The sequence below is a fragment of the Peromyscus californicus genome, unplaced genomic scaffold (genome assembly GCF_007827085.1).
Source record: "Peromyscus californicus insignis strain IS unplaced genomic scaffold, ASM782708v3 Scaffold_15__1_contigs__length_86483966, whole genome shotgun sequence".
NCBI classification, from domain to species: Eukaryota; Metazoa; Chordata; class Mammalia; order Rodentia; family Cricetidae; genus Peromyscus; species Peromyscus californicus.
The window spans coordinates 37,739,955-37,884,133 of record NW_026294447.1 but is presented as its reverse complement, the minus strand read 5'-3'; the positions used below and the strand labels follow the sequence as shown (position 1 = coordinate 37,884,133).

Here is a 144,179-nt window from a genome sequence, read left to right as displayed (position 1 = left end):
TGGGAATAGGGGGTGGGCTGGGGGAAAGTTGAGGGGGGCGGGAGGGGGGAGAACAAGGGAATCCGTGGCTGATATGTACAACTGAACTGTATTACAAAATAAAGAAAAAAAGAAAAAAAATATGTTATGGTTGTTTGTGGTGGTTTTGTGTTCCCCAAAATACTGTGCACTCTAATAAACTTATCTGGGGTCAGAGAACAGAACAGCCACAATATTAAACATAGAGGTTAGGCAGTGGTAGCACACGCCTTTAATCCTAGCATTCCAGAGGCAGAGATCTGCCTGGATCTCTGTGAGTTCAAGGCCACACTGGGGAACAGAGCCAGGCATGGTGACTCATGCCTTTAATTCCAGGAAGTAATGGCAGGAGGCAGAAAGGTACTTAAGGCGTGAGGATGAGGAACTATAGCCTGGTTAAGCTTTTAGGCTTTTGAGCACAGTTCAGCTGAGAGACATCCAGTCTGAGGAAACAGGATCAGCTGAGGAATTGGCGAGGTGAGGTGGCTGTGGCTTATGCTGCTTCTCTGATCTTCCAGCATTCACCCCAATACCTGGCTCTGGATTTGTTTTTATTAATAACACCTTTCAAGATTCGTGCTACAGTTGTTAGCTTGGTGTTTTTGTGGGGCTCCTAATAGTGGAAGTAGGGGTGTCTGTGATGTTCTGCCTGCTCTTGGGAACCTTTTCCTCCTACTTGGTTGCCTCGCTCAGCCCTGATATATTTATGCCTGTTTATGCATATGCTAGTCTTATTGTAATTCGTTATGCTGTTTGGTTGAAATCCCTGAGAAGCCTGCTTTTTTCTGAAGGGAAATGGAGGAGGAGGAGATCTGGGAGTGAGGGGAGGTATGGAGTACTGGGAGGGATGGAGGCAGGGGAAACTGTGGTCAGAATGTATGGTATGAGAGAAGAAAAGAACAAAAGAATCAGGTGCCAAGGAAAGAGCCAGGTGAACTCAAGTGCTCCAGGTCAGAACAGCATGGGTAGCTGACCTTGTGAGTGCCATTGCCAGAAGGAGATGCCTAGGACATGGTCAGCAATTGCAGGCTGCACAGAGCCTTCCTCCTTAATGTTCCTGCCATTTGCTCATCTTAGAAACGTGGTGTTGGGGAGGAGAGCTGGAACTGCGGCCTGTAGTTACCAAGCCTTTTGTTTGTTTGTTTGTTTGTTTTGTTTTTCTGAGACAGGGTTTCTCTGTGTAGTTTTGGTGCCTGTCCTGGAACTCACTCTGTAGCACAGGCTGGCCTCGAACTCACAGAGATCCCCCTGGCTCTGCCTCCCCAGTGCTGGGATTAAAGATGTGTGCTACCGCCAACTCGTCAGTTACCAAGCCTTTAAGTTAGAGCAGAGGAAAGTGAGCAAGGAAACCAAGGGAGTCAGAGAGGAGAATCGGGAGCTCATGAGACTCGCCATCATTTTAAACTGTGAGCAGTCAACAGTCTGGGGCACGGTGCTTTCTCATTGCTATGGAAAACGTAGCAGGCAAGACAGGAGGACCCGAAATTGGATGGCACAGGGGCCTATTCCAGCCTAGAGAAGTATCCAGCTCTGTGCCCCAGTTTCCTCCTTTGCAATGCACAGCAGCTGTATCCCATTCTTTTTTTTTTTTTCTTTTTTTTCCCTCCAGTACTGGAGACTGAGCCCAGGGCCTCTTATATACAGGTTTATGATGGATCTTCATTGTCAACTTGACTGGCTTTGGAATCACCTAGAATACACACACCTGTTTAACTGGAGAGACAGCCCAACCCAAGTTTGGGTAACACCATGTATATTTTTGTTACTATGTCTTTGTAGTATAATTTAAAACCTGGTATTGTGACTTCACCACCATTACCCTTTTCCTCGGGACTGCTTTGGTTATTTGGGGTCCTTGGTAGTTCTATATGAATTTTTGGATTATTTTGTGGTTCTGTGAAGAGAGTCATTGGACTTTTGATGGGGACTGCACTGAACTTGTGGATTGCTTTTGATAATATGGCCATTTTCATTGTACTCATTCTGCTAATCCATGAATATATGAGGTCTCTCCATCTATTGCTGTATTCAAGCTCTTTATTCACAGTCTTACGGTTTTAATTATAAAAGCTCTTTTACCTCCTTGATTGGGTTTATTTCCAGATTTTGTGTTTGAGTCTACTATGAATGGGATTATTTTCTAGGTTTCTTGCTCAGGATGCTCATTATTGGTATGTAAAAAAGGTGACTGATTTCTGTGTACTTAGTTTATGGTTTATTACTTTGGAGGAAGCATCACATATCAGATCTAAGAGTTTTTTTTGTGAAGACTTGGTGTCTTTGAAGATCATATGATCTACAAATAGATACAATTTGACTTCTCCATTTCCTATTTGTACTCCTTTTATTTCTTTCTCTTACCTTTTTTCTCTGGCATTATATCAAATAGAGTAGAGAATGCTGAAGTCCATGTCTCATTTAGAGACATGCTTTCAGTTTATAATACACAGTGTTGTATCCAGAATCCCCCAAAGACCACCAAGAGATCAAATCCGATGCAAAAGCAAAGAATCTTCTTACTATGAGTTAACTTGGGATTCTCTGTCCATCTGATGCAGCAGCAGAGCAGGAGAGACCCTGAATAGCAATGGAGCAGGGTTTCTAAAGCAAGGGGGACTTGGGGTCTACAGACCACATAGGAACAGACTCAGGATTGGTTTATGCAAGTGGCAATCATGTTAGTAACTTTTAATTGGCTAGGGTTAGTTGGGGGTTATAGTTACCATTTTGGGACAGGCCTGGACAAGTCTCAGGCTTTGTTCTTGAGCTGCCATAAAGGCTGGCTAGCCTAGCATATACTGACTGTGGGGGCTAACTCAGTGGCCCAGGCTCTGTCCTTGACCCATGAACGTAGCTCTAAGTTGGTGAGGGGTCCCAGACAGTAAACAATTGGCTGAACCTTGAGTGGTCAGAGTATGTACAGAAAAGGAGCTACTGCAAGGACTATGTCTTTTGTTTATGGCCCTCCCAGAAACTGCTTGTTCAAGTCTCAGGAAACTAAAATTGAGACCTAATCTCTGAGAGAAAACTGAGACGTCTGTTATGGCGTCTACCTGGTCCTTTCAACAGCACATTGGTAAATTGCCAGGTGGTGTTTAAAACTGGTTCTGGAGACGGGTTTGCTCTCCCCTTCCTACTTTAGGCCCAAGCATGTTTATTCAAGTGTCCTCCAAACCCAGGGGAAACTATCCCTCTAGCCCTATGACAGGGACAGGAGAGAAGGTGGGGACCAAAAGACAGCCCAAGAATAAAACCGTGGTGTCCTTGAAAACAGCTGAAAGGTAAGTCATCTTCAACAGAAGTTAGTATTGTTTTTCCCATGGTATAAAAATGCATGCAGTGGGAACGGGATGACAGAAGTTCATTCATATGGAGAAGACTCTCAGTTGGGCACCTCAGCCAACTGCCTCGACTCAGCTCCCCTAGCTGACTTCTCCTGGCTGTCCTAAGCACTAAAATCTGACCACGTTGGCCTTACTTGCCCTCTCTCAATGCAGCTACTTCTGTCATCTCTGTTAGATGTTGTGGGTACCAGCTTTGACCTTTTGATATCTAATCTGCTACAGTTTGCTACATGATTAGTAAAATCATTCACTCAAAATCAAAGGTGAAGCTATCATGAATCATTCTCCAGACCATACAGAACACAATTCCCCACCCCACTCCACCCCCAATCAGTACAGTACTGATTATTGGTTTATCTTATATTCCATTTGTTAAGGTGTAGATGGGTCTTCTATCCCTAGTTTTTGCTGGGTTTTCACCATGGAGGGATGATGGATTTTTTTTGCAAAGGCTTTTTCTATCTATTTAGAAGTCATGTGGGGTTTGTCCCTAATTATATTTATATGCTACTTGACATTTATTGATTTACATATTCTAAACCGACTTTACATCCCTGCAATGAAAACAGTTTGGACATGGCCTGTAATCTTTTAAATGTGTTGTTAAATTTGGTTTTCCAAATACTTTACTAAAGAATTTTGTGTCTGTATTCATCAATAAAATTGTTCTATAGTTTCTCTTTTTTGTGGTATACTTATCTGGCTTTGGTATTGAGGAAGTACTGGCTCTGTAGAATGAATCTGGAAGCTCCCCTTCTCTTTCTATTTTATGGAATATTCTGAGGAGCATTGGTACTAGCTCTTTAAAGACTTGGTAGAGAGCTGGGTGGTGGTAGCACACGCTTTTAATCCCAGCACTAGGGAGGCAGAGGCAGGTGGATCTCTAAGTTTGAGGTCAGCCTGGTCTACAGAGAGTTCCAGGACAGCCAGAACTACACAGAGAAACACTGTCTCAAAAAACAAAAACAAAAAAAAATAGATGAAAATAAATAAAGACTTGGTAGAATTTATCAGTGAACATATCTGATTTGGGGCTTTATCCATTCTAATTCCCAATTAATTAGAATGTAAGTTTTTATAATATTTTCTAATTATCCTCTGGGTTTCACTGATATCTAGTCTAAGAGAATGGCTCAGTAGTGAGCACCAAAGTAAGTAACTATTACTGTATCTGGACCTAACTGTCCCTTTGTATCTAGTGTTTGTTTTATGAGTGTCACCAATGTTTACTGTGTCTATCATTGTAGAATATTATTTTAAGATGTGTTACTTTTGTTTATGTTGCATTTATTTAATCTGTGCAGCTGTGTTCCTTTGCCTGTCTAAACCACCTGATGGTCTAATAAAGGACAGAATGGCCCATATTGAGGCAGGAGAGGAAAATAGGTGGGGCTGGCAGGCAAAGAGTATAAATAGAAGGAGAAATCTGGGAGGAGGAGGAGAAGTAGCCAGAGAAGGAGGAGAACTCCAGGGGTCAGCCACCCAGCTACACAGCAAGCCATGGAGTAAGAGTAAGATTTACAGAATTAAGAGAAAAGAAAATGTCCAGAGGCAAAAGGTAGATGGGATAACTTAAAGTTAAGAAAAGCTGGCTAGAAACTAAGCCAAGCTAAGGCTGGGAATTCATAATTAAGAGTAAACCTCCATGTGTGGTTTACTTGGGAGCTGGGTAGCAGGCCCCCAAAAAAGAGCAAAAATAAATAACAGTATATATTTATGATTATTATATCTTCTTGATAGATTTCTTTTATTAATATGCAATAGCCCTATCCATTCCTTGTCATTTTGACTTGATTTCTCTTTGTCATATATGAGTACAGCTATTCCTGTTTGCTTGCAGATTCTATTTTCCTGGAATATCATGTTCCATCTGTTCATTTTTGGCTTGTGCCTTTGCCTCACAGGTGGTTTTTTTTTTTCAAGATAGCAAACCATCTTGTCTTTAAAACACCTGTTCAGTCAATCCACATCTTTTAATTGGAGAGTTGTGCCCATTTACAATTGGTGTTATCATTGAATGTCACGCGTACTAGTTTCTTCCCTCTTTATCTCAGAGGCTTTGCTGGTTTACTGAGTCAGTAACATCTGTTTCTTTCCTAGTTCTCATTTGTTTATCCTAGTGAGATTAACTCTCACTATTTCCAAACATTCGTGCTTCTGTCTATCTTCCCCCGTTTTCTGTGTGTAATATTCTTTCAAGTGTCTTCTGCCAGTGGTCATGGCTGTGCCAGAGGAAGAGCAGGTGGCGATTGAAGTTCAGCTGTCAGCCCACCAGAAGAAAAACGGATGGGTATGTCTCCTTTAAGCAAGGCTTATGAGAACACAGACTCCAGAATGTCTTCTGCTTCTGCTGTGCATTGGCATGCTTGCTGTTGCTATCTTCCTCTGATAGCTGACACTGGTTGAATTGGGTGTGGGGAAATTCCCTACTGCCTGTAAGGTATGTGTTTATCTCATGGAAACATCCCAATCTACTGGGCACTTGTATCTGTGGATTGTCAGGAAGATGCTGTATAATTTTCACACAGTCAGGGCCTATTGAGTTCCACTAAGAAGCTGCTTCTGATCACAGCTCAAACTAACGATAAATTCGGAGCCAGAAGAGCTGGAATTCCTTTAATTTTATGGCTGAGCACCACTAACTGATACAAAGCTTCACAAATAACTTTAGATTAGACCAGATGCCTTGCTAGTGGTTTTTAAGATAAACATTCCCAGTCTTTAGTTCACAAGGACACAGAGCTGTGCTGTCTGGCTAGGTTGTAAATACAAAAACAGCCTAATTATTGCTAGCTGGCAAATGATTAAATCCTTGCCCCCATTCCTGACCTCAATTTGTGAAAATAAATTCTGACTAGTCAAGGCTACAGGAAATAGTTTGACTCTGTAGTGCCCAATGAGGGCTGCAGGTAACCCTCTTGGATAACCAGAGAAATGGAATGTACTTTTTTATGACTTTTGTGTTGCCTGAGAGATGCTGTTAGAGTATTTAAGTAGAGGAGGGAAAGGGAACAAGGAGCAAGGAGAGAGGACACATGAGAGAGCAGCATGATGAGAACTGGAAAGAATAAAGAAACCATCAAAAGAGTGCGTGAGGTTTTTCATTTTTCCCTAACCCCTCAGATAGAAAAGTCATGGCTTTGCCACGCTGTGGATTTCCCTTTGAGCCCTGAGTGCTGGCTTAGAGGCTGGACAGTGCCAGTCTTCCCCAGCTCTGACTTAATGGTCATGCTTTACATATGCTTATCATGGAAGGTCAGCATTTCACCTTCAATTCTTAAAGGATCACCCTGTTGAAAAGTCACTTTGCATGGCATTTGTTTCAGAGCTTCAGCCATGTTCGTCTGTGTTGTCCTAGCTGCTGCGGTTTCTATTGTGAGGTCTGCAGGTATTCTGATAGGGTTGGTTACCTCTTAAGTAACTTGGCTCTTTTCTCTTGCAGCTCCCAAGATTATGTCTTTGGTCTGTATTCTTAGCATTTTATCTATGAGATAAAGAGGAGTTTTTTACTATTTATTTTTTTATGGTCACATTTACTTGAGGTTTGAAATGTCTCCTGCATTTAGGTGTCCCTATCCTACCCTGGACTTGAGGGATTTTCTGCTACAGATTTTATTCAATAGATTTTCCTGTGTCTTTAGTTTTATCTCTGTTTCCTTTTGTACATCACAGGTTCAATAGTTTTGTCTTTTAATCACATCTCAGAGATCTTAAATGTGTAGGCATATTTGATTTTTTCTTTTACTTCTGACTGTAAGTATTCCTCACAATTGGTCTAGTCTATTAGTAATAGTTCTCTTTCCACTTTAAAATGTTATTTATTCAGCTTTTTATTTCCAATATTTTTTTCAGATCTCTATTTTTGCTGAATTTCTCATCCATGTTGTTAAACTTCTTGTCCAAGTCTTGGGTTGACTTTTTAAATTCACTTATATTTATTGAGTTATCTTTGAAGTGATTGATATTTTAGGATTAGTTTTGAATTCTTTATTTGGCATTTCATCCATTTCCATACATTTGGATTCAGTTATTGAATATTCATGAACCTTTGCAGAAATTCCAGTGCCTTCATTTTCCATATTTCTATTTCTTTTTTTTTTTTTTCCGAGACAGAGTGTTTTTGTGTAGCTTTGGCGCCTTTCCTGGAACTCACTCTGTAGCCCAGGCTGGCCTCGAACTCACAGAGATCTGCCTGCCTCTGTCCCCCGAGTGCTGGGATTAAAGGTGTGCGCCACCACTGCCCGGCTCATATTTCTATTTCTATGCTGCAATTTGCACATCTGATTGCCCATATTGTCTCTAGTCAATGGTCCAATCTAGGATCCCATACTATGCTTAACTTCCAATGTGCGATACATTCTGTCTTTCTTTGATGGTCAAATCTTTCCTGGCTTGAACACTTTAAAGAATATTATCACTACTACTATGAAAATGTGCTCAATTTGAGCCCATGATGTTTCCTCATGACTAAATTTATATTGTGCATTTTGGGTAATAACATCTCAAAATCAGTGTTGTGTCTTTCTATGGACATCCCTATCAAAAGGCACATTGTGTACATATGTCTCATTACTAGTGACATGGTGATGTTAACCTAAACCACTAGGGTAACGCAATGAGTTTCTGTGCTAACATAGCTTTTTTAATTTTTTAAAAATGTTTTATAGATACCTTGAAAATATTCAAATATCTACTTTTCCCCTCATGCATTCCCTGATATTAACACCCACTGGTGATCCCTGCCTTCAACAATTGCTACTATTAGCCAAATGGTGATTTTTTCTTTTTTAAAATGCATAATTTTTACAAATTTATGGAACTACACCTGGATAAGGGCATAGAATATTATGTGTGCTCCAGAAGCTTCCCTTGTACTCCTGCCCAATTGACTGTCCCCTTTTCCTCTTCCCAAGGTACCTGCTGTTTTGACTAATGTCTCCATACACTGGTATTCTTCCATCTTTCTCTCAGTTCACATTGTTTGTAGGATTATCCATGTTGTTAGGCACCCATTGTCCATTGCCAAATGGTGATTTCTTTTTTATTTCCATCATTCCTTCTACATCCATGTCCAAGTTGCTTCTGGCCACTAGAGTAGAATATCATGGACTGGATGGTTAAAGAAGCCATTCACTTCTCACAGTTCTTGTGGCTCAAAAGCCCAAGATCAAGGCACAGACAGATCTTGGGTGTGGTGGGAACTTTCCTGGTATGCAGACAACAGTTTTCATATTGTATCCTCACGTGGCAGAGTAGAGAAAAGCAATTTTAGTCTCTCTTATACAGGCAGGAATTCCGAAATTGGGCTCTACCCTCGTGACTTCATATAAATGTGATCACCTCCCAAAGGCCCCATCTCTGAACACCATCCCATGAATGTTAGGTCTCAACATTAAATTTTAAAATGACACAAACCTAGAGTACATAACAATTAAAATTCTATCAGAAGCTTTTCTCATTTATTTGTTCAATCAATTATTTATGACAGCCTGAAATCACTATTCTCCTGCCTCAGCCTTTAAAGAGCTAAGATTATAGACTGAAGTTTCATTGCTTCTAGGCCTCCTTAACATGATTAAGAATTCTATGTGCATAAATGCATATGCATAGATTAACCTACCTATCTACTTAAGTATTAACTGTTAATTACATTGACACCTCTAATCAATTACAGGGTTCATTTTTAATATCCACCTTGCCTCATTTGTAACATCCTTCTCTGACAATGAGAAACCTGACTCTCTTTATCCACAAAGTGTTTACTTATTCAATCATAATGACCTCAGCATTGCTAATCCAAACTCCCTATGTAAAATTAAGTTACTGAATAGAGCGCAATGTTTATGTATAGTTCTTTATCTGTGGCTTTAAGATACATCATCCAATTATTTCTAACCCTTCCCCCCTCTGTCCACCACCCTTCAGTGTGCTTGTATTATTTGGTTGTAGAGTAAGATTCATTTGTTGGCGTCTGTATCCCACCTTGACTTCCTCCATATTCTAGCTGGTTTGAATTATTTGGGGCTATATGAAATGTTGACATGATCCCCCAAATCAGGGCTCTACAGACAGGTCCAAGTTCTGCCAGGTTTTGTTCCTAGCTTTTGAATTTTCATTTGTATGTCTGGTAGGGAGTTTTATTCCCCCAAGCTGGACTGAGCCTGTTTCATTCAGTGTGGAGAAGCATCTTACAGATTTCTTCTGCCTCGTGGTGCTTTATTTGGGGAGTCATTTTTATCCATTGAGGCACGCTGGATGGAGTTTGCTAATTTTGATAATTAATTCATTAATTTAATTGTGTGAGTTTATTCGCTGGCCCCTGTTCATTTTGGGAAATCTTGGTACCATTCAACAGATTCCCAGTTCAATGGAGCCTTTTGTCTGCCAGTGCATATAGCAAAGCGCAGGTGGCGGTGAGAGCTACATGCTGCCTGATTGGGGCTCTCTTTTGTTTGGTGGGATATTGAATAACCCCTTCTTGTTTATTACCTCTTCTACCCCTGCAACTCTCCCTTCTATTTTCCAACACAATGGCGGCTTCACATAGTCCACATCCTCAGTGTCACCTAAAGACGGATGATACCAAATTTTCAAAATAACTCAAAAGTAAAACAAAAGGTAAAATTCCCAACGAGCCCCCTCACACGTGCAGTCTTAGCCCACGGGTGTCACTGGGAATGCCAGCAGGTCTGGGAAGACTGGGGGACAAAAAATAGAGACAGCTATCTAGAGAGCTCAGATCTGTTCAAAACGTGCCTGAAAGAGTAAGACCCAAGCAGAACATGGCTCCTAGTGGAGAAGGGGGTGAGAAGGAAGTGGGAGATGGCAGCTGGCAGCTGAAACTCCCACAAGCCAAAACCATCTTGAATACTTCACTGTAGCATCTTAGCAAATGGGAGACTTTATCCATTTGTGTCAGACACAATAGCTTTTCATTATTCTGTGATGCAATTCATCCACCCTCACCATTTTCTTTCCCATTTGCCTCTTCCCCAGGCCAGCAACCAAACCGGACTTTCCATCACATTCACCTCAGGGAAGAGATGAGATGCAGAAGTCAAGGTAGAATGGTGGGGAGCAGTCATTGGCATTTGGTATCAAAATGCCGGGTGCCTGGGTCTTTCTTAAGAGAATGGAATGTTTACATAATATAAGCAAAGAGTCAAGAAAAAAAACATGAGTAACATTACCTCCTACATACCTCTTCTACCACCACCTCATTCCAGTTTGAACTGAATGTAAATAGATGATAGAGATAGGTAGATGATTGACAGGTAATAGGAAGATATGATAGACAAATGATAGACCTGTATAGACTTCTGACTATAGACCAGGCCCTTGGACAACAAACAGTCACACAGCTCAGATGGGTTTGGGATCTCAGAGCCTCACCATGACCAGCATGACTCAGGCATGGTAGGTCCTGGGATTGCTGTGCACAAAAGTCATGATTTACCTGAAAACACTGAATGGAGAGAAATGAGAACTGCCACCCCCATGCACTGTGTTAGAGGTTTACCATGGCAATTCTCCAGTATAGGTAAAGGGTAACTCCAAGTGATGGAGGACCCGACTTCAGCAGTGGATGCTTTCACAGCTGGAAACATCAAGAGCAAGACCCATCTCCAAGGAAACTCTCTGGATAAACTGTCATCCAAGAAATGAGCTGGCAGAAAAGGTGATGATGAAATCTCCCAGCTCAACAGGCTTGTGTGGAGATCCAAGGGCCTCTCTGGAGGACCTCTACCTCTCTGCGAGGTAGTGGAACCCAGGAAGAGGACATTGGAAAGAAATGCTTCTGGTAAAAAGGCAGTGATGTTTATGCTGTGGAGCCTGAGCAGGAAGGGAGACACCCGTGGAAGGGCCAGAGCTCATGGGGTTCTCAGTCTGTTGAGGAACCTCATCAGACCCAACAGTAGTGACAACGCAGTTGACAGATGCTCTTCCTCTTTCCCCAGCCACCAATCCTCCTCACGTTTTTGAATGCCTAGGAGCTGCCTTCTTAGGTTTTGTTGAGAGCAGAGGGCAAAGGACATGGAGGAAGGCAGAGGCAAATGGTGAGGCTGGGGTAGAACGTGCAGAATTAAGTGCTCTCCATTGTTTGAGTGAGCTTGTTCCCAGGGAGCCCTCTGACTCCCAAGCAGACCATGCTACCACCACCCCGGGTAAAGTGGACAGACCTCCACTGGGGGTGCTCTGAAAGGCTTGTACCATGGAGTGTGCCGACAATGCAGTAAGAGCACAAGTCTGCCTTTTTCGCCCCACATTTCATCTTTGTTTTTACCTGGGTCTCCTTCCTTCATGGAGCCAGCTCTTCAAGGGTGGACACAACAACACAAATAAGTGTTGTTTTGTCACTCAACAAAAGCCTAACTGCTTCTAGAACACATCCATCATCTTTCTTACCACATCCAAACTCACTCAAACTTCAGTGAGCTACTTAGTACATGTACTACCAGAAGAAATAAGACATTCCCTACCCTCAGATGAGAACACAGGACAGGGAAGTGATTCCCCGGAGCAATCAGGCAGTAACTGTCCCAACCTGGGAAGCCATGACAGGGCAATCTCCTTGCCAAGCACCGTGAGCAAAGCTCAGGAACATGGTTTGAATGTTTGTGCCTCCATCCCACCCCCTCCCCCAAAAATTAATGCTAAAGTCCTAACTCCCAATATGGCTGCCTCAAAAGTGGCGGCTGCTCCACCCTCATGACTGAGAGTCATGTCTTTCTAAAGGAGACCTCAGAGCAAGTTATAATGACACATATCTGTAATCCCAACGGTAGGAAGGACTAGCATGGGCAAGAAGGAGAGGGATGGAGAAGGGAAAGAGAAAAAGAGCACCTGACTCGTAACATAAGAAAACAAGAAAGCAGAACTCATAGAAGAGAATCAGAGTCTACCAGCGAATGAGCCCTCACCTGATCTTGGGCTTCTCAGGCTCCATAACTGTGAGAAATAAGTATCTATGTCATTTCAGCCATTCCATTCCTGGTATTTTGTTGTCGTATCCCGAACACATCAAGATTCAGCACTCGGTAAATTCGCTCTGGAGCTGACAACCTCACCTACCACCTGACGACTTCAAAACGCATCCGACAGGCCAGCCAGCGACACCAACACCAGCGGGAAGGCGGTGGATGAAAAAGAAACAGGGATCCAAATGCATGTTCAGGTTGGGGGAACAAAGGCAGAGGCTGCAGTGTGGTGGTGGGAAGAGATGAGAGGTTAGGAGAAGGAAGACTAGAGAAGAGACCCAGGGCCCCTGGGGTAGGAAATGGTCATTGTATATATTAATTTTGGTGGGGGGTTTTGGTTTAGTTTGGTAGGCTTGGCTTTGGGGTTTTTGAGACGGGGTCTCTCTGTACAGCCCTTGTATTGGAACTTGCTCTGTAGACCAATCTGGCCTCGAACTCAGAGATCCACCTGCCTCTGCCTCCTCAGTGCTAGAACTAAAGGCATGCGCCACCACTGCCAACAGTTAGTTTTTGTTTTAAATCTCAGGATAGCATCTCACCATTTTACCCAGGGTGGGTTTGAACTCCAACCTCAAGTGGCCCTCTTGCCTCAATGCCCTGCATAGTTGGGGCTACAGGTACAGCCATCACACCCAGCTTGTGTCTATTAATATTTTAGCTAATTATTTGAGTCAATGAAAGTGAAGACCAGAAAGACCTGGATAATATCATATAATATCTGCTGCCAGCCGGGCGGTGGTGGCGCACGATCCGGGTGGTGGTGGTGCACGCCTTTAATCCCAGCACTCGGGAGGCAGAGCCAGGCGGATCTCTGTGAGTTCGAGGCCAGCCTGGGCTACCAAGTGAGTTCCAGGAAAGGCGCAAAGCTACACAGAGAAACCCTGTCTCAAAAAAACCAAAAAAAAAAAAATAATAATAATATCTACTGCCAAGACCAGCCTGCCCAGTCCCAGAGCATGGTCCACTTGAGGTTTTTATTGTACAAACACTCAGAGGTGACCTCTAAGTCCAGCAGGATCTTCCCAGCTCCCTCCTTCCCCACCAAATCCTTGACTACAGCCAGTTGTCCCTAGATGGCTTTTCTGACAACCCCACCTCTCCCCACTCTCCCTTCCCATGAGAAATTGACCAATTCCTACTTTATTCCTAACACAAAGTAGGCACTCAATAATTGTGTGCCAAATAATGAAAGTGTTGTGCTAGCAGGGTTGGATCAATTAGTGATTGTAATTGAAGTTGAATGTAATTAATTATATAATTTGGAGCTGTTCAAGTTTAATTCCATTCAATTGCATCATGAAAACAAGGCATGAGGAAAGACTGGGAATAAAAGGAAAAGAGCCATGTGCAAAGCTTCCATATATAGAGGACACACATTTGAGCTGGGTGCTTGGCTGAGGTCAGGATATTAGAGCAAAAATACCATAGACTGAGTAGAAGAAACAGACATGTGCTTCTCATGATTTTGAAGGCTAGGAGGACCAAGATCAAGGCATTAGCAGAGCTGGGGGAACCTGTTCCCTGACTTACAGCCACTTTCTCCTGTGCCCCTACAAGGCTAAGAGAACTCACCTCTTCCTTTTTCTAAGGGCACCAATCCTGTTGACAGGCTCTACATTTATGACCTAATTATTATGCCCCCAAGAACTCACATCCAACCACCATCCCACTGCAGATTTAGATTTCAACATATGTAATTGGGGCCAGGGGCATTCAGTCCATAACACAATAATTTTTTTAATAGCCATAAAAATACTTAACAATTAACAATTGGAAAAAAAATCACAGTTACAAAACTAGTAGGTTCTGATCCTGGTTCCCATTTGGAGTCAGAGTCCATTTGGAGTGCTTCTGTCTGGTACCTGGGCTGTACATCAGGGCTGCATCTTGGCAATGAAAGCTACTCTGTTTTGACCTGTTTCCACAGCTGTGTGTTTTCGGTTTTTCATGGCACCTACATCTCCTCTCCACTCTCCCAAACTGAGAAGGTTTTAGGACTAAAAGAATCCTTAGTGGTTTTTAGCCCTAATAAAATCCAGGACAATCTTTTTACAACAAATGTTCTATAATGTCCCCTCACCATCCTGAAGTGAAATTTAGAAAAATTATGAACCACCCACTCACATAATTTCAAAAGTCATATTAATACAGGTGAGGTGTACTGGCATTCAAATGTAGGTTCCGTGTAGCCATTAGTCTCCCAAAACAGTGAGCAATGATTCCCAAAGAAACAAACCAGCCCTCCACCCTCATACTCATTAAATTCCTAGAAAACTCAACAGGTATTAAAGCCATGCAGAGAATGTTTTGCCTGTATGTTTAAAACAGAGTTAGGTAGAAACAGGACTTTTGCTACAGGTGTATGCTAAGTGGCATCTGGGAATCACGCTTGTCACAGAAAAATTATTTGTTGAATGAGTCCAAACTGACCACAGAAAAACACCTGGCACCTGTGACCTCTGACGTGTCGATGCCAGTAGCGATCGCAAATAATTGTGGTAGACAAACATGCGCGCACACATCTCCAGAAGGCCCCTGAGGGGGTCCCCAGAACCACTGATGCAATGTGGGCTCCTTGTTTGACAGGTAAGAAACTGAAGGAAGGTTGGGGCACAGATTTTCCCTAAGTTGCCAGTTGACCGACACCCACAAGTTTCAACTTCCATCAGTGAGCATCCTCAGCCCCTCAACTTCAGGAAATGGGCTCTTCAGAACTCCTTTGGGCTCCAGGGCCAGTGACTCAGGATGCTGTCTTAAATACAGTACTACTGCTGTGAAAAAAATACCATACCCAAAATCAACTTGGGGTGGGAAGGTTTTATTTCAGCCTACTGTTTCATGTCACAGTCCATCATTGACAGGATTCAGGGCAGAACCTGGAGGCAGCAGCTGAAGCAGAAGCCATGGAGGAAGACTGCTTCCTAGCTTGCTCCTCAAGGCTTGCTCAGCCTGCTTTGTTATAGACCCCAGGACCACCAGCTCAGGGAGCACAGCACTGTAGTGGGGTAGCTGTTCCAGCTTTGACCTGGAAGTACTAACCCCATTGAGGCTTCTGGTAACTGTCATGCCTATGAGGTGGGCCGAGACAGGAGAACTTAAGACCTGAGATCCAGAAGTGCTGGCTCTCTTGGTTCCTGGATCCTGGACACTGGATGGTAGACCAAGCAGAGTTCTCCAGAGAACACCGCCGGACTGCGCTTTACCTCTCCCGGACCCTGTAACCTATACCTTCACTTGTGAGTTACCCCACAAAATAAACCTCACTTTTAACTACATGGAGTTGCCTTAATACTTCCACCAATACATAGTGAGATGGGCCCTGTCAAGAAAATGCACTGCAGTCTTGCTCACAGGCCAATCTGGTAGGGGTGTTTTCTCAACGAGGTTCCCTCTTCAAAAAATGACTCTAGCTTGTGTCAAGTTCACATAAAACTAGACAAGGCAGATGGATCCTCACATCTCAGAAGAGCAAACTCCCTGCAGAAGACACAGCCACACAGCACTGGTGACAATATTCTCCAAAATAGGGAATGTCACTCAATGCCTTTAAATCAGTCTCTTCCAGTGAGACTGACTCCTCATCACAGAAAGACAGGAATGTTCTGGCATAGTGGAGAAGTTAATCAGGTCATTGTCCTTTCATTTTTTGAGAGCCCCAAGTCTATCCCCAAAGTTCTGAGTTAGAAAAGCCTCAACTGGGCACAAGTGCCACACTGTTCCATCAAAGGCAGGGACCTGGCATTAGGAAGGACTCTGGGCCACATCCCAATGTGGTATGGAAGGATACAGTCATCAGCATTGGGAGTCACCATCAGCCGTGATGGGTACCATGCCAGTATTTGTCATAACTGTGGTCTCCTTTGCTGAACCAAAAGTTCACACATTCTCTCACTGCTAGCTGTCTATTTCATTCCCTCCATGCCATGGTGTAAAGCTGGAGGCCATGTCCTTCCTTACACTGTTGCAGCCCAGTCATCTCTTATTGGTTCAGTCGTCACAAGGTGAGCACACATGTGATCCCAGTCACTGGCTACAAGAAGAATTAGCCAACTGTATTACAAGAATCCTCACTTTCAGAGTCTCTAATTCATGACACAGTATGAACCACAAAACTCAATGCTGACACTAATTCCCTCCATTGGAAATTAATGTGCCCTTAGTTAAGGGGGTTTTATGACACTGAGCATAAAAATTGATTATAATTAATGGCCTAGGTATTTACTGCTAGGGCAGCTATATTCTGAGGAAAGTGTCTTTAGGAACAATATTGGTTATCTTTAAAGTTAATGAAAGTAGGTAACCTAGAAAAATATATCCATAAGAACACAAGATAATCATTCACCAAATCTGCACATGTAATAAATACTTATTAGAAATATGAAATTAAGTCAAATGATCTTTCATGAAACAGCCATAAAAAAATCTTTACAATGAAAAAAATATATGCTAGGCACTAACAGAAAGGTCTAATGACTCTGAAAACAATCAAAAGTATTTAATTTTAGGTAAACTGGTCTTTGCAAGAAATCCTAAACAAATAGGTTTGGGGCTATGTGCCTATAAGCAAGTAGGCAATTATGACCTATAGTAACCTACAAGTCAGTGAGCAATTTGTTGGGGAGAGGGATGGAGATAAGGAGGGACAAGACAAGAGGTGAAGAGGCCACAGGGGTACCAGACCTAAACCACATGGTGGCAGGGTAAAGAGATATTGGAAAATTGGTAGATACAAGAGATAGAAAAACATAGTGTCTATGGGGGGTTCAGGGATATGATGTTTAGGTCAAGAGGGGACAAAGCCTGAACCCCGGCCTTTGGGCAAATGGGTGCTGATGGATCTATTCACTAAAATACTAAGACAGTGAATGCATGCTCTTTGATCATAACGAAATTCTGAGACATTCAGGTCCCTCCGAGATAATCCTGAATCTTCCTTCCTTGTAGGGCTGCCAACAGAAACTATGGGTCCCCAAGAAATGTCGAAATTCCTTTCTCCTGCCCAGATCATAAGACCCACTTACCACTGCTCCCTCCAGCAAGAGCCAAGGCCGGCACGTGTCCAAGGCTCCAGGCCTTCAAGGCAGCATCATGTCTGACTAACCTGGCTTCTCCAACCAGGCTACTGACACGGGGGCCAAGGCAAGTGTAGGGAGCCACATGTAAGTGAACTGACTCTGCCGTCTTGGAGTGGAAGGGCCTGGGAGAAAGTCACCGTGAAAATCATTGTCTGGTGGCAATACAGGTAGGGGAATGATTGAGGGCTGGATGCCTGGAATGGAGAAGAGGGTCAGAGGGACTGAGATGGGCAGATAAGGGACACAGTGGTCTAGAGAGGTTCCCCACAGAAGGCAGGACTTGAGACTTGTCACCAAAATAGGGAGCAAAGGGCTTGAACCTACCTGAAAAGCAGAGTCAGGTCATGGATTTGGGGTGAACCTACTATGTGGGAAGGCCAAGATGGACCTTTTATGAATCTATAAACAATGACACAGGCAGACAGGGAGAGAGCGGATAACGTTCCAGTGAGTTCTGCTAATGGACCCATCAGATGCAGGGGATGAAGGCTGGTGGGAGGTAATCCACACACAACCCCAGTTCCCACACTCACGCATGGCTCAGATAGGTCCTGTGACCTAGCCAGCCTCGTACACAGCAGCAGGGGGAGTGGTACCTTTGGGAGTCTGTCTTTATCCTAACCATTCCCAAGGATGTCTGTATCAAATAATACAGTGATTAAGGAACCAGCGCCTGCCAGCTCTCTGGGGATCACCTGTGTAGACACCGGCAAGCAGAATCAATAGGAAAGATTAGGCCAAATAGCCAGTTCTAACTCCCTTCCCCCGAACCTGGGTTATCAGAAAAAGAGACACAGCCAGCACACAAAGCTGGCATCGAATGTGGCAAGGGTCCCAGATGGTGTGCAAAGCACTCAGTCCACAGCCCTGATTTGTACCGCAGCAGCAATGACAGGAAGAGTGTATGGCCACGTAACTCTCTGCTCTTGCCTAGCTCTCTGCAGAATCCCCAGCCTGGACAGGGGTTCACTTCTAGACTTCTCTAGGCTCCCTATTACCTTCCAACATAGATCCAGGCCCCCTAGGGAAATGATCAGGATTTCTTCCCTCCAAAAACAAACAACTTAAAAGTAACTCATATAAAATAATGGAGTGGCAGAACGCAGGTTGGCAGACTGCAGGTTTATGGGTTCATATACTTGAGAAAACACCAAGGGAAGTGGTCATTCTCCACAGCTCCCAGTGGAGTCTGCTCAGGAGCATCACCGGTACTGGATGCCATCTCTGTGACCAGAGGGCGGTTGTCGGAGTCTGGACACTTGTAAAGGTGGGTATCTGCAAAAGCAGCGGGGCTCCTGGGTAGACAAGCTGCCAGTGCTGTGTTTGTGATGCTGCTTCTCCTTGTCACCTCTGGCAGCTCTATTCATGGTCACTACAACCTGTCGAGAACACCTGGGGACAGCGGCTGCCATCCCACAGAAGGGAAGCTGCAGCTCAGAGACCTGGTAACAGGAGAACTAAGAAAACCAGCCTAACTTCTGGCTGCCCGGCCCAGGGTGGTGATGCTGGCCACCGCCAGAGGCTCGGAGCCAGGCCAGAGGGAGAGAAAGGATTAGAGGCCACTCAAGGGGTGGCTGCCATGATACTTATGAATCAGAACTACTCCGAGAGAACTCACTCAGCCCCTTCGAATCTCCTCAATGGATGTGGTTTCCCTCCCAATTGCCTCACATTCTGGTCACTCTTCCCTGTTTGGGATGGAGGGAAAGAATTAGAAAAAAATCACAACTACTTCTATATTCCCAGAAAGAAAAATTGCACTTCTGATACTAAATCCCCTTATGAGAATTTTCTGGAAAGGGTGTATCCTGGTAGGCAGATGTTCCAAGAGGCCTGGCTTCCAAGGACGCAGGGCCTAGGTGAGAAATAACACTCAAGGGGAGGAAGCGGATGAATGTTTAAGGTTCTGGTGGTGCTATAGTCACTGGCCATTACAATTAGGGATGGTTAAAGAGTTAATTTATAGCTAATGTAAACATCAAAACCACAATACCATTTTAATTGTGCTTAGCACTTTACTGTTGTCTATGGGTTTTATTTCTTGAAAACTTTTTGATTTGGAAGAAATCAAACCCCGCCAGGTACGCAGAGACAAGGGGTTCCTAAGTTGTGTCTTCTTTCTCTGGAAGAATCTGGAAGGCATGGGACTAAAGCCAGAGTCCCAATCCCAGCTGGGGAGCCTCCGAGAGCAACATTAGTGTCATATTCCTATGGCAGGATGGGATAACAAGGGGAAGCCCCTAATAAAACCCTCAAAGTCCAGTCATGAGAAAACCAACACCAGACAGAGCCATTCTACAAAGTCCCCAACCAGCACACTCCTCCCAAGCGTCACGGTCTCAGAACACAGCAGGGTTTGAGAGGCTGGGCTGTTGCTGATCAAATGAGTCTGAGGAGAAGAGAATAACGCAGAGCAGTCATTGTCTAGATGGGATCCACAAACAGAGAGAGGACATCAGCGAGGAACTGGCGAGATCATCAGCAGCACCTGTACTATACCATCACTAACATTGTACTAAGATGAATGTCCATCTTATTAACCAAGGCAGTCTGGTTGTGTGAGATGTTGACTTTAGGGAAAGGGAGATGATGGATTTGCAAATCTGCTGGCAATCTAACATTATTTCAGAGTAACAAGTTAGCCACGAATCTTGGGAGGGGTTTGGTGTGCATTCAAACCAACTAACTCAGAATCTCAGGCCCGCGAAGCTCTCCGGGGATTCTGCTGTGCGGGAAGCAAGGAGAGCCATCGAGGTGGAACTTTTAGAGGTAAGCCTGCATTAGCATATCCTGGAAGAATTATTAAAGCAACTGGTGGCCTCGGGCCAGGGCTTGGTTCAGCGAGTCTGGACAGGGATCTGAGAGTCTATATACCTAACAAGTTCCCAGGTGATGGACTGGTGGCTGTCCTGGGACCACACCCCCAAAACCACTCTTCTCCATCCTTGCAACTCCATCGGGTCCCTGGTTCAGCAAAACTACAATCCCCTGGAGGCTGACTGTCAATGCAGTGTCACCCAGGCTCACAGAGGCAAAATTCAGGATTTAATAGGACCCCAAGTGGCTGGTTTACACAGGAAAATCATGGATGGTGCAGGAAGCGGGAAGGGGGAAGGGGGAGGAGCTGAACAAGGCAGGGCTGAACACCTGTCATTGTGCTGGTCTCAACAGCCTGTTCCTTCCCCAGGAGGAGAGATACCGGGAGAAAAGTCATAGGAGCTCTGCACCTAGGAACCAAAGGCAGAGCTGAGAGAACGTGTCTCACGAACCCTGCCGTCCTGCCCAATGACAGCAACCTGGCACAGAGGGGAAGCAGGCTGGTGCTGGGCTGCCATGGCATCTCCAGGAACAGCCAGGCCTGACCAGAAGGCAGTGACCCTGGAAAACAGCAGCGACAGCACAGCCCAGGGCTCCCAGTGACTCTGCTCGGGGTGGAGCCCTCCTTCAGTCAGATAAAGACAGTCTGACCCTGCAGGCTTTGCTTCATGGAGTAGGGCAAAGAAGAAGTCGGGGGAAGGGGGTGGAACAAAAGGAAACAGGAAGGAGAAAAATGTGGGGAGGGGGACGGCAAGGGCTGTTGAACAAGCGGCTCTTTGCCGAACATGGCTGTAGGGACCTCCTTCAGTTCACAAAGCGGGGAACAGCAGCACCGGGTCACCTGGTGTTCAAGGTCTCCTGTTAAATATGGACCCTCCCATGCAGCCAATGGGCCCCGTGTTCCCCACTGCCAGGAACGCACCACACTCTGGTTTTATTCATCCTGCCACTTCTGAACTTGCAGGTCACGCCCCGGCCCAGAGCCCGTCTCTTGCTCCCGCCACACCTGCCTGACCATTCACCCCGCTGGCGCCCCCGCTCTTCCCACAGGCGCCCACACCAAGGACTGCTGCAAACCTCCCATCAGCCCCGCTACCCGGAATTTGCCTGGGGCCCTCTTAGAGCAGTTCCGTCTTTCCAGGGTGTCCCTGTGCAGTGGCAAGAAGGCTCCTCCAGCCTGCAGTGTAGAGGCTGGCCAGCTCTGGTCCTGCTGTGGAAAAGATAACGTTGCTGATAATAACCCGGCCATCCTCGAAGCACCTCCTGTGAGCCAGTGAGTGCACATGCAGCTTTTCAAAAACAGTTCGACCTCCCTGAAAACCACAAAGTCTGCCAAGACTCCCAATATCTCCATGCTTACAGTCACTAACCAAAGGCCAGGGCATCTATGTACCAGGTACTTCAGAGGCACTCGGCTCAGGCACACAAGACAGCTCAAAGAGCAAGCATAATCCTCATCTACAGTTCTGTGGGAGGTCACTCATAAATATCAGCCTCCTAGATTTTCAAACTGCCCTGTACTCCCAACTCTGTTTTCACCCCTCCTATCCTGGAAACTGTTTTGGGTGCTAAGCCTACAGGCAACATATGCTGATGTTTTAAATCCCAGAGTAAGTCAACCATTAAATCCAAAGCAAAAAGCAAGTGACCATTATCTTGAACAGAAAGGACATTTATATTTACTTCAGTGGCTGTAAAAGACACCATAAAATAGAATATGCAGCACATATCCTCATGATTAATAACAGAGCTTGCTAATTATTCTCCTGGGTCCCTGGATACATCCAACTGGTCACCAAGAACAATCAATTCTTTCAGAAAATAAAAGAATGCAAATAGTCTCTGATCACTAGAAAAATCTGCTTGTTGTATCATTAACAAAGAGAATAGAAATGAGGCTCAGATTTGGGGTTTTCTGATCAGACTGTTATCCATCTGCAAGCGCGGGTGATCATGGGCAAGGGCCTGACATATGTGGGGTCTCAGAGACCCAGAGACCATGCAGACACGGGAGCAGATGATGGGCTCAGGAGAGGTGAACGCTGACAAGGCAATAGATCAGAAACAGAACTTCAACAGGTGACATGGATGTGTCAGAATGGACAGAGCCACAAAGACTGTGGTTTCATCAGGAAAACTGATGTCCCCAAAGACCTGGGAGGAACAGGTACAATCCTAGACCTGAGATTCGGGCCATTGACTGAGAACCAGAGGGTAAGTTAGGACCTAACCAGTTGAACAAGGCAAGTGCCCCAGTCATTGGAAACAAGTGGGAGCCCATCTCCGCCCCTAGGTCCAAGCTTTGGGCTTTTTAATACCGCCAATGAAGATCTGGGATGTAGAAGGCAGGAGAAGCCTCCAAGGAGCAGGATGTGGCCCTGTGGCAGGAGAGGTCTTACAGCCTGCCTGGCTCCCAGGGGCAAGGTCCCGGGGTACATGGCCTTCAGGTCCACTGCCAACCATGTAGATTTGCTCCCAACCCAGAAAATAAATTCTAAAGCCGAACCAGACTTCATCCTCCTAGGCCTCCCGAGGAACCTACGGGTTTCCCAAGGAAGCAGCTACCAGGAGCAACTTGAGTCCAAATGGAGCCACTGAGTCAGGAGGGGCAGTCCCTGCAACCTTTAAAGGGTTTATTGAAACACAAAACACACAACACTGGAGGTGTCACCATGACAGCAGGAGCCCACAGCTGTACACTTCACCCTCACATGCAGCCTTCGCTGAGGTGAGATACCTTTGGGAGTGATATGGCAAAAACGCAGTCTGTTCTGTAGCAAGTTCTGAGGACCTACTTATTTCGTCCAAGTTAAACGTGCCCTCTGGCACATGTGGTCCGTCCTTTCTGACAATCCCCATAAATGTGGGGAGGACTAAGCCAACGGCACTTACAGGAGATGGGAAGAAGGTTGCTTTATCCCCTCCCTAGAGAAAGATAACTCACTCCCCGGTACAGTCCAGGGCCCCAAGTCAAGGCTACAGTGGGAGGGCTCCAATGGCAGAGTGTGATGGTGCCATGGACGACCACCCTGGGACCACAGGCCAACCCTCGGCTGACATGGGTGAGTGGGTACTCAAAGCATGAAAGAACAAATGAGGTGTGGAAAGACACTAGGAAGGAACAGGGGACCACAGTCACACTCAGTGTGGAGCCCGAGTCAGCCAGCCCAGGAGAGTTGAGATGCAGCAGACTAGCCTCAAGCCCTTCACTCGAAGCAGAAGTTCATGAAGGTTGATCTGCCAGAGGCTAAAGGCCTCGCTGAAAGATATCTGGATCCTTCTGAAGAATGAACAGGCATCTCTCTTCCTGTGCCTAGAGGAGGGGGTTGAGAAAGGAGGAGGGAAGAGAAGAAACAGAGGTGAGAAAACATCAGCTCAGCACCATGGAGAAAAATAAAAGACAGCAGGTGGCCTGGCCAGCTCACCAGCTCCCAGACCCTGGGGACCACTTGGTTACCTGACCACACAACTGCCTAGTCTGGGAACCAGAGGGACTCGAATGTCCCAAAGAAGATATTCAAAGCAGTAAAATCATGAAGCATCAAGGCTCTGATCCCCTCGCCCTGGAGAACATTACGTGGTTTCTTTTTCCAAAAGTATAGAAAATATATGCCAACCCAGAATCCCATCTCACCCTGACTCAAGTACAGTCAGAGCTTCTGCAAAGGGTCAGGTGACTCTGGGGGGCTGAGCACTTTACATGTCAATCCAGCTCAGTCTCTCCGAACCAAGCACAAGACACAGGGAAAACTGGAATTTATGATAATGACCTCCTGTTAGGTTTTAGGCTGGGAGCTAATCAAGCCACAGAGGTCTTTCTGAAAGCTGCTGTATTACAGAAAGGACAAGGTCCCTATCAGGAACCTGTCTGTGAACCTGTCACCCTCTAGTAGATTCCCCAGGTGTCTGGATCCCAGATTAGCAGGCTCCATAATTCTCATTTCCCCAAGGAAGTTTATAAACACAGGTTATCAGATTCCAAGATATCAGAGGGTACATCCTCTATCATAGGGGTTTACCTCAACTAAATGTGTCCTTCTTTCTTCACATCCTCGGGGTCACACATCCTTCTAGGAATTGTAGCATTCCTCCCAACCCTAGCCATCTGATAATCAGGGACAGCCTAGATAGGCCCCAGCCGTGGACTACTGGTCAACCATACGGTATAAACCCCTCCCCCACTTCCTCTGAACTCACCTTAGAGGCCCGCCATGCTGCTGTCTACCTGTTTATTGTCTATGGTGTTAGCAACCCTTCTCAGAGTCTCTTACCCCAAATGGCTGTCTGCCTCCCAGACCCCACTGAGCTCCAAACCTGAGGCCTTTCACTTGTTAAGACTTGTCTTCCTCTACCATTGGAGAAAAGATAAATCGCATTCTACCCTTCATTGGTCGGAGTATTTTGCTGTAACCCAATCTCATATTTGCTAGTGAATGCATGGTCTATGTGGCCCTATCTGTTAGCTGCCCAGAGTGACCCATTCCTTCCTTAGGATGGACAGGCTGGGATGTGACCATTAAGATAGGCTCCCTCTCTGGGCTGAGAACATTCTGCCAGACCACAGCCTTTCTAGCGTATTCACTGGAAGCTTGCTCCTCTAGAGCCTTCCTGAAGAAGCACAGCTCTCCTTATCATCAATGTCTCAAGGATGCTAAGGCATCTAGAAAGATCTGTGACCCTGAGAGAGCCTACTAGCCACACCTTCCCAGCTCACAGCCACATCGCCAGGGTAAAGAGCAATGGTCTCAATGCCTGGGCTGGTACTAGGAGCCAAGTCCCAGTGCCAATTAGAGACGGGGTCATGTTGAGGCTACCTGAACGGGTTGAGATGCTCAGAAACGAACTTCAAACTCTGAGGGAAAGAATCATCTGGAAAGCTGGACTGGGAGGATGAGATCCCAGATGCTATCATTTGGCAAAGTACACGAGTTCCAGGCCACCCAAAGACACCGTCTCAAGACACCTGCTGACTCACTGCAGCTGATTTTGCCCCCATGATTCTCTGAAGGGAGATCTAGAGCTTGAGAAGCCGAGATAGGGCCCTAAGAACTGAATCACCATTCAGTAGAGCCCACGGAACAGTCCCCGGAAGTGGGAGGTGGCCAAGACAAGACGGGAGCATACTCACTCAGCCAGGGCCCTGATACAACACCGAGACATGTTGAGGAAGGAGCTAGCACTGGATCGGGTGCCCAGGGTGGTCTCAATGCTACGGAGCAGATCATTGGTCTTCAGGATGAGCAGCATCTGGCGAGGCACGTGGTTAAGGAGCTGGCTGATCTCAGGCAGGTAGCTGGCCGCGTTACCGCGGATCTCTGAGTCCTAGACGGCAGCAAGAAGACATGAGAATGGATGGTGTGGCACACGAAGGTCACAGCGCCAGGAGTGTGGGTAGCCTGTGACCAAGAGGACACAAAGAAGCTCCGGGTGGGAGCTTCTAGCACAGCTACCCTGGCACCCTGGGGAGCATCTCCCCACCACCACCAAAGAAAAGAGAAGCATGGGAGCCCTGCGGCCCGACCATCCAGATGAGAGTTCCTAGGCTGGCTCCCAGGCAAGCCCTGGAAACAGCACTAGGGTACACTGAGAAAGGGCCAAGGACTCTTGAAGGCTTTATTGGATGCCAATTTCAAGGCCTGGAAGAAGTCCTACCAGCTAACCAAGCCCAGTCCTATATAGTCCATAGTCAGAACACCCAGGTCCCACCCCAGCCTTGCACCACATCCTATCTCCTGTCCCCTGTCCTCTACCATGGCCTGGGTCCTGACGGTGGGTGCCTGCCCAACAGCCAGCACCCCCTCTCCTCTTTAAAGCGACCCCACTGTTTATCTGACCCTTTGGGTCATGCTCTTCAGGAACCAAGAGCTACTTGCTAGCCCCGGGCTACTGGTATCTTGTTCATTCTCAGCCAGTGGTGGTTCTGAGTACTTATCTCCCTCCTAAGTGACTGGCTCATCGCACCTCACTCCACAGAAACCCTTAAAACATCGGACCTGAGCATCCTGCTCAGAGCCTGCCAAGGGCTTCCCTTCCTCCGGAGAGCCGAGTCCATACCTCTTCTCACAGTACGTAAGGCCCCGTGTGGTGTTCTCTGTGCCCTGCCATCCTCCAGACCACAGGAAACGCTTTTACCCTGGGCCTTAGTGTGCGGGGAGTGCATCCTTCAGGCGCTCCCGAGGCTGGCGTCTTTCTCGTCCTTCACACCTCGGCTCAAATGTCAACCACTATCCCAGGTCTCTGCGCCAGGCTCCCCCACCCCATCCTCACACCACTTTCCTTGTTTCCGCCAAGGTCCCTGTAACCTGCAATTATCCCATTGCTTGTTTGTTCAGTTGTTGACTGTCTGTCTCTCTCAACCAAAGTGTAAATTACACAAAAGGCCTGTCTGTCTGTTGATCGCGGGATCCTCCAAGCACGCTCAGGGGCCAGCTAAAGCAAATGTTTATTGAATGAATGAACTCCGGGAACTGTGAGCAGGCGCTTTACACGCAAAGGACAGTAGCACCGGAAGCGGAGCTCCTACCATCCCTAGATTTCCCCTCTTCTAGGTTGCTTTTTAAGGCTGGAGAGCCTGGAATAGCATGGTGCTCATCACTGCCCCTAGGCATGCTGGAGGAAGGCGCCCGTTTGAAGGAAAATGGAGCCAATAACTGCTGAGAGACAGACTCTTGAAGACCTTGTTTGAGACTCTGGATCCAGCCTTTGCTAGAGGCGCTTGTAACAAGGCAGCTTGCAGCAGGGAAGGACCCCCGAGGCCCAAATGGCTAATGGGAACATCCAAGGTCATGGGGCCAGGGAGGGGAGGTGCCCGGAAGTAGTGCCCAGGCTCTCCGGAAGCATGAGTAGGACCACATCTCTACCGACGGAGAGAAGAGGCCTCGGTGGAGCCTGAGCCTGCTCACCACTAAGAAATGAGCCAATAAGCTCCCGTGAGCCTGGGCAGGCGCACAGAGGGGGACAGGAATACGGGGAGCAGGAGCTCCCAAAAGTCCGTGTCTTGTCTAGACAGTCGGAGTCCATGAATGAAGGGGCAAAAAGTAAGGGAAAGGGGCTGTTTGACTCGGACAGAGCTGTTTGCAGATGGAGAGGAAGCCAGAGAGGACGCGGACCCAGGGAATGGTGCTACTGAGGTCTAGGATTTTAAGTCCACACGCCTTACCTCTACTCCAGGCTAAAAAGGTCCCAGGGGACATGCTAGGCTATCCTTCCCCTGCCCTCCTCACCCCAGCGCCATAGTTTCTACTCTCCGCCCTACTTCTCATCCTCTGTGGCTCCAATACAGCCCTCCCTACAGAGACACACAGCCCACCAACCTTAGACACCGGGTTGGAAGGGGTCCACAGGCCCTGACCCTTGCATCTGGGACAGGGTCACCTACCTCAGTGGCGGTGGCTGGAGCTTGGCTAATGCCCCTTTTGACCGAGTCCCAGGACCGGGCTGTCAGCATACAGGCAAACAGTGGGTAAAGCTCTGCAGCCCCCAGGCGCTGGCTGTACTCCTTCACCCTCTCCATGTTGGTCCAGATCAGGGACTGCCACAGATGGCAGTAGTCCAGGCGGAACTCCTCCGTGAGCACCTAGCACCAGGGCAGCGCGGTCAGGAAGCAGTCTCTCTCGGCCCAAGGCCCGAACCCCGGACTAGTGCTGACCACTGCACAGAGAGATGAGGGGGATCATAGTCCCCCAACACTCAGCCCTTCCTAACGCCTATGTTCAAAGCTAACAGAGTTTGAATATCATGAAGCTGAAATTCCTGGGATGAGAAACGATCTAGATTTCAGTTTTTCTCTCTCAGATTTACATATGCATAATATCTTGGGGCTGGATCACACATCTAAGCATGAAATTCATTTGTTTCATACATGCTTTACATGCGTGGCCTAAAGGTAGTTTTATACAATGTGTTTAACAATTGTGAGCATGAAACAAAGTGACGCGGCATAGAATTTTCCACTTGTGGTATCGTAGTGCTCAAAAGCTTCAAGCAGTGGGAGTGCAGATTTTTGGATTAGGGATACTCAACCAGTACTGGTAAGCCTTGGTCCTAACTGGCAGAGACCGCTAACTGCCCTCCAAAGTCTATACTGTCATCTCCTTTTTAGGTACAGGCTGCTTCCCTGGTCTCCCACAAAGACATGCACAGTCCTCTACCTCAACACTGACTGATGAGGAGCAAAACCTCCACCTCCCTGGAAGCTCTCCCATGCATTCCTTAGCCCTCTCTCCTCTGCTATCGCCTCCTGTGAGTCCTAGGGACCAGAGCTCTGTGGACTCCATCCACCACACCCAGGACTAGCGTGTGAGCAAGCCAATGAACTTCTGTCATGTGTGGGCCGTCTGTCACTGGGGGGCTCCATGTGACAATGGCGGATCTAATTTGACCTGCACCCTATTTTACCAAGCCTTTTAGAGGAGGCTGAGACTGGGGATGTGGTATCAAAGCCTGAGAAAGGGGCTGAGGTGAATATGGAATCTCCTCGGGACCGTCTGCCTCATGGAATCAGGCCAAGCCAGGGTCCCAGGTTGATAGTGCACGTCCCACTTTGACGGTTGTGGCTCATTCATACTAGCTGTTTATCCTCATTTCAGGAAGGCAGTCTAGGGCCTCCAGCTCCCACAGTCTCAACCCCATTTTCCTTGCTAGGGCTAAATATACAGTCACCTGTCTCCTGAAGTTCCCTGGGAGGACAAAGCCACACTGGCACATTCCTCCTACCTGCTCCTCACAACAGCTGTAAAAGAGGCCAGAGCAACTTCACTTGGTTGCATCGATGCTGAGATTCAGGAAACTCTTGGGCTAGGGCTATACAAAAATGGCAGTTCCTGGGGGAGGGAGCCCTTCTCAGCTACCTGCCCACCCTCCCCTGCAGGGCTTCTGGAGGGCATCGGGGCCTCCAATCCCACGAAGGAGCAGAGTTTTCTCCTACCTGGTAAAGCCCATGGTCCAAGAGGACAATCTCAGCCTTGCCAGTGTCTGGATGCTTCCGCACTAGCACATTGCCTGGGTGGGGGTCACAGTGCACGAAACCGTTGACGAAGATCATCTCGCTGTACATCTTGCCCAGGTGGGAGGAGATCTGAAAGGGAACCGATCCCGTGGGAGCTCTGCCCTGCCGGGACTTGCTCCAGGAACTTCTCTCATCACCCAGTCTAGCCACTTTCAAGGGATGACAGGAATCACTGGGCCAGAGCAGTTTGAGATAATGCAGTTCTCACGTCTAAGACGGGGGGCTCAGCTCAAATGCGGCCACACATGAGAACCACCTGGAACTCAGACATGCCGGGACAGCCCCAGCCTCTGGTGTTTTCTGAGTTTCCCAATGTCATTTCCTGCATGTAAGGGAGGAGAATGGTTGCCTCTTCATTTCCTGATGGCTGTCAGTCTTCACCTCCCACCCTGCCCTGCCCACGACACTCCCCCATCTCTCACCACCCTGCTCTCTTATTAGCCCCTATTCACTCTTTCCCAAAGGTGACACTGGGTTGTGGGAACAATCCCACCCACTCCTTCAAAGAACAGGGCTGGTTCAGGAACAGGTGACAGACACAGTGACCCTCCTCTGGAGCTGCCCTGATGCCAGGCCAGTCCTAGACAGACCCAGAGTCCAGGCCCTTGCTCCCCTGTCCCCATCCCCCAGAGCCCAATACTAATCTGATTTATGATGTCTGTACAGAAGAAACGACACTGGAGAGGCCATTTAAATCATCCTGTCATTTCTGCGTGCCCTGCCAAGGCTGCCTTCTTATCTCTACTCCCTTTTTTATTAAAGCTAAAAGCCTCTTCCCAGCTAGGGAGCGGCTGCTGAACAGAAGCAGACCCGGGGCCCCCAGATGATCTGTCGATGGGTCTCCAGGGGACAAAGACAGGCTTGGCCAGAAGGTAGACGCCGCAGGACACCGACTGTCCTTGGCATTCCTTCCAGCCTCAGGTGAACCTCGTGGTCGTCAACAGATGAACACAGTGGAGACGAAGGAGCTGGGGCTCACGGAGAGGGGGCCTCAAGATTGAGATTCCTCCTCAACCGTTAAGTCCTGTGCAACGAGTTCTAGGACCTAAGGTCTTGCCTCCCTCCCTGTTCTCACCTTCCATCACACGCGCACACACACACACACACACACACACACACACACACACACACACACACACACACACGCCACATCAGCTTTCTCTCCTTCAATGATCCCAGTGTCTTCCCACCTCAGGCCTTTTGTGCAAACCATTCCTGCTGCCACAAAGCCCTCCTCCCATCTCCCCAGCGCCTCTTCCTATCCAGGGCTGGAAGGGTGCTCCCACCACACTCTCCTAAAGGATACCTGGCTCTTTCTGTTACAGCACTAGCTGTATTATTCGTGTGATTATTTGACAAATGACCATCTGGTTCACTATCATAAACTCCTAGGACAGCAGGGACTGGCTCTGTTTTGTTAAATGGCTTTATTGAGGTATAATTGATGTGCTATGGACTGGCTCTATTATGCATGCACTTGCTTGGACCAGCCCCAGACAAGCAAAGTAAGACTCTGCACTCAACCTGAATGAGCTCTCTCCATGGGCTGCGGGATGCTGTGTGTTTCCTACCCAGTGTTTATCTTAATCCTATCAATCTCCCCCCAAGACCCAACCATTTATAACCAGCACCAAGTTAAAAGATCAAGACTGACCTAACGGTCATGCATGGTGGCATAGACCTATAGTTTCAGCACTTGGGAGCCTGAGATGGGAGGGTTGCAAGTCCAGGGCTGGCCTGGGCTATAAAAGACTTAAATAAAAGAATACGCCCCGCATTAGAACACGCGCTGCCATCCTTACTAGTAATGCTCAAAAGGTAGAAACAATTAGGACCTCCACTTTGCAGACAAGGGACTGTGAGCTTTGAGGTTAAGACTGGTCACAGCAGAGCCCTGTTTGTTCAAAGCAGGTATGACCACCAGCTGCTGAACGATGCCCACCCATATGGCTCACACCTACTTCTATACCTTTCCCTTGAGACCCTGAACCAGCTACTTAGACTACCGGTTTCAGTAATAATAATTCTCATGGGTAGCTGTGGAAGTGAATGAGCATGTTACAGGTCTCGGGACCTAGTGACCTCTTGTAGACGTCCCTGTGGTGGTTGTCACTGGTTCCTCCTAACAGGCCTGTAGAGAGGAAGATGCTAAAGGCACCACCCTACCACACCAGCACTCTGACTCCTGAAATCTGCCCCAGGTGAAACACACCTTGGGACTCCGTCATTCTCGTTAGGAATAGAACTTTGTCCCAGGTCGAATCTCAGACTCGTGCTGAGATGGCAGGGGTCCCAAGGCCACTGTCTTCTATTTCCAGGGAGATGGACCTCAGCCAAAGCCAGGCCTGGATGAGCCAGCCAGTTCCCCATCCCTATGCCACCAAGAACCCTTTGTGTTAGGCTCCTTGGAGCTCCTGGGAGCCACGCTTCAAAAGGCCATATCTGACGAACCAATTCCATTTATTAAGTAATCATTCATTTTTATTTGTCAAGGACGCATATAAAGTCCAATCAGGGCTCCTGATCAGCCCAAGATAAGCAGCACAGCCAGACTGAGCTGACGGGATTCCAGTCGAAATGTGGAGAAGTGACATTTCATTTAGTCTGGGCAAACCTGTCACAGAGAGATGTATGATCTCCCCTAAGCTTTCTGAAATATTGTTAATCGCTCTGGGCCCCTTATTTCTACAATGAAGGATGGCCCCCAGGGGCATGGGGACTCAGGGTGGGGGGTGCTCACATCCCTGAGGGCTGATCTTCCATGGGGCAGGTAGGGGTGCTGCTGACTACTACCATATACATGAGTGAAGCCACCAGAGAGAGCACATGCACACACTCGCGCATACAAAACACACACACACACACACACACACACACACACACACATCCCATTTCAAGACCCCTCAGCCAGCTGCCACTTGGAGACCTCCTTACTTGGGAGCTGCTCTGAATGCTCAGTCCAAGCAGATGTCACTAGGACTGACGGGTATAGAAGGCAAAGCACAAGGAACAGTTGGCTGACGCCAATGGCTCAGCACCGAAGCCATCTTGGTGCTGCCGCTTTGGGCACAGGTGGCCCGAGAGATAAGCCGCCCCAGTCCTCCATCTCCATTAGCAGTTATGTGGGACTAACGCCATCTGTTCGACCTCCTCACAGGGCAACCCCGCAACTCAAAGTCAAATGCCATTACCCAGAGGAGAAAGCCATTACTCAAAGTTAGACACACAAATGTCATTGCTTGGGGTTTTTTAGCGCTGTACATTGTTTTAGACATGGAGGGAAATGCATGCCTGTTTCTACTAAGTGTAACTGTCAGCATTATAAACACAGCTCACAAACACACAGAGAATGAAGTGTCCAAGGCTTTCAAGTCAACAGTTAGGAAGCAGGTATGATGGTAGACATGCTCTGAAAACAACTGTAAGAAGGCTGGGACTGACTCCGAACATTTAAACAGGAAGAAAGGAGAGTTCCTGGATGAAATGTGAACTACTTATTGTCCTATGGGATCTTAAGGAAAAAAAATCAACCTTCAGGATTATCTTTTCTACTGGGCAGAAACTACTTGGGTCTCAACTGGGAAAGAGCTACAAGTTGATGCAGAACTTCAGGCTGAGCTCATAATTGTAGATAACAAAGTACATTTCCCTAGATATTAAAAAATCCTCAAGGAAAGGAAGTTGGAACTGGCACGGTGCTGGTTGAACTACACCTGAGAATGACTTGGAAAGCGCATGCCACTCTTGTGGCTCTGTTTTCTTAGTTTTGGGTGAATTGTCTTTGCATCTTGTAGGACTGTGCGGACAGCCTCTCTGGGAGTCAAGTCTTTCCCCAGGGTTTCCAGCCCTTCCTATCAATACAGGTATTCAGGGTCCTGGAGAAGTCCCAGGTCTCTGCTGGGCTGGTGCATCCCAGAAGCAAGGCCAAGATCCCTGAGCCCCTCTCTTAGTACTTCCATATTGCTTCAGCTACATCGTCTCCCGGGGGACAGACCACCATGTCCTCAGTGGTGCCTCTGCCCTACAAAGAGGTATGGTATCTACACGATGACGGGCAGGGGCACATTTTTGGAGTAGTCCATGACGGGCCAGGCTCTGCTCCAGATATTTAGCCATTCTGTGCAGGAAACAGCGGAAGGGACTGGGGTTGGGGATAAAAAGACAGGAAGCCTGATCACTTGCTCAGCAGTTAGTGATGCTGATCTGTCAGGTGACCAGGAGAACAGGTCCTCAATGGTCAGTCCACCTGCCTCTCCACTGCAGGGAGAGCTTCCCCAAGGCTGACTTCTGAGACACTGTCTGTCTGAAGAAAAGGACCTCGGGAAGAAATCCTGGCTGGGTGACTCCCCCAGGACAGTGCTCTATACTAAAAAGCCACTGAGAAGTTTGAATTGTACTGTGTGAAAAGAATGTGCCACTCACCAGGTGGTGGTGGTGCATGCCTTTAATCCCAGCACTCGGGAGGCAGAGGCAGGCGGATCTCTGTGAGTTCGAGGCCAGCCTAGACTACAGAGTGAGTTCCAAAAAAGATGCAAAGCTACACAGAGAAACTCTGTCTCAAAAAACCAAAAAAAAAAAAAAGAAAGAAAGAAAGAATGTGCCACTTTACGTGATCTCACTAATTACAAACGCCTTTATTCTCTAACAGTAGGGAAGAAGGGGAAAAAACAGAACGCCATAAAAAGGCTGAGTAAAGAATTAATTGAGTAAATAATATTTAAATCAAGGAGTTATTTTGGGACTTTTCTCAAGGCCTGAATTGGCTGAAAGTAGTTTAATTGGTCTATAATTGTGTGAATTAATTCATTCCTACCCCCAAGGAAAAGTCTATGTATGTTCCTGGGTGGGGGTGTCTCCAAAAGCAAGGCCAACGTCTGTGAGAGAAAGGAGAGGCTGCTGTTGTGACATCTGTCCCCAGAGCCTGCCAGATTCTCCACAGAGCCCAGCCTGCTGCCTGGGGCATGTCACCATCACCCTCCCCCTGTCACCAGGAACCAACATTGAGATACAGAAACTGCAGACCGCTCCAGCCGCCCCGTGCTGCCCAGTGCTGGAGTCAATTTATTCTTGGCACACAGTGATCTCAGATGAGCAAGTGTGAGATGATGGCCCTGAACACCAGATGCCGTGAGTCACTCAGCCTCACACAGGGGTGGCGAGGACAGGCAGGAGCAAAAGCGCCACAGGAAACTGAGGCAGGATCCCAGGAAACTGAGGAGTGGCTCTGACAGCGGGTACTTGGAAAAAGCCTCCTGTTGGAACTTACGTCTTAAACACCCCCACGGGCAGATGCTTTCAGAGGTGGCACTATTTGGAAGGTGGTGGAGTTTTTAGCAAGTGGGGTCTTGTGGTGATATTTTAATTGTGCTGAAATGTGATTTTATTTGTTTGTTAATAAATAAAGTTTGCCTGCAGATCAGAGGTCACATAGCTAGGAACAGCAGTCAGGCCGTGGTAGCCCACGCCCTTAATCCCATCACATGGCAGGCAGAGTCTCTGTGTGGTCAAGGACACAGTCAAGCGTGGTGACACGAGCCTTTAATCCCAGTACCAACCATAGAGACCAGGAGGTCTGTATAGACAGGCAGTGAACAAGGAAGCCATGTGGCTGGGCTTAGAGCCAATGAGAAGGCAGAACAGGAAAGCAATAAAAACACAAGTCAGACAGGAAGAAGCTCTCTCAGGGGAAGCCACGGTGGGGAGATAGTAAGATAAGGTAGTTGTGGCTCTTTGCTAATTCTCCGATCTCTTCGGCTATTACCCCTGTGTTTGGCTCTGTGTTTCTTATTTACTAAGACTGTTGAGAATTTCATCTGCATTTGGTGCCCAACGTGGCAAGAATTCACTAAAAAGTCATTGGTGGCCTCACAGGCCAGGGGTTACAGGCCCCAGGCCCGGCCGGAGCTATAAGCAATCCGGCTGCATGAGGTCAGAGTTGCACTCGACCATAGCAACAAGTGGTTACACGGTTACTGTTTAGACTTTTATCTACAGAGTCTGGCTGGTGAAAGTGATTTCAGGCGATAGCTGGCCCTGGCTCCGCCTGAGACCTCTGCTTTTTGATCTCTGGCTATATGAAGACCCACTGTGCCATGGCCCCCTCCAGAGTCACTCCAACCACCATGCCTTCCTGGCCATGATGGATGCAACCTTTTGAAACCATGAGCCAAAATAAACTCAAACTCTTCCTCGAGTTATTCGTCTAACAACAGGAAGTATTTTATCATAAAAAGAAAACCAATACTGCTTTTTTAATTGGGCCTGACCAGGCTTCACATGAGAGCCAGACATGAGCACCTGTGAGGTAAGAAAGACTTCATCTCTCTATCAGAGGTGCCCGCAAGTTGTCCCAAGTCCAGAAAGTGAAATCCAGGGGTCACTGCCACCAGAACACATGTGAGGAAGGAACTGCTGTTGGCATCTGAGTCTCATTCCCAGGGTGACAACTCACCCCACACACAGACTGCATACCCTTCCACCTTGTTTGGGTCAATGTGAAGACCAGGAAAAGGATTCTCCCCTCCCTATTTCCCCTGCCCTTAACAAACATTGTCCTGCCAAGAAAACCAGAGAGCTGGGGCTTCACTGTCATCGTGCACTGGGCATATGCAGTAGGCTCAGAGCTCTGCTTCAGCTGTCAAAGGATCCTCTAGGTCACCCACAGTCTCCTGCACACAGGGGAACCAGGGTTCCTAACAGCAACCCCACAGCAGAACAGCTAGCTGACAAATGACAGTCTAGAGCCAGCACTAGACTCCAAAAGCAGTGGCTCCAGAAAATTCCTTTGGCCCAACCAACACCTCTGCTGTGAGAAATCAAATCCTCGGGAACTACCCGGGACCACCCACCATCCATGAGCATCCAGGAGTGATGGGGGTTAGAGAGCAGAAATGCTTTTCCTTCTAATGATTCAGGAACTGGATCTTCAGCGTCCTCAGATACCAGCCAGCCAGAAGGGCTATGAGGCTGGTACAATACAGAGCAAAACTGGGAAGGTTCCATTCTGTCCACACGGGGCAGTGACAGGAAGGAAGGTAATCAAGGCCAAGGTAGAAACTTCAGCCTGGCTTTTCTGATCTATGGCACGGCATGCCAATCAAGTACCTCCAAATCTATGCACTCACAGGCTACAGAGTGGGACAAGAAGGGAACAGAGGTTCTCAAAGACTCTACAGAGGAAGAGATGCCTCCATGAGTAATAATATCCTCAGCAATTATGAATTATAGAAAATGTTTTTTACATGGTCCCGTTGCTTATAAAACTCGCATGCATGATGGCATCTGTCCCATTGCACAAAGGACTGAGACTCCTATCTCAAGTATAACACTTGAGGGTACTGGAGCAATGGATGGCAGAACCAGACAATTCCAGGTACCCATCCTGTCCAGCACCAGGTCTCTTGGAAGCCCCACACTTGTCTCTGTCCACATTTCTATTCTAGCACACATGGGCAGAATAATAGAAACTCAATAGCCTGCACATAATAGGTACTCAAAAAAACATGCTGAAAGGCGATTCTGACTTCAAAGGAAAGAAAAGGCAACACCTCCATCACAAGAAGAGCAGATGGGTAACCACAGCAGCCAACGTGAGACATCAGTGGCATGGCCTAAGGACAGCCGGCGACAGAGCAAAGGCTAAGGAGCCTTGAGCCAGCTACAGGCGCTCTGTGCCTGTGATCTCAGCTCCAAGGAGGCTCAGTACCTGCCATCTCTGGAAATAGGTACTAAGGGTCCTAAAAGAAAAGATTAGTTAGAAAGCTTTTAAGGTTTCAGCTAAGTCCTAAATCCATCCCCACTCTAACAGAAGTTTACTCCCTGGTGAGTGAGGGGACAAACTCTATAGTCCTCCTCCTCTTCCTCCTCCTCCTGGGGATCCTGAGGACCAGGGCTGAATCCAAGACCATGTAACTCTGGACCTCTTCCAACTGGCTCTCTCCCTAAGGAAGTACCTGGCTGGCATCTCTCCCCAGAGCCCCTGGATCCAGTCAGTCTTCATAAACAGGTGATGTCTGCCCACCAGGACTCCTGCATCTGTCCCTGCTGCCCTGTGGTACCAACTCAGTCACCTTTCTCTTGACTAATTTCATGCCAATTAAGCCAGGCCTCAGCCCCGGCAGGGTCTTCAACCCACACTCAACTGAAATCCAATTAACCTTCGATAAAGGCCTTGCAATCGATAGTCCTTCTGTGGCTAGAAGAAGCAGCCCCATCTGCCTGCAGAAGGCTCCCACACAACCTTTGCTTTTAATGAGATCAATGATAATTGCTGCCACCAGCTCTTAAAGTTACTGGCAACTATGATCCCTGGATGTATATACTGCCAGGCTCAGGGACATAAACAGAGGAACCCCCAGGCAGGCTCCTAGGTAGGGCCACCTGTGCTGCAGGTACACATGGCGGGTGAGCATTGATAGCTTGAGGGCTTTATCCTGGGGTGAGGTCTTCTGTGGACCCACTTGGAGACTCTGCAACCCTTTCCCACCCCAGATCCTCATGCACACCCTGGGGTGGTTCCCAGGAATCTGCATAGCTACACAAACTCCCCTAATGGTTCTGAAAGAGAGGGTCCCTGAACCATCCTGAGTCAGTGCTCACTAAGCCACAGAGTCACTAGGCTACAAAATACTCAAATAGAAAGGATCCTTTGTTAGAGGTCAGCTGGTCCATCTCCTCCACTAAGAAAACTGAGGACCAGAGAGGTTGAGTCTGGCTTGTTTCATTCTTGAAAGATCTGGGTGTTCACTAAGGTTTGTCTGTCTGGATCGTGGCTTTTCCCACACACACAGGAATGGTGGAGGCAGGAACAAAGGGTTCAGAGGGTCCACCCTGCCCAGAGTCCACTAATCTCCAGCTGGTTCGGTCACAAGCAAGCCACGCCATCAGAGCACATACACTCATCTTGGAAAATCAGAGCCACCTCTGATAAGATGCCATCACAACCTTAGCTTGCTGGATCCAGAGAAATGAATGGACAGGGGTGAGCCCCTGGACTGGAAATCCGTCTCTGGAAGAAGGAGATGCCAGTGATAACACAGGGCAGAGGTGCTGGATCTCCTGATTAGCAGGCAGAGGCTCTGCTTCCTTGTAGGGAGATTCTAGAGGTGGTCACCCAGCAGGGCCCAGCACCCCACTGTAGCTAGACTCTGTGAACCACCCGGGCGCCACCCCTACACCTACCCTAGGGGCTGAAGGCAAGGGGAACATGCAGGTTTCCGGTGTGCTGCCAATTTCCTGGCACAGTTACTGATGTAGCCATCATCCAAGTGGCTGCAAGTTCTACTGTGGACCCACATGGGAGGGAGATGGAGAAGGTGGAAGAGAAAGGACCTGGGTTCTAATCCTGGTTGTAATCCCCACTGAGGATTTAGCTGATGATGCCTGGCTCTAGCCTGGGCACCCTGAATACACAGACCCTGCACATGCAGGGGACTGCACTAACAACTTCCTCTTTTCTAGGGGGCCCAGGGGTGACCAGGAAGCAGAAGGTTGGGTACAGACTCTGGTCCACTAGTCAGTTTTCCTGACATCAGGGGAACAGGAGGTAAAGACACAGCTTCATCTTCTCCCTTGCTCTGTGAAACTGATCCAGGTGACTACCACAGTCCTTTGTTCCACACCTCGAGTCCTGCAGCGGTGGCCCAGGAGGGCAGGATGGGAGTTGATAAACAGGCACCAAAGAGACTAAGAGACTGACCCCCCTGACTGGGTACTGTGGCTCAGCTGTATAGACTTGGCTGCTCTGAGAAAAGATGGCCGAAGCAACCTCATGCTCAGAGGCTTGCTTGTCCCTATTGCCTCTATAGACCCAGGACCGGATGGGGAAGCCTAGGAGGACCCTCCCTGAAGGATGGCCGTGGGCCAGGCTCTTAGGGCCTCAGAGCCCCAGGCCTACCCAGGCAGCCCCAACCACACGTTGTCCCCCTTCCCCCAACACTAGCCCCACCTCACCTCATTCACGTCTATCTGGTTCTTCTCCATGTAGGCCCTGTCGTTGACCTGCCCTCCCTCCACAAATTCCATCAGGAGCACCCTCTTGGTGGACAGCTCCCAGTAGATCTGGGGGACCTAGAGAAGGAAAAGGTGAGTCACATCAGAGGAGGGGGTTGTGGTCAGGGCCGGCCGCTAGTCAAGTGCCGGGAGCCAGACACTGCCACATACTGCTTTTAGGTTGGAGCCTCTGCCAGAGAGGAAAGCCTGGGTGAGGACTAGGCACACTGCTTCAGCCAGACGGCCATTACAGCGGAACTCCCTCACGAGTCCTTCATGAAGGTGGGGGCAGCTTCATGATCCCCCCAATGCCACAACCCTAAACCCCTTCCCTTCCATACCACTCACCTCCCACCCCCAACCCCACTCCGCCCTACTGCATGCCAGACACTATAATAGATATGGTAGGAAGCTGCTATTGTTAAGACTTCAATTGGAAATGTCCACCACAGGCTCATCATGCTTTGAAGGCCTGGTCCCCAGCTGGGGGGGTGGGGGCACTCTTTTGGGAGGTCTAGGAACTTTTAGGAGGTGGGTCCTGGCTGGTGGAAGAAGGCCTCAGTAGAGGCAGGCCTTTGGTACAGGAGCTCAGGCCCTGGATCTGGAAGTTCTGTTTTCTGGTCCCCTGTGATGGAAAGAGCCTCCACTATACCCTTCTCAGCCACAAGCTCCACAATGACTTGACCACCATGAAGTGAAACCCCCTGAAGACGGAAGCTGGAACAAATCTTTCCTTCCTTAGGTTGTTTCCATCCGGTACCGTGGTCAGTGTTGCACACATAGCTAACACTAGTGTTAAAAGCTGTTTCCTTCTGCCTCTCCCTCCATCAGACCCTTGCAGGGCCCTAACTCTGCTACGGTGTTAGCACCTGGGAGATGGATACGTTGAGGCAATGGACCAAGGATAAATCCTGTTTTCTGCCGGTTTCCTACCAGCCTCCTATGGCAGAAAATGCTGGATCTTAACCCATTGTCTATTACCCATCTTCCTCTTCCCTACACGGGGGAAACTTAAACCCTTTCGCTGCCTGCCCCATAGTAGGTGGTCATGTGATGCTGCTCGTGCCAATCAAATATAAGTGGCAGTTTATTAGAGGATCCAGGGAAGGGTTATTTTCTCTTCATAAAAGGACATTTGTGCTGGGATTAAAGGCATGCGCCACTACGAAGCCGGGCGGTGGTGGCGCACGGCTTTAATCCCAGCACTCGGGAGGCAGATCTCTCTGTGAGTTCGAGGCCAGCCTGGGCTACCAAGTGAGTTCCAGGAAAGGCGCAAAGCTACACAGAGAAACCCTGTCTCGAAAAACCAAAAAAAAAAAAAAAAAAAAAAGGACATTTGTGGTATTCTTCTCTTTCTCCCACCCTGAAAGTGAAAGTGATTCTGGAAACAGTAACTGCCACCTTGAAAACACAAGGGGTTTAAAAAAAAAAAAAAAAACTTCAGAGAATCACAGGTACCAGCCCTGATGCTGTCAAACTACTAAGCATCCTCAGCAGGTACTGAGGTACTTCTTTCTGCTTTATAAAGACAATAAACATTTTGTGACTTATTTTTAATTATGTGTATGGGGACGGGGGTGGGGGGTATATGTGCCCATGAGTGCAAGTGCCCAAGGAGACCAGAGGCATCGCATCCCCTGGAGCTGGTGTGACAAGCAGTTGTGAGCCGCTTAATGTGGGTGCTGGGAACCAAACCTGGGTCCTCTGGAAGAACAGGGCATACTCTTAACTGCCGAGCCATCCCTCCAGCTCAAAGGACAACCATTAAAAACAAACAACAACTAAGCCAGGCGGTGGTGGCGCACGCCTTTAATCCCAGCATTTGGGAGGCAGAGACAGGTGGATCTCTGAGTTCAAGGCCAGCCTGGTCTACAAAGTGAGATCCAGGACAGGCACCAAAGCTACACAGAGAAACCCTGTCTGGGGGGGGGGGGGGGGGGGGGGGGGGGACGGACCCACTGGATTGGGCTTTTTTTTATTTGCAAACAAATTATAAACTAATTGACACATTCCTACCCTCTGTGACTCTAAAAACACCTAAAAGCAAAAGAAAGCGGGTTGCCTCAGGAACAGCAGGGGGTCAGAGGGCACCACGGGCTGCAGGATACCACATAAGCAGGTGACGTGGTCAGGACCACCAAAGCCATGATTCTTTCAGCATGCTATTTCTCCAAAATGTTGATAAACTATTTCTTCTTAAGGAGAAAAGAAAAGGGTGACTATTTCAAGTGTTTTGGGGACTGAGTTCCCCCTCACCCATCCCCAAGACCCATCTAGACAGCCCTTGAGTCCAGCTACATTCTTCCCCTAGTTCTTCTGAGACAGCTGTAACATTGATCATTCTCTTAGCTCCTGGTGCCCCCGCCCCACCCACCACCACCCCTGTTCCCTTCACTGGTGAGGGGCCCTGCAAGGGGCAGAGCTACCCATAAGTGAAGCCCTTGTGATGGGCCTAAGCTAGGTTTTCGCCATTTGGAAATCTAGACAGATCAAGAAATCTGTACCTCTTCTGTTGTTTTGAATGTGGGATCTAGACACACTTGTCAACTCAAGACCAGTGTGTGTCAGTTGTCACAGTTGTTCCTGGTCTCCTGAGGAAAGGTCCATTACTTGGGGGTTAAGTTCTTCCATTGATTTGGAAACCTGACCTCGGCAGTGGGCCCTGGGGCTCTGTAAACATTAGGCTAGAGCTCCAGCAGGACTGACTGGGCCATTTGGAGGACAGCCAGGAGAGCACCAAGGTTGGTATGAGAGCCCAAGGCAGCAGGCTGTCTGGCTGCCTGGGCAGGCAGGGGCAGAGATAAGCTAGGGCCTCCCTCCCAGACCTTCATTCCCTATATGTGACTGACCATTCCAGTCTGATAATCACATGCCCTTTTCCTCAGCTCCTCGGGGTTGGAAAATAGAGAAGATTATCACAGGGAAATGGCCACAAAAACCACCGAACAGCAAACTGCATGACTTAGTCCTCAAGTCCCCAAAGGGCTACGTCTTACCCCTGCCCATCTACTTCCTCCATCCAGGAAGGGAAAACCGAGAGACAAACACAGGCAGGCAGCAATAAAGAAAGCAAGCTCTGGGAGGCATCTCGCCAGGTGCTCACTGGCCCCAGCAGGGCCACCACTGGCTATGGGACCCTGACCTATGGTCTGTGTCATACAGGACAGCTCCACAGAGGCCCACCTGAGGGTTCTACCTGCTCCCACGTCAAGACCATCCCAACCTCAAGAAGCAGTCCATAAAAAGTTCCAAGACCTTGGGTAGCCTTGACCTCATGGTGGGGCCTGGCCTTGTACTTCTGCTTTGTCCATGTGCTGTGGCTCGTCCAGACCCTCAGGGTACATTCCTTCTGCAGTCAGAGCCTGGCCAGGCAGAACACAGCTCAGCCTCCTACTTGCTGTATTGACTATGGACACATGCACAGTCTCTCTGCATCCAAGTGCACACCCAGTAAGAGATGTTGATGGTTATAGAGGGAGCCGCTTCACCTCACTTACCATTAACATGGAGAGACCAGATGCTGAGCTGCTAGTCAAACACTGGCTGTCCTGTGATGGCTACACAGTGACTCAGGAGGGTCCTGATCCATCTCAGGGCTGAGTCAATGCAATACACTCATGCAAACTTACGTGTCTCTGTGATTCAGAAATTTTTCCAAGAACTACTACAAAGGCAGTTTGACGTGCAGGCTTGAAGTCATGGCTGTGCCCACCCTAACCCTGCTCCTGCCCCTTGCTGGTTCACTGTGTAACCCTAGGCCAATGACTTGATCACTGGGGGCTTCTGCTTCCCCACTGATGACACGGAGTTTAAGACGACACCATGGGGCTGTTAAGGATTAAAGAGTAAATACATGTGCAACACTTTTACGAATATCTAACACATTAAAAAGTCTGCTGTTACGATACGTGTTGCTCATCTGAGAGTCTAATAAGCTACGGCATTTCTCCAAAAGCACACCTATCCCCCAGGCTCCTGACCTCATGCAAGAAATTCTGGCACGACCCTGCCCGATGCAACCCACTCTTGTCCCCACTCTACCCATAGGCATGCTCTTATCTCTTCCAGTTCCAAACCTATGCTTAGACAGATTTTCCCTTCCTGCCTGTCCCCAACGATCCCCCAGGTTAATCACAAGCCTGATTGCCTGGCACAGCCCTAGTCCATGCATCCTCAGACCCATACTGTTCAGTCTGGCTGCCCTTCACCATCTTCAGGCCTCCTCTCTATTTATTCAGTGATGGACTAAAGCCCAAAGATTTACTGTGAAGGGTCGAGGTTATTAAGCGCCCCCCCACACACTTAAGCACTAGAAAGGTCTCGCACATGAGAGGCAAACTCTTTGCTGAGGCTTAATTACGCACAGATGTTGTGATGGGGTGCCAGCGTGCAAGAGCAATCTATCTACAGTTTTAAAAGCTGAGCTGGGTTTGCAGCGCAGAAATTTGCTTCCTGCTTATGGTGTGCTTAGGCAAAATTAATTACTCAGGAGCCTTCGTTCCTCCATTGTCTTAGGAATGGTATGTGAGTTCTGGCAGCCGTGGGTCAGATCAGTATGTTAATTATTTATCAATTTGGCATCCTTGTTTCAAAAAATCTGTGTTGTTATTATTATTATTACATGTCTTGGTCTGGCAGTTGCTAGCTGGCTCCAGCCAGGGGATGATTCTGCTGTTTCCATGGAAACACTGGAGGAGATTGCTGGGCTGTCTGGCTCAGCACTCTGGCACCGAGGGGCACATCTGCCAGGTAAAAGGTGGCAGAAACTCTGAGGTGAGCAGTAGACACAGAGTCAGAGAGCCTGGGCTACAACTGGAACTCTTCCCAAGACACAGCTGTGTATGGGCATGGGCTGGAAGAGGCCACCATCAGGATGTCAGCACCGTCAGTACACCAGAACTAAACCAGCACACTAAAATGCTCCCTGAACCCTGCTGTCTCCTCTCTACAGTCAGCACTTTTTGGAGTCCCTCTGAGCTCTTTGTCCTGGATAGATTAAGCACTTCCTCATGGGAAGCCACCAAAACGAAGAAACGTGTCCGTTGTGTGCAAGACACTTTGTAAGACAGGCAACACGTGGGTCTGCTTACACTCACTAAGTAGAAAGTTTCCAGAGCAGGGGCCAACCTACAGTGCCTGCCACAGCAAGAGATCAAGAAAACGATAAAAAACAGGAAAAGGAATACGAAATACGGGACATGCAAGGGGACACACATGGGAGGCCCCGCAGCCTTATGCTTCTTTTTCTGTGTCGTTGAGGTTTTGGAGTGTTGTGCTCTGTGTCTGTTTCTCTCGTGAGTCCTGAGGTCTCTGTTGCAGAGTTTTGCACACCGTAGTGATGGCTAGGGACGCTGTTGTAACAGAACTGGGTATGACATGAGCAAATGCAATAAGCATCTTACACAGTAAGATCTGAGCGCAGAAGTGTTAGCTGTCACTGTCACCATTATCACTCCACGTTCTCTGGAGGCAGAGGCCACAGCACGCAGTCCCACAGGGGTGCTCAGCTCACTCTATGCAACGAACGGCTCCGTTCACTGGACTGACAGGTCAACAATCATAAGCAGGGTTCACTCTTTTGGAAACTGCCTTCAAGGGCTTTAATATGGGTCCAATTACCAATCACTCATCTTGAGTAAGAAGCTTTGGCAAAGAGATGTCCCAACTCACACCTTCTAAGTGGGGACACCCAGGGCAGGACTCATTCCCTACAGCCCTGCCCTCCTACCTTTAGGAAGTCAAAGTGCTTGAGCATGCGGGCCACTTTTTCCGCATTCTTTCCCTCATTCAGGAAGTCCAACTCGAGAGGCAGGCTCTTCTTGGCTTCATCCACCAGCCACATGAATTCGAAATTTGGAAAGAGCTGCTTCACAGCCAAGACGAGCACCTGAAATCCACCAAGCAAACTGTCAGTCAGCCCACGGCGCCCGCCAAGGTTGGTACACTCCCTACCCGCCGGCTGGGTCTCCCCTAGAGGACGCGTGGGAGGGGGAACTGTTCTCCTGGCCTCTGTCCCTACAACTGTACCAAGTCCAAGATGATGAGAAGCGAACCGCATTCAGAAGTAACCCTGGCGACCGTTGGCTAGGTGCTCCCTGGCTGGGTACCCGGCATTGAGCTGAGCACTCGTGTTCCTCTGAATCCACACAATTATGGGAGACGTGTAGGTACATGTCATGTCACTAATCAGGGCTCTGAGAGTTCCTGTGATTTTTCCAAATCTGCCCGGCAGGGAAGCCTGGGGCCAGCTCCAGGTGGGTCTACCAGGCTCCCAAGGCCTTGATCAAGACAGCTTCCATAAACCGTGCTTTGGCCACTCCCAGATTTGTTCTTCCCGGTGTTTTGTTGTTTGTTTGTTTGTTTGTTTGTTTGTGGGACTGGGGACTAAACTTAGGGCTCTGCACATGGTAGGCAGGCAAGCTCTCAACAACTGATCCAATCCCTAGCCCAGAGTTGTCCTCCATCAACTTCTAAAGGGTAGAGGAGGTGCTTCTGCTGGAGCTGCGTGGCTGGGACTGAGGCAGTTACCAGACACGCGCCGAGCCTGTCTGACTCACAGTTCTGAAATCAGAAATGCCCCAAGATCTGAAACTTTCTGAATGCTCGCATGACATCACGGAGGGGAACTTCCACACCTGACCTCATGACGGGCTGCATTCAAAATGCAAGAGCACTAAAGTTATAGTATAAAATTACCTTCGGGCTACGAGTGTAAAATGTATATGAGACATAAATGAATTCTGTCTTTAGACATGGGACCGTCCCCAAGATGCTTCATTATATACGTGTAAAATTCCTTAATCCAAACAAGCCTAAAACACTCCTGGTCCCCAGCATTTTTTGATAGGAGATATATTCACCCTGCCTTATTTCCTGTTGTCTTCATAAAATAAGACCTTTCACCATTTAAAAAAAAATTGAATAAAGAAACATACAAGCTTGACAAGACAAAGCTTTGTCCACCTAGATGAAAAACTTAGAATTTTGTCACTTAGGTTCACTGTGGATTCTTGAGTGATGAGATAATGATTACAAGTTTTATCTAGCATCTGGGTGTGAGTTTGATGATGTGAGAGGCAGAGGACAAGAACCCTATGAGAGGGGGCTGGAGAGATGGCTCAGAAGTTAAGAACACTGGCTGTTCTTCCAGAGGTCCTGAGTTCAATTTCCAGCAACCACATGATGGCTCACAACCATCTGTAATGAGATCTGGTGCCCTCTCCTGGTGTGCAGCCGTACATGGAGGCAGAATGTTGTATCCATAATAAACAAATCTTAAAAAAAAAAAAAAAAAAAAAAAAAAGAACCCAGTGAGAGGAGCCAAACACATACCCACCCCCACAGGCGTGGGGACTCGGTGTCAATGTCCCCCTCACTCCTCACCTCCCTTTCCAATCCCCAGAGGGACTCACTGAGCCCCACTGACAGGCTGGTTCTGCGCCTCCATTTGTGCTGGCCTCAGAGTATGCACACTGTACTAGACACATGTGAGAAAAAGATAATTCCAAACCTATCGGGAAGCCATCACCTAAAAGGCACTGCTGCTATGTTTTGAAACCTTGTGATCTCTGTGGTGTACCAGGTGCCATTCTAAGAACCGTCACATGGGGTTACTCTGGTCAATTTCTAACACAACCCTTTTTAATTACATTGGGACATGGTCTAATTTCTCTCCAATCTTGTCCAGTCATTCACAGGCTGGACCTATGACCTTACACCAACTGGCTTCATCGGTTGTGTTTCTGTTTCTGGCGCATGAAACAAGAAGGGAGCGGTAACCACAGTGGGCCAGGGTCAGCGGCAGACCCGGGCACCTGGACATAACAGCCTACAGGCACCACATCTCATCAGGTATCCTCAGATGACCCTCAGCTGCCACTGAAGTAGAGACAGAGCAAGTACACAAAAATCCAAGTGGCTGTCCCAGACCTAAGCCCAGCCTGGGGCACCGGGGCCACGGAAAGTAACTGAATGCCTCTTTCTGGGTCCCAAGTTCAGAAAAAAAACAAAACAAACAACAAAACTCCGGGCGTTGTGCTCTGGTCTGAATGCTGGGCCTCATCTAGAGGCACAAGAGAGTCATGAGGTGAGCTCCCTGACTTGTACAATCAGTACTTGACCTCCTGGGCCAAACCTGGGTATACACAGGGAGGTAGGTACCTGTAGCCGACCCAGGTCTACACTGGCGGAAGCTGCTGACCAAGCAGCCATTACTCACTGTTTTCTGTATGTTCATGCTACTCATGAAATTTTTAATAATCCTTAATATCCAAGCATACGGAAAGGTATTTTAAAGGTTTTTCCATCACTAATCATTAATATAATTAGTCATTCCTTACACTATTGGTCACCATTAGGACTCTATGCCATTTATCACAAAGGCAGACATTTTATTAATATTCATTGCTAATAACTAATAAGTACATTAGTTCATAAGCCCAAACCTTCACAGCACTCGCAGAACTGGGTTCCAAGTCATTCTGTGGGTGGCGGGTCCTTCAGTGGTTATACAGGCCCTTTTATCAGGGGAGCACACAAGAATCCTGAGGGCGCCTTTAATCCCAGCACTCGGAGGCAGAGACAGGTGGATCTCTGTGAGTTCGAGGCCAGCCTGGTCTACAGAGCGAGATCCAGGACAGGCACCAAAACTACAGAGAAACCTTGTCTTGAAAAAAAAAAAAAAAAGAATCCTGAGGGCATCTTAAACTGCCAATGGTACCCAGCCCTTTATTTACTATTCTTTCCTATTCATAAAGGCTTATAATTCATAATGAGGCATAGTAAGAGAATAAGAAAAGTAAGTAATTATGATAATATACTGTAATAAAAGTTAAACAGATGCAGTCTCAAAATATCTTCTTGTGTGTAGCTGGCTGTGGGTAACTGAGCCACAGACACCTGAAAACCGTGAAAAATCAAACTGGATAAAGGGAGCCTCTGTCCTTCAAACTGAGAGGTTTGCAGGCCAGTGAGATGAATCAGTGAGTAAACTCAACTGCATATCCTGATGATTAGAGTTCAATCCCCAAAGTCCACAGTGGAAGGGGAGACCCTGACCCAGGAGTTGTCTTCTGCCCTCTACACAATGTGTGCAGGCACCCATAGTCTCTCTCTCTCTCTCTCACACACACACACACACACACACACACCATACACATATTTTTTTTTAAATGAGAGACCTGTTAGAGAAGTCGCCAGTCTCCCAGTTACAGCAGGTCACCGTCCCCCTGTGTGCGGCGGCCAACTTGAAACTGCTGTCAGCTATGACAGCCAGGAAGGGCACAGTTTTGCCCCAAGGCACGGGGTTCACCAACCTCTCCCATTCACTAGGTGAGGAAGAGGAAGGGGAGGGTCACGGGTACGAGGGGCTTGGCTGCCTCGTCTCTCACTTTTCCTTGCCCACAAGAGTAAAGAAAGCCCTACTTCACCTTCTGGGTTCAGTGTGCATCCATCCAAGAGCCCGACCTAAGTAGATTCATTTTGGTTTCTTTTGGACAACAGATGCAACTGACTAAAATAAAGCAGGTGTTGTCGTCTGTTTGCCTTTTAAAATTTCTTTCCCAAAATGCTCTTTCTCCATAAAATTCTCCAGGAAGCCAGCGTTTTTACCAGCAGCCAGCACGTACTCAACACTTGCAGATGCGGATTGGACACTCACGTGAATGAAGAAATGAATAAGCAAACGAACACATGAATACTTCAAAGTATTCCGCTTCTCCTCCAGACAATTACATGCACAGTTGCGTGATGGGAATGGGCTAGGTTTTCTTTTGGAGATTTGGGTGGGAAAACACCTCTGAGCTCCTGAGAACCATAGAATAGCGAAGAATTCGCTTCCAGATCTGGAGCCTTATCAATCAAGGAACAGTGAGTAACGAATGCCTCCTTCAAGGTGAAGTCATCAAAATAGAGCAAGACACCGTGGGCCAGGCCTGGTCATGCCAGCATGAGGGGGGCTGAGGCAGGATTGCTCTGAGTTCACCAACAGCCTAGGCTACAAATTGAGACTCTATATCAAAAACAGAAAAGAAAAATATAGGTACCGAAATTATTTTCCTGTATAGTAATTGCCTCACAGTAGACAAAAATCAATTGTGAGACATACAAAAATATAATAGAAAAGTAGAAAATTGTAGAAGTTTGAAAACAAGTGACAGTTTTTATTTATTTATTTATCTATCTATTTATTCTTTTATTTATTTTTTTAAAACAGAGTCTCTCTATCTAGTCCTGGATGTACTATAGCTCACTATGTAGACCAGGTTAGCCTCAAACTCACAGAAATGCTCCTACCTCTGCCTCCCAAGTGCTAGAATCAAAGTCATGCACCACCATGCCCGGCTATAGTGACATTTATTTATAATTGTCCCCACCCAAGAAAAAGAAAACATTCATCACTTAGTACCCACAATGTGCCAGCTATATGCTACAAGGAACTTCGCAGACACACTCTCATTTAATCTTCCTGCCCACTTTACCAAGTGCTTCTGGGAGCCCTGGGCACCCCTGAAACAGTTTCTAACTGCCTAGCCAGAATCTGGACCCAGGTTTTGCTCCATCCTTTCTAGAGTCCTGCCTCATACAAGACAGTGTGAGCTAACATAAATAGGAAGCTTGGGTAGGGCGCAGGAAAGAGCTGTGCATTCAGTCAAGTGCAGCGGGGGTTACTGCTATCAAATGCTGTAAGATAAATGCCGCTCCATGGAAATCAGTGCACAGAGCAAGGCCCACTCTGATCTGAGCTGGTAAGGATGGGTGCTGATGAAGATAGACGGTCAGCTCAGGGTTATGTAAACACCTGACACTGGCTGGGTTTATCGTTGTTTTTTTTTTTTTTTTTTTTTCAGGTAAGTTATTAAAGCTCGTGCCTTTTAGAACACAGAAGTCGAGAGTGAACACAATTTCCCATAGGATGGCTTCCATCCCTGAATATTTATCTGTTTCTTTTCACTAAAATCGCTGTTGGAGTCTGTGCCGATACAGGAATTACCTGGCCACCCACTGTTCAATCAGCAGAGTTAGAAAAGAAACAAGATGACAGGCACTGTGGAAATGCTGCTTAAAAAGTTAAGAACAGGACTGTCGCCAGCCGCTTCTTTAAAAGACCCTTGAGAGAGGCCAAGGGACATCAAGCGATAGATCGGACATTGGTACTCAGGCTGGAAAGCGCTGCCTCAACGCATCAGACCACTTGGGGACCGTGGCACAGGCAGGCATTGGCCGTGACATAGATCCTTAGGGGGTATGATAGAGCAAGGGTTGTTCTCCATCAGCTCCCGAAGCTCTACAGAGATGGGGAGGGAGGGGGGTGGGGGTAGGGGGGTGAGGGGAGTGGTGTGACACAATGATGTGGTGCTGTGAGAACCGGGGATGAAGAACTCACCACCACCATCTCAGAGCCCACCCACCCCCCAAAGTCCCACTCTGCTCCAGCGGTGACCATGGCAGTACATATGGCCAGCTGAACTACCACCACCTTGGGCAGGACAGAACCGCAGCGCTGGCTGGCAGGTGGAAAGATGGTGCCCGTCCCCTCAGTCCTTCCTGCTGAATCACTGTTCCGATCTCGGGGCCCAATTAGTCTGGCTCTGAGCAGCCATACAAATCAATAAGCGTCACTGGCTGTGCATTTAGAAGCGGAGTTACCCCAACTGCTCGGAGGGACAGTATCGGGTGATAGTGACGCAGCTGAAAAGCGTCCCTGGCTGCGCCTCTTTCTCCCCCACAAAGTCACCCCCATGTCACCAGACTCGTCAGGCGCTCTGCTCTGAGTGACTTCCCTTTCTCCGGCGTCTCGAGACACTCCGTCCCAGAGGCGGTCCCCATCCCCAAGGGTATGGCCTGGTCTGCAGAAGCCCCGAATCCTAGGGTGGCAGGCACCTCCTCCTGGGGACCAACCCGGGAGCCACCTCCCCCACCCACCTTTCTGGCGGAGGTGACACTAGCACATCCTCCTGTCCATCAAGGGAAGACGGGCTTCACTGAGAAGGTGAAGCTGGACGGGCCTGTGCTGCTGTTCAAGGTGATGCATCCCTCTCGCCAGGACAGTTAGTGCCAGAACAGTCATGGTATTATTACTTCAAGCAACAATGAAGAGACTCCCAAGGAACTCTTTTTTTGGAAAGAATATAAGGAGACAGCAGCCTCCTTTGGCATCTGGATGACACCAGAGCTGTGCAGCTATTTGGGGACACGTGAGGAGCACTGTTAAGGACAAGCCAGGAAGCTGAGGAAGCTAATGGCCGACGAAAGATGGGGAGAACCTTGGTCCTTACAAACCACAGTGAGGTGTCGGGTTAGTCAACCCTGGGACACCTGGGACTGGTGCTTCCACACCCGAGAGACCATGGGTATTCCATCTCCTCGTTTCTCTGTGGACACTCTCATTACGGCAGCCAAAAGCATCCTAGCTGGGACAGCCCGTAGTCTTCACCTCTTCACTCTCAAAAGTCTTAATCCAGGAAGCCAGCACGCCCTCCATCCTTAAATGAGATGTATGCTCAGATTTATAAGCTTGCCTTCCTAAAGATGCAAACATCCAGAGGCTAAACGGATCAGTCCCTCTCTGTTTAGTAAGAATTACTTCAATCAAATTGCCCTTTCAATAGTAAGAGGCAAGCCTGAGGGCACCCAATACCTGGAACTGGCATGGAAGGAAGCCCAGCAGTCTATGCCAAAAAGCCAGCCACCTACACTTGCCCACAAGCTTCTGGTACCTAGGGTGGTCTTAGTGTCCCCTAGAAATAAGCCATTCTCCTCCTTCCATGAAGGCTTGGGTATCTTCCTAGACTGTCACCCCTAAAATAAAGATATCATTTAGATCTGGACTGGGGAGAAAAAAATCTAATTTAAACCAGGCAGTGGTGGCGCATGCCTTTAATCCCAGCACTCAGGAGGCAGAGGCAGGTGGATCTCTGTGAGTTCGAGGCCAGCCTGGACTACAGAGTGAGTTCCAGGAAAGGCGCAAAACTACACAGAGAAACCCTGTCTCGAAAAACCAAAAAAAAAAAGAAAAAAGAAAAAACTAATTTCAAATGTCAAACCACAAAAGCTTTCTAATTGGAATCTTCTTGGTTTCCCGGTGGAGAAAGGTAACCATGACAGGACCTTCCACCAAGGACCCAGCCTGGTCCTGGTCCTGCAGCATCAGGCCCTCCTGGGCTCCCAACCCTAACCCTCCGAGTCTCTGCCAAGAGGACATTGTGAGCTCGGCAGAGGATCCACCAGGCCTATGTCCCAACAAAAGCACCCGATGCTTACCTCAGGAAGGAAGACGTCAAAACTTTACCTCTGTTCTTATGGCCACTGACTTTATAGCCACCGTTCCTTAAGGAGTCAGTGAGCATCTGAACAGAGCAAAGTGACAGTTCTCCTCCTGGCCCCTGAAGCTATGATACCTAGGCTGGGCAAAGGTAGGCTCTTGCCTGACTCTAGAGCCATCAGAAACCCATGGATCCTCCCAGGCTCCTGTTCTTTCCTGCTTATGACCATGTCTTAAGCTACCAAGAGAGTCTCTAAAACCTTAGGTCTGCAGCATAGAACCAAGGCCACTCAGTAGTCCAGGTCCCTCATCCGCTCCCCCTGAAAGACACGCAGCAGCTATTCCAAACCTTCACCCCCTCAAGCCTCCAATGCCACCTCCTACCCCCTCATTCTTGGCAGATGGTCTGGCCTCCTACAGCAGAGAAAAAATAGAGGCTATCGGGCTGGTACATACTCTGCTGCCCACCTTCCCTCCCCTCGCCAGGGCCCCACACACTCATCTATGCTCAGCCTTACTGCCTTCTACGTTCCAAGCAAAGACCCGTCAAAGGCCAATGTCTTTTTGTGTGCTTGGTACCCAATCTCTTGAATGTCCTCCTGGACCTGCCTTCTCAATTATGTCTCTCTGCTGAGTCTCCAGTATCCCTTCCCCATCAGCTAAGGCCTACTCATGTCTCAGGAGCACTGAACTCTACACTTTGAACTAACTCTCCCCAGTCTCCCATGTTTGAACACTGGACCAGAGAATTTTATGCTGTACCCCACTTCCTCAGGTATCAATTCTCCTTCACCCCTCACACCGTTGTAACTGCTCTTCCTAACAATTCTAGGATCCCCCAACCCCAAATACCCTTTTTAGTGCCTTCCTGGTTTAGCCATCCACTTGGCAAAGCTAAGTAATTCTGGGAAACTATTTTCCAAAATGGCTCCAACAATACTCCCATTCCAATATGCTTCTGGAACCTCATATAATGATTGCTTTTCTAACCTAGAGCAATTTCTTTTTCCTCAACTAGACTCTAGCTGATATACATGGGCAAAAATACCACATGGTAGTCACTTATACCAGAAACCTAAGATACACTTACTTCTACCTCCTCCTTGGCCCCTCCCCATGAAGAGCTGGCCACAAAGTCCAGCTGACTCCTCCTCTACCCCCATGATACCGTCTTGCATCATACGTTATTTCTCTCACACCAGCAGCCCTTCCGTTAGTCTCCTGACTGCACAGACTTTGTGCTTTCCCAACGCATTCTCCTGACTGCCAACACACTTTTATTTCCAGGGCACAGCTGATCATGACAGTCCCCTGATTAGAATTCTTACATGGTCCCCCACTGAATACTGAGAAAACCACAGGTTGTCAGTCCCCCCAAGTATGTCATTGTTGACTATGGCTACTGTTCCACACCTGAGCCTGGGATAAGGGTTCTTTCTGTCCCGCCTACCTTCCCAGCCTCACTCCCAATCCCTCCCACCATCTGAGCTAGCAGGAATTCTCCAAGCTCCCTCTGCTCCTGCTGCCTCGGGGGTCCCTCCCACATGCTGGGCTATCCAGGTGCTGGCCAGCAGTCTCAGGAGTCCTTCAAGTCCACAAGAACACTAACCCTGCAGGGAAGTCCCCTTGTCAACTCCACGCATCCTGGCACAGTTCCTTCCTGAGGCTGAGCGCTCAGGTTCCGACTTGACGGCTGTTTGTTTACATACCTGTCTCCTGTGCTACATGGGAGGGTGGGGACAGAGCTCACTTACTCACATGCCCTCAGCACCATATAATACACAGTGAGAAGAGACCTCAGTTGAGTCTAGACTAAGAAGGAAGAGAGACTAGGAAGGAGAGGGACATGTGGAATCAACAGACTGTTGACCTCCATGTAGGAGTACTGGCTTCTTCTCCCTTGGTGGATACATATGCAGAAGATTCCAGGAGCACACAAGCCCTCTTGAGATTTCCCTAGGACCATTTGCAAGAATGTAAGTTTGTTAATTCAAAACAAATGTCATATAAGCAAATGAGTCATCTGCATAAATATTTCTATGCAACCTGCACACCATTTTTCTGTGCCTTGGCTTATCACATTTTTTATCACTTGGCTTATCACTTTCCTGTGCTACAATCTAATACATTATGATGCAACTTTGTCTACCCCCGAGGAGATTACCTTTGGTTCCTTTTATTTCTACTGCGTCTCCCTGGAGATCTCCCTGTGACTCAGGTCCCCATCAGGACCTGAATCAGCTCAGCCCCATTGGCTGCTCATTGTGTTCTGAGCATTTCCAGGACAGATCGAGAACTGACCAGCCTTACCAGGGTGTGATTCCAAGTTCTTATGACACAGCCTTGGTCGTGCCTCAGCTCTGCTCTCCCACTCCGCTCCTCGGAGGGCCACAGTCCACCCACCAGCCTGAGTAAGTATCTGGGAGGCTGTCTGGCTCCTGAGGGAAAACAAGACTGAGGGACAGGAAAGAGAAAGGCGTGGGGAGCACCCACCTCCATCAGGAGAATGTCCTTGGAGCTTTGAGCCTGAACCTTCGGGTGCTGGACCTTCACAGCCACTGTCCGACCGTCATGCAGCACTGCCTTATGGACCTGGGCCAGGGAGGCTGCCCCCAGAGGGGTGTCATCGAAGCTCAGGAACAAATCAGGGATCTGTCAGGAGTGGAGAGAGAACAGAGTCACTAAGAGGAGGTGGCCTAATTCGGTGAGAGGCTGAGCCAGAGAGACGGTGAGCCGGAGCTGTTCAGTGTCCCACCACAGATTTACCACCTTATCGGTTGTGTGGGTCCCAGCTGGCCCTTTTGCTATGGTCAGGATTCACACCAGACACATGCATGGGACAGGACAGGAGACACACGTGGAGGGCATGTTTGCACAGGAGCCCTGTAACCCCCATCGAAGGCTGAAGAAAGACTGAGTATCGTCTGCCCATATAACGATCCACCACTCAGTCTGCTGAACCCTCACACACAGATCATAAAAAGTTAACAGAACTGGGGCCGGAGCAGCACGACAGGCCAGATGGAAGATATTCCAGTCCCACCAACCTAGAGAGCTCAGGGACCTTTAAGCTGGAGGCTTCTAATCAGAGCCATCAATTACCTCTACCTGAGTAGCAGCCTCAATGTGGGTTTCTGAGCCACTGCTGGCCTGGCCACGTCCTAGCAGGATCCCAGGGCTGCCAGAGGCCTAAAGTGAGTCTCTGGGAGTTCCCTTGCCTCTTGCGTGCCTCAGTTTCCCTCTGCATGAAGTAGACAGTGCACCCCTACTCTTGCATCTCCTGCCTTCTTCCTCCCTTCCTTCTCCTTTAGAACTGCCACGCTGGGTCTTTCTCACTAGTTACACTACACAGTCCAGATAGAAATATCCTACTAGATGGAAAGAGATCCCCGACCCACCAGAAACTTTTCTAAAGATTGGCAAAGGCTGTGATTCAAATCCTCTCCATTTCTTTAAGCTCCCCCCAAGCCTCAGGGTTCCAGAAAGCCTGGCCAGTTTGGCAGACAAATACACACCAATATATTTACTGTAATTAATCGCATGCCTCTGCTTCCCCACTCCCCATGAGCTCCTATTCAAGGTCAATTCAGTTCTCTTTCCTACCCCTTTCCTGCTTTTATCCCCATTTCCAGCCCCCTTGTCCTGCCCCTTAGCACTGCCCTTTTCTCTCCCCAAACCTGAGGTGCCAAATGCCCCACAGCTATCATTCCAATTCTGTTTGCCAGGATTGACCTGTTAATCTCACATCATAAATGGTTTCCACCTCCCTGCCACCGTTCCTGTACCTTCCGCTAAGTTCCATTGCATTTACCGACATTCTGCAGAGGACAAGACCCCTGCAGGCATCAGGAAGGGTCTCAGATGTTGGTCATGAGAGCTAGCTCTCCAGTGGATGGTTTCTCCCCATCCTGGTATCTAATCTCCTTGTCCCGCGCCCCCCCAACAACACTTGCCTTTCCTTCCTCTGTGAGTTCTAGGCTTCCCAAGGGCAAGAGTCTCTTGTGTTAGCTACTTGCTTATTCTGGGTCTCTCAGCACAAGAACTTTCATCATGGACTTGGTCCTAGTACGGGAGAACACCACGACCACCTTCCCCATGTGCCAAGTGAGCTGGGGGGTTGCTGCTCTGGCCACTGCTGTACCCCTGCAATTTGTACAGGGATGGAACTAGTCAGAGTCAAACAAGTATCTGCTGAGTGGCTAAATCCGGTGTTCTCTCCACTGGAGAACAGAATCAGCCTAGTTTTCCCCTTGAAACTACTTGGCCTTCCCAATCCCACAGTGCTACTAACACAAACACTCCAAAGGACTGCCATCCAAAATGGGCAAAGGATAAACCATGTCTAAACTTTACCTGGGCAGAGCCCACCTGTTACTCCAGGTGAGACCTCAGCCTGGCCTGTCAGAACCCTCAGTAGCCCCAGCCACCCTGATTGGCTCAGAAATGGACATGTGGCCCAACTAGTCCAATCAGACTCAATTTTCCTGTGTCTGTTTAAACAGTGGGAGAATACATACTTTCTATTGAACCTGAAAAGAAAAATACAGCTCTGGGCATGCCAAGGATCACAGAATAGAAACATAGGAAGCCAAGTCAAGAAATGGGGAATAAATCCTGGTTAGTTTTAGTCCCTTGATCTAGCCATCCCTCATATACCTAGCCTATAATTCCCTTTCTGCTCGCTTGCTTGCTTGCCTAAGTCAGTTTGAGCAAAGTTTTGTGACAGAGACAACGGAAGGGACTCTCACATGCTCTCAGGTACCAAATGAGGTGACTGAGGGAGACGCAGGCCCAGGGCCCTTAGAGACATGGAAATTGTGGGTTCCAGCCCTTCCCTGCCCCCTTATAGGAACAAGGACTCAGGAACAGTAGGAAGCAGAGCTTCTGCTACTGTATAACGAGCTCCACACAGATCCCTGTGCAGAGCAGTAAAATGCCTGGAGAACCACCAAGGAGACCACTTCTCAAGGCGGAGCTGTGGACCTTGCCCAATCTCCCTGCGGCCTCATTCCCTAACCCTGGCCTTTGCCTGGCCCAGGGAACGTCAGCCCCTTCTCCGAGGAGGACAACCAGTTTCCAACCTGTGTCATTGTGGGGACACTGCAGAGTCACGGCAACCGGAGTGACATGGCGTCTCTGGGGCTGGGTGACAGGAACAGCTGCCAAGCGCTCCCCACAGGGAAGTGGAGGAAGGAAAGGGCTGAGGCAAGCAGATCCCAATCTCCAGGCTGACAGGGAGCCAGGCTTGCCATTTTCACCCAGGGACAGGAAGGGCCCACCCCCACAACCTCCTGCCCCTATCAGGGGCAGATACCAAGATACCCCAAGATACCACCTAACCCCGGCTGCCAACTCAGCATCTGAACCAGCCCTAGCAGGAAGGGGTTAACCAAACTCTCTGTTTCCCCAGCCGAAGCAAAGGAGTCATAGAAAGGGTAGGGGGCATCTGTCAGGCGTAACCCCTGTCCTACCCCAAGCCCCAGTGTCCCTGCAGCCATCTCCTTCTCTAACTAGAAGTCACTCCTCCACCCTCCCGTGCTCACGCAAACACATACACACATACACATACACAATAATTGATCGCTAGTGGATGCTCCTAGTTGGCTTATAAAAAAAGGTAATTAAAGATTGGTGCTGCAGCCTGTAATTAAATATGAATAAAGTATCTCCAAATGGAACCTTAATTCAAAGTGTTCAGTGAAAGTACTTTATGCTGATAGATAGTAAGGAAAAATAGACCCTGTCCCGAAAGCAGAATTATACCCCCCGTGCAGCTGAAACAAATGCCGCCCCTCCCCTCCAATCGCCAAGGACCTGCCTCATTCCCGAGCCCTCTGGGCAGAAAACCATTAGCAGAAACAAACTGCAGCATTTTCAGCAATTAGATTCAAGCAGGGCCCTCGGCTGCCTCCAGTCCCTCACGGAAACTTGTCTCCCTTCTAAGGCTTGCTTCTCTCTCTCTCTCTCTCTCTCTCTCTCTCTCTCTCTCTCTCTCTCTCTCTCTCTCTCGCTGTCTCTGGGTCTGGAGGTAAAATCAATTAAGTAAACCAGCTAGATTTTTAAAATGATTAGTTGTGTGCCTTTTAATTACCATCGGTCTGAGATTCAACTATATTAATATGGTCAAGTAGAAAAGGAAAAAATTATCAGGGAAAAAAATGCTCCCTCTGGTTCTGTGCAGAGAGAACTAGAACATGCATGTCAAGGGGGATGGTCTTTTATTAAAAAAAAACATTAACCAGGCAAGGAGATCAGCATCCTCCCCGGGGCTCTGGCCATTTAGTCCTCAGTTGTCTGACTTGGGGAGAAGGGGGTCTCAGGGTCTGAGGACCAAGGGAAATTGTGCCTGTACAGGCATAAGTCAGGCCTGCCGGTTCCCAGAAAGCAGGACTAGTAGGCCTCTTTTCCAGAACACCACGTGGAGTGGCTAAGTACCGGCCAGGAGCCTCATTTGGCCCAAAATAAGATGGCAAGAGAGGGGTGCCCTGGAGAAGCCAGGGAGTTCTGCTTCAACTCAGTATCTTAACCAGCCACACCACTGTCTGAAGGCCTGGCCAGCCTGAGGCCCTTCATGGCCACTGGCTCAAGGTCACAGGTTAGGGCAGAGTGGAAATGGACTTTCTAATAAGGCCCAACATCAAATATCCCATCCCATGGCCCCCATACTCATTCACGTCAGATCAATTTTAGCTTCAGAAATGGCATCATCGTAGGCATAATGCATCTCCCAAGGCCCTGGACAGCCAGGCTCCAGGTGAAGATAGGAGCCTGTCTTACGCAGGCCTAAATGCCAAGGCCAGACAGCTCTCTAAGAGCTGTGAAGATGCCCTGGGCACCTAACACAGACCAGTGCACCTGGGTTGTTGGTGGGAGGGGGAAGCAGGTTACCATGGCATCAGCCACCAAGAACATCTGGTTCTCTCTTGTGGAGCTGGCCCACCCCAGACCTGGCTGGGCTCCAGCTGCCATCCATCCAAGTCTGCTGGGCAAAGTCTCAGCCTATGCTAATGGAGTAGCTAGAATGAACCCCAACCTAAGGCAATCAGGATAGCTCCAGCCAGCCGGGACTCAGCAAAACAGCCTTGAACAAAACAATGCCGCCTTCCATCACCTCTATCTTGAACCCATCCCCCACCTCTGCTTTTCTAAGCCCCACTGACCAGGGACCTGCCCCAGGTACACCAACCCATCACAGTTGATTCAGTTGGTGCAATTCCTGCCCCTCCCTCGAGAACACATCCTGGTTTGCAGCTCCCCCCACCTCTCCACCTTCAAGGCCATGCCTTGGCCTTCTAAGGTCACATTTGACTGTGATAGCAAATGAGTGACAGCAGGGACATTCTCATTCCCCCTGTGGTGGCTTTAAAATATGTTCTGAGCTTTTCAATGTTCCTCCCCTTGAGGAGTCTATTCCACTTCCCTTAAGTGTGAGCTGGAATTCAGGACCCACTCCTAAGTTACAGAAGCACTCCAGTCAATCGATCTATCTCCCTCCCTGTCCCTCTCTTGGATTTTTTTTTTAATTGGGAGAGGGAATAGCTGTCCTACTACAAGTCATTCCTATGGTAAAGACCCAAGCTCTCTGCATACAAGGAGCCCCTAGACTCAGACCGTCCAGCCCCAGACAGAACCTCAGATGATGGCAGCCTCGTGAGAAACCCTGATCATGAGTATTAGTGTTAAATGCCAATTTGACTGGATTAAGTCCCACAGAGGAATCCAGCAAAGTGTTCCTCTGGCTGTGTCTGGAAGGGTGTTTCCAGAGGAGGGAGACCTGGGGGTCAGGAGAATAAGAAGATCTCAACTCTGAGTTGGTACCACCCATTTGGCTGAGGGAACAGAAAGGGATGTTCCTTCTCCCTTCTGGAGTTGGGACCATGTCTCCTCGGGCTCCATACATAGGATCACTGGACCCCTGTACTTCCTCCAAAAGCCTCCCCCAAGCCCCACTGCTGGGTTACCAGGCCTTTGGCCACAGATGGAAAGCAGCCAGTGGTTCTCCGGCTTTCTGACTTCAGCTGAAGTCAGAATCCTAGCCAGGGTCTCCATCTTCCAGACAGCCTGTCCCAGGAGTTCTCATCCTCCATGATTGCATGAGCAATCCCCATAATGAATCTTCCCTTGAATGTTTACTTCTATGGAAATCTACCCGATCGGTTCTGTCTCTGTGGAGAACCTTAATAACCTTGACCCAGAACCATCCAGTAAGCTACTCCTGAACTCCTGACACACAGACACACAGAAACTTGTTTGTTTGTTTGTTTGTTTGTTTGTTTGTTTGTTTGTTTGTTGAGACAGGGTTTTTCTGTATAGCTTTTGGAGCCTGTCCTGGAACTCACTTTGTAGACCAGGCTGGCCTAGAACTCAGAGATTCACCTGCTGGGATTAAAGGCGTGCACCACCACTGCCCACCCAACACACAGAAACTTTAAGAAAAAAAAATGTTTATTGTTTTAAGTCACTGGGTTTGGGGCTAACTTTTTATGCAACCATAGCCAAGTGGTACATCCAGCCATACCCATGCCAGACATCACTAATCCATCCAGCATCTATTGCTGCTGTAGCCCCATGATGCCTTACAGTCTCTCACAACACAGTGCTCCAGGCAGCCTCTGCCAACACAGCAGGGCCAATACACCATCCTTCACCTAAGGCAGACCTGTAACATGACAGAAACCATGTTAGTGTAGGTCACTGAGCCAACAAAAAACGTCTGTCTGACCCTAAAGAGACCTCAGAAGGAAGACAATTGCCTCTTTGAAGAACACACCTGTGCTTTAGTGCCACGGCACACAACTCACCTGCCTTCACCACATCACCTAATCCTGAAGGCCACGCCCGGTGAGCTAAGGCACGGAGATCTCCAGGATGGCCACACAGACCCTGGCTGACCAAGAAGGGGACATCGCGTCAGTCTCTCCCTCTCCACCTCTGCACTCAGAGTGAGACATCCCCATCTTCGGCTTCCCACTCACAGCCACAACCTAAACCTAAGGAAAATCCTAACCGCAAGAACAGCTTGAGTACACATGGACCTCCATGATCCACAGCAGGTTCTCTCTGGGGTCCTGAGGGATCAGCTTGTCAGCTCTACAGAGCCCTTGGCTATTGCTATTACTGAACTAGGGGGAAATGGGAGGCCAGCCGCAGAATCGGAGGTCAACTTGGCAACATTTCTGCGATGAGGCCAACCCAGGACAGCTCCTGCAGTGGCTGACGGCTCCAGACTCGAGGCATCACCCACCCACTTGGCTCTCCTGAGGACCTCTCCACTCAGATCAAGCATCTTTCTTTTCCATTCCTGTTTGGTCTCCTTTCTTTTCTGTTTTCAGTCTGTTGGTTAGTTGTTTTTTTTTTTTTTTTGCTTGTTTAGTTTGGTTTAATTTTGAAGACAAGATCTCAGATAGTCCAGGCTGATCCCAAACTCATGATATAGCTGAGGCTGATCTTGAACTCCTGAACCCCCTTTCCTCCACCTCTCCAGTGCTGAACTTACAGGTATGTACCATCAAGCTGTTTATGTGATGCAGAGGACCAAAGCTGGGGTTCCTGTATGCTAGGTAAGCACTCTATCAGCTGAGCTACATCTCCAAGCTTCTTTCTTCCTGTAGAGTGGTGGCAAACACCAAGAACCCAGGGGCAGGAACAATGTGTGGTGGCTGTGAGCGTGCCTCTGAGACACGTTCAGTGGCTGGTCAAGACAATCCCTGAGGGACAGTGCACTCTGGAGACTCCAGTACAAGTGCTGATGAATACCTTAGCTGGAGTTTTCTCCAGTCCCACCCGGGCCCACAGCCGCTCAGACCCAAATAAACACACAGAGGCTTATATTAATTAAAACTGTATGCCCTAATGGCTCAGGCTTCTTGCTAGCTACATCTTACATCTTAAATTAACCCATTTCTATAAATCTATACCTTGCCATGTGGCTCGTGGCTTACCCATATCTTTATATCTTGCTTCTCATGGTGGCAGCTCAAAGCGTCTCCTGACTCAGCCTTCCTGTTCCCAGAATTCTCCTCTCTGTTTATCCTACCTATACTATACTTCCTGTCTGGCTACTGGCCAATCAGCATTTTATTTATCAATGAAATCAGAGTAACACACATTCACAGCATACAGAAAGACATCCCCAGCAAATACCAGGTTCAAATCTTAATTCTATGATGTACCAGCTCAAACAGGTCACATATCCTCTGCCTACCTTCTTCATCTATAAAACACTGTAAAAACAATTTTGTAGGGCTGACACATGACGTCATACACATAGAGGGTACAGAAAACCCTAGACCCTCAACAACTGCAGAAGGAGTAGAGAGGAAATGCTTGCACTATGGCTCCAGCCATGAGAGCACAGTGGTATAATGCAGAACACGAGACCATCAGAGACGCTGGTGAGGTGGAATATTATTTTAGGATGTGTCACATTTGTTTATGCTGTGGAATATTTGTTTAATGATGCGAAGATGTGCTGCATTCTTTTATGCTGCATTTGTTTAACTCTATGAAGCTGTGTTACTTTGCCTGTCTAAAACACCTGATGGTCTAATAAAGAGCTGAACAGCCAATAGCAAGGCAAGAGAGGAATAAGTGGGGCTGCCAGGCAGAGAGAATAAACAGAAGGAGAAAAAGAGGGAGGAGCAAGAAAAGGAGGAGAACACCATGGGCCAGCCACCTGGCTACACAGCAAGCCACAGAATAAGAAGGAAAGAAAAGATACACAGAAATAGAGAAAGGTAAAAGCCCAGAGGCAAAAGACAGAGGGGATCATTTAAGTTAAGAAAAGCTGGATAGAAGCCAGGCGGTGGTGGCACACACCTTTAATCCCAACACTCGGGAGGCAGAGGCAGGCGGATCTCTGTGAGTTCGAGGCCAGCCTGGTCTCCAAAGCAAATTCCAGGAAAGGCGCAAAGCTACACAGAGAAACCCTGTCTCGAAAAACCAAAAAAAAAAAAAAAAAAAAAAGAAAGAAAAGCTAGATAGAAATAAGCCAAGCTAAGGCCGGGCATTTATAAGATAAAATAATCCTCTGTGTCATGATTTGGGAGCTGGGTGGTAGGGCCCCCCAAAGAGGAAAGAGAATAAAACAACCAATGGCACGCTGGTCTCCACCTGCTCTTCCATGAGACAAGCCACTGTCCTCATTTACCCAGAGACTACACTGACCTCCTCTAGTTAGATTCCTGTCTCCTGCAGTCTGCACTCCATCACACACACACACACACACAGCTGGATTGTGTCACTTCTCTCTGCTGAAATCACCTCCCCAGGTACCTACGGTCCACATCCCTGGCAGACCTATCAGGGCTGGGCCTATCTGCTTCTCTTTTTCAACCTCCTCCCTCTGTCCCACCCAGAAAGCTTTCTTAGAGCCCAGATCACTCCTCCCCAGCCCCACAGGTCTGTGCTCATGTTATTGCCTCTACCTGGAAGGCTCCCCTTCCCTCACTATCACCTACTCAGAGAGCCCCCCTGCATACATCCTTAGAGCTCATGTGCCCTCCTTGAGAACAGTGCCGTGGCTGCACATTCACCTCCTCCTGTATTTCCTCAGTTTCCCTCACCCTCCTTGAACTAGAGACTGCTGGATTTTTCACAGCACTGTATCCCATTGTATCTGCCTGACACGGAACCATGCTCAGTCGGTTAAGTACTTTCTAGAGAATGTCTAAAGCTGGGACGAGTTTCCCGGTAACCCATGATGGAAAAAGAACTTGGGACCTTCCCACTGACTAAGGCAGCTGAAACACCTCCCAAAGGTGACCACAGTTCCTTCCAGGTAGCCAAGGGAGCCTCCTTGGCACTGAGTAACTTGAGAGCTGTGGCTGGAGGAACTTGAGAGAATTGTTATGGTAATAATGATTAATAAAAAGCAGATAAACACCCAGTGTGGCTGGCCAGCCTGGGAAGCCATCCCATTAAAGCTGTCATTCATTAGTGGTGGGGGAGGGGCGGTCCAATCAGATCTCCTCAGCTTAAGCAAACCTTCTGTAAATTGTAGGCTGCAGGCACTGACATTTGATAAATTATTCTTCATAATCCACCACTGCCTGTCATCAATCTAATCCTTCAACTTCCCCATCTTAATAACTCCTACAGCCTTGGAGGGTGCCGTGAATAGGCCTCTGCCTGTGACAGAGGTCTCTGGGACAAGAGACCAGAGATCCTGGATAAAGAAGATTATGAAATCGTGCCCCGCCCCCCAGCCAGGGTACAACCTGAGCAGCTGGCCCGCCGGGGGGGAGCAGAGCATAGGCAATGAGCCATTCTTGAGACTGCTGTGCACCTGGGCAGGCGACATGCTCTCGTTCCATCACAGAGCCGAGATGTGGTTCCAACACACAGGACCAGAAGTCTGGAACTTTCTGGCTTCCAGTGCCAGCTGGCACACATAAGGCCTTTCTACTTCCTCGATTCTGAACCTAGGTATGCCCGAGGGAACATCAGAGTAACTTAGCTTCTCAAGAACGAGATGTTCAAATCAACCATGGGTAACACGTTATATTTGCATAATGTTTGATGTCCTCCAAGCACTCTTACCTAATCCTCCTCTCCCTCTAGAAGGGAGCTATTACCAACCCCATTTTACAGAGGACAAAATATTCACCAAGAGTCACGATTCTTTTACACATACAACAACAACAAAAAATCCTAGGTGATTAACGTGTGCGGGGCACTGTGGTTGTCACTGGGGCATAAGTGGCTTCCGAAGCCACTAGCAGAACGTAAAGGGAAGTGGAGGCAGTCAGGACTTTGTCAACTCAGCACAAATGACGCATGCAATGGTTGGTCCTTATGAGCACCGTGAAGGGAGAGGAGCACAGAGCTAGTGTTCAAGGAACTGAGCATGGCTAGAGGGTTTCTCTAGAAAGTAACTAGACTGCGACCTGACGATGGAGGAGTGAGCTAAGTCGCTAACGGGGAGAGAGAACTGTGAACTGAGCAACGGCACACAGCAGCAAGAGAGCCGAGGTTCCGAAGGCGAGCAGCTCCCAATACAGAATCCAGACCACCTTGGGCTCCCCGGCCCCTCACCACAGAAGTAGTCTTCTTCCGCAACTCCTCATCACTAGAAAGCAAGCCTGAAACCTAACAGGCTCAGCTTCACAAACCCCACAGGCCTTCTCCAACCACATTCAGATGTCCCAAGGCTCAAAACGGAGAGGGGAGAGAATGGGAAGCATGGCGTCCTTCACGTATGGCGCTGCATTTGCTGTTGGGACAGGCTTCCTGGGCTTTGGGAGATGGCAGCAGGCCTAAGCTATGTCCCCACGCCTCAAAGCCCAGAGTAAGGAATTCAGAACACATATGCAGCAAGAAGTTTTCTGGACTCATTTTCCATGTGAAGATGTTGCGGAGCCCAGGAATGTAGAAGGAAGGGGAACTCGGCTGCAGCAGAGTTACCGAGACCACGAGGAAAGAAAGCATGCTACAGCTATGCGGCTGGCAAGATGGCCCAGTAGACACGGTGTTTTCTGAACAAACGAAATACCTGAGTTTGGATCCCTAGCACCTACGAAAAAGCTGGGCTCAACAGCATGTGTCTGTAATCCCAGTGCTGCAGATGTGGAGGCGGTTGGACAGCCGGTCAATCTAACCAAAACAGCCAGCTGCTCTGTGAGAGATCCTGTCTCCAAAAGAGAAGGTGGGAGCTAGACATTGTGGTGGCGCACGCCTTTGATCCCAGCACTCGGGAGGCAGAGGTGAGCGGATCTATGAGTTTGAGGCCAGCCTGGTCTACAGAGTGAGTTCCAGGCCAGCCAAGGCTACACAAAGAAACCCTGTCTTTAAAAGGAGGGGGGGAAAAAGGTGGGAAAAAGGCAATAGATGAAGGCACACCTAATGCTGACCTTTGGTCTCCACATACAAGCACACATGCACACACATATGTGCACCACACACACAGAAAAACACACATGTACACACACACACACACACATGCACCACACACACAGAAAAACACACATGTACACACACACACACACACACATGCACCACACACACAGAAAAACACACATGTACACACACACACACACACACACACACACACACACGCGCGCGTGCGCGCGCGCGCGCGCGCGTACCACACACAGAAAAGCACATATGCGCACACCCACACATGCACCACACACACAGAAAAGTACACACGCACACACACATACAAACTAGCTGTAGGGCGGGTGACCTCCCTGCCAACCTGCCAATGACATGCCCATCTGCACAGCTCCCCTCATACCAGGCCGAGTTGAGCCACTGTGACAAAGAGAATATGACCTGTCAAAGTCAAAATACAGACTTCCTGGCCCCAGGGTAAGCAGAAAAATGGTCTATGTTCCCATCCCAAAAGCTGTAAAGGGGATCTTACATGGCATAAGAAACTCTGTAGGTTTGATGAAGATAAAGATCCTGAAGTGAGGTGAGCAGCCAGGACTCAGTGTCACAACGGCTCAGCCATTGAAGGTGCTTGCTACTAAGTTTGATGACTTAATTTTCAATCCCCAGGTCCTATATGTTGGGAAAGGAGAGAACCAATTCCCATAAGTTGTCCTCTGACCTCCACACGTGTATACACACACAAACAATGTGATTTATAACACACACACACACACACACACACACACACACACACACACACACATATATATATATGAGGGGGAAGAGAAAATGAGACTATACCCAGTGGTAGAGGCTCACCCAACATGAATGAGGCCCTAGTCAATCCCCAGTACTGAAGAAAAAAAGGAAAGAATAGACAAAAGGAGGAAGGAAAAAGGAGAAGAGGATGGGAGGGCAAAAGGGTCAAAATTAAAGAGAGGAACAGAGGTGACAGGCTGAGACAGGGATTAGACCAAGGTACTCAGCCAGCTTCTAGAAGCTACAGAAGGCAAAGGAAGTTTCTTCTGGGGTCTCCAGAAGGAATGTGCCTCGGGCAATCTCTTAATTTTAGGATTCCTACCCTGCAAAACAGGAATACAATAAGCTGGCTTTGACTGAAGCCACTAAATGTGTAGAGATTCGTCACTGAGCAGTAGGAACCTTTGCAGGCCATTTACAGTGTCTGCTGACCCCTGACACACAATACGAGCGTCAAAGTATAAAGCAGTTTTTAGCCTTTTGTCACATTTCCCCCCAGACAAAAGTGTGCCGAGAAGCTGGGGACAACACCAGGGCAACATCAGCCAAACATGAATCCCACGATCTAGACCAAGAGGGGACGCCAGAGCTTTGTGACTCCCATACCAGGTGATGATGACACGGAGGACCAGCCCACTTCCCCTCCCAGGGCGAAGGGTCTTCCATTCCCAGCTGTCTCCTCAGGTTGCCCCTTCCTAATCCCTGGGCCAAGGCCAAGTCCATGGGGCTTCAGCGGCATTTCCCCCCTATTGGCAGGAACCCCACTTTCTCTGCAGCTTCTCGGATAGTCACCAACCTCAGGCCCCCAGGAAGAGCTACCCAGCCCCCCAAACCCTGTCATGGCTGCAGCCCTGACAGGCAGGCTCCCCAGCTGTTGCCATAAGCCTCTCCTTCCACACACCTGACCACAGGGCAACACCCCAAAGCTCTCACGGAACCAGCATGCTAATGTGTTATGTCAACTTAAATAGAAATCCAGACACACCTCAGTCTGTTCAGCCTTAGTGTGTATGCATGGCCATGCATGTGGATATGCATGTATGTATACGTGTGTGCACAGCCCAGCGGACAGCCTTGGATGTCACTCCTCAGGCACTGTCTACCTTTTTTGAGACAGGGTCTCTCAATGGTCTGACACTTGCCAAACAGACTAGACTGGCTGGCTGGCCAGGAAGCTCCGGTGATCCGCCTGTCTCTGCCTCCCTAGTGCTGGATCACATGAGCACCACACCTAACTCTTTACCTGGGTTCTGGGTGTTAAACTCAGACCTTCATGCTCTCAAGGCGAGCACTACACTGACTGAGCCATCTCCTCAGGTTCCGCCTCAACCACTCACTCCCACATGAACCCAGGGCCACTCTGACCCTCACTACCGGTTTCCATTCTGCCGATAGGAAGCAATTGTAAATACCAGAGCTATAGGAGACGCCTCCTCGGATGGCTGGCTAACACCCTCTTCTATTGTCCCTTTCGGCACTGGACTCAGTACTGAGGTTCCCACTGTCCATGTCAGAACCCTGAGGGGGGATCCTGGTGCCTTCCTCTGCTGCAATGCCTACCCCCCCCCCATTTAATTCAGCCTCCAAGTGTGCCAACCCATCCTCTCCAGCTCCCTGACCTTGGTCCAACCAACATCGCCTGGATGACCATAAAGACACTTGACTGATCTTCCAGATAGTTCCATAGACCAGCCACCACACATTAGACCATGCTGTGCTCCTCACAGGGCCAATGAATGGTTGCCAGTCTCAGACCTCCTTAACACACCCAGCTCACTACTCCCAGCCGCTGCCTACAGTCACCCTCCTTCTTGTCCCTGACCAGATTGTTTATGCCCTGAGACGTAATACAATTTCCAGTCGTACATCACATCCTTCTGTCCCTTAACTACCCTTGGATCACAACTTCTAAACCACTTGCTCTGACAGGCCAGCTTCACCTCCTGAACTTATTATCCAGAACACTGTGACACTTAGGCAAGTGTCACTGGAGTTTTATTGGTGAGAGTCTCATAACCAAAGCTCACGGAAGCTTGTTCAACTGTAGAACTCAGGGCCACACAACAGAAGTTCCATGGCCAGTTGAGGAGTCAGGGAGCACATAAGCAGACAACACGTAAGAGACCACAAACCGCAGCCAGTGTCCTAGGCTTGGACACTTGAGCTATGCAGACTTAGAGACACTGTCTTCTCTACTTTCACTCAAGATTCACATACCTCCCTGGGGTGACCCTTCCAGTGTAGAGGGACTTTTCTTTGGACCGCCAGCTCACAAAAAAAAAAAATCGACATGGAGACTTATTATTAATGATGAAAGCTTGGCCGATAGCTTAGGCTTGTCCCACTAGCTCTTATAACTTAAATTAACCCATTTATATTAATCTACATTTTGCCTTGTAGCTTTTTACCTCTCTTCCATCTTGCACCTCCTGTTTCCTCTCCAGATCCTCTGGCATCTCTCATGTGCCTAGATTCATCTCCTCTGCCTGAAATCCCACCTAACCTCTTCCTGCCTAGCTATTGGCCATTCAGATCTTTATTAAACCAATCACCTTGTAAAGGAATATTCTGCAACACTACAGCGTGACACCCCGTCCTGCCTAAATTGGCAACCAGCTCAGGACACTCCACCTGTGTAGAAGTACCCAAAAGCCTTCTTGCTCATTCTCTCTATGCCATGTCCTGTGTTGTGGAATATTATTTTAAGATGTGTTACATTTGTTTATGCTGTGGAACATTTGTTTAATGATGCAAAGATGTGTTGCATTCTTTTCTGTTGCATTCGTGTAACTGTGAAGCTGTGTTACTGTGCCTGTGTAAAACACCTGATGGTCTAATAAAGAGATGAACGGCCAATAGCGAGGCAGGAGGAAGAATAGGCGGGGCTGGCAGGCAGAGAGAGGAGGGATCAAGGAGCCAGAAAAGAAGGGGCCATCCACTCAGCTACACAGCAGGCCATGGAGTAAGAAGTAAAGAAAGATATACAGAAACAGAGAAAGGTAAAAGCCCAGAGGCAAAAGGGAGATGGGATAATTTAAGAAAAGCTGGCTAGAAACAAGGCAAGCTAAGGCTGGGCATTCAAAAGCAAGACTAAGCCTCCGTGTGTGACTTATTTGGGAGCTGGATGGCGGGCCCCCAAAAGAGCAAAGAACAAAGAGTGAAAAAGCAACTACAGTCCTGCTTACTCTCTCCTCCAAAAAACTCTAGCTCACCCGTCTCCGCATGCTTCTGTGGGATCCAGGAGCACTGAAGCAGAGGCTCGGAGAACTCTCTCTCATTCTACACTGACCTTATACCGTGGCATGTCATCTCCTTGTCTTGTGCCCTGAAGTATCAGCTCTCAGAGATGTCAGGATGGTTGCAAAGGGACTAGCCAACCTCAGCCAATCGATCATAAAGTCCCCTGCTCTGGCTCTCACCATGACCGTGACCATGACCATGACCATGACCATGAAAGCATGTGCAGCCACTGGAGGATACAGGGGTGAAAGCTAGACCCACGTTGCCATCAAGCTGGTGACATCAAAAAGCCACTTTACGATTTTTGGTCTTGATTCCTAAATTACAAAAACAGAGTGTTAGAAGATTCACTGACCTTTCTAATTCCATGATGTTGTAACCCTTTCCTTCTAATTTACAATTCCCAAACTATGTCCAAGGTTCATAGCAGCCAGCCTACACACAACAACATGTATGTGCACATGGTCAACAAGCATGTATACCCAAGCCTGGCTCTCTAGATTGAGTCCACACTCTTAATTAAACATGTGTGCACACCACATAAGCTGACACATGAGTGTATGCACCTGTGCAAACACACATGTATACCCAAGTCTGGTTCTCCATCTAGAGTCAGGCTACCTCTCTGGTGAGATATGTACCCACATGAGTGCACTCATACAAACATCCATGAAATGGGCTCTCCACCAGGCATCAGGCTACCTCCCTGATTAGAAATGTAAACACACACACACACACACACACACACACACACACACACACACACACACACACAAACATGCAGATACAATGCACATATATACATACAGATATCTACATGTGTATATACAGACGTGTATACACATTCACACATGCAACACAGAAACATCTGTGCATGTGCAATATATGTGCATATACACACATTTAGACATAGACACACACCCACACATACATGCATATGGCGCATGCATTCAAGCATGCACACAAACACACATGCACAAATACATGTACACACATATATGTGAATGCATATGTATGCATGTACCTGCACATGCATTCACATACACAGGCGCGCACACACACACACACACACACACACACACACACACACACATACACACACATTCATCCTCTTCCCAAAGGGTACAGGCTCTAAGAAGGGGCTCTCCTTGAAGGGCCTCCCCAGCATATAGCCCCGCAGAGGCCCAAGCCAGGAAATGGGCTCATTCCTGAAGCTGCCTGAATGAAGCAGCAGGGCCACCTGGCTGATTCATAATCAGCATAAAAAATTGATTAGCCCTTTCCAGATTAAACATTATTGTTTCAGTGTGAACATAAATCAGCTAGACATGCAGAGCACACCTCCCTCTGCTGCCCAAGGGTAACATCAGGTAGAAAGCGGTTGGGATTTACAATGACGGGGGCACTCTTCTAACCACAGCTTGCCAGCACGGGACAGAGGCTCACACAAGAGCCTGACCGTCTGCCCCTGAACTTCCAGAGGCCTCCACTCAGCCATCAGCTGACTGCCTCTTGAGGTGACAGGTCAAGGGCAGCCTGGCATTGAAAGCAAGACAGCAGACCCAGGAGAGACCAGAGCAAGAACAGCCTCACTTCCTCCTGGGTGAGTGTCACCAGACAGTTTCACCAGACCGGGTGCTGGCTCAGCCCAGCCTCACTGACCTGTCAGTGTGGTCTGGAACTGGGCCCATCTTCTGTTAGGGGCAGCCTAACTAAAGTGGGTGTGTCTCTGGAGTCATACGTCAACCAAGCTCATCTGCCCAGTCCCTGGCTCACTCACTGCTGTGTGACACTCAGTCATCCAGTGTCTCTAAGTCTCACTTTCCACATCTAGGAACACTGGGGTAAGGAGCCCCAAACACCCCTTGCCAAGCTGCTCTGGGACTAAATGAGACCACATGCGCAAAACATCCAGTGTCCATTTCAGACAGAGGAAGCACTCAGTAAGGAGTAGGAGCAGCAGCAGCAGCAGCTACAGTCCCTCATCTGCCTGCCCACATTCTTAGGAATCACAGGAAAGCATTACCCTGCCGGGACAGGAACCACCATGAAAAGCACAGGCCAGAGAATGTTGGAGTTAGGAGCCAAGACTCTCCTCAGCCTCACGACTTGACCTCTCTGAACTGTTTACCCCTCAGCAAAAATGGGTTTCCCCACACATAAGAATGAAGTAACCAGCCCCACCTGCTCCCTGAATCTTGCCTCTTCCCAGTTGCCCCTTTTATATGAGCATCTTGACTATAGTCTCGGGAACTAACAGCCCCAGGGGCAGCCATGTGTAAGGAGGTTAAGAGGTTGGAGCATTAAAAACTCTCCGTTCCCCTTGCCCTGGGTGTGTGGCACCACCTCCCAATTACTCCACAAGACTAAGTCCCCTCTGCCCACCATGGTAGCTGGTTTAAGAGCATAGGGTCATCAGTGGCCTCCTCTTCCCACAGCCACATGACCACTTCCCACATGGCAACCCCTGAGCTCCCTACAAAATTCTTTGGAAGGCTTGTCTTGGAGTCCACTTCCAGGAGAGCCCAAAAACTGAGACGAACACCCACTATGCAGCAAGCACATAGTCCATGCTGGCAGCTATGCTCACCGGCAGACTGGCAGAGCCTAAACCCCACTTCTGGTTCATGAGGAGACAAGAAGACAGTCACCGGCACTGACCTGGCCCCCAGCAGCCCGCAGGATCATTCTCCCTCTTGCTGTCGAGCAAGGGAGGCCATGGGCTCTGTTCTGGGAGGAGATGAGGATGCTGCAGGCCCTCTGACAGCTCTGGGGGTTCAAAGACAGCTTTCAGCTCCTTCCAGAGCAATGATCACAACATCTGTCCTCCACCCCTGTCCAGCTGGTGACACTCACACTCTGAGATCTAGGGGCTGGCAGGAGGAAGGAACATCAATGCTGCCCTACTCCAGACCTTCCCCATATGACACTGCGCAGGTCCCCTCTATCAGTCCTTCACTGTTGACACTTTGCCTAAAACATCTTCCGATCAGTGCCAGGCTTTGAATGCACATGTGCCTGATCGAGAACACACACACACACACACACACACACACACACACACACACACACACACAAAATCCTATCTATTGATAGATCAATCTATTATCTCCCATTTGATTTCACTTATGGCTACAACCCCCTACTAATGTCTCAGGGCCTCTGATTCTTTCCCTAGGAAGTATAGAGGTGAGGATGTCACCTTGACAGAATCTAGACTCACTTAGGGGACAGATCTGGACATAGGTGGGGGAGATTTTAGATTGAGTTAGCCGTAGTAAGACGATTCATCCTAACTGGGCAGCACCTTTACAAGGGATGAGGTCTTGAGCAGAATAAAAAGGAGAAAACAAGCTGAACACAAACATGGGTTCAACTCCCCATTCTACCACCCAGATGCGCCACACCACACAAGTTTCCTCAGTTAGGATATTGAAGCAGAAGGTTTCTAAATCCTTATGACCCATCAGCCAGGGTTCTCATGGGTTACTTCTGCCTAATGCACTCGCTTATGCATAGCCAGGGGGAAAGAAAAGAGCTGTTTGTCAAAGTCCAGGAACACCCAGGAACCGGGAGGTTCCTGCATACGCTGTGAGGGCTCAGTACATCAGAAGCACAGCTGACAGTTCCTGGCATTTACTCTACGGCAGGCCCTGTGCTTCAGATGGTTGTGTCTGGTTTTTTAATTGACACGTACTAATTGTGCATACTTACGAGGGTACGGAAATGACATCTCGATACACACATACAACAGGTGATGATCAAATCAGAGCAATCAGCATGTCCATCACCTGGCTCGGTCCTCACTTCTGTAGGATGAGAGCATCTGAAATGCTCTCTTCTGTTCGGAAATACACAGTATAATGCTATGAGATGCAGCCACCCTCCTAGAGAACACTACAGCGTTTCCTCCTATCCAACTGCAGCTCCATACCCACCAGCCAACCTCTCCATAGCTCTACCTCTCACACCCTTCTCAACCCCTAGTGACTACTCTACTGGCTACTTTTAGGTGATGAACTTCTTCAGCTTCCACCTATGAAAGAAAACACGGCCGTATTTCCCTTCAGCGCTTTGCTTATTTCACTTAACGCAATGATCTCACAATGCTATGTTGCTACAAATGACAAAATTTCATTCCTTTTTGTTGCTGGATAATCTTCTCTCGTGTATATGCACCACATTTTCTTTTGAGCACTTAGATGGGTACCAGACCTTGGCTATCATGAATACTGCATGGCAATACAGATGTCTCTTTGCATCCTGGTTTCTTTAAAGATGGACCCAGTAATGGGACTACCGAATCATATGGTAGTCTCACCTGAGCTTCTTGAGGAACCCCACATTGCCTCCCACAGTAGATCAGAAAGTGCAGGAGAGGCAGGGAGTGGTGGTACACACCAATGATCCCAGAACTTGGAAAAACTGGAAAATCCAGTCTACACAGCTAGTTCCAGGTAAGCAAGGGCTACACAGCAAGATCCTATCTCAAAAGGGAAACGAAGTGTGGAAGATTCCCTGTTCTCTATATCCTCATCTATTTTGCTATAGCCATTTTAACTGGTGTGAGATATATCATTTTCAGGAGATGGGTCGTGAAGAGGTTGAGGGTTGAGGCAGGGTTTTGCTATGTACACCAGGCTACCCCTGAACTCACTATGTGTCTCAGGCTGGACTCCAACTTACAGAAATCCTTCTGCTGGGCATACACCATCACTGATTAGCAATGTTGAGTGTTTTTCTCAAGTACTTATTAGCCACATATGTGTGTCTTCTTTTGAGATCACCTGCCTATTTCTTGTTGTTACTTGTTTTTGTTGTTTTTGAAACAGGGTCTCATGACATGGTTCTGGTTGGCCTCGAACTCACTCTGTAGACCTGGAACCCATAGAGATCCTCCTGCCTCTGCCTCCTGAGTGCTGGGATTGAGGAAATATGTCATCACACATATTCCTTAATAAGTCTTTTTTTTTTTTTATTGAGGCTGGGTGTAGGGTTTTTCCATTTTCTCTCTGATAAAGCGTGGATTTTATTCCCTGGTTGAACAGACAGCCTGCAGATATTTCCTCCCACTCTGCAGGTTCACTTCAACCTGCTGACTGTTCTCTTTTCAGTGTAGAAGTTTTTTCATTTGACAAGATCCTGGTGATCTAGCTCTGCTCTTGTCTGTGCCTCTGAGGTCTTACCTAAAACATCACTGCCCAGCCCAAGGTCCTGAAATGAAGCATTTCCAGACTGTTTCTATCTTTCAGTCCTCACCACGGCCTATGAATGCACAGGATCTTTGATCACCCCTATCTACAGACGAGGAAACCCAGGCTAGAAAGATCATACCCAGGATGACACATAGCATCCAGAACTCGAGCAAGACTCCAATTCCAAGTCAAACAGGCTCTCCATTCACCTAACAAGCCACTGCTAAGCACTTCTGTATGCAAGCCCTGGGCAGTGCCCTGAAGAAACCCCAATATGCCCTGCTGAGATCATAAGCCAGCACAGAGACGACAAGACTGCAGGCCAAGGCACCGGATTTGAGTCCACGTCATGTGCTTCAGATCCACAAGAGGGTCCATCCAACCTGCCTGAGGGGGGTCAGTGAAGGCTTCAAGAAAACAGAAGCAACCTAATTCTAGAGTTCCATTGAACATTTATTAATACCTACTGTATACCAAGTCAAAGGTGGGACCATGAGAGAGTCAGGACTGGAAAGTGACCAACTACAGGTGCCAAAAAGGGCCTCTGATCCTAACTAGGGTACTGGAGGAAACCAGAGCGGAGTCTCCCAGGAAGCTGCTCCTCGGGACCGCTCTTGGAATAACAGCTAACCTAGCAGGCAGGTGGTCGTGGTGGCGGTCAGACACCGAGGTTCAAGGAATGAGAACAAGTCCCCTGAGCACGTGGGGGAGATGAGAACAAAATGAAACAGGACAGGTGTGGGAGATGGTTCAGCAGTTAAGAGCACTCTCGTCTCCCACAGAGAATCCAGGTTCAGTTCCCACCACCTACATGATGGCTCTCAACCATCTGTAACACAGTCCCAGGGGATCTGATGCCCGCCGCTGACCACCATGGGTCCCGGGCACGCATGAGGTGTACATACATGCGTGGAGGCAAAAGATTCATACACATAAAATAAATAAATCTCAAAGTAGAAAGACAGGAGCCCTAGGGCAGCCCAGGCAGGACAGGCTGCCAAGCTGAGAGGTTCTGCAACCCCTGCTCTTCCCACTGTGGAGCTCTCTTGGACAGCCCCAAGTGTCACCTGACCCCAGGTATGTATGACTCATCAAGAAGTTCCAATAAGCTGGGCATAGTGGCGCACGCCTCTAATTTCAGCACTCGGAGGCAGAGGCAGGTGGATCTCTGTGAGTTCAAAGCCTGCCTGGCCTACATAATGAGACCCAAAACAGCCAGGACTACAAGTGAGACCCTGTCTTATAATAATAATAATAATAATAATAATAATAATAATAATAATAACCACCAGAAGGAGACCGGGGCAGAGATTCAGCAGGCAGAGAGAAAGGACCAGGCTGAGGAGGATTGGGCAGGAGATGAGGGACATCAAAAAAGGACCAGCCAGGCTGCGTGGCCACTGCCTCGCCTCTCCTCCAGTGACTAATGGCAGGCCATCCATTGTGGCTGACATTAATGCTTCCCGCCATCCGTCTCCTAACTCATTAAATTACCATTTTATGGCCAAAATCTCTCTCTCTCTCATAATTGATAAAAATCTCCTTTTGATGTTCAGCATTATTGGGGGAAAATGTTTTTTTATTCTTCATTATGTTTTTAATATAAATGTATTTTTTTATTGAGATCTGCTGGGAAGGCAGGATGAGAACAAGCCAGGAGGAGGGGGGCGGTTCTCCCTCCCCTTCTGTTCCGTTCCCAGAACACTCACTTGATGGCCCTCTGAGACACAATCTGGGGGGACGAGCCAGGTGCCGGGAGGACAAACAAAGGTGACATTCAGGCCAGGAAAAGCAGGTCAGAGGTCAGCTGAACCCATCAATGTGACCCTATGGATGACCGCGGGCCAATGAGGCAAGCTGACCTCACCAGGCCCCTGCCAGAGTCAGAGCACCGAGAACGAGGGCTCCTAAGAGCAAGGACTCCCAGGGGACACAGACCTGCACGGGAGGGGCTCAGTACATCCATGGACATCACAGGAGGATGGGGAACAGTCAGATGGGCGCATGTGTTCAAACAGTCCACCTGTGCTCACCCACAGTAAGCCCACCCTCAGCAGAGTCTACAAAAAAGGAAATGGGAAAATAAGAAGCCCAAAGCCACAAAACTAATAAACCAACGGGAGTTTGGCTCCTGCCCTTCAGTTCAATATAAACATCAAGTAGCCTGTGAAAGCAGGACGGGGCGGTGGGGGGGGGGGGGGGGGGGGGGGGGGGGGGGGGGGGGGGTTACAAACACACGGCTCCCTTCAAGGGCCACATGGAGAACTGAGGTGGTTTATCTATGCTGGCTGGGCCACTGTGCCCAGATACTAGAGCAAATGTTGCTCTAGATGGGTTTTTCCCATTTTTTTTCTTTTGTCCAGTGCTGAGGTTAAAGCCAGGGCCTTGCAATGCTCTTCCACTGAGTGACACTGGAAATCCAAAACCCGGCCCTTGGGTTTTGAGACACTGTCTCACTGTGTAGACCAAGCTGGCCTCCAACTCTCAATCCTCCTGTCTCCACCTCCACAGTACTGGGATTACAGACCTTCCCATCCAATTGATTAGGAAAACAGGTTGCCCTCCATATGTGAGTGGGCCTCATGCAATTAGATGATACCCCTGAAGCGAGAGGGAATTCTGCCAGCAGATGGCCTTCACATTTGAACCTGAACTACAGAGGTGTCAGCTCTTAAAAGGTTCTGGCAGGGCCACTCTGCCAGCTTTGGACTAGATAGCCTCTATAATCACATGAATCCAATTTTTAAAAGCCAATGTATCTTTCTACATATTTACATACATGCATACATATAAAAATACATATATTTGCCGGGCAGTGGTGGCGCACGCCTTTAATCCCAGCACTCGGGAGGCAGAGGCCGGCGGATCTCTGTGAGTTCGAGGCCAGCCTGGGCTACCAAGTGAGTTCCAGGAAAAGGCGCAAAGCTACACAGAGATACCCTGTCTCGAAAAAATAAAACAAAACAAAAAAAAATACATATATTCATCTCAGCTCAGTTTCTCTGGCTAAGCCAGAGTACCATGGGAATGAAAATGTTCCCGGCCTCGGCAGAGAGCAGATAGCCTGCAGAGGACAATTGTCCTAATTCTCATCAAGGTTTCCCTGAGCCAGCTGCAGTCCTGAGTGCTCCCTGCCCAGGCTATCCCTTCTCCTACCTCCCCTTCCTGCCTGCCTTTGTTCTGGCTGGTCCCTGCACCCCACGGTGTTGTTGTCTTTCTGGCCACTACCTCCACGTTAAATAATCAACGGACGCCTTTGGGGAGGAAGTTTCTTAACTCTTCTTCTGAACTTTCGATTCAACCAGAGCAAAACAAGACAACTAAATCATCCCCACATGCCGCTGTGGATTCATACAAAACTGGGTGTATCTGCCTGGGACACAGTGGCACCCCAAGATCTCTTCTGAACCTCCACAGAAACTCCGGCCATGCATTCCACCAAGAGCACTAAGTACCTGCAGCATAGAGCACTCATGAAGACATAATGCGCTCATCCCTGGCAACTATGGGAAGCTACAAAATCAAGCCAATTCTATATCCCTATACTCCTGGCAGGGGAGTTCAAATGCAAAAGACCGACATAAACATGTTTCGGAGGACATAAACCACACAAATGATTCCCCCAACAAAGGCGTTTCCAGATTAAACTCTAGCCAGTGACCATATTCTCTTCAGCATCTCATCAAATTTCAGAGGTGAAAATCCAACCTGGCACAACTGTATTCCATGACAATAATAAACCTCCACCCATCGTTTCTCTTTTGATTGCTCTGTTTCGTTTTCCTTCATTTCAACAAGGTCTCATTTATGTAGTCCAGCCTGGCTTCAAACTCATGACCCTCAGCCTCTGAGTGCTAGGATTATGGATGTCCATACTGTGTTTACATGCTTGGATCGTTTGTTGAAATGTGATGTGTCCTGACTTACCTGGGTTTGTGGGCAGACACGCATGTGCATGTGTGTGTCCGTAATCAAAGGTGGCTGACAATCCTGCTCACTTCCTGAGTCCCACTATCCCCGGACCCACTTATAAAGGATGACCACATCTCTGCATGACCGAGACAATGAGGCTCAGTCTCCCAGTGCCTTCCGATCTCCGCCATCTACAAGTCAGTCCCTGCAGCCTTCCTCTGCCCAGCTCCCCGCCAAGTCCATCACTCCCTCAGGTTCACATCTGAAAAGAACATTGCAGGCCCTTCAAAACGTGGCCTCGGCTCCTAAACACTACCTTCTAGTCAACAATGCTCAGGCACCTCCTGGCTTTTGTCTCTCCACACCTACACCTTTGCCAAGCCCGTGTTAACCATCCGGGAGTCCCTCCTCCCATCTGCAACATCTCTAGTACCACCCGTCTTTGAAAAACCTGGGTCAGATGCCACGGCTTGCACAAAGTCTCTCTGCTTCAGTGGAATCCCGCTCTCTCCTGCAAAACCTTGGACTCTCATGTGACTAGGCATTTATTACCTAGATCCTCAGCCTGTCTCCTGCCATGAGCTCTGGAATGAGGTCAAACCATAATCGGCCACATCAGGGTCTAAAAGCTTCCTTTTGCACATATTCCAGCTCTTTCTACAAGCAAGGAAAAAAGAAAAGGAAGAAGGAAGGAAAGGGTGTTGAGCCACCAAATCACAGGCTGTTAGAACTGGTGGGAGGCCCCAGAGGATACCTCACAGGTGAAGAAGACTTAACGATGGACTCCTGTTGTTCAGAGGAGGCATGCATGAGGCCAAAGACTGGCGGGCACGGGGGGTTGGAGGAGGTGGAATGTATGCCTCATAATCAGGAAGCAAAGAGAGTCAGGAAAGGCCTAACAATTCCCTTCAAGGGTCCCTGTGATGGTCAATCTTAGTGGTCAATGTGATGGTAGTTAGAATTATCACAGGAATTAACTTCCGTGTGTCTGTAAAGAATTCTCTACATTGGTTAACTGAGGTAAGAAGACCCACCTTAAAAGACCCACCTGTGTGGCAGGCTGGGGTCCCATACTGAATAAGGAGACAGAGCTAACCGGCAGCACTCATTGGCATCTGCTTCCTGGCTGCAGGCACACTGTGCCAGCTTCTCACTCCCGCCACCATGCTTTACCTTCATGATGGACTGTGCCCTCCAACCGAGAGCCAAAAAAAAAAAAAAAAAAAAAAAAAACCAAAAAAACAGAAACAAAACCTCCCTCCTCGTGTTGCTTCTTATCAGGCATTTACCACAGCAATGAGAAAAGTAACTATTACAGTCCCCGGTGGCCTGAGGTCCTGCCGGTGGGCCCTTTCTCTACTAGAGGCAGAATGCCACGAGTCCAGGGCCCGAGCCTTTAAACCACAGACTTTTAGAGAACAAAACAGTCAGCGGCCCCGTGACTTAGGCCTGCACCTGCCCCCTTCATGGTGAAGAGATGTCAGTCTGGCCTCCTTGGACCATGCGCAAGAATAAAAAGAGCCTGAATCTCACACTTCAGGGCTCCACCATACACCCCTGACTTGTGAACTCAGGTGCCATCTGCTGGCCAAGGCAGGTACTGCATTTGGATCTGTGGCCCTAAGGGTAGTCAGGGAACACAGCTGACTCAGTCCAGGCCAAGGTCACTTCTGAGACAGCAGGAAATGCCCCTCTCTTTAGGGACCGGCTCTTGGGCCTCCTCTTATTACTTTCTGCTGCCCTTCACTTAGCCAAGTGGCCCCCCAGAACTCTTCTAAGCTAGTCCCTATGCAAGGATGAAGCCCTTAGGTGACCTTTTCTCTACAGGACCACCTGATGTCAAGGGGCTGGGACTCATCTGGAACCAAACGTAATCATGGAGTTAAGCGTCCAGGGATGCTGTTGCCTCCACCTTCTGCACCATCCCTATAGTGGAGATACCCTCTCAGAACAGCCCTAACTCCCGGGAACAGGAAATGGCTTGAGTACACAATTGATTCTCAGGGACTCCGGGGATGGGAAGGGTCCTGAAGAAACACGTGAACTAAGCCGTCAGGACCAAACCAGCACCCTCAGCTCCTGCCTACCCCTGCTGGAGTCTGAGAAGCAGGCACACTCACACGGTCTTTGAACTTGGGACGACCTTAAAACCCAGCCAAGGACTGGAGAGCTAGACAAATGGTGATGCACAGAATACCTAGCTTCTTCCAACTACATCCTGGAAACTTAGGGGTGGAGCCCGGCTGCCATGGGAGGGCCCACAGCTGGAGGGGGCAGGAATTAATGCAACCCGTCAACACTGTCCTTAAAGAGCGTGTTCTTCCTCAGCGGTGTCGTGGGAGGGGCTGGGGGCGGAAGGCTGCCGAGTGAGTGATTTCCTCCGCCCTCACACCCCCACACTCACCTACCCTGCCTCCCACACAGCCCCTTTCCCCTCCCCTCCACCCACAGATGAAAAAGTGTGTCACCAGAGAACAAAGGCCACCTCCCCAGGGGGTGGGGGGACTGCCTGGGGACCTGTGGTACCGGAGGTTTCTACACTCCCCAGCAATGAGGGACAGCCACTCACCCAGAACTGTGACCTGGACAACAGCCTCACTCTCTCAGAAGGACCACGGACAAACTGGGACAGTAGCCATACATACAGTGACTAGGCTTAGGACTACTCAGCTAGAGGAGGCCTGAGGAGACTGAATACTCAGGAAACATCTTCCAACCCCAAACCTCCCACAGCCGCTGGCTAGCCCGCCATGACTGTTGACAGCTCTGACACCCTCTGCCCTGGCCCGGTCTGGAAGGAGCCACTGACCTGCTCTTGGCCCAGCCTTCACCCAGATGCTTCTCCTACCACCCCTCCCTCACATCCACCCCTGCTGAGCTGCCACACGCCAGCAAGGATGCTCAGCACTGTTATTACAGTGAGTTACTTCGTTTTTTAGCTCGGGAGGCGGGTGAATCTCACACTGTTGGGAGCCAGAGGCCAACAGTCCCAGCAAGAAGCAAAGGCAGGCTGGCCAGCACCATGTCAACCCTGTCGCTGCTGCCCTGGGTTCCTCTATCCAAGCCCCGCTCCTCCTAGCCTCCAGCTTTCTCCCTGAAACCAACCCTAAGTCAAACCTGGCTTTCATTCCTTCTACCTCCTTCTGGAGGAATCGTTCCTCGGAGCAAGGCCGTCTTGGAGGCATCTGTGCCTGACCCGGGCCTCACAGAGTCAGACCGTGAGTCTCTCTGCAGGCCAGGCCATCACTGATATGCAGGAACCACTTGTCTGGGTGCTGGATACTTACTACCAGCTCCACATATCAGTAAAAAAACAACGGGACTGATCTTTATCCAGCCTCTGCCACATCCTCAGCCTTGCCTTGCATAACCCAGGAAAGCCCATTTGCCATTAAACAGACACTGGAAGTGACTACACACCTCGCTACTCTGGTGCTACAGGTCCAGGGAAAATGGGCTGTCATGGTCTTCATCTCTGAAGATATTCTGGCTTGCAATAGAAGGGCCTGATTTCCAACAAGCTACGCCACACTTGGAGGGTGCTAAGTTATGCGGGCCCTGACACAGATGGTCCAGGGAGATCAACCATTTCCCAGGACAGCTGCAGTTCATATGGGATAACAGCACCTAGCGCTCTGCCCAGCATTTGCTGGATGGATAGAAAGATGAACAACTAGCCTAGAATCACTTAGCAGATAGAGAATATAGAAAGGAAAACAAAGACATTTCCGGCAGAGCAGGGATCAAGACCATAGGCACTGAAGGCCAGGGGTACACAGCGAGAAGGTGAGCGGGGCACGGGACATGACAGCCTGCATAGTAGTGCCCTCTGTTTGCTGTCCAGTGTCTTCTATAACCTTCACACCAACCATAGTGGGCACTACGGTCTTTCTCATTCTACAGATGAGGTGACAGGAACACATAACTTGTGCTGGGTCCCAGACTGCATGCAGCTCCAAAGCCCAAACTCTAGTCACCGGGCCCCTCCCATGCCAAGGCAGTCGACAAAGCAGGTAGGTGTGGTGTGTGTGTGTGTGTGTGTGTGTGTGTGTGTGTGTGTGTGTGTGTGTACCACACAGATACGGGTACCATGGAGGCCATCAGATCCCAGGAGCTGAAGTTAGAGATGGCTGCGGGCTGCCCAGTGTGAGTGGTGGGTACCAAATGAGTCCTCTAGAAGACGGGCAAGCACTCTTAAGCACTGAGTCATCTCTCCAACTACCAGGATTTTAACTTAAGGACAGCCGGCAGGGAGGCATCAACAGTTACAAACCAACGTCAGAGCAGGCAACAGGTGAAGACTGGACTTTTAAGATCATGCTCAGAAAACTCTAGACAACAGCACTAGGTGAGGGGAATTAGGGTTTAGCAGAGGTCTCGGAGGGGTGCTCAAGTTGTAGCACAAGGGTCTTAAGGCTGGGCCTGACCTGCTGCTCAGCCACCTGCAATGGGCACTCCAATCTCTCCGTGTCCAGAACAAGCCAGTGAAGGTCCGAGCAACCACACCCAGTTTAGAAAAAAATAAAAATAAAATTTAAAACAATGCCCTGCAGGTCACCATCTTGAGGGTGAAGATGAGACAAAGGGGCCTTCCTTTCCTTTCTCTGTCACTCCAGGGTACAGAATGGACATGAGAAGGTGAGACTTGAGGAGGTGAGTTCTAGTGCCTCTTTCAGAAAATCTTTTTTTTTCTTTTTTCTTTTTTTAGACAGGGTCTCACTACATAGCCCTGGCTGTCCTGGAACTCACTATGTAGACCAGGCCAGTTTTGAACTCACAGAGATCGACCTGCCTGTGCTTCCCAAGAGCTAGGATTAAAGGCGTGCAGCACCGTGCACATGCCCAGCAGGAAGCCTTCTGACAGTCAGAGGCTACTGGTAATAGAATGGAGGGGCACCTTGGGCAGCTGGCAGCTAAGAGAGTAAGCATCCCAGCCCTGGAGATCAAGCAGGCTGGGTAAGTGTCTGCCAGAAACATTCCAGAGAAGCCAATGCAGTGAACTGGACGGTTTGCTGATGGCATCCTAGCACAGTGTGCTAGCCTTCATCCCTCAGCTGCAAAATGGAATCGGTAATAGTTCTCACTTCACACTTGCTGTGAGGACTGTGACAGTGTAACACACAACAGTCATCAGTATGCAGTAAACCCCCAGGAGCTGACAGACAGTATTAGGTCAAAGCATCCGAACCATCTCAGGTCACCAGCCAACGCTGCTGAATACAGACATCTCACATTTCAGCTATTATCTTTTACTGATGGGCATTGAGGCTCCTTCTAGCTCGTGGTTCAGCACTGAATGCTGCTGAGACATTTGATTCCACATCAGCGATGGATCCTCAGTACCCTGGGCCAGGCAGCGGGACTCTGAAGGAGCCTTTTGTAAAGGCCTACTTTTGTCTGGTCCCTCCCTGCTCCAGAACAACAAGGTACCTCCTTGCCCAGGTCTTCTCGGATGACCTGCTGGACTTCTTGCATGCTGCTCTGTGGGGCCTGACTGTGCAACACCTTCAGCGTGCTGGTGTACTCCTCCGGCAGCAAGTAGTCCAGGGCCCCCAGGTGCTGGCCCACCTTGATGAAGGTGCCCCGGTTGGCACAGCAGAGCTCACGGAGACGTCTGGCAGAGCGGAGATGCACCTGCAGAGGACAGGCAAGCCAGAGAAGTGAGTGCAGCCTGTTCCCTGGACAGTATCCCCTTCTTCTGCCTGTCTGCTCCAACACCTTTGTTTACTCCCTGGTGCCCAGGGCAGGTACACACACACACACACACACACACACACGCACACGCACACGCACACGCATGCACATACACATACACACAGACATGCACACGCACATGCAGGCATACACACTCACACACACACACGCGCGCACACACACACGCACACGCACACACACTCATGCACGTACACATACACATAGACATGCACACGCACATGCAGGCACACACATGCACATGCACATGCACATGCACATATGCGTGCATGCACACACACTTCTCTTTTCATCTTTTACTTTCCTAGTCCCCGGAGCAGTCAATTCTAATCTCACACTGAGGCCAGCCTCTGCACACAGCCTGATGCTTCCGGTCTCCTCCCCTTCTATCAAAGCTTAACTGGTTGGAGCCTCACTCCCCACAAATGAGTATTCGCAGCTATTAACCGAGACAAACATACGGACTCATTGAAAGGTATACTGAGCTAATAGTTTTTCCACCTACTCCCCAACCATCTAAGACTTCAAGTTGTTTGCGACTCTACCACTGACAGGGTGATAACAGTAATAATAGTAAACAATAATGACGACTAATACATATCATATTTTCTAATCCTCAAAATAGTTCAGGGAGGCAGAGTTGATACCTTTAAAAATAAGAAAATCAGTTGTCTTATTTAGAAAATAGAAATGAATATCCAAGGAAAGGCTATAAAACACTCCAAATCCAGGGCTTTATGCCCACACATGGAGCAGACAGCTGGGCAGGTTGTCAATGATGAGGCCCTTCATTCACACTCTGATGTGACTCTGTCCTACTAGAGTTGAGAGGCGTCCCCACATGCACCCAAGCTGGTCAGCTGAGTCACCAGCCCAGCCCAGCTCAGGGTCTTGAGGTTAGGTAGGCCCTACTTTATCAGGCTTCAGATCCTAGAGTTACAGACAGTTGTGAGCTGCTATGTGGGTACTGGGAATTGAACCCGGGTCCTCTGGAAGAGCAGTCAGTGCTCTTAACCACTGAGCTATCTCTCCAGTCCTGGAGCTACAGCTTCTAAGGAAAGCTGGGCCTTGCATATAATGTAGGAGACAAGGAGTCCCCGTGAGCTATGGGGACCTGTTATCTGCTTCTATCCAAAGTAGCAAAGGAGTTTGAACAATGAAAAGGGAACTTGCACTCTCAGGGGCTGAGAACAATGACAGAATTAGCGATGAAACCATGTGAAGAGTTAGCACGGATGGAAGAAATGCCTTCCTGTACAATCAGCTGCCAGGTGAGCCCCAAGCACGCTAGTCCTTTAGATAGCCGTTCTCAACCTGTGGGTCACAATCCCTTTGGGGATCAAATGACCCTTTCACAGGGGTTGCCTTAAGACCATCAGAAAACACAGACATTGACATTTCATTAGAGCAGTAAAATTACAGTTATGAAGTAGCAACAATAATAATTTTATGTTGGGGGTCACCACAACATGAGGAACTGTATTAAAGGGTCGCAACATTAGGAAGGTTGAGAAACAATGCTTTCGATAGTAAGAAGAGAACGCTGGGGGCTGGAGAGATGCCTCAGCAGTTAAGAACACTTGCTGCTCTTGCAGAGGATTTGGTTTGGTTCCCAGCACCCACATGGCAGCTCACAAACCATCTGTAATTCCACTTCCAAGGGATCCAGTGCCTTCTCTGACCTCCATGGGTACCTGGCATGCAGACGGAGCACAAACACATATGCAGGCAAACACTCAGATACATACAATAAAAAATTTAAAAAAGAAAAAGAACCCTGCAGCCCTGAATACTCCCATCCCAGCTCCAGGCTGTCTTCAAGCCCATAGGGACCCATCCATTTCTAATCCTGGTGTAGGGCTCTGATGCCCATCACAACCCATTCTAGGGGGAACCTATGGTCCTACAACTCCACCCCCTCAGTGGAGGCCTCCAGCCTTGATGCAGGCGGGGTCCAAGTGGCACAAAGATGGTCTGTTTGCTCTAGCAGTTAACAGTAAGAAATTCATCCCAACATGGAGAGTGACCCCAGAGGAGGTAGAGTTGGGAGGCAGGGAGATTCTCTTGAGAAGTGGGAAAACGGGGAACTAGGGATGCAGTCCATGTGGTAGAATGCCTGGGTAGCATCCAAAGGACTTGGTTCAATTCCAGAACCACAAAGAACCGAAACCAGGACAAAGCTGGCCAGTGCCAGACAGTGGAAGGACATACGGAACTAGGTTAAGTAGTGGCATAGCTGGTCAAGGGCAAACGGTAGTTCTGAGATGAGATGATGGGGTCAGAACAAAGTTTAAAACTATTGTAGACAAACAACTCCAAGTGTGTGAGTGCCTGTGAAGGGCAGTGGCCAACCTTGGGTGTCCTCTTCGATCACGCCCCACTTCAGTTTTGGGGACAGGGTCTGTCCATGAAGCTGGAGTCCATCAATTCCTCTAGGCTGGCTGGCCAGTGAGCTCCAGGGAGCCACCTGTCTCCCCAACACCCCCAAGGCTGTGGTCACACATGCACGCCACCACACCCAATTTTTAAGTGGGTGACAGGAATGCAAACTCAGGTCCCCATGCTTACACAGCAGGCACTTTACCAATTAGGCCATTTCCCTGCCCCTAAAGGTAAAAAATTAAATAAATAAAATAATCTTAGTAAATCAAACCCCTGTAAGTGGGACCATCTACACTGTCTCTCAGCTATGGATCCACCTCTTCTTTGATCCCAAAGACAGGTATCAGGTTTGGGCAGCAGGGAAATGCTCTGAGGCCCAAACAGAGGCCAGCATTGCCCTTAATGCTTCCAGTATTCAGAAACGATGAGCAACCAGTCGAGGCAGGCACTGTTCCTAGATTAGCAGTGGCCCATACCCTCTACTACCTGTAGGCCCCGTCTGTGAACCAACCAAGGCACTCCACAATGCGTTGAGCACCCAACATGCTGTTCCTACAGACTAGCTTGCTGTTATACCCACTCACAAGCTCTTCTGCCAGCCATCAGGCTGTCCCCGAGGTGGGAAGAACTCAGCTAAGTCATCAGACTCAGCCTTCTTCTCTGCCCCATCATCTCCAGGAGGAGCTGCTGTGTATATTTACTGTTCCCGCCATTAGAATCTCATTGGATCTCTTTCAGGAATTAGTCATCTTTCACTCCTTAATAATTCTTTATATTCAATTTCCCCTGTTCAAATTACTTATGTAATTAGAAGCTGGGTGATACACAGTGCTAAGCCCTGAAATTAAATTTGCAATGATTAAGATGAAATTTGAGGGGTTTTTCAGATCAAGAGAACTAGTGAAGCCACAGTTTGTGCGCATGTGGGTGCATCCTGAAGGTTGCAGCATGTTTTGCTGTGTGTTGTTGCATGTTGTGGGACACCCTGGGTGCATGTGTGTATTGCTGGCAGACCTGCCCACTGTGTTCTTTAAGCTAGATTCACATCTACATGTCTCTGTTGCTGCCGGTCCTTAGAAAGCATTGGCTTCATCCTGTCCAGCCTCTCCAAAAGGAAACAGGGTTCATTGTTCCTCATCACCTATGACTTGAAACAGTGACAAATGGATATCTCTTGACACAAAGGGATGGTCGCCTTCAAACACTGTCTAATTAACATGGGGATCCTTGGTTCACCCAAGCCCAGAGGGGCCAATCAACTCTGGCTTGACTATTACCTGGCACATCTGCTCTTGGGTACAGAGGCTATGTGTGTCTATACTGTAGTCTGTGTACCTCAGGGTAAGCCACCCAGGCACCAAAAATGTAGACTGGTAACAAAGATAGATCATACACTCACAAAACCAGGATCCATGAAACTGAGTCAGTACCTACTGCATATGGCACCCTCATTTCCACTAAAGAAGGCCTGAGGTCACCTTCATTCAGTTTCTCTCTCTCTCTCTCTCTCTCTCTCTCTCTCTCTCTCACACACACACACACACACACACACACACACACACACACACACACATACGACAGAAAACTTAAAATATTCTGTTATGGTGCAAAACGCAAATGCTGCCTAACAGTAACACTCAGCCCTCCAGGGTCCCTGTTCTGCTCCAGCTCCCGCAGGTCCACTGTCCTTTTGGATCAGAAGCCAGGCTCATTCTGACGTTCAGGATTACAAGCACACATCACCAAGCTCACCTTTTTACATGGGTTCTGTAAATTCAAAGCCTCATACTTGCAAGGCAAGCAGTTTACCAACTGAGCCATCCCCCAGCTCCAGAGCACAGATCTTTGATACGTCCATAAAGATTAAATAACTTCAGAGTTCAGTGACACTCTCAAAGTCTCACAGCCAGTAAATGAATGGTAAAAAATCACGATGTGGCCTTCGTCCATCAGACACCCAGCCCTGTATACTCTGCCCACTATGCAAGGAATTGAGCATTGGTGGGGGTTTTGTATGTACTAGGCTTGCAGTGGGGATGTACACCATGGTCTTCACATAAAAAAAAAAAAAACCTACAATATCAACTGAGCAGCGGGCATACATCCATAAAGCCAAAACTGTCAACAGCAGGCAAGAAAGGTAGCTGCCCAGTCACTCCATGTGACGGGCACTGAATGGTCACCAGGTTAGGAAATGAGGTGGCCCGACCGTTGGATCCAGTGTATACATTTTAGATGGCTACAAAAGATGTATTCACTCCTAACCAAACAAAGGAGGTCATGTGACTTGCTAGTCAATGTTACTGACACTGGAGTCAGGAAGACTTGAGCCCAAATCCTATTTTGCTACTTACCTATCATCAAACCTTGACAGAACCTTGGTCTCTTCCCGAGCAGAAAGAGGACAATAATCACGCTCATCACAGTGGTTAAATAACATAATGTGTAACATCAAGCCCAACACCAGGCCCAGCATATAGTCAGTGCACAAAAACTAGCAGAAAGAGGCACAGGGGAAACAAATCAATCTCTCCAGGGAGTGAAATGTCCAAAAATTAATAAAACAGAGTTCCCCAAAGAGTGGCTGAGAAACAGTTTTTAAAATGTTAAACATCCTTAGCCATCTGGGAAGTGACAATTAAAACTACTTTGAGATTCCATTACACTCCAGTCAGGATGGCTAGATCCAAAATACAGCCGGGTGGTGGTGGCTCGCACCTCTGATCCCAGCACTCAGGAGACAGAGGCAGGCGGATCTCTGTGAGTTAAAGACCAGCTTGGTCTACAGAGTGAGCTCCAGGACAGCCAGGGCTACAAAGAGAAACCCTGTCTCAAAAAAACAAACAAAAAATCCAAAGCACAAATGCTTGCATGAATGTGGGAAAGCAGGAACCCACATTTGCTGATGGGGGTGTAAATGCAGCCACTACGGGAATTAGTGTGGATGTTGCTCAAAAAGCTGAAAACAACTCAGACATGATCCAGCTCTGTATCTCTTGGGCATATACACAAAGAACTCTACGTCCTACCACAGAGATGCTTGCTCCACGTTCATTGCTGCTCTGTTCACAATATCCAGTAAATGGAAACAGCCTAGATGCCCATCAACAGATGAATGGGTAATGAAAACGTGGGATATCTACACAGAGAACTATTACTCAGCTACTAAGAAAGATGAAATCATAACGTCCATAGGCAAATGAGAGGAACTGGAAACAGTCGTCCTGATTGAGGTAACCCAGGCCCAGAAAGGCAGAGGTCACATGTCCTCTCTCATTTGTAGATATTAGCCTTGAATCTTTAGATATTTGTGTTTCATTTGGAATACTCACAGAGGCCAGTAAAATACTAACAGACCATGAGAGAAGCCTTCAAGAGATGGGAGATAGACTACACTGATATAAAGGAATAAATTATGGCGGGGAAGGTGAGGGCGGGTAGAAGAGGAAACTGGGAGGGATAAATAACTCTAGAGACTTCTCAAAAGAGGTCATATGGAAACCTACTACTGTAGAATCTTCCTAAAATATAGCTATATACATACATAAAAAGAGTCAAAATAGAATCACCCTATGAGGGCAACAGGACCCCTACTATACCAGAGACTAACAAATAAAAAGCCCAGTGCTAGGAAGGGGTTACTTCTCCTGAAGTTGTTGGCTAGAGAAGTCTCATAGATCCCTAAACAGTACAGGCTATTACCAGTGCTATTGTCTACCCTCCAGAACATGACAGCGAGACCCTCTGGCTGAAGATACCACCTACTTGAGTCACAGAACATGGAGAAATCAAGTTAGAACTAACCTGGAAGTTTCGTCTCTACTGGCTAGCTTTCATTGTGCTGGAAGGTGCTAGACACGCTACCAGAGGAGAAAAGTAAAAATTGATCTTACCCAGGTGTGAATTCTGTCAGCTGTAACAGTCTGTCTGGCAAGACATGCCCATGGGAGCTCAAATGTCATGTGCTCCATGACAACCACTTTGCTGTCAGTCAGAAGCCAACCACTTTCTGACTGGACTCAGAGCCCGCTACACAAGATGAAACCCATACTTGGCACCATTATCAGGCCTCTCACCATGGTAAGACAGCTCACAGACCGGAGGAGAGAACCTACTACTCTTAGTCCACTAAATGTAAATAGTATTAACCCAACTCCTAATAACCTATCATTACACTCATAGAGTAAGGCATCTCTCAACCCTCATCAGAGAAGCTTCTGTTTGCAATAGATGATGACTGACACAGAGACCCACAACTGGTCAATGTGTAGAGAATAAGAGACTGCAGAATGCCAGCCCTAAGTGGAACAAATGTACCACACCTGGTCCTCCGAAGGCTCAGGGATCTTTGTGGAAGAGGGACCTAAAAGAGTCTAAGAACCAGAGGTAGTGGATGACCACAAAGAAACAGTGTCTTCTGGACACAGCCAGGCAAGTACACACAGGAACTCACAGTGGTTGTGACATCATACACAAGTCCTGTGCAAGCCCAAGCCAAACCAAATCCCAGCACGAGAGAGTAACTGGGCACACAGATCTACCCCTAGCTGAGCTCTTGGCAATTCTTTGCTTTGGGAGAGGAAGGGTCAACAGAAAATGCCCTTTGATGGATTTTTTTAAAAAAGAGTTAAATGAGAGGGAAGAAGGGGTGGATCTGGAGGAGCTGGGGGAGGGATGATGAATGGGATTTAAGTATGTATGAAATGCTCAAAGAACTAATTAAACGATGGATAAAAATATTTTTAAATACAAAAGCAAGCAAACAAACAAAAGGCCATGCATAGTGGCGCACACCTTTAATCCCAGCACTTGGGAGGCAGAGAGAGGCAAGCAGATCTCTGTGAGTTTGAGGCCAGTCTGGTCTACAGAGTGAGTCCCAGGACAGCCAGAGCTTCACAGAGACCCTGTCTCAAAAAAACAAAAAAACCTTTAGCCCATCTCACACACACACACACACACACACACACACACACACACACACACACACACACACTTCAGTCTAATAAACCTGGTCCCTACATACTAATAGGAAGAAAAGCTAATTTCACAGACTGTCATCTAAACCGTGAATCATCACCCTACAAGAAATTCAAATAGGCCAGGTGGTGGTGGCGCACACCTTTAATCCCAGCACTCGGGAGGCAGAGCCAGGCGGATCTCTGTGAGTTCGAGGCCAGCCTGGGCTACAGAGCAAGATCCAGAACAGGCACCAAAACAACACAGAGAGATCCTGTCTCAAATAAATAAATAAATAAATAAATAAATAAATAAATAAATAAATAAATAAATAAATAAATAAATAAATAAATGCAAATAGCACCTGTGGTACATACCTTACAATCCCAGGACTTGGAGGCTGAGGCAGGAGGCTCATGAGCTTGATCCCTATCTGGGCTAACTAGAGAGTTCTAGGCCCTCTCACAAAGGTAAGGAGCGGAGCTAGAGAGGAGGGAGAGAGGGAGAAGAAAGAAACACACATAGTATTATTCTAAACATACAGACTTCAGGGTCCCCTCAGATTCTCCCAATTCCTGCCTCTTCCTTTGACATCTGGTACCCACTTGCTCACTGCACCCCAGTTGTGCCAATACCCAGCACCTGGCTTCACTGATCAGCTGGCTGTATGGGTGCAGTGCCTCCTCACCAAGATCCCCAACACCTGCCTCCCATCCCCACTGAACTATCACAGAACAGCTGGCATGATCTCCCTGCCCAGGCTCCTTCTTCCTTTTCACTCCCAGCTCAATAACATACCTTATGATTACCTCGTTACCACCTCGCTGTAATGAGTTTTAATCTGCCTCATATTAATTAAAAGCATTGTTATTAGACAGTTTGGTAGGGGGGGGGCAATGAATGACTAAGAAGATAAACTCAGTGCCGATTAATTACTGATTTGAGCCAATGGAGCAAAGGCCCAAGACCATTCTCTCTCCCTGTCTGAGCCCCTGGGAGCAGGGGCCCTACCCTCCCCAAACTTGGCAGAAAGGTCTCAGCATCAGACTGAATCCACAGGGGCCCCATCAGAACTGATTAAGGTTTGGGGATGTCCTGAGACAGGGGTACAGATACACAAATGCCCCACAAAAGATGCGAAGGAGTGGGGGGCAGTGAAAGGCAACGTCACAGATTCCAAACAGAGCCAATTGAGTCTTGAATGTGATTAGGTATGTTGTATGCATGCTTGGCAATGTCATAATGAACTCACTGCCCTGTACGTTAACATTGGCCAAAGATGAAGATGAACACAGAGACAACCATGACAATGAATAGCAGCATCTCCATGGGCAAGTTACAGAACTTCTCTCAGCTCGGTTTTCACATCCATAAACAACATCTACCTCATGGGGTTGCTGGGAAGTGAATCATAGGTGCGCTGCTCTTAGCCAAAGCAGGTATTTCTTTCTTTTTTTTTTTTTTTTTTTTTTTTTTTTTGGTTTTTCGAGACAGGGTTTCTCTGTGTAGCTTTGGAGCCTATCCTGGAACTCGCTTTGTAGACCAGGCTGGCCTCGAACTCACAGAGATCCGCCTGCCTCTGCCTCCCGAGTGCTGGGATTAAAGACGTGCGCCACCATGGCCCAGCTAAAGCAGGTATTTCTATATCTGTTGTAAGAGAACCTGAAAGGTGTTTTAATCAAGTATGGTGAGATGCATAAACACAGACACAATTATCATGAAGGACATTGTAGAATTTTTAGTCACAAATCCCTAGAAGTCATGGCGTGCCACCTAGGCCTACATCGAAAACTGCCAGGGAAGGTAGAAAGCATGGGCAAAAAAAAAATCTTTGTTGTGGGTTCTATTGGAAAGATGAGTGAGGCAGGGCAGTTTCGGACCAGCTGGCTTGAGTCATTACTGCAGGCTCTGGAGCACAGAGGCTATACCTAGGTGTCTGGGACCTGGTCCTGGACATTTTTTGTTTGTTTGTTTGTTTTTTGTTTTCCGAGACAGGGTTTCTCTGTGTAGCTTTGCGCCTTTCCTGGGACTCACTTGGTAGCCCAGGCTGGCCTCGAACTCACAGAGATCCGCCTGCCTCTGCCTCCCAAGTGCTGGGATTAAAGGCATGCGCCACCACCGCCCGGCATGGTCCTGGACATTTAGAGTTAAGGAAACAAGGCCTTGCGCGTACGAGCTGAATGGAAGGGGTTGGGGAATGAGGACTCTGCATCAGGTGGCTTGCATGTCAGAGTCACAGTACCAGGAGAGACACTGCCTCTCTCAGGATCGGTCACAGAGAGGAAAAGCACTTCTAATGCCTACAAGGACCCAGGACTTCAAAGTATCCAAAGATAATAGAAAATTAAACAATAGCTAATCCTATATTCTCTAGCTTTACTCCCTCGGCAATCTCATCCAGATCCATACGCTGCGGGCACAAAAATCAGCATCACCAACCGTGAGCTCCCCTGCCTTGAGCTGGACAGATCCAAGGGCCTCTCTGACATCACTGAGAGACCCAGGCCTCAGCAGAAATGCAGGCATAGAAGGAAGCCCCCCTACTCCTGACCTCCTGACTGCCTCTAACTTTTTGCCCTAGCTAACACCCTGCCCCATAAGGAAGGGCCAATCAGAATCCGTGAACACCTCACCCCATAGGAAAGGGCCTATCAGGAGCCAGGAACACCTCACCCCACAGGGAGAGCCAATCAGAAGCAGACAGACAACTCCAGGTGCTAATGTTGCAATTCCCTAGACCCAAAAGAGCCAATCAGCTCAGTCCAGGTACTCCTACCCAGGACTTGAGCCAATCCCAGGTCTGTAACTGGGCAGTCTTGGAATTCCCCCAAGCCCCCACCCTTGTCTAGCCACTATAAAAACCCTCTCCCCATGCTGCTCGTGGTCTCTCCTGCTCTGCTCCTGCCTCAGTTGGACCAACCAAGTTAACTCATATTAAAGACTCTGTTTTTGCATCGGATTCAGTCTCTTGGTGACCCTTTGGGGGTCCAGATTTTGGGCACAATAATCACACTAGTGTCCAATCAGTGCCTCAAACATATCATGTCCTTCCCATCACACCCATGACCATAAAGCATGATCCCACACCCCAGGCTTCCCCACCTTAGAAACTGGCAACTCTAAACTTGGGAGTCTCCTAGGCCATAGACCTTGATGTCCCAAAAGGCCGCTTCTCTCCCCTTCACATTCGAAACGTAAAACGGTGGTTTTCAAAACCCTGTGCATCGTGCAATGAACATAGAAAGAAGGAAGATGAACCCAACGGTAGCCCCCGTTAACTACAGAGTCCCTGTGAAAAGGACCCTTGAGTTAAGGAGACAGAGTTCAGTCTAGAAAGAGTTCGCAGGAGAGAGAAGTAAAGAACACTGATAAAGGAAAATTGGCAATCTGCACAGAGCCAGTTCCCTGGTATTCAGGCCGCTCAGCACACATACATGCAAAACTGCCTGCGTCCAGAGAAAGAACAAGTCCAGAGATTAGAGTTAAGTACCAGGACTCACATGTGGCCTAGTCTTACCATCCAGTCTGGAAAGTATCCTAATTCATGGGACACTGTTCATACCCAAGAAGTTCCAGCCTCAGTAGCCAGAGATAGCCTAAATACTGTCTCATTCCCGACTAACAAATATTAAAGCAAGACCTGAAAAGAAAACTAACTATCCCCCAGAAACTCAACAATGCCCCAGATCAAGTTCCAAGAACATTCATTACAAAAACATACAACACCCATGAAGATAAAATACAATATCTAACATCTAATGGAAATTTAGCAGATATACAGAGGATCAAGAAAGCATGACATATTATGTGTCATGAGAAGAGGGGCAAATACCAAACAGAATCAACTCAGACCTGAAACCGATGCTATAGTTAGCAGTAAATAACGTTAAAGCCAAGCCTGGCGATGCAGGCCTGTACTTCCAGCACTCAGAGGCTGAGGCAAAAGGATCCCAAGTTCAAAACCTGTCTAGACTATAAAGCACGTCTAAGCCAAGGTAGGAAGGAGGGTTGTGAGTTGGACAGCCTGAGTGCATAATGCTGCCATACTTCTAAAGAAGAAACAGAAGTTCAAACAGATACTCTCCGGACCAAAGAGTGCGTGGTCCCAGCTCCTTCTCTAAGGTGGCCATGGTGCTTTATCACAGCAACGGAAAGTAACTAAAACACAGGAACTCAACCATGTAACTCCAGCAGGGATGGAACATGCCATGTAGACCAGGCTGGCCTCAAACACACAGAGATCTGCCTGCCTCCTTCTCCCAGGCCCTGGGACTAAAAGCTTGTGCCACTGCATCTATCTGGCTTCCTCTGAACATGGGTTCTGGGGACTGAACTCAGGTCCTCATGCTTGCACGGCATGTGCCATCTCCCCAGCCCGGCACCTGCATCTTAATTGGGAACAGAGTTTCAGACTGAAGGAATTGGTCTAGTGATGGAATTAAAGCTGCTGACAATGACTGAGAGAAGTATGAAGCGAAGGAGGTTGTCCCAGCATCCCTGGAATTCCAACAGATGAGTTGTCATGACAGCAAGCACTCAGCAAACGAGGTGCAAATTTAAGAGAATAACGATGTTATTACTGGCGACTTGCGGCTCCTCCCGCCAAAAAGCAAGCCTGCCTCCACAGATGCCCACAGGAGTTGGGGACCTGCACTCTTCAATCTGGAAAGTGTCCATCTGGGAACCTCGTGGCCAGGAAAGCTACAGAGAACCCTTCCCTCCACCTGCCCCTTAATCACACACAGTGAGGAGAGATGCATAATTAATTTGTTCTCACGGTTGCTCTGTGGCTGGAAGGGTGAGGGCATTTCTGGACTAGTGATTACAGACAAGAATAACAAATGGCTAAGGCCACGAGCAGAATAACACACCAACCAGCCTGCCTCCCCTCTTCCCTCTCTGTGTTTGTTCAGGATATCGGCCTGGGTGTGGGACGACAGTCTCTTTTCGTGTCTATACAGCATTGCGTTCTCATGGCCGATGGCAGGAAACAAAACCAAACCTGCTGTGGAATTATCCTCTGTACACTGCAAATATGTATTATTCTCACTGGTATTAATAAAGAAATGACTGGCCGGTAGCCAGGCAGGAAGTATAGGCTGGACAGCCAAACTGGGAATGCTGGGAGGAAGAAGGGTGGGGTCAGTAGAGTCGCCAGGAGACAGAGAGGGAGCAAGGCAAGCTGGAGGACAGGTAAAGCCATGAGCCATGTGACAATACACAGATTCATAGAAATGGGTTAAGTTGTAAGAACTAGTTAGTAATAAGCCTGAGCTATCGGCCAAGCATTTTTAATTATTATAAGCCTCTGTGTGGTTATTTGGGAGCGGCTGGCAGGATAAAAACTTTCACCTACACAAACCTCAAAAGATATAGGCAGGAAGGCCTTGCTCTTGGAAAGGGCATGAGGCTGGGCAGCAGGTTTGGGGGCATATGAAGGGCATTAGGTAGGGAAGTTAGGGAAAACTGACCACAGGTAGCAATTACAGTATCTGAAATAAACTGAGAGGCATGCTTTTGCAGAAGAATTATCCGAAGAGGAAGACACTCCCCATACTAACACAGATGACATTAACACTTGTTAATCTCATTATGTACACTAATGACACTGTGATTTCTTAGCAAAGTGTCCTGGTTTAGAGATGTAGATTGAAATTACTATTTAAGGCTCTCCAGCAGTAAACAAACAAAAGAATTATGGCAACATATTTTAGGATTTTAGGTGGAGGCGCCAGGTACAACATTCGTTTTATTATTCTGTGCTCTGTAATGACATTTGGAATTTTTCATAGGGAAATTTGTTTTCTTAACAGATCCAACGGCAGTTCACAGCCTGGCGGAAGAAAATAAGGTTGCTGATAACCCCATGATCTTCCTAGTGAGATTCGTGGCCTTGCTCAGGTGCACCCAGGTAATCACCACAGCTCTCAGAAGTGAAAGACAAAGACAGAAGAGAACCAGGGAGACATGTAGCTTGAGTTTTCCTGCCTGGCCCACAGTCAGGACAAATCTCTCTCACCTGCCAGTCCCACAGCCTCTCAGACCCGACCAAGTAAACACAGAGACTTATATTGGTTTCAAACTGTATGGCCGTGGCAGGCTTCTTGCTAACTGTTCTTACAGCTTAAATTAATCCATTTCTATAAATCTATACCTTGCCACATGGCTCGTGGCTTACCGGCATCTTCACATGCTGTTTCTCATCATGGTGGCTGGCAGTGTCTCTCTGACTCAGCCTTCCACTTCCCAGCTTTATTCTCCTCCTTGTCCCGCCTACACTTCCTGCCTAGCCAATGGCCAATCAGTGTTTTATTTATTGACTAATTAGCAACACATTTGCCATACAGAACATCCCACAGCAGAGACAGCAGCTGAGGACTGGACCAGATGCTGCTGGCTTTGAGGATGGGGAGAGGGACCATAAAAAACAGTCAGGTGTGGTGGCACAACTTTAATCACAGCAGAAGTCGGGGCAGAATGATCTCTACGAGTTCAAGGCCAGCTTGGGCTACATGATGAGTTCTAGGTCAGCCAAGGCTACATAGTGAGACCCTGTCTCAAAAAACAAAGGAAGGAAGGAAGAAAAAAAAACAAGGTAGAAATCAGAAAAATCAAAAATCAAAGAGATGGATTCTCCTCCAGAGCTGCCATAGGGAACACCACCTTCATTTTGTCCCACAGAGAATCATTCTGGGCTTCTGACCTCCAATGCCCGAAGTCTATATTGTTTGAAGCCACCATTCAATAGCAATTTGTTACAGTAACCACAGGAAACTAACACAGTGGCTGTCTTGAAATGCTTTATTTCTGAATTGATGTTTCTAAGTGAAATCTGACGGTGTAGTGGAGTCCACACTGGGGGATTTAGCTCACACATACTCTCCATCCTTAGGATGGGTTCTTGGAGGCTACTCCCCATGCTCTGGCACATTGGCTCTCCCCAACCCCAACCTCCCTACCTCTGCCCTGCAATCCCCGAAGCTCCGCCCAGGGTGGCTTGCAGTCTGTCACTGCCCTGCAGCCCTGCAGGGAGCCTGGTACAGGCTCGAGGAGAATCAGAGTCACACGAGAGCCATATGGCACCTCTCCCCAACCGTGGCTAGAATGACCAGAGCAATGCCAAAAGGTCACATGACAGGGATCTTCCACCACTTTCAGGTGCAGAGCCTGACCACGAACTAGCATGGAGGCTGCAACCTCACGAGAGTACCCATTATCAGTGCGGCAAGGTAACATAGGCACAAGGAAGGAAACAGGCTTACCTAGCCCCAGCCACTTTTGCCCAGAGCCCCAGGACCTGCAAAGCCAGCTCTAACAGCCTCCCCCTCTTCCCTGGCTGGCTCTTTTACAGCTCTCCAGACACAGCCGAGGTCAGAGAGCTCTCCTTAACCCCGCCCTTAGTGGCTCTTTATCCTGTGACTCCATCTTTCTCTCCTTTGGGACACTCAACAAGAGCTCAAAATACCTTCTTCCTTCCCTCGACAACTCATCTAAGAATACACACTGAGCCTACTGTGCCGAGTGTCCCAACATGGCAGCAAGCAAGGGAGACCAAGTCCCTGTCCTCTTGGAGCAGGTGCTCTCGGGAGGTCCCCAGCTGCTGCTCACCTCTTGTCCCCTCGAGAATGGACCGCTGTATACCCAGCATCCCACAGAGTGGCTGGCATGCCATAGATGCTCGCTAAGCAGTAGCTGTCCCATTGGTTCTGTGAATATTCATGCTTGGAGACTCTACACAATGATGAAGCACAGCATGGAGATTCCCTCCCCCCCCACCCCCCCATCCCACCCCCACCTTGCATCATCTCGATGGTCAGGATGGACATCGGTCCCCTAAGGAAAGGCCTAGCCATAGGTTGAGATGGGGGAAGAGGCAATACCCCAGTTCCCAAACTACTTTGCCTTAAATTAGCCTCAAACATGTGCCGCTCTTGTCAGTCAACAGTTTATTTGTATACTTAAGCAAAATTATTCTGCTAATTGGACATATGCCTCATGGTTCTACGAGGCAGAATCTATTTTAAAAAAAAAGTCTTGCTGTAACAGGCAAGAGCTTGGAGAGGAGTTTTTATTTGGGGACAGGAAGAGCGCTGAGTGGATTTTAATTTGGGAGAAAATAGCTGCTTGGGGCCACAACAGTGAGACACAGGAACGAAGAGGAGCCTGTTCAATGGCTGCCGCTCTAAACAAGCAGCCAAACCACCTCTGCGGCCGCAGCGCCTTCCGCCACACTTCAGTAAGAGGACCATGTCATTCCCATAGTCCTATTTTAGAGGTGCGGCCACTAAGGCAAGAAGAGTACCACATCCGTCCTACCTGCCCAGGGATGAAGCTGTCCTCACAGCCCCTGAGGCTTGACCTCCTGAACACATTAAGGTGTGAGAACTCATAAATCCAGGATGAACGGACTGAAAGGCTTCAGAAGAAATAGCCAAGAGCTGAAGGCCTGGAGGGTAGGAGGTCAGCAGAATGCCAAGATTTAACAGTCCATACTCTCTATACAACAAGTCAACCCATGCCTGTGTGACCGCAGGCTTGAGGAGTCCTGGGTGCTCCCAATCAGGAAGTAGTTGGCACAGGTTTAGAAAGGGCTACGCCATGCAGCTCATTTGAGCTCCTGGGGTGTGCTGAACAGCAGCTTACCTCTCCAACACACACACACACACACACACACACACACACACACACACACATACACACACACACACACACACACACAGATACAGACACATCCTAGCCCCTGGAATCTAAAATTGTAACCTTATTTAGAAAGAGAACTTTTGCCAACATTACTGAGAATTTTCAGATGTGATCAGTCTAGACGACCCGGGAGACAAGAGAGACATGTCTAAACCCATGGCAACCCTCCCCACAGGAAAGAGAGGGGGAGATGGAGGCAGAAATTAGAGAGATGCAGTCACAGGGCTGCTTGGAGCTTCCAAGGAGGCTACAGATTCTTCCATAGTGCCCCCAGAACCAGCACACCCCTGTTAGTCCTTTGATTTTGGACTTCTGGCATCCGGAACTATAGGAGGGTACATTTTTGTTGTGTCAAGCTACTCATTTTAAGTAGTTTATATGACAATCACAGGGAGGTAACTGATTAGCTGTGGACCCCTAGACAAGTCACTTGACTAACCTGTGCCAGAGTTTCTTCCTGACTGGGCGAGAAGGAATCAGCTGGAGGAGGGACACAGGACAAATCCGTGGGAGGGGGGAAAACAAGAACAAAGTATAACAACAAATGTATGAGGATGACGTTGCGAACCCCAGTACTTTGTATTCTAACCTAGGAAATTTATTTTTTAAGTTTCTTTACAATGAGAACAATGGTATCTACATTGCAGGATTGTCTGGGAGTTAGGACAGATTACGGAGTCCTTAGCATCATACCTGTCTCATAATTGCTGTTCAGGTACCTGTGAATGTTACTCTTAGCATCAGAGAACCTGTCTTCATCAGACCGGGATGCATCTAAAATGGGCAGCAGCAGACATAAGCTGGGTTTCTGCAGTCCCCGCCCTGCTGAGGGCCTTGAATTAGGTACAGAGTCTATGCGTTTCTCTCTGGGGAGCAGGACGATCACCCATCCCCGCCATCCCATGGAGCCAGAAGACCCTTGGAACAAGCAGAAAGCAGTTTGTCCCAAGGGTCCAGGCAGTGAGAAGGTGAGGGACTACAGACACACACATACAGGCACTCAGCTAATGCAGGAGCCCCGACGGTCAGATGCAGCGTTCTTACCACCAGAAGTACGGGGACCTGTTTCACGTTACCACAACCACAGCCTTGCATGCGAAGTAATTGCTGCTTCAGAGCAGCAGAAGTAAAAACCCAATTTCACCGGGCTTCTGGGAGCCTGAAGCAGTCGCAGAGATTAAAAAAGAGAAAGAAAAAAGAGGAACTAGGAGAAGAACAGAAAGAGTGTGGCCAGACTCAGCAGGGGAGAGAAGATGGTGGGCGGGTGCCAGCCAGAGTCTGGCCCAGCATCCCCTCCAGATGGTTTAGGCTTGCTTCCCAATGCCAGTGACAGTGTGAAATGGAGTGCCATAGGCAGCTCTACGTAGTGCAGGGTACGCTATTAGCATATACATTAAAGAGGAGAGAGGACCAGCAAGATGGCTCGGCAGGTAAAGGCACTTACTGCCAAGACTGACAAGTTCAATCCCCAGGACCCATGTGGCAAAAGGAGAGAACTGACTCCTGCAAGACAGACAGACAGACAGACAGACAGACACACACACACACACACACACACACACACACACACACGCAGGCACACATGCACGTACAAGTGCACACATGAACAACGCACACATCAATAAGTAAATGTAATTGATTAAAATCTTAAAGTGATGGCTCACTGGTTAAAAGCACGGTTGCTCTTGAAGAGGACCCAGGTTCAACTCTTAGCACCTACATGGTGGGTCACAACCACCCATAACTCCAGTTCCAAGGGGTCCTAGGCCTACTTCTAACCTCAGGAGGCACCAAGCACACGCATGACCACACATACATACATGCAGGTAAAATATGCACACATGAAATAAAATGAATAAGTCTAATTTTTTATTTAAAGAAAAAAAATGAGTTCAAAACTGCAATTTTATCAGTATCAGTTCTTAAATGTTTCACATGTTTTAAAAAACAAAGTCTGTTTGCAGAAATGACAAAACAGGGTGCCATTAATGGCCACAGTCCACAGGCCACTGAAGAGCCTAGACCAAATAAGTAGGTACTGGCATGTCCTTGGGCCTACGGAGAGGCCACCACAGGTGAGCCAGTCTCCAGGGAAAAGCTGCAGTCCCACCATGCTTCCCCCCAAGGGAAGACAGTGTCCCCTGAGTCTCCCAGACTACAGCAAGGCAGTTGGTCCTGTTGACCAATCCCCGGATCACAAAGGCTTCAGGCTCGGGACCCCTACAGAGAACCACACTGATTTATGGTGCTCAGGAAGACTTGGGGGACACAGAGGCCAGAAAGGAGATGCCAGCTCAATCATAGACTGCCTCCCTCACCCCAGGAAACCAATCCTCAGGTGACCCCACCCCAGCACATTACATGTGGAATTTATCACAGACGCTGAGAGAGCCAGTCACAGAGATAGCGAGGATTCAATTGTCCTCTCTGCAGAATGTTCGCAGGCAAACGCTCATGATAACCACGGGAAGCAGGAAAAGGAGGTCTCTGGGGCACAGAGCGCGAAAATCCACAGAATAGGATCCACACCAGGTGGACAGGCACTGCATATGCAGAGGAACTGTGGAACAATCCACACAGTCCCCTTGCTGCAGATGAGGCTTTCTCCAGCAGGCACCCACCCACCCTAGTCTACTGGGAGCCAGTTGCTGACGTGGGTCAAACACTCCAGCCCACAGAGCAGAGCTGCAAAGAAGACAGAGCTGTCTTACATGCCTGCCTTTCCTCCCCTAGCACACAGCAGGAGTGACGAGAGAGGGCAGAGATTGAGTCTCCTTCCCTGTATATCTTCTGAGCCTCATGCAGCACCAGGCATAAAATGGGTTAATTCAAGTCAGCTAGAGGGACAGTTGAATAGAAAAATGGTTTGGGCTGGGTGGTGGTGGTGCACGCCTTTAATCCCAGCACTCAGGAGGCAGAGGCAGACGGATCTCTGTGGGTTCGAGGCCAGCCTGGTCTACAAAATGAGTTCCAGGACAGTCAGAGCTACACAGAGAAACCCTGTCTCAAAAAAACAAAAAAGAAGGAGGAAGGGGAAAGAGGAGGAGGAGGGGGAAAGGGGGGGAGGAGGAGAAGAAGGGGAGAAGGAGGGGAGGAGAAGGGGGAGGAGGGGAGGAAGAGAGGGAGGAGGGGAGGAAGAGGGGGAAGAGGAGGAGGAGGAGAAGAAAGAAAGAAAGAAAGAAAGAAAGAAAGAAAGAAAGAAAGAAAGAAAGAAAGAAAGAAAGAAAGAGAGAAAGAAAGAACAGAAAAAAAATGGTTTGGGCAGGATGGTGCTCACATCTCAGAGAATATTCCTGAAGAGCCACACATTGCTACAGTTCCCCTTTGCAAACCAAGATCCTTAGAATCCGTTCTCTAGGCTGGAGGGAGAACTGTCCTCAACACAAGCAGTTGTTCAACAGCTGAAGAGTTGATTCTCCTTCCAGAAGCAAAAGGCTAACATCCTCGGCGGGTCCACTCACCCCTTCATTGGGGAATATAAATGCCAGACGTTTGCTGAATTAAGTGCTTGTCTGATGGATCAGGTAGAGAAGGAACTTCTGGGGATAGAAGCTCTGTGGCCCTCCTTCCTCCTCTTCACCCCTCAGGCCCACCCCAGCAGCAGCCTGGCCCCAGACTCAGGCTCCGAGGCCAAGAGGCAACTCCAGCAGCAGGAGCTGGTGAGAGCCACCACGTGGATCTCTTGACTTCTGCTTTCTACTGCTGGGGTGCTTTCCTCGGGCTGGAAGCAGATAAGGAAACAGAGTAAGGTATAAAGAACATGAGATTTTTTTGGGGGGTGGGGGTGGCATGGTCTAAATGTTACTATCAAGCCTGGAATGGTGGGGTGAGCCAAAGGAGTCCCATCATTTCCTTGGCCTTCCAATTCTGAACCTTACACCGGAAGCTAGAACTAACTGATGCTTCTCAAGTTCAATGGAACAGTTACCTATAAATACCACCACACCTTAGCCCATTACTATACTCTTCTGGTTCCTACCCACTGGTCCAAAAGGGAGCTCATTTTACACCCAAACACCCTGCTATCTCAGGATTCTAAAAGCTAACATCAGACCTCTCCCCTTAATTGCAGATCTTCGCAATGCCAAATTCAACATCTCACCCTCCAATCTAAAGCAGCCTAAAGCCCAACCAAGGTCACATATAACAGTTCTCAGAATTTGATGAGCACAAAAGATTCTCATAGCAGACTTAGATCTGCCTTCCATCTCACCTGCATGCTGCTGGGGAACCCCTCTCCTAAGTTTCACAGAGGTGGGGGTGTCTCAGTGGGGCATGAGGCTAACCTCTCTCTTCCCTCTCCTACTTGAGTCAGAAGGAGTCACTGATTAGATTGGGGGTGGGGGGCAGCACGTCCAGTTCATTCATACTTCCTCTCTTCTTCTCTTTCCAGATCTGCTTTAACTGTCTAAGAGGTCCCTCTAGGTTCAATTTCCAGCACCCATATGGCAGTTCTCAACTGTCTCTAACTCCAGTTCCAGGGGATCCAACACTCTCTCACACAGACACATATGCAGACAAAACACGAATGCACACAAAAAATAGTAAAAAATTATTATTATAAAAAAGGAAGAAAACAATCTATGTATGACAGCATGCACATATAACCCAAGCTCTGAGAGAGAAGAGATGGGCAAACCCTGAAGCTCACTTGACAGCCTAGCTGAATCGATGAGCCACAAGTTCAGTGACAGAGCCGGTCTCAAAAACTAAAGGTGAGCCAGGCGGTAGTGGAGCGCGCCTTTAATCCCAGCACTTGGGAGGCAGAGGCAGGCGAATCTCTGAGTTCAAGGCCAGTCTGGTCTACAGAGCCAATTCCAGGACAGCCAGGGTTACACAAAGAAACCCTATCTTGAAACACAGCCCCCCCCCAAAAAAAAAAATTAAATAAATAAGTAAAGATGGAAAGCAATCAAAGAAAGACACCCATCGTCAACCTCTGGTCTCCAAATTCACACACATACGTGCACAAGTACACACCACACACACATACACACACACACACACACACACACACACACACAAGTACAGGCATCTTATACACACAACAACACAAAACATACAATAAATAAATAAGGAGCCATCAAGGTAAACCTGTGTTGCAAGATCTCATCTACAAAGAAAATAATTCACATGCCTAAATTCACCAACTTTCTCCTCTCTGTCCATTCAATGGCTCAGGCCATTGCCACATTCTACAGAGAGGAAACAGGTGCTTGGCAAGGACTAAGGCGGGGTGAGATGGCTCCTGATCCACAGTGGCTCCATTTCAACCCTGTACCATACAAACCTCTCCTTGGCATCATTTCCCTTGAATTATTGATCTTGCTGTGACCTGTCAAAATGCCAATCATGCTTCAAACCCAGACATTCTTCTCCAAGAGTTCCCAGTATTATCAAGAATCATTGGTTTTAACAGGAACTCAAATAACCCAACTCTTTAATACCAACTTCACCCACAAATGGGCTTTCTCTTCACAGTGGCCGGATGGCTGCCAGCAGAAATTAGCCAACAGCCTACACTCTCAGTTAACACAACAGAAAAAGAAAGTTGAAGTTTCAAAAGAAATGTTTGGACCTGATGTTCACTGGTCAGAACTGGCTCTAGGGACCATCCCTAAATCAGTATCTGGGACTAGCAGAATTGACTCGAACAACTGCTTGTGGAGACCTAAAACTCATACAACTATGTGTGTGTGCGTGTGTGTATGTGTGTGTGCGTGTGTGTGTGTGTGCGTGTGTGTATGTGTGCGTGTGTGTGTGTGTGTGTGCATGTGTGTGTGTGTGTGTGTGTGTGCGTGTGCGTGTGTGTGTGTGTGTGTGTGTGTGTAAGAGAGAGGGAGAATACAATACGGTAGACCACCAAAGGAAAATCCAGAAGTTGTTTCCTATGAAGAGGATACCCACTATCGCCCAATGATCCTTCATTCAGAATCGACTCCATCCTGTCCTGTCACCTCCAGCCTTTTGACGAGACATCTATACTGGGAGCGACTTCCTTCTGGATGGTGACCATGTCCACTGACACAAACCTCAGTTACAAGCATCTAGGCACCAGGAATCCAGTTCTCCGGAGCCCACCCTTAGGCCCTCAGCTGCCTAGCAAAGCGCCGCCACATGCTTTCTCTTCCTCCCTTCGTGATGCAGTGTGTGTGAACACAGAGCCAGCCTGCCAGTGCCGACCTTGAAAGTCCTTCAGGTCACTGACTGCTGCACTAAGCCCCCGGGCTCTAACACACTCTGGAACCTGGAGATGCCGGCTTGCCGAGGGAGCTAATGGTGCTTTTCCTTGCTCACTCCTTTATCAGTTGCGATGCTGAGACCATTCCTGCAGTATTTATCCACGCTCTTCTGTGCCTGCTGGATCCCCTTCCCAGGCACAACTCCCAGGACCCAACCTACACTCTGTTATCGGGTGCATCCAGCCACTGCGTACTGCCCTCTCATCAAAGGCCTAGCTGTACTTCCCTCACCAGATTCCCAGAGCCGGCAGCTTCTAGGGGAGCTGCAGGATCACTGCCTTCCAGATGACTTACATACTGGACAGCAAGTCTCTTCGCAGCCCGTCTGCTCCCGGGATTCCCCAAGACAAACCTTGCCCTAGTCCTGGCCTGGAAATCTCTGAAGAATGTCACTCTGGAGGATCCCAAGGGCCACGGCATGGAATAGATGAAGAAAGGACGTAGGGGAAAGCAGAGGAGAACTACACCTCAAAGACAAGGGCCTTGAGATATTACAGAGAAGCCTTGATACCATTCATTCATTTGTTCAAGCCTTTATTCAGAACCAACTAAGTCTCAGGCACTTGTATCGGTACCGCAGACCTGGAAACTCACACCCTACACCAGGTCTGTCCTCATGAAGCACACCTTCCAGGAGACCTCTGACTTACCTTCACATTTGCTTTATCTTTCACTGACTCCAACGGTGATCACCATCTCTAGTTTACAGACAAGGAAAAGAGCCACTCCACAGGGCTGGATGACCTTCCCAAAGCAAAGGTACAACCTCAGGATTCTGGATGAAAACCTTAGACTCTTTCTGTGGCCTCTCCAAAGGCAAGGGCATAAGCTGACACTGAGACAGACATTAAACCCATTCTATTCTAGGCATTGGGGTTTTTTTTTAATAATTTATTTAATTTTATGTTGTGGAATATTAACTAGGCAAAGATGTGTCACATTTGTTTATGCTACAGAATGTTACTTTAACTGTGTAAAGGTGTGTCAATTTTGTTTCTGCTGCCTTTGTTTAATCATGAAAAGATGTGTTGCATTTATTTTACCTTGCCTGCGTAGGGCACGTGATGCGTCTAATAAAGAGCTGAATGGCCCATAGCCAGGCAAAGAGAGGATAGGCAGGGCTGGCAGGGAAAGAATAAATAAGAGCAGAAATCCAAGCTCCAGAGGAATGAAGGAGGAACAAGAGAAGAAGAAGGAGAAGAGGAGAGAATAGGGGACACACCCGGAGCCAGAAGCCAGAGAGCCAACAGCCAGCACACATGAGAAGCAGTGAAAGTAGGATACAGAGAAGGAAAGTAAAAAACCCCAAGGCAAAAGGAAGATAAAGAGAAACAGGTTAATTTAAGCCAAAAGAGCTAGCCAGAAATGAACTAAGCTAAAGCCGGGCACTCAAAACTAATAAGTCTCCATGTTATGATTTGGGAGCTGGTTGGTGACCCAAAAGAAAAAGGCTGGTATAATTTTATTTTATGTGCATTGGTGTAAGCATTACAGACAGCTGTGAGCTGCTGTGTGGGTGCTGGATATTGAACCTGGGTCCTCTGGAAGAAAAGCCAAGTGCCCTTAACCACTGAGCCATCTCTCCAGCCCCATCCTAGGCATTATTGCTGAAGATTAAATATACAAACCGAGAGCCCCAATCTCCAATGTAAGAGAAGCAAGAGTATGAGAAAAGATGTGTAACTAACTATCATCTATGGCAGGAATAAAGACAGAGTGATTAAATTATAGGAAGATAGCTCTGGGAAGATAGACAAGAAATGATGATTGCCTCCAGGCAGGGAAATTGGGTACCTGAGGAACAAGGGTCATTTTGTCTGTTTCAAATATTGTATATTTTGAATTGTGAGTCATCTGAATGCATTTCCCATTAAATAGCACTTTGAGGGGGCAATCAGCCAAACCTGAATGTGGAAATTCTACAGGATAAATGATCCAGCTCTCCAACAAGTGAATAACTAAATAAAAAATAAAACAAAGGAAGAGAGAAGAAATGTTATGGATTCTAAAAGACTCAGGGAATGTCAGCAAAATGTAATACATACATACATATATAAATACAATGTTTGGATCCAGGTTGGAACAAACTAACTATAAATAGATAAATCTCAGGGCTGGGGAGATGGCTTAAACTGAGGACCTGGATTTCCTCAGATTCCAGGAATTCCCAGATTCCAGGTAAAAAGCCAGATGTGGTGTCGTACACCTCTAACCCCAGCATTGTGAACCTGGTGGAGACAGGAGGATCACATGGGGCTTGCTCACCTCCAGCTTCACTCCAGGTTCAGTGAGAGACCTGCCTTAAGGAAATCAAGCAGAGTGTGGTAGAGTAGGCACCCAATGTACACACACACACACACACACACACACACACACACACACACACACAGAGTTCACACATACTCATAAATTTAAAACAGTACTTTAAAAAGGCATTTCTGGGAGAAGAGCAACCTGGACACGAACCAGAAGTTACTGTGAAATTGCTCATCTCGTTACACGTGACCACAATATTATTATGGTTGTGGTTTTTCAAAGGTCTTTCTCTACTAGAGACATGTACTGAAGAATTTATACGTAAAACAATATGACACCTGAGGTTTCGTTTAAACACTTCAGAGTGCATAAATAAACCAGAGAAATGACAAATCAATCATTCCTCAGGCTGGACAGTTCCAGGGGAGGAGTGGGGTCATTACACTATGCTCTGCTCTCTATGTTACTTCTGTAGACAGTTAAAACATGCAAAGTGAAGAGTTTAAATGAAAATGTTTTCATTAACTCTCCAATCCACAAAGGATGCCTAGAAAGAAAGCAGCACAGAGGAGAGGTGTCCACGCTGAGCCCAGAAGCAAACCTCAGCATTCTAAGGACAGTTGGGCCACAGGAACCACCTGAGCAAAGACACGCCCATCTGTTGTCAGCTTCGCTCTGTTTGACCTCATGTTTGATCCCCCATCTCCCTGGTATCTCTAATGCATCTACATCAACTACTACATTCTGACTGCGGAGGTGTGTGAGGTCCACAGCTCTACCCCTACTGAAGGCCACTGGCCTTCAGCGAACAGAAAATAATTCACCTCTTTCTGCCTAACAACACAGCTTAGAAGTTATTATCCCTCCTGAGTTGGCCTACGTCCCTGCTGTCACCAGAAACACACAGTTACCTCCCCAACCACATGCGACGGCCTTAGTATGTGTCTTAGTTAGGGTTTCTATTTCTGTGAAGAGACATCATGACCACAGCAACTCTTACACAGGAAAACACTTAATTGAGATGGCGTCTTACAGTTTCAGAGGTTTAGTCCATTATCATCATGGTACGGAGCGAGGCAGCATGCAGGCAGACATGGTGCTGGAAATAGCTGAGAGTCCTACATCTTGACTCACAGGCAACAGGAAGCAGCAGTCTGAGACACTCACTGAGTGTGGCTTGGCTTGAGCATATATGAGACCTCAAAGTCCACCTCCACGTTGACACACTTCCTCCAACAAGACCACACCCACTCCAACAAGGCCACACCTCCAATAGGGCCACTCCCTTTGGGGCCAATTTCTTTCAAACCACCACAGTATGGAAGACCCAGTTTGAGCTGGGCTGGCAGTCCCACTCACAGATACTAAGGCACCTGCATAAGAAGGAGCAGGTGGTCTTCCGTTCCCTTTGTCCCAAACCCCATGGCCAGTGACCATTACCTCCATGCTCACTCTGTGCCCACTCTTCGGACACACCCCATCCGGGCCCAGCTCTGATGGGTCCCACAGTTTCCTTACCTGGGATCGACGCTGCAAATACTCCTCTGAGCCATATGGGACACTCCTCAGGGAGGTGAGATAGTCATAACTGATGACAGCTGTCTGTGAACCAAGGGAGGAGAAAGCTTAACACTGAGGACATCAAATACCACACCTCTGCCAAAGCCAGGAGCCCCACACAGGAGCTGCTGGGTCTATAAAAGTAACTGGTCCCACCCTTTGGATGCTCAGCCCCCATATCTTAGCCTGGATGCTCCTTCCTGGCCTTCAGCGGTGAGTACAAACGACACTCATCCAGAGATGTCCCATCTCAAGTGGCCTTTATACAACAGAAACTGTCCATAATTGACCACAATCAACCACCTCTAAATTCACTTGCCCAATTGCTTCCTTGTTTGTGAACTGTCTGAATTTAAGGCTGGTCCTTCCTACATATTACTGCTCTCCAGCATCTTTTACACGACACAGGTAGACATTCAATAAATACTAACCAAATGAATGCTGTTAAATTTGAGTTTCCATTCTAGATCCTCTGGCCAAAACCCTCCAATGAGGGGCCCTTATCCACAGTCAACAAGAAAATCACAGGCTTCCAGCATGGAGAAAACTTAAGCTCAAACTTTCGTTTTCAGAGCTGAGCAGCTAAAGACCTTAGAAACTGCATTCTGAGATTTATATTCAAAAGTGTTTGTTCACAGCCAGGCAGTGGTGGTGCATGCCTTTAATCCCAGCACTAGGAGGGCAGAGGTAGGTAGATCTATGAGTTTGAGGCCAGCCTGGTCTACAGAGCTAGTTCCAGGACAGCCAAGACTACACAAAGAAACCCTGTCTCCAAAAACCAAAAAAAAAAAGTGTTCATTTGTACTTACCCAAAGCCTAATTTCTTTCCACCTATACGTGCTGAGCACCAGCTATCAGCAAGGTTTACTCACTGAATAATAAATAAACTCACTGAATAATAAATAAATCAGGATGAACAGGACCAGAGGTCTTCAGAGAATGGACAGCTCACTGTGGGGTCCATCTGCCTTTCTCAGTTGAAACTCATGACTTTCCTTTTTTATTTTTTTATTTTTTAAATTTCAAGACAGGGTTTCTCAAAAACAAAAAACAAAAAACAAAAAACAGAAAAACAAAAACAAGAAGAAGTTTCTGGACTATACGCTGTTGGATGAAAGCATAGACCCACTGCTTCCCAGAGTCAGTGGTGAGCATGGTTCTCCCAGAGCTGGCTGTAAATGTAGTCCTGCCATGTTGGGAAGCTGAGGTGGGCAGAGCCAGCAGCCAAAGCTACCATTTCAGTCTTAGTCATTCTACAGTTTAAAGCAACAGATTCACAATAAGTCAGGTTCAGATTAAATAAACCTCTAAATGGTTTACTATGTGTGTAAAAATGTACATAGGCTTGGAAGAGAGAGGAAAAGGAATACAGACAGTTATATAAAGAAATAGAAAGTTTAAAAAAATAAAGGCTTTAAAGAGACAGTAAAGGTAATATAAAAAATAAGCCACGTAAAGATATTAAACAGAGAATCTGGATTATATTGTCTTTGGGATTTTTAACTTCAGAGAGACATTTGATTGTAAAAGCTGCTGAGTTAAACCAATATATATATTTTAAAGATATCTTGATTCAACAAATTATGTCTAAGGATTCATTGCTTTGGAAAAGAGGTTCTGCTTTTGTTTCCACAGAATATGGGAACCTGTGGATTGCTTCCAGACTAATATGGTTTGACCAGCCAAGACCCCCTGAAAGGTCTCCAATGACACCATGGCCCAGATCATCCAACATCTAAAATCAACTTCAAGGCAACTCACTCAGAGAATACAGCCTCACAGACTAATCCAGTCAGGACTTGACCATAATCCTAAAATTTTCTTTGTGTCCCCATAAGATTACCAGTGCCCCCAATCAGCAGGAAGTAGCCTAGAAAACTACACCCACATTCCAAAGAAATAGATTATGGCTGTTTGTCTTTGTTTAGGTAGCTGGTTACAAGTTGTTATTGGTCATAATATCTTTCTAAAAGAAGAAAGGAGGATATGATATGGAAATATAGGATATAGATATGATAGGATAAAAAGGTGGATTGTTGAACCTACTTTCAAAGAGCAACTTATTTAAAATGTTTGACATTGGTATAGATTTTAGTTTACTGATACAAATTTAAAGCTAATTTTGTTATACTGTATATACATATCTACTCTTGTTTAAGGTATTATATTTATATAACTCATTTGAATTATCATGGATAATTAAGAAATACAGATTAATAATTAGTCTTCTATGACAGTCAAACTTATAGTCATGTTGAATTTTCTAGGTATACATAATATAATTCAATTAGGTAATTAATCTTCAAACACTTCAAAGACCTACAGAATATGGCATATAAAATGTTTCAAAAACTTAGACTTTCAGGCCGGGCGGTGGTGGAGCACGCCTTTAATCCCAGCACTCGGGAGGCAGAGGCAGGTGGATCTCTGTGAGTTCGAGGCCAGCCTGGTCTCCAAAGCGAGTACCAGGAAAGGCGCAAAAGCTACACAGAGAAACCCTGTCTCGAAAAACAAAAACAAAAACAAAAAAAAAAAAAAAAAACTTAGACTTTCTGGACAGTGAGACATGTCTGCTCCTGGCAGCACTGATTTACTTCAAAGAGGAAGATGGGCGTCGAAGACACTCCATATGGAGTTTATCTTCTTCCTGGCAAAAATAGCCATTTGGACAAGAAACTGTTCTTCCCTGGGCTGCTCGACAAAATGTTGTATAAACCAGACATGCAGGACCCATAAGAAGGTGACCACTGAAATTTGCAAGGCGAGATGGTTCTTCAGGCTCCTGCTTTGCAGAAGAAACTACCAGACATTCTACAGGACACAGAGAAAAAAAATGACTGAAAGACTAGGCCTATGGGTTGAAGATGGATGCCCCAACATTACAGAGGAACTTTGGGTAACTGTCCAGGCAGGCAGCTGCCTCTGTCATTCGAGATTTTTGGAAGTTGCTTACAATGCTCTTCTTGTTTACTTAGATAATAATGCATCCTTCTGAGGTCTTTGATGTAGTTGAACACTACATAGTTATAATTATAATATTCCTTGGTTATAACAAAAGATAAAGTAGATATGAAACCTTAGACTCACAAATATAGAATAGATAGATATCCTCTTTAATTTTGCCAAATACAAACAGACTAGATATTATAACTGTAATTCTTGCTTGATAACTATTTTGTTATATATAATTTTACTATGTTAAAGTTAAAACTTTCCTTTTTAGTTAAACAGAAAAGGGGAATTGCTGTGGGATTATGCTTTTGTACACTAGTTTAATAAATGCTGATTGGCCAGTAGCCAGGCAGGAAGTATATTCGGGATAAGCAGACAAGGAGAATTCTGGGAAGAGGAAGGTTGAGTCAGGAAATGCCAGCCCACTGTCCAGGGAATACTGGGGATATCTTTCTGTATACTGTGAATGTGTTGCTCTGATTGACTGATAAATAAAATGCTGATTGGCCAGTAGCCAGGCAGGAAGTATAGTATAGGCAGGATAAGCAGAGAGGAGACTTCTGGGAAGTGGAAGGCTGAGTCAGGAGATGCTGCCAGCCACTGCTGCCATGAGAAGCAAGATGTAAGGATACCGGTAAGACATGAGCCATGTGGCAAGGTATAGATTTATAGAAATGGGTTAATTTAAGATACAAGAACTAGACAGCAAGAAGCCTGCCACAGCCATACAGTTTATAAGTAATATAAGTCTCTGTGTGTTTACTTAGGTCTGAGCAGCTTCAGGACCTGAGTGGACACAGGAAAACTTCAACTACAAGGGAGCAGCATGTAATGGCACACAGGTAAAGCCCTGGAACGTGTGGTGACATATAGATTAACAGAAATGGGCTGAGTTTAAGTGCAAGAGCTAGTCAGTAGTAAGCCTAAGCTAATGGTCTAGCAGTTTTAATTCATATAAGTCTCTGTGTGTTGACTCAGGTCTGAGCAGCTGCAGACCGGGAGGGACACAGGAAAACTTCCAGCTACACAGAGCTGACATGCCTGTATGTCCATATATGTCAGCCCGCCCACCTGCCGCACCTATGAACACCTACAAGCGATGCTGTAACTCCTCTGCCACCCCCAAAGGAGGGAAACCTACCGTAGCAACAGCTCGGCCCACCCTAACGGCACCAAAGTCATTAGGGTCCAAGTAGTTGTTACCGTAGAGGTAGACACCAGAGGCAGCAAGAGCCACACTGGTCCAGGAAGCAAGCTTGAGAGCCTTTCTGGCCATGTCCCCAGACCCTGTGCAAGAAAGGAAGGTCAAGAAAGGTTAGCAATTAAGGAGTTCATAGAGCAGCCATCCAGAACCAAATCCCAGCCCTGCCACTCACAGACTGTATGACTTTGTGCCATATTCTTAATCTCATGGGACCTCGGTTTCTTCATTTATAAAACAAGGTAACTCCTACCTCTAAATTAAGATGAGAAGAAATAATCACATAAAGTACTCAGTGTACTGTACCTGGTACAAATCAACTCCCAGCATCCTTCCTCGACGTCCTAGCTACAGTGGAGAATCTGAACAACTGACAGTTCTTGCCTATGTGGAGCTTACACACTCTAGGGAGGGGCAGAGAAGAAGCAAAAAGATGCCTAGCACACTGTCAGAGCTGCCAGGAAGTGGCAGGAATCAGAGAGTCAAGGAGTAAAGGATCCAGAAGAGGTAAAGCACTTTAGATAGGAAGAGCAGGAAAGGCATGGCCACTGCTGGCACTTGTAACCACTACTACAACAGCGCACAGCCACGGTCACCATCAGCCTTGATGCACTGGCCGGAAGTTGGCAGGCTCCTGCAAATTGGTAGCTAGGCAGAAGCAGCCAGTAGTTCCTCCATTTCTAGCGGACAGTCAAAATGGTTACTACAGTCAGATAGTTTAGAATGTGCTCCTGGAGGATGACGATGTTACTCTGTCCACACACAGTCCTGGGAGGCCTACTGGGTATTGAACTTATACCACTAGGCAGAAAGACCCTATACTCTTTACTCATACCTCCTCAATTCACCAGTGACGACACAGCCATTCTTTGGGGACACTTCGTCCAATGGCCTACCTCCTCAACAATCCCTGAGTACTCTGCATCCAACCAAAGCCCTTGACCCAGCAGCAGGTGCCAAGGGACAGGCGCCAGACAGAAAGGAACATCACCAAGCCTCCCATCAGAACAAAGACTTGAGAGACGCAGCAGCAATGTGCAGGTCATCGCCTCCTAAGTTTCTGCTCTGGCCCTGTTCTGTCACTTGGTTTCCTCTCTGCACAGAAGCTACTGCTACAAATGGCCTTGTCTCCAGTTTCTCTGTAGTCTATTTTGACTCATGCTTCATAAATATAGACACAGGCCTCTCTTTAAATATACACAAAGCACATCTTTTTCCAGTCTTTTACTTTCAACTTGGACTTTATACCATTTCTTTAAAGAGCATACAGTTGGCTTCCTAGGCTTACATTCAACACAGCTTGTGCATCTATCTGCACTGAAATACAGCACCTTCTTCCAACCCTTCCTACTTTACCTACCTGTTCTGCTTCTCGCCTCTCTTTTTTTCAAGATTTATTTTATTTTATTGATGTGTATACATATAGATCTGTACGTGTTCAGGTGCCCAGGGAAGACAGAAGAGGGTGTCAGGGTCCCTGGAGCCAGAGTTGCAGGCAGTTAGGAGCTACTAGACATGGGTGCTGAGAACCATGTCTGGTCCTCTGAAAGAGCAGCAAGCACTCCTAACTGCCAAGCCATCTCTCCAGCCCACTTTCTCTCCTTTCTTGACTTTTCATGGACTCCATGAGACTTTTCATGATCATCACGGTGGGGAGCATGGCAGCAGGTAGGCAGGCATGGTGCTAAAGCAGTAGCTGAGAGCTCACCTCCACATCTGCAGTCAGGAGGCACACCCAATGACACACTTTCTCCAACACGGCCACACCTCCTAATTCTTCCTAAACAATCTACCAACTGGGAACCAAACATTCAAACTGATGAGCCTACATGGGAGTGGGAGGTACTGTCATTTGAAACACCACAACAGCCTTGTTTTCCTAGCCCAGGATGTGTGAAGTACGGTCTGAGGGACACCTGAACAAAACTAGCCTTTGTGCCTCTTCAGAAGCAGGTGGCTGGATCCCACCCTAGGGCCCCCTGAACCGCCCACTCTGAGGTAAGACTGTGAATAAGTCAGCGTGTGATTTTACTCAAAAGCTCAAGTCAGCCAACATTCTTCTTTACCTACATCCCAAACGGATGCTGAAGCAACACAATATTACAGGTATTCACTCCATCTCATTATTCATTTGCTTACTGATAAACGCTGCTAGTGGAGGAGGCAGATGGAGGCTAGATTGTTGGGGATAAAAGAAGAGCTTAATTGTTAACATCCATCACCAACTCTCATGGATGCCTATCGGGTCAAAAGTAAAATTTATGACCATTGTTATGATTTTAATAAGAAAAAAACCCTACGGGCACAGCTGCTGGCAATATTTTGGGAGGTTCTAAAAAAGTAAGGAGATGGGGCCTAGTTGGAAAAAGTAAGGCTTTGAAGGTTAGACCCTGGCCATGCCTTTAATCCCAGCACTCAGGAGGCAAAGATCCATCTGGATCTCTGTGAGTTCAAAGACACCCTAGATTACATGAGATTGATTCAGTCTAGGAGAGAAACAGAGCCAGGCAGTGATGGCACACACCCTTAATCCCAGTACTTGGGAGTCACACACCTCTAATCCCAGCACTAGGAAGGAAGTAATGTGGCTGGGCAGAGAAAGGTATATAAAGCATGAGGAGACAGAACTAGAGCTTTTTCAACTAGAGCCTTTTCAGTTGAACCCCTTTCGGCTGAGGACTTAGAGAAATTCAATCAGAGGATTTGTGGAGTTGGCGAAGTGAGACACAGCAATGGCTTGTTCCTCTGTCCCTCTAATCTTTCAGCATTTACCCTAATATCTGGCTTGGGATTTTTTTTTTTTCCGAGACAGGGTTTCTCTGTGTAGCCTTGGTACCTCTCCTGGATCTTGCTCTGTAAACCAGGCTGACCTTGAACTCACAAAGATCCTCCTGGCTCTGCCTCCTGAGTGCTGGAATCAAAGGCGTGCATCACTACTGCCTGGCAGGGATTTTTTTATTATAAGACCATTTAGCAATTTGTGTTACAACCCTCAGCTTCCCCGAGTTAATTCATATGTAGAAATTTAAGTCCAACTATTCACTTCTGTGCACTCAGCTATCCAAATCACCTCAACTCACTCACAAAGAGCCAAGGTCTTAACAGATCTGCCTGCCAGATTTCTCAAAGGATCGCTGGCCCGTCCACCTTGCCCTGCACTCACTCTATTCCAACTTGCTAGTTTACCAACACGCCACATACTGCACTCCAAGAGTTCCCACCTTGCTGTTCCCTGTGCCTGGAACAGAGGCCAGCAATCTCTCCTACAAAAGGCCATACAGTAACTACTTTTAGCTTTGGGGGCTACCCCACCTCTGAGGCAACTACTCCACTCTGCACTCTGGTGCAAGGCAACCCAACCACAGCATGCAAAGCATCGGGCCAGGCTGAATGTGGTCCCCAGGACGTAACATGCCAGACTTTAGGCTAGCACGCTGTAAGTGCTCCAAAAACATTTACTAACTGAATTAATCAATGAATGGATCAACTCTATTCCCCATGAGGCCTGTGCAGAACCAGTAACACAGGTCTCTAGATGAATATACCCCGGACCTCCAACTCAATAGTCATTCTCTTCCTGTTCCCCCCATACTACCTCCCAAACTTTGCTCCTCTGAACCCCACCCTCCTGTTGTACCATCCTCCGCAGCAGCCCCTAACAGACTGCAGTCTCCTCTACCCTTGAGACTACCTCTGAGTATCAAAGAAACAGAGAGGCAATCCCATTTTCAAACAAATGTCCTCGGTAATAAAAGTGGTAGGAATTGAAATACATAAAATAGATGAAATAGGAGCCAAACTGTGCCTAAACAAATTGGAGTTGGAGTTTTCCATAAGGTGTCAGAGAGTCTTCAACATATAAATGAGCTGCTTCCCTTGGGGTATTTTAAAAGGCCTGTCACGCGTGAAGTGTGTCTGTCAATGAAAAACACCTTTCATTACTAAGGCCTCTGCTAATGAATCACATGCCCTGTTCTGTTTGCTTGCCTTGACTTGCCCCTGCTTGCCTCTCATAAGGCCACACACCTTGCAGGAGGTCTGAGACGACCGAGAGCCTAACACACAATCACTAGATAATATCAGAGCAAAAATTAACCTTTACAGAATCCTCAACACACATGTGGGATCGGGAGGTGCACACTTTTAATCCCACCACACGGTACATTCACCTTGTTAATGTTTCACCCGGCGGCACAGCAAGACGAGGCAAGCAATATTCTCAGGTATAAGTGAGGACACGAAGGCACGGAGTGAGTGCTCGGCCCCAAGGGGCTCAGCCAGGAAAGTGGTAAAGAAATGATATGAACAGGCCTTCCCACTGCAAATGTTCAGACGGTCCCTTTTTCTTTTTAAGATTTATTTTAGCGTGTGTGTGTGTGTGTGTGTGTGTGTGTGTGTGTGTGTGTGTCTGTGTGTGTCTGTGTGTGTCTGTGTATGTGTCTGTGTGTGTCTATGTGTGTGTCTGTATATGTGTGTCTGCATGTGTATGTGTCTGTGTGTGTTTCTCTGTGTCTCTATGTGTCTGTGTATGTGTGTGTGTGTCCATGTCTCTGTGTCTCTGTATGTGTGTCTGTGTCTGTGTGTCTGTGTGTCTGTATGTGTGTGTCTGTGTGTTTCTCTGTGTATGTCTGTACATGTTTGTCTATGTGTATATGTCTATGTGCATATCTGTCTCTATATGTCTGTGTGTGTGTGTGTGTGTGTGTGTGTGTGTGTGTGTGTGTGTGTGTGTGTATGTGTGTGTACCTGTGTATGTGTGTGTTCAGGTGCCCATGGAGGTCAGAAGGGTTACATCAGATGCCCTGGAGCTGCAGTTACACATTTGTGAGCCACCCAATGTGGGTTCTAGGAACCAAACTCAAGACCCCCCGGATCAGCAACACATCTGAGCTCATATCCATAAGCCATCTCTCCAGCCCCATCTTTCTCTCTTTCTTTAATGGCATATCTCTTTGACAGGGATACTCGGACCTCAAGACATCAAGTCCTTACTACTGGCTTGAAGTAAATACAGTTGCTGCTGCTGCTGACAGAAACCATAGTTTCTGACCTGCAACCAAGCCCCCAAAGTGCTAAGCCTGTGGAAGGCTGTGTTTGCAGCTCTGGAAATCAATAGCATGTCAAAGATCAAGCCATATTCCTCGCTAGAAATAACACATTCGAGCCTGAAGCACTGATGTGGCTGTTTAACTGTTAAATCCATGGGAAGAATGAACTCTATGCCCCTAGGCCAGAGGAGACACCCCAGTTCATCATGACAACATACGTCAGAAAGTTGGACAAGTGGGAGCTGACGGTCAAGCAAAAATGTCCATCTCAAGGACAGAATGAAATATGAAATCCAGCACTTACTGTAAATGGTCTTTCCAACTACCATCTACTGGCTGCCCCCTTCCCAGGCCGCATCCTAAGAATATAGACCTGAAATTACACCCTGACTCATCCCCACTCAGTGAACTAGAAAGCACCGCTAAGGGAAGTCACTTAGGGAACAAACTCAGTTTACCCCAAAAGTGACCCTAGCTATCTCCCATTTCCCACAGAGATTGGGCAAATAATCACTATTTTTTTTTTTGAGAATGTTCTCCAAACCGGAAAACACCCAAAAAATACTCTTGGAGAGAACAAACAAGATGAGTCAATACCCAGGGACAGCTGACCGAAGGAGGCTCACCGTCTTCCCCATCCTACAAATAGTGGTAAAGTTCAATGCAAGATTGAGTTTTACCTATACGTCTTAGTGTGTAATGGCTAGAAGTTGCTCAGATCAATACTAAATAAATGAAGGAATACATGACCAATGCCAAGGTTCATCAGCAGATAAGGAAAGTAAATCTCACCCAGGCACAGAAGAGAAACCTTCTCCCATTCAACTCATCTTAGGAAAGGGGGACTAACCAAGAGCAAAGAGCAAGCAGCAGATAAGAGGAGAGAGCGAACCTCCCCAAAGTGCTTAAATTAATAGTTCGTGTTACTTGCACAACTAGATTCTCAGGCGCATATCTTGGGAGTTTCACTCTACACACAAGGAAGTGGAAGGAACCGCCCAAGGGTTAAGAGCCAATGGAGCAAAAGCTTGAATCCAGGTGTGTCTGCTCCGCCACCAAAGCAACAGGTGGACATGAACAAACTGGCTGGGTCCTGGGGTGGCCAGTGGTTCTCTGTCGTGGACGCTGAAACTTGGTGACCCAGTGTGCTGTCCTATTGGGGCTGAACAAGACAAGGATGGATGACAAAACCAAGCACTCTTCTCATTCCCCAGTACCTTCTCTGATAAAAATGGGGCGGGGAGGTGGAGTATATTTGGAAAGAAAGAAAACGCAAATTCTCTCAGCAGAGGTAAAAAATCTCACACCATACGGCCTATTGAATACCAACCAAGCAAATAACACAGTAAAATAAATTATGATATAACCCAGGGGGAAAAAACGACCCAAGTGACGAAACTAGATGAATATACATAAAGTAACAAAATGGGGGGAGAGGGGGTACAGTAGCGTGCAATGTGTAAAGCAATTCCCAGGGGTGGTACAACTACAAAAAAAAAAAAAAAACATAACCAGGTATGAAGAATTTATGGATTTTGTTTTTCTTATAAAACAGTAGCATTCAAATCATGGTCCCCAGGACAGCAACATCGCATCCCCAGGATTCATGTTGGACATGCCGATTCCAGACTTCAAATACCATACTAGAATCAGAAGTTGGGAGGGGAGTGGGCAGAATTCTGTACAGTAACAAGCCCTCCACACAATTCTGCTGCACACCGTACAGCCTGAGAACTACAGTGACAAGAAGACGCTAAAAGAAAACTTGAGGCAGGGACAAAAGTCTTAAGTCCTGTCAACTCAGCGATTATTTCTTAAGCGCCTACTGATCGCTAAGCTTCTCGCTTGGTGGCAAGGAAATGCCACTGAACTCTGGGACAGCTGTACTAGGTGTCTTCTAACAGGCTTCTCTCCACAAATCAGCTGGAAGCACCGCGCAGCTGGAAAGAAGTCTTCGGGATCAGAAGACTGGCGCCTGTTGCAAGCTTAGGTGACCCGATCTCTAGGGAGCCCTCTGTACTTCACCACTCCACGCTCACCGCCCCAGCTACCTCTTCGTGGGAGCCCACAGGGCCACCAAGGTGTGAATGCTTCTGGCGGAGCCACTCGAAACCCCTCTCCACCTCCGCCTACTCCGGTGCACGCAAGGTTGGGCCACCAAAGTGACCAGTCCCCGCCAACGACCGCTAGGGCACGGAGCTACAGAGTCGCAGAGGAGGGGGGCGGGGCACTGCGAGTCACCTAAGCCACGTGGTCGCGCCTGCTAGGGTGACAAGGTCACACGCCCGAGTTTCCTCCCAGCTTCGCCAGGACTGCAAAGTCTGAGCTCAGAAGGCGAGGAGCACCTCTGCACCCGCTCCCCCGCGCTCCACGTGCGGCGCGATCTGGCGACCGGGTCTGCCCGGGCTCCGTGCGCGGGTGCTACTCACCCCGCGGGAAGGAAAGCAGGACCGCCGCAGCCCGGATCCCAAACTCCAGGAAACCGTGCCTCCGACACCCCGGCGCTCACTGAAAGCTGGTGCCCGCGCGGGCTGCCGGGACTTGTAGTTCTCCTTGGTTCCTTAGGCCACTGACACCAACCAGAGCCACTGTGGTCCTGAGACTCTCCATCCTGAGCCAGAACCGAGTCTCTTGTCGCTTCTCTGCCTGAGATACCGATACGGAATCTTAGAATGTCTTTCAGGAGGCAGGTTATGGATTCGTACTTAGTGGGAGGATGCAATTGTAGATCTATAAATTTTTTTTTTTTTTTGATTTTTCGAGACAGGGTTTCTCTGTGTAGCTTTGCGCCTCTCCTGGAACTCACTTGGTAGCCCAGGCTGGCCTCGAACTCACAGAGATCCGCCTGGCTCTGCCTCCCGAGTGCTGGGATTAAAGGCGTGCGCCACTACCGCCCGGCAGATCTATAAATTTTAAGCAGGCATTAGAATGCGTCGTCGAAGAAGAAATTTACTGATAGTTGTTAAATAGTAAGAATACACAGATGGCCGGGCGGTGGTGGCGCACGCCTTTAATCCCAGCACTCGGGAGGCAGAGCCAGGCGGATCTCTGTGAGTTCAAGGCCAGCCTGGACTACCAAGTGAGTTCCAGGAGAGGCACAAAGCTACACAGAGAAACCCTGTCTCGAAAAATCCAAAAAAAAAAAAAAAAAAAAAAAAAAGAAAAGAATACACAGATGGATCGGAGTTATCTGTGACCCTGATGTACTGACCTCTAATGACCAGATGTTGACTCATAAGATGTACTTTGGAAACATTACGAGGCACCCATTCTATAAACATCAGAAGCTGTTCCCGTTGTGGGAAGACAAAGATAGAATGGGGGATTCATCTGTCAATAAAGCATAATCAAAACATTACTGAAGAAGAACATGCTTCCAGGACTTGGACCTCCATATTCCACATGTACCATTAGGCTATGAAGACCATGTGACATTGACATAGGCGTAAGTATGGAATCTCCTAAAGGGCCCAGAAGCCTCCAGACTTCTGTGGAAGCTAGATTCTGATAGGCAGGCATTCAAGATCATTGAGGGAAGGCGAAGGGTTTCAGGACATGAGCTGAACACTAGTTATCTGCTGGACCCTTTAACTAGCTCCACATGCAGAAACTAACTGAAGTCAAGAGTCCAATGAGAAAATTAAGCTAAGTTTTAAAGGAAAACATCCTTATGAGCTCAAGATAGGGCTTACATGTCATGTGCACAAATTGTAAAGGGAGCCTTGATAAATTTGAACTGTATTAAATTTAAGAACTTAGCTTCATTGAAAGGCATCAAAAAGAAGAAGCCACATAGTTGGGTGTGGTGGTGCACTGGAGGGGCAGAGGCAGATGGATCTCTGTGAGGTCAAGGCTAGCCTGGTCTACAAAGCAAGTTCCAGGACATCCAGGACTACATAAAGAGACCCTGTCTCAAAAAAGGGGGGGATCGGGAGGATACTTTCAGAAAAGGGGGAAAAGTCACATAAATTCTGGAAGGAAGTGACTGGAGCTGGAGAGCCAGCTCATCAGTTAAGAGCACTTCTTGCTCTTACAGAGGACCCAGGTTCATTTTCCAGCACCCACACGGCAACTTACAACTACCTGAAACGTCAGGTCCAGGGGATCCCAATACCCTCTTCTGACCTTTGTGAGCACCAAGCACACATGTGGTGTCCTGGGTAGCTGTTCCAGGTTTGACCTTGAAACACTGCCCCTAGCGTGACAGCAGGTAACTGCCACACCTGCCTATGACCTGCCCCTGGGGCATGGCTGAGAGGGAGCCCCTTAAGACTCAGGGTGCATACGTGTTTGGCCCTTCTGGATACCTCATGGTCCTGGAAGCTGAATGGGATACCAAGCCAGAGTTCTCCGCTGGATGGTACTTCATTCTCTCCCAGATCCTGTAACCAACCCCTATTGGCTGTAAGTTATCCCAGAAATAAACTTCTTTTGATTACCAGATAAATTACGTGGAATTGCCTCATTTACAGTAATAATGTGGTGCATACACATACATATAGGCAAAACATTTATAAAATCAAATAAATGAATCTAACTTTAAAAAAAAAGAAAGATAGAGAGAGAAGGTGGCCACAGCACAGACAATGGTGACATAGAGATGGCCACCATAGTCCTCACCAATTCAAGTTTGCAGGTCATACACATTGAAGTATGATCAATAACGTCCAGGTAGGGCAAGAATCGGTAAAGTTATGTATGAATCAAGTGGTATAGGGCAAAGAAGGAAGCATTAATTCTGTCCAAGAGGAAACTAAAAGTTGACTTGTAGGCTGGGAATTAAAAGCCGAAGAGGGAACTCCCCAGAGGAAAGGTTTGTGTTTAGGAACAAGCCGGGAACAGAGAAATGCTGTGGGATGATCCTCTGTACGCTGCGAATATGTATTACTCTCATTGGTTAATAATAAAGCTGTCTGGCCTATAGCAAGGGAGGATGAAGTTCAGCGGGACAATCAAACTGATGACTGGGATGAAGAAGGACGGAGTCAAGAGAGATGCCAGGGGCTGGAGAGATGGCTCAGAGGTTAAGAGCACTGGCTGCTCTTCCAGAGGTTCTGAGTTCAATTCCCAGCAACCACATGGTGGCTCACAACCATCTGTAATGAGATCTGGTGCCCTCTTCTGTGTGCAGACAATGCAGGCAGAACACTGCACATATAATAAATAAATAAAACCAAAAACTAAAAAAAAAAAAGAGAGAGAGAGAGATGCCAGCGAACTGCCCAAGAAGCAAGATGCCAGAGGAACAATAAAGCCATGGGCTACATGGCAATATGTAGATTGATAGAAATGGGTTAATTTAAATGTAAGAGCTAGGTAGTAATAAGTCTGAGCTGTCGGCCAATCATTTTGTAATGAATATAAGCTTTTGTGTGTTTATTTGGGACTAGGCGGTTGGGACAGAAAATCTCCGCCTCCATTTACAAAGGCCACTCAAAAGCATTGAGATGGAGCAGAATGAGGCCAGTGAGACGGCTCAGTGAGTAAATGTATGCTTGCTAGACACACCTGATGATATGTATTGAATCCTACACGTATCATCATACTACATACTGCTGAAAAGAAAGACTCCACTCCACCAAGATGTCCTCTAACCTCCACATGTGTGCTGTGGCATGAGTACATGGGCATGTACACACAGACACACAAACATACACAAAATAATAATAATAAGTAATTTACAAAATTTAAAGTTTGAGCAAAGTACAGCAAAAGACAGAGATATTTAGCTTTTTAGGGTCTGGAAGTAGAGCCCAGCCAACCAGCACACACTTAGCATAGCCAGGGTCCTGAGTTCAATCCCCAGGGCCACAGAAAACAAAGAAATAAATCTTAAACAACAGATGAGAGCAAAGGAATGAATTTGCCTAGCGTGTGTGAGGCAGAGGGGGAAAAACATAATTTGGTTGCTATAATTAAACAGTAAGTTTAACTAAGAAACTGCTAGAGCTACAGGCCAGTAGTTACCACCGAGGAATGGAAAGTGTAAAGCACTTTCAATTTGTATAGTGAATGTGTAAACTTTCGTATTAAAATTTAATTAAATTGATTTCTCAAGTTTGCAGACTTCCAATTAAACACGATAGATTAAACACACCTACTTAGATCCTCTCCCTTCTGAAATCCCATGAAAATTACAAGAAAAATAAGAATTAAAAATGCATCTCGCCCAAGGAGAACATACAAAAGACAAAGCAGGTAGAAAAAAAAATCAAAAGGCCAGTGTAAGAAGCTCCCAAGCAGACAGGCAGCTGAGGCACTTTTAAAACAAGTAGTGGCTGAGCTCTTACCCCCACACATGCACAAGATACTTATTTTAGAGTTTAGCTTGGGGTCTGGGCTTCAATAATCTCCCAAGGGTCCATGGGTGATGTCACCAGGCCAATTGTCTTAGTTAGGGTTTCTGTTGCTGTGAAGAGAAACCATGACCACAGCAACTCTTATAAAGGAAAGCATTTCATAGGGGCTGGCTCACAGTTCAGAGGTTTAGTCCATTATCTTCACTGTGGCATGCAGGAGGATGTGGTGCTGGAGAAGGAGCTGAGAGTCCTACATCTTGATCGGTAGGCAGCAGCAGAAGACTGTATCACACTGGACATAGCTTGAGCATAGGAGACCTCAAAGCCCACCCCCACAGTGACACACTTCCTCCAACAAGGCCACGCCTACTCCAACAAGGCCACACCTCCTAATTGTGCCACTCCCTATGGCCCTATGGGGGCCATTTTCTTTCAAACCACCACACCAGTCAAGGGAAGGGTTCTAGCAAGGAAGCAATATCTATGGTTAAAAAAAAAAAAAGCAGATGTAATGAGAGTTGTTCTCAGACACACTGGAATCATCTAAAGAGCCCTAAGCATCCTCCCAGGCCATCCCTGGACCTGTTAAATCCAGCTTCAACAGACAGGATCCAAATATAGTACTTTGTGAAACTTCCAAGGAGTTTTAGTCTATAGCCAAGATTAAAAACACTAGTGTGGACTCAATGAATTACGTTTGCACCAGGTACCGTATAGCAGATTTTCTAATCTGATGATATCTTTATTCCCTTCTTGATAAGCATTCCTTTTTCTTGGCCCCTACTTAAGAAGTTCTTGTGAGAATCAAGAGAGTGTTTTAGCAACTGAATATTGATGTTCAGAATTGTCACGCTGCAAGGAATAGAAAAATTCACCCATGCTTCTCTCCCCTGGCTCGCCACACTCCAACGATGGCAGCCTCTTTTTCGTTCCTCAACCTACCAAGCTGCCTGCTGCCCTTACACTGGCTACTCCCCATACCTTCATGGGTTTGCTCCATCCTGGAATATCTGTTCTCTGTGCTCAGGCCACTTCCACATTCAGGCCATCTGTGCTGGCCAGTTTTATGTCAACTTGACACAAGATAGAGTCCTTTTGGAAGAGGAAACCTTAATTGAGAAAACACCGCCACCAGATTGGTCTTTGGGTGTTATTATTTGTTTTTGCTCTTTCGGGGGCCTGCCACCCTGCTCCCAAATAAATCACACAGAGAGACTTATTCTTAGTTATAACTGCCTGGCCTTAGCTTGGCTTGTTTCTTGCCTGTTTTCCTTAACTTTAAATTATCCTGTCTACCCTTTGCCCCTGGGCTTTTCCATTCTCTTACTTCTGTAATTCTCTTACTCCTACTCTGTGGCTGGCTGTGCAGCTGGGTGTCTGGCCCCTAATACCCTCCTCCTTCCTCTCTCATTCCTTGATCTTTTTTCCTCCCAGATTTCTCCGTCTATTTATCCTCTCTGCCTGCCAGCCCCGCCTATCCTTTCTCCTGCTCTATTGGCTATTGAGATCTTTATTAGACCATCAGGTGTTTTAGATAGGCACAGTAATACAGCTTCACAGAGTTAAACAAATGCAGCATAAACAAAAGTAACACACTTTAAAATAATATTCTACTACTACAACATTTGGGTAAGCCTGTGGTGCATTTTTCTATTGATGATTGATATGGGAGATCCCAGCCCATTGTGGGCAGTGCCCCCCTGAGCTGGTAGTCCTGGGTTCTATAAGCAAGCAGACTGAGCAAACCATGAGTAGCAAACCAGTAAGCAGCACCCCTCCATGACCTCTGCATCAGCTCCTGCCTCAGTTTTCTGCCTTGAGCTCCTGCCCTGACTGACCTGGATAATAGACACTTTCCTCCCCAAGTTGCCTTTGGTCATGGTGTGTTATCATTGCAATAGAAACCTAATTAAGACACCATCCCTGTTTACAACTGCCCAGCCACCCCCACATTCTCTGAGACTTACTCTTTCCCCTTATAACACTTTATTATAGCACTTCTTACTTGAAATCATATCATTCACGTCTTCAAATGGTTTTGCCTGTCTGTTGCTAGAATATAAATTCTAGGACACCAAGGAATTGGATCCACGGCGTCTGACATACAATCGTTATTCCATGATCAAGACAGAATGACAAGAGGCAAAGCCCCTGCCCTTGTAGATAGAGAGCATCATTGGGCTAAGGTGGAGAAGGAAAGAAAATGATAAAGACATAGCAGGACAGTCGTGTGCTGTAATAAGCTCTGGGAAGGATGGAAGCAGGAGTGTGACAAAGAGAAACTGGGCAGAAGCTACTGATCCCTTCTTTGGATAGCACTGTCAAGTAAGATGTCTCTGAGGAAACCACAACCTGACAGGTGAGGAAGTCAGCCATGGAGGTAGGGAGAGGGCTAAGAATGTTCCAGAGAGCAGTAACAGCAAGTGTAAAGACTCAAGGGTAGAGGAAAGCTTGGTGTGTTTGAGAAACTGAAAGGAACCCAGTATGACCGAAACAAATACAGTCGTGTGCCAGAAGGTGGAAGTGCTGGGCTGGGCTCCACCACATAGAGCTTGAAGGGTTTAAATTTTAATCAATGTGTGATAGGAATCCAGTAGGGAGTTTTAAACCAAGAGAAGGTCTGACCAGAGACGCTCAATAGAAAAATGCAGCTAAGCAACCAAAGCCAGAAAGGAACATTTTAGAATCTCCCTAAGCCCCAGCTGTGTTTCTGCTGTAGCAGGACCGGAGGTTGGTGACTGAGTATTTAGGATTTCATGCAAGATTTTGTGTCTCTGTTCCAGAAATGAACCATCTGCAAGAAGACTCAAAGCACAGAGTTCCTCCTTAAGGCTGTAAACAAAATCACTGTAGAGGACGTGATGAGGAAACTCTGTTCCCTGTTGTGGTAGTTTAAATGGATTTGGCTCCCATAAGCTCATAGGGAGAGGCACTAGTAGGAAGTGTGGCCTTGTTGGAGGAAGTGTGGTCTTGTTGGAGGAAACTAGATGACACATGCCTTTAATCCAGACCTTGAGGCTGGAGGGCACACCTTTAACCTGGGCCACACTGTCTATTGGAAGTGTGTCACTGTGGGTGCTGGCTTTGGGGTCTTTTTCTCAAGCTTCACTCAGTGCTGTAAGATGAATTACTAAGCGGTCTTATTAATAAAAACCCGGAGCCAGATATTGGGGTTAAAACTGAGAGATCAGAGAAATAGGACAAGCCACAGCCAACCTTACCTCACTGACACCTCAGTCTCCCAAGAGACCTACTTCCTGGATACCCACGCCTATATGCCTTTCTCTTCTGCATCTCACTTTCTCTTCCTGCCCAGCTCTGTCACTTCCTGTCTGTCTGTACAGACCTCCAGACCTTTATGGTTAACTAGTGTTGGAATTTAAGGCGTGTGTCACCACGCCTGGCTCTGTTCCCAGTGTAGCCTTGAACTCACAGAGATCTGAATGGATCTCTTTCTCCCGAATGCTAAGATTAAAGGCATGTGCTACCATTGCCTGACTTCTATGTTTACTATAGTGGCTGGTTTTTTTCCTTCGATCCTCAGATAAGCTTTATTAGGGTGCACAATGCATTGGGGGACACAATATATCACCACACAGTATGACAGTCATTTGACTTCCTGTTGCCTTCTGGTCAAGATGTAGCCAGCACCACTTCTGCCTGCATGCTGCCATGCTCCCCTTCATGATTATAATGGACTGAACTTCTAGAACTGTAAGTGAGACACTCTCAATTAAATGGGTTTTTTTTATTATTATTTATAAGAGTTGCCGTGAAGCTGGGCGGTGGTGGCGCACGCCTTTAATCCCAGCACTCGGGAGGCAGAGGCAGGCGGATCTCTGTGAGTTCCAGGAAAGGCGTCAAAGCTACACAGAGAAACCCTGTCTGGAAAAAAATAAAAAAAAGAGTCGCCAAGGTCATGCAATAAAAAACCCCTAACTGAGGCGCCTGTGTTTGGGGCAAAAGAAAGAACAAAAAGACTGTGGTAAGAGAAGTAGCAAAGCCAGTGGGACACCCAATCCTACCCAAATGTGAACAGTGCTCTTCAGTGAGAAAAGCAGCAGTGTGAAGCACTGACTGAAGCCAGGAGGCTTGTGTCAGTGCCTGCCCAGGACAGAAAGTCCCAGCAGGAACTGCCCGGAGCTCAGACTCAAGCTGGTCACGATCCAGCTCCCTCAGAGGGTGCTGTGACATCCACATGACAATCTCTATCTGAGCTGCACTCGTGTGCTAGGGCTGGAAGAGCAGAAGCAAGGCCCCAGAGGGAGGGTAAGGCCTCTTGGGTCTGGACAATTTCTAGGTACCTAGTCTGTGTTCGTGAACATCTACCTAACCTGCCCCACAATGTGGTCAAGCTGTCCTGGGCCTGATGGAAAGCTAAAGGAATGTGTTTTTGATATCTGAAGGGAATCAAATCAACGTGAATGTTCTAGATAGGGTTTCTATTGCTGCAACAAAACACCATGACCAAAAGCAAGTTGGGGAGGAAAGGGTGTATTCAACTTATACTTCTACATTGCTGGTCATCATTAACAGAAATCAGGACAGGAACTCAAGCAGGGCAGGAACCTGAAGGCAGGAGCTGATACAAAGGCCCTGTAGAGGTAGGTGCTGCTTACTGGCTTGCTTCCCTTGACTTGTTCAGACTGCTTTCTTATAGAACCCAGGACCACCAGCCCAGGGATGGCACCACCCACAATGGGCTAGGCCCTCCCCCATTGCTCACTAATTGAGAAAAATGCCTCACAGCTGGGTCACATGGAGGCATTTCCTCAACCAAGTCTCCTTCCTCTCTGATGACACTAGCTTCTATCAAGTCAACACCCAAAATCAGCTAATACAGTGAGTAATCTAGAATTTCTGACCTGGGGTTTGGAGTATCGTAATAATCAAGCTGAGGAACCCCACAAAAGGCATAGCACCTGGGAACATCACAGTCCTCATCTGTCCTGAGAAGAAAAGTCCCTTGTAAAAATAGTTCATCCATCACAGTTACAGCAAAACCCATATGAATTCTTCTGTGTGTGTACATGGGTGTATCTGTATGTGTGTGTGTGTGTGTGTGTGTGTGTGTGTGTGTGTGTGTGTGTGTGTGCAGGTGCACATGCTGGGAGTGTACAATGGGTGCATGTCCATGTGGCAGTTGATGTCTTTCCTTAGGTGCCATTCCCCTTTTTTGGGGAGGGGGAGGGAAAAAAATCCTGTTGGCCTGCAATTGGACAAGTAGGCCCAGCTGGCCCTCAATCTCTTGGAATCCCTCTGTGGGTGCCTCCCTGGGGCTGGGATTACGAATTTGCACTACCACACCCAGCTTTTTTTTGACGGGGGTGGGGGGAGGCAGTTCTGGGAATCTAACTGAGATACTCATGTTTGCAAGACAAGCACTTTACCCAACTGAGCTCTCTCCCCAGCATCCCGTATGAATCAGAATCCTAAACAAGTTTCTTAGAGTGGGATAAATATGTATAGATTTGTATACATGTACCATGCTGATCTGGAAGCTTTAAGTATATTTTTGCATTTATTCTTCATGATGTATATATGCTATCACTATCGTTATTATTCCCCCATTTTACAGTTGAGAAACATATGGTCCAAAGACCTAAGTATTTGTACAAGATCACCCCATAGACACAAAGCTGAGACCAAGTCCCATGAGCCTTGTCTCCAAGACTGCCCTCTGGAATGGGAGGCCCACTCTGGCCAATGATGGATTCAGAAAGAGAATCGTTTCAGGCAAATATCAGAGGCCAAAGAAAGTTACATTCTAGGGTCTTCAGTCCATCTTCCTAGGAACTGAGCAAAAGGATGAACGGTAATTCTTTTTGAACGGCCAGTCATTGACCACATCTCCCAAATTAAGGGACAAGTTGGTATTTGAGTTCCAACCCTATACACACGACTATTTGACCACTGGGTCTTAGGGTCTTCTCTTGAAAAGCAAAAGAATTTCATAGGTAGAACTCGAAGGGCTCTTCCAACCTTCACAGTCCGTGATTCTTCAAATCTATAACAAGTTCTGATCTCCTGCAGATGTTCACACGCTGAAAAACCGAGACTAGTGTGGAGGGTACCACTGAGCAAGCCTCTGCACTGATTTTTCCGTGTGCTCTGGAAAGCTGGCCTCTGTACAGCTCTGTCCAGGGCTCAGCAGCCTCTGTCTCCTACATGGGCTTGTTCGGTGTATACCTGAACCAGAATGTGTATGTCAGTTTTTCTTTGCTGTGTCCAAATACTTAAGAAGGGAGAGAAAGGTCTACTTTGGTTCATGATTTTAAAGGTTTCTGCCCATAGTCAGCCATCCCCCAGTGTAGTGGAGCTGTCTTAATTAGGTTTTTATGGCTGTGAAAAGACACCATGACCATGGCAACTCTTATTAAGGAAAACATTTAATTGGGGCTGGCTTACAGTTCAGAGGTTTGGTCGATTACCTTCAAGGCAGTGTGCAGACAGACATGGTGCTGGAGAAGGAGCTGAGATTCCGATATTGTGATTCACAGGCAGTAGAAGCAACTCTGTGCTTCACTGGACCTACCTTGAGCATAAGAGACCTCAAAGCCCAACCTCACAGGGACACACTTCCTCCAACAAGGCCACACCTCCTAATAGTGCTGCTCCCTATGGGGGCCATTCCTTTCAAGCCACCACAGGAGCTGTGTGAAGAACACCATGGCAATAGGAATATGTGACAGACCATGATGGCCACCTCAGGAGGCCAGGAAATAGAGTAAGCCAGCCATCTTCTTTCTTCCACTTTTGTTCAGCCTATTACATGGTTAATACGGAGTAGATCTTCTACATTTAGAGCAGATTCCCACCTCAATTAACCTAATCTACAGAGTCCCTCAGACATGCCTGGAGGTGTGTCTCCATGATGGGTCTAAGTCCTGTCAAGTTAGCAATCAAAATTACCTGTCACAGTAACAGAGAACCACTAGAGGAGGTAAACTGGCTTCTCCCAAAATGCCACACTCTGTTCCTCTGCTCATCAAGAATGATGAGGCTCTGGTGTGGCAATGGGCCAAGGCAGGAAAGAGAGAGGGCGAGGGGAGAGATGCGGTGTGTCAGGAGAAACATCAGAAACCAGGCTTCTCCCAGAAGTGCCGGTGCACACCTTTATCCCAGCACTTTGTGAGGTAGAAGCATGTAGGTCTCTGTAAGTTTGAGGCCAGCCTGGTCTACATAGTGAATTCCGAGACAGTCAGGGCTATGTAGAGAAACCAACCCTGTCTCAAAAAGAAGAAAAGGAAGAAAGCAAGAAACCAGGCTTTTGTCCAAAGGAAGGGGGCGGGAGGGGGGTAGGGGTGGGGGGACCACAAGGACAATGCCCAAACGCAACTGCAATGAGCAAATTGGAGAACAATAGCTAAATGTTTTCTATAATTAGAAGGGAAAAAAACCCATCGTGAGTGATGAGAGCTGCTTTGTCTTCCTGGGCCCTCTGCATCCAAAGAAGAACAGGACTCGTGTGAGATGCAGACTGGGGACTTTGGTGTCTTTTTTAGTTGTCTTGGGAAATTAATCTCATCCCAGCCTTCTGCTGCCAGGAAATGTGGGCAGCACAGGCGGCAAAGACTCTCTCACTAGGAGAGACAGGCAATTGGAAATGTGAGTCGTGCTGAGGCCAACGGCATCCTGAGAGAGTAAGGGTCTATGTACCGATGGCTGCAGGTGGGTAGGTTGGCATCTCTTAAAGAAGAGGAGGTGAATGGGTTTTGGCACCCTCCCTCATGCCCCTTTTGCTAAACTCCAGGATGTAAATCCTTACATTTGACAATAAGCATGGATTAGCAACAATACATTTTTGAAGGGTTTTTTAAATTAATAATTAAAATCACTGTAATATATGTCAACTACATTCATGTTCATCTACCATATAGCATCTCACAATCATCTGTAACAGTCTGAGGGGATCAGACTACCTCTTCCGGCCTCCAAGGACATGGCATGCATGTGTAGACAATACAGAGGCTCTTTCTTTCAGGGAACAGGTTATTGGTGCTGGTGCCCAGGCCTAGTGGATTAACATCTATTGGTGAAATTATTAAGGCCACTCCACGTAGTTAAAAGGGAGGTTTATTTAGTGGCATAACTTACAAATGAAGGGATAAGTAGGTTTCAGGGTCTGGGAAAGACATAGCGCAGTCCGGCGGTGTTCTCTGGAGAACTCTGCTCGGTCTACCTCCAGCGTCCAGGGTCCAGGAACCAAGAGAGGCCGGGCATCTGGATCTCGGGTCTTCAGGGTCCTCTCTTGGCTCCGCCTTGTAGGCATGACAGTTACCGAAGCCTCAATGGGGGTTGGAACTTCCAGATCAAAGCTGGAATGGCTACCCACTACAAACATCTGTCTTAGTTAGGATTTGCTATGATGAAACACCATGACCAAATGCAACTTGTGGAAGAAAGGATTTTTTCACTTACACTTCACGGTTCATCACTGAAGGAAGTCAGGACAAGAACTCAAGACAGGAACCTGGGGACAGGAACTGATGCAGCAGCACAGAGAAGTGCTGCTTACTCATGGCTTGCTCAGCCTGCTTTCTTATAGCACCTAGGACCTAGAGCCCAAGTATGGCACTACTCAAAATGGGCCAGGCCCTCCCACATTGACCGATCATTAAGAAAATGTACTGCAGACTTGCCCACAGGTCAATCTTACGGAGACATTTTTCTCGATTAGGCGTTCCCTCTTCCCGAGTGACTCTAGCTTGTGTCAAGTTGACCTAAAAATAGCCAAAACAATACCCCCAAGGCTGAGACCCCACACAATGAGACATGTTGGTTTACACCTGGAATGAAAGCACTCAAGAAGCTAAGGCAGGAGGATCATGAATTCAAGGCCAGCCTGGAGAGGGGACCTGAAAACTCAGCCAAAACATCCTCTCTAGATGAATCTTTTCTAAGTTACCGCTGTTGCACATAAAGCACTATGTTATTATATTTTATCATTATATATTACATAAGTATTACATTCACATTCATTTTCTGCAAGCTAAGGCTCATCCCACATATAGAACTTTTAAAAGGGTTTTGCAGCTGGAGAGATGGCTCAGAGGTTAAGAGCACTGGCTGCTCTTCCAGAGGTCCTGAGTTCAATTCCCAGCACCCCCATGGTGGCTCACCACCATCCGTAATGAGATCTGGCGCCCTCTTCTGGCCTGCAGGCAGAACATTATATGCATAATAAAAATATCAGCCTTTAAAAAAGTGTTTTACATAAATAAGTTTTCTGAACAAAGTTTAAGATTTCCTGGGTGGCTGGAGGGTCATTTCCAGAAGACAGAATGGCATGTGTGCCAAACGGGGCAGAGCTTGGGGTGTTATACACAGCCCCTCTTCCTCTTCACTCTCTACTTCAGCTGGGCTGACTGATGCCATGTCTTCACTATGATGGGATGTCTTCCCCAAACTGTAAACCATAATAAACCCTCCCTCCTCTCAAAGAGAGAGACAGAGAGAGAGAGAGAGAGAGAGAGAGAGAGATGCAGGAATTCCTCCTGAGCTTGATGAGATGGCTACAACTATTTCTTTCTTGCTGCTATTCAACATGCAGTGTCATTTATTTCTTTTTTTTTCATGTTTAAGTCATATTTGTTTATTGTATGTGTGTGTGTACATGTGTATGGGGGCAGAAATACACATGCCACAATGCACATTTGGAAGCCAGAAGAGAGCTTGCGGAAGTCAGTTCTCTCCTTTCACCATACAGCTGTCAGGGATTGAACTCAGCTCATCATCTACTAAGCCAATTCACTGGCCCAATTTCTTAAAAAACCATCAGGGCCAGAGAAATGGCTGAGGGGATAAAGACATTTACCATGCAAGCCTGACAACCTGGGTTCAATCCCTGGAACCCACTTAAAGGTAGAAGGAGAAAACGCACGGCATAAAGTTGTGACCTGACCTCCTCATGCCCACTATGGCATGCAGACCCACACATCCACATCATATGTGTGCACATATACACACAGTAATAATTAATAATAACAAAATTTTAAACATAAAAACCGCCGGGCAGTGGTGGCACACACCTTTAATCCCAGCACTCCGGAGGCAGAGGCAGGCAGGTCAGTGTGAGTTCAAGGCCAGCCTGATCTACAAAGCAAGCTCCAGGACAGCTAGGGTTGTTACACTGAGAAACCCTGTCTCAAAAAATAAAATAAAAATAAAACCCACTCACACACCTTTCCTCACATACAGATTATCACACTAAAAGAAATGGCTTATTCTATGTCTAGGCATAGAAACGTATAAGATAGTTTCAGCATATTTCCTATATTTACTCTTCATTACTACAATGGAGTGAATGAGGAAGCCTAACTTAAAAGGAAAAGAGGTTTCTTAGCTATTGAACGTTAAGTTAAACAGCATGGTTATAGCTTTGTAAAGGCCCCCTTGGCTGTATCACAACATGGCTGTGAGAGTGTGTGTGTTTCTCCCACTTTAAAAAAAAAGATTTATTTTTGTCTTATATGTATGGGTGTTTTGCCTGCATATATATCTGTGCACAGTGTGTGTGTGTGTGTGTGTGTGTGTGTGTGTGTGTGTGTGTGTGTATGTGTGTGTGTGCATATATGTGTGTGCAGTGCCCATGGAGGCCAGAAGAGGGCATCATATCCTTTGGAACTGGAGTTACAGATGCTTGTGAGCCACCATGTGGATGCTGGGAATCTGAACCCAAGCCTTGTAGGAAAGCAGTCAGTGCTCTTAACAGCTGAGCCATGTTATGAAGCATCAGACTGTATCATCGTAAAGACCTTATCTAATCCTTATCAATTCCAAATGGCCTCACCTCTAAATGCTATAGTCTCTTGAAGTCATTAGCATATGACTCCAGAAACTAAACTCCTATCTGAATTGTAGGATGCAAACCATACTCAAATTAGCCATCACATCTTCTTTAACCAGAAAGCAAGGAACCCATCAGCTTCTACCAGAACTGGGCTGAGAGGTGTAACATGAATCTTAAAAGACCTTGTTAATAAAATTAAACCTGAAGCCAGGTATTGGGGTGAATGCTGGAAGATCAGAGAAACAGAACCAGCCACAGCTAACCTCACCTCGCCAATTCCTCAGCTGGTCGTGTTTCCTCAGACTGAAGCTCTGAGTCCTCACCCGGAATGAATCTCAGCTGAACTGCTGCTAAAAGCCTAAAATCTTAACCAGACTCTAGTTCCTGGTTTTCATGCCTTACATACCTTTCTGCTTCCTTCCTTCACTTCCTGGGATTAAAGGCGTGTATCGCCATGCCTGGCTGTCTGCAGTGTGGCTTTGAACTCACAGAGATCTGGATCAATCTCTGCCTTTGGAATGCTAGGATTAAAGGTGTGTGTGCCACCATTTTCTGGCCTCTGTTTGTCTAGTGGCCGTTCTGTTCTCTGACCCCAGATAAGTTTATTAGGGTGCACAATATATTGGGGAACACAATATCGCCACAGAGAGGACTCTGAATCCAACATAAAGAGCCTCCCATTCATTAAAATTGCTGGGCATGGTGATGTATGCCTTTAATCACAGCATTCAGGAAGAAGAAGCAGGCAGATTCTGAGTTTGAAGCCAGCCTGGTCTACAGAGCAAGTACCAGAACAGCCAGAGCTACACAGAGAAACTCTTTCTCAAAGATTAAAAAAAAAAGTGAGGGGCCAGGCAATGGTGGCACACACCTTTAATTCCAACACTCAGGAAGCAGAGCCAGGCAGATCTCTGCAAACTCAAGGTCAGCCTGGTCTACAGAGCTAGTTCCAGGACAGCCAGGACTGTTACACAGAGAAACCCTGTCTCAAAAAACCAAAAAAAAGAAGAAGAAAAGAAAAAAGTGAGATAATTCATGTTAAATGAGCTAAAAATAAATGGATTAAAACACATTAACTATTTTTAACTGCTTGAGTTCATTATGATAAAAATAATGAGTCACCTCTGGAAGCTGCTAGGAAACCAAATAATTATTTTTAAAACCTGGTTGTTAGGGGCTAGGGATGTGGCTCAGTGTTTGGGATGGTAATCTTGAATATCAGCTTGATTGCACTGGGAGTCACCTAGGAGATTCACCAAGCCCAGCTCTGGATGCGTATGCGAGGGAGTTTCCAGAGACAGCTGCTTCATGAGGGTTCTGACCTACCAATAGTTTAATACATTGGTGGATTCAGAACTTGATAAACTATTGAGAGGTAGTGGAGCTGTGGAAGTGAAGCCTTGCTGTGGAAGTAGTTCACTGGAAGCGTGCCTTCGCATAGAATGCCTTCATCTAGCCCCTTTCTCTTACTTTCTATCTTCTGTCCACTGAGAGGCCAACAACTTTCCTGAACCATATGCTCTCTGCCATGCTGTTCCACCTCACCATGCAGGGACTGGAAACAATGGAGGCAGGGGACCATGGACCAAACCATCTCAAAGTGGGAGTTAAATCTTTCCTCCTTTAACTTGTATACGACAGGTGCTGCTTGTTCACGGCAATAGAAGTTTACCACATTGGTAAATAATTGCCATGCAAAGGGTTGAGTTTGATACTCATCACTACAGCAGAGGGCAGGATGATTGGAGATGCCAATCGGTGGGAGAGCACTTGTCTAACAGGAATAAGGCCCCAGGTTCTATCTCCAGTACCTCACACACAAAAATATCTATGTATATATTTTATAGGTCACATATGTTATGTATATAAATATTGAGATGGTGTTTATTAAAGAGAATCAAACACTTTCCTTAGTGCTCTATTTTAAGAGGCAATAAAACAGTTAATGAAAGGAAATTTGTATGGGATTCTTTCTTCTGATTGGTTGGTTGGTTGGCTGGTTGTTGTTTTGTTTATTTGTTTGTTTTCATTGGTTTGTTTTGAGACAGGGTCTCACGTAGCTAAGGCTAGCCTTGAACTCTTGATCCTCCAGCCTCTGTCTTTCTAGTGTTAGACTTTCTGATATGTGCCACTATGTCTTGCTTTAAAGAAATATTCCAACTGAAAAGGGGGAAATAAATGGAAGAGTCAGACCATCACCAACTTGCCATCCTTAATGATGGACAGATGTAACATCAACCATAAGTGATAGCTCGCAAGACATCTGATCCTTCAAATAGATACAGACACCCCCACATTGTTTTAGCCTTGTTCCCACCTCACTGCAAAAAACAAAGCGAATCTCTGAATGTTATCAGGTCTTTATGTCTAATGAAGGATCTACGTGAAACAGACAGAATTCTGTACAGAGTATTGAATAGCCTCCAGATGTCACATGACGGACCAGCCTGACAACTCGAGATTGATACCCAAAATTCACATGATGGAAGGATAGAAGGAATTCCTCTGGCCTCCACGTATACACCATGGCACGAACATGTGTGAACACACACACACACACACACACACACACACACACATTAAATGAATGTAATAAAAAATAAGAAGTTACTAAATCAAGGCTGTGGGAAACTCTACAAGTCAAATAAATGGTCCAGCTTCTTTGATAAAACAGTGAATGAAAATAAACGAAGGGTTGATGCTGGAAAGATGGTTCAGTGGTTTAGGGGACTTTCTGCTCTGACAAAGGACCGGGGTTCAATTCCCAGCACCCACATGGCAGCTCACAACCATCTGTAACTCTAGTCCCAGAGGATCTGATACCCTCTGACCTCCTCATGCCCTAGGCACACGTGTGGTCCACAGACATACATGCAGGCAAAACAACCATATACATGAAAATAAATAATTTTTAATGTTATTAATGTTGATGTTACATTCTAGTTTCCCTACCTTTGAGTAGGCTTGAAATTTTTCATATATCAAATAGTCTACAGGTTCATGTTAAAAACCTTTAATTTCAGAAAATACATAATCCTACCTTTCAGAGATAATTACTTCTATCATTTTACAGTATACCCTTCTGACCTTTTAAATGGCACCTACTGCATATATCTGATGTGAATATTATTTTGTAATTTGCTTAATTCAAGAAAGGCATATTTTCTCTTGTCACTAAAAGTCCCAAAATATTAATGTTTACAATTGTATTTTTAGTTCCTAAAATTTATTAAATCAATCCTCTTTATTTTTCATTTATATGTCTGGGTGAGTGTATGCCACATGGTTAGGGGTGCTCCATTGGTTATGAGTCACCTGCTGTGCTGGGGTTGTGGGGTATCCACCAGAAAACACTCCTCAGCCAATAGAAAGTCCTTGTTAGCCGACCAGTGTTCGAGATCCCAGTGTAGCCCTGAGCCTTTCTCAGGGTGAGCTCTTAAAAACAAAACCACATCCTTGGTTGACATACTTCGCTTAGCAAGAACAGTTAGCCAGAAGCAGAACTGCAGAAGCCAAAAAGCAAGGTTAGTACATTTAGAGACTTTCCCAGAACTATGGACTTCGATGGATTAGGTCTTTTTCATTTTGCAGGTGGTGCTGTCTATATGCTGAGTTTCATGGCCTGAATGGTCCTTCCATCATGGTGTCGGTCGTGCTAAAGTCTGGGGGTCTGTTACACTGGGAACCAAACTCAGGTCCTCTGGAAGGGCAGCAAGCCCTTTGAGCCACTGAGCCAACCTCCCCAGCTCCTCAGTCCTCTATTTTTGCTGCTAAAATGTTTGCTGCTATAGACATCCTTGACGTTCTCTCTTTTGACTAGACACAGCACTGACGGTTTGTCTTTTTTTTTTTTTTACGTTGAATTAATGGCATGGCACACACCTGCGGGACCAGCACTGTGGAAGGCTAAGGCAGGAGTACTACTCAAGACCAGGAGTTCAAGGCTAGCCTTGGCAACATAGCAAAGACCCCATTTTTAAAAAGAGAATATAATATTTAGTTTCAACACTTGGGAGGCACAGGCAGGTGAATCCCTGCGAGTTCGAGACCAACCTGTTCTACATAGAGAGTTACAGGACAGCCAGGGCTACACTGAAAGACCCTGTCTCAAAAAAGAGGGGGGGGGAGGGAAAGAGGGAATGTAATAAATCTTGCCAAATTCCTTTCCAAAACAAAGGGTTTATACACTTCCCTAACAGTAATGGGAGTAATTAGGAAATTTCCTTTTTCCCTAAAATGTTTTTGTTTCTGAGACAGGGTGTCACTATCTGCCTCTTGAGTGCTTGGATTAAGGGTGTGCAGCCACAACCAGCAAGAAGTCTGTAACTGGTTATATAATCAATTAGTCATAAATACCGATGCACTCAGAACAACCTTCTGAACACTTTTAATTTGCCAAAATTAATAAAGTGTCTAAGTGAAAAAAGCAACTGATAAGTGTGTAGAAACCAGACAAGCCTGTCTTTCGTATCTCTTAGCTGAATGACATTGGGAGAGTTATGGAATCTCTCTGGGCCTGACTCCTCGTCTCTAAAACAGAGGAAAGAATGGTATTTCTTTGGTGGGTCACACTGTGAGCCCAGTACTTGGGGGGCTAAATCTGGAGTTTTGCCTCTGGTTCATGGCCAGCCTGGGCTATACTGTGAGTTCCAGGAAAACATCAGGAATACAAAATGAGACCCTCTCTCAAAAGCACAAATAGATGAACAAGTAAGAGTCACGTTTCTTAGAGGTCATGGCCACTGACTGAGATGATTAAATTATGATCTATTATCTATTCTTTCCCGGAGACAGTTCTTGTCCTGGGAAATGTTAGCTATAACTGTCATCATTATTGTCTCTATTGTTGCTTGGCTCCTTGAAGAATAAAATTAATAGTTTTGTGATAGTGATTTCCCTTTATGCATAGGGAATGTTTTTCACTGAGCATTTCAGATAGCTCGTGGACACATTAGGATGCTTTGCGCAGCTGCAAGCAACAGAAACCCCTAGGCAAGCTGATGCAGCTGGAGCGCTTGGAGATAGGAAGAGCTCAGACTGCCTGACCATTTTTTACCATTCTCTGGGCTCTGGCCTTGACTGTTGCTTGAGCTCCATTCTAGTGCCGCTAAAACAAAGCTGATGTGAACTGAAGCCCACGTTCCTTCTTTGACTTCCAGACGGAAAAGAAAGTCCTTTCCCTCTTCCACCCAACTAAATCTTATTCTCTCTATAGCTCTGGCTGTCCTGGAACTCACTTTGTAGACCAGGCAAGGCTGGCCTCAAGCTCACCGAGATCCACCTGCCTCTGTCCCCCAAGTGCTGGGATCAAAAGCGTGTACCACCACACCTGGCTAAGTTGTATAGTGTGCTCAGAGACAGGAGATAACTCAGTCAGTAAAGTGCTTGCCATGCAACTCTGAGGACCTGAGGTCACTCACCAGGGCTCGTGTACAAAGTCAGGTGCGACAGGGCAGGCCCACAATCCCAGCACTAAGGAGACAGAGACAGGAGGATCTCTCGGGCCTGCTGGCCAGCCAGTCTTGCTGAATTGGCAAGCTCCAGGTTCAATGAGAGACCGTGTCTCAAAGCAAGTTGGAGAGTGATTAAAGAAGATACCTTGGGCTGGAGAGATGGCTCAGTGGTTAAGAGCACTGGCTGCTCTTCCAGAGGACCTGGGTTCAATTCCCAGCACCCACATTGGAGGCTCACAACTGTCTGAAACTCCAGTCCCAAGGAATCAAACACCCTCTCTGGCCTCCATGGGCACCAGGCATGCATGTGGTATACAAATGTACATGCAGACAAGACATCTATACACATAAAATAAAATAATAAATGTTTTAAATGTAAAGAACAGGATTAAGAGCCCCAAACAGATCTGTATATGTGGACACTTGCTACATGGCAGAGGGGACCTGCAGATCAGCCAAGAAAGAACAGGCTTTTAAATAAATGCTGCTGATAAAGCTGAACATCCACAGAGAAAAAGTGAAATTGGACTGAGTCCTGTCTCACATCTCACACAATATTCCATTCGACCTGGTGGAGTTGACGTGGATGCAAAAGGAATGACTATAAAGCTTCTACAAGATAAGACCTAGCACAGGGACGACGTTCTCAAACAAGACACAAGGAATGCTAACCATAATGGAAAATACTCACAAATATGCTAACTGCAGAATTAAATTACTTTGTTTGCCCACAGACAACACTGTTAGAGCGAAAAGGCAAGCAGAGTAATGGGAGATACTGGCAGCAGATAAAGGACTAGTCTCCAGCCACCTGAAGAAGTCTCATCAAGAATTAGAAAAATGTAGGCATAGTTTCTCTGTGTCCCAGCAGCCACTCCCAAATAACCACTCAGAGACTTAATATTAATTATAAATGCTCAGTCGATAGCTTAGGCTTGTCTCCAGGCAGCTCTTACAACTTAAATTAACCCATTTCTATTCATCTATGTGCTGCCCAGAGGCTCATTTACCTCATCTATGAACTTTCCCATGTTGCTTCTTCCACATCTGGTTTGCGACCCCCCCTAGACTCCACCCTTCTTCTTCCCAGCATTCTCTCTGCCCCCCAAATCCTGCCTAGCTTTCAGCCAATCAGCTTTTTACTAACAATGAGAG

At 47.4% G+C, this 144,179-nt stretch overlaps 1 protein-coding gene and 1 long non-coding RNA gene across 8 annotated transcripts; both read right to left on the bottom strand.

Annotated features, from left to right (window-relative positions):
* Positions 1-22,844: 22,844 nt before the first annotated feature.
* On the bottom strand, positions 22,845-123,038 carry Adck1 (aarF domain containing kinase 1). 7 transcript variants are annotated; one of them, XM_052738636.1, is made up of 11 exons: positions 122,910-123,038; positions 115,373-115,518; positions 111,238-111,321; positions 84,902-85,105; positions 54,984-55,142; positions 44,958-45,116; positions 39,191-39,307; positions 29,159-29,308; positions 27,611-27,808; positions 25,361-25,554; positions 22,845-23,545 (listed from the first exon to the last, which is right to left on the bottom strand). In XM_052738636.1, exons 2-11 carry the CDS (start codon positions 115,505-115,507, stop codon positions 23,374-23,376), a joined length of 1,572 nt encoding a protein of 523 aa, XP_052594596.1. In that variant the 5' UTR covers positions 115,508-115,518; positions 122,910-123,038; the 3' UTR covers positions 22,845-23,373. The 7 variants fall into 7 exon arrangements, with proteins under 7 accessions (XP_052594596.1, XP_052594598.1, XP_052594597.1 ...); XM_052738638.1 differs by lacking the exon at positions 122,910-123,038 and adding an exon at positions 122,722-122,876; XM_052738637.1 differs by lacking the exon at positions 122,910-123,038 and adding an exon at positions 122,532-122,703.
* On the bottom strand, positions 103,069-111,227 carry LOC128110807 (uncharacterized). The gene is made up of 2 exons (XR_008218334.1): positions 108,114-111,227; positions 103,069-104,942 (listed from the first exon to the last, which is right to left on the bottom strand). It is a non-coding gene; the product is annotated as an uncharacterized LOC128110807 (long non-coding RNA).
* Positions 123,039-144,179: the final 21,141 nt, after the last annotated feature.

Bases quoted from the DNA above. Each gene is read 5' to 3' on its own strand.
- Adck1 (XM_052738636.1), bottom strand. From the start codon at position 115,507: ATGGCCAGAAAGGCTCTCAAGCTTGCTTCCTGGACCAGTGTGGCTCTT. The intron at 55,143-84,901 runs GTACCTTGTTGT...CACTCCTGACAG, and splicing joins GAGAAGACCTGGGCAAGGAG to ATCCCTGATTTGTTCCTGAG. The intron at 27,809-29,158 runs GTAGGAGAAAAC...CCCTGGTGCTAG, and splicing joins TGGACCATGGGCTTTACCAG to GTGCTCACGGAGGAGTTCCG.